Below are 144,179 nucleotides of genomic sequence, written 5' to 3'. Positions count from 1 at the left end.
TTCCCCATTGTGCAAGCCCCTTCGTGAACATGTATGCATCCTTAGCTTAAAACGTCCCCAGTGTTATTGTTCGAGGAGATGCCCTGTGGGAAATAGTCTTGGTGTTCTCCTTACCTGTTGCGAGTAAAACCCTTCCTTTTCCTATCCTTTGGCTGGGCTGTGTGTTTTGTCTTGATACTCACCTGTCCTCTGGGAGTTCATCTAGACCACAGTTTTCCAGGAAGCTGTGACTCACCCTGCCTTTATCTACCTGCCAGGTGCAGAGGCCAGTGGGCTGATCTCTGGGAGAAGGAGCCGGGAAGGCCTCTGGGAAGGGCGGAAGTGAGAGGAGCAGAGGGTAGTGGAGAGGGGCTGCAGGCCCCGGTGCCTTCCCTGCAGAGGGAAGGGTGGCTGGAGGCCTCTGCAGCATTAACTGCCCCACTCCCCAGCCCTCCAGCTGACCACAGCTAGAGACAGGCCATCAGACAGCTGCTCAGGCCACCTTAGCATTTTCCTGCTGAGGCTTTGTCTCTGCATTTCAGGGAGAGCATTTCTGAACAAGCCTCTGGATTCCTTCTCAGTAGGACAGGGACTTTGAGTGGATGGTTGTACAGGACTAAAACCACAGGGGAGGAGAAGGCAGGGCTGTTAAGAAGCCATTTATTTCTTGTTTATTTCCTCTGAGGCCAATATCTTGCAATTCACATAGATTGCTCCCAGGAAGAATGCGGCACCCTCAGGTCCAAAGAGCTGGGAGAGGGGTGAATGGGTGGCTCACTCAGTTAAACACCTGACTTGGATTTGACTCAGGTCAAGATCTCAGGGTCATGAGATCAAGCCCCACATGGCGCTCTGTGCTTACAGCAGAGCCACGCGCTTGGGACTCCCTCACTCTCGCCCTCTGCCCTTCCCTTCTGCACTCTCTCTCTCTCTCTCTCTCAAATAAATAAATAAATCTTAAAAAAACAAAAACAGAGCTGAGAGAGGCTTAACAAAGTTCGTGACCAGCCTCCTCTTCCCAGGCAAGCATGTTCTTTGTATAGACAGCTCCAGAGGCAAGGAGAATTTTTCTCCTCACCAGGAGACACTGCAGCGCCTCTGTAGGCATGGGGTTCCCAGACTCCTCTCCCTGGTGGCCACGAACCACACTGCAGCCAGGCGCCAGGGACAAGTGATCAGCGCTCCGCGAAGTCGCAGTGACCTGGCTTGGCTCCGGAGTGCACGGAGCATCAGCTGTGAGGCTCCTGGCGAGCTTAGCAGTTTTGGGTTCACGTGCTTGATCTAGACAATGGGGGGGGTGATAAGACCCACCTGAAAGTGTTTCAGTAAAGCGAGTTAATATAGGGACCAGGAGAAATGGTTCATTTTATGGGTCAACTTGACGGGGTCCTGGGGTACCCAGATATTTGGCTCAACATTACGTCTGGGTGTGTCTCTGAGGGTGTTTCCGGATGCTGTTAGCGTTTGAATTGGGCGGTTCAAAGAGCTAACTAATCCAGGCTACAAAACCACCTAATTAAACTGTGAATACATGTCTGATTTATCTGGCATTTTGGTTCACATCCCTGCTTTTGTTGTCTAGATGCACCGCACTGTTAACCCAGCCCTGCATCTTATTACAGTCACTGTAGCCACTTAGAAATAACTCCACTGTGATATTTAGCAAATTATTTTTAATCTAATGAGTAAACTCACATTAGTGCAGCTGTTCATGTCAGAGAGAAAGGAACAGAGTGAGGGGTGTTTGGGTGCCTGCCGCGCTGGCTTCATCAAAGGGGCCTTATTAATCTGCGTTCTGTCTCTGGTCGTGCTATTTCTGCCGGAGTATGCTGTCACTGCCTTGTCGCCGGTGGCAGTTATGACACTTGAAGAATGGGGAAATGTCCTAATTCAGTAAGAGGGCCCTGACTAAGCACGTGAGGCGGTTTTCCAGCTGAAGGATGACCCTGGTTGCAGTCTCCTGTTCCTCAGCCTTGTGCTAGGCAGGCTTCCTGCCCAGCCCCATCTCCATTGGGTTTTCTCCTTCTTCTGGAGAACTCCCTCCCCGGCAGAGAGCATCAGCTGCCTCAGTCAGTGGCCAGTTGGGTTCCCCTGCCTATGGGAGATCTTCCAAAGAGAGGTCCTCTGGAATCGTAGCCTTCATAGTTGCTGTTCCCTCAGCTGGGGACAGGCTTCCCCCAGGCATGTGCATTGCTGTCTCCTTCCCATTCAGGCCTCAGTGAGAATGTCACCTCTGCAGAGAAGCCCTCCGTGACCACCTGTCTAAAGGAGTCCCCACCCCTGCCAGGCATCTCATCCCGTCCCCCATGTGAGTAAGTCACTTCAGACAGCCGGCTCAGCCAGGCCTTCAGACGGTCGTGGCTCTAGCTGATGGCCGTGTAGCTGGCTGCAAGGACAGAAGACTCCCAGTGAGAACCACCAGCTGAGCCTCAACTCGAGGACCACGAGGGATGTAAGCTGTTGCTGTAACCAGAGTGTTAGCTAAGTTTCCCTCACGACAACTACCTCGCTAGGAGGAGGGACATCCTTATTTTTTTTTAAAGTTTTTATTTTAATCCCCTGGTACTCACCTTAAGTTCCCTCCTTAATCTCCATCACCTGTGTAACCCCCCACCCGCCTCCCCTCTGGTCACCAACCGTGTGTTCTCTAAAGAGTCTGTCTTGGTTTGTCTCTCTCTCTTTTTTTTCCTTTGCTCATTTGTTTTGTTCTTTAAACTCCACATACGAGTGAAATCATGGTATTTGTCTTTCTCTGACTTATTTCACTCAGCATTATACTCTCTAGCTCCATTCATGTTGTTGCAAATGGCAAGATGTCCTTTTTCTGGCTGAGTAACAGTCCGTTGTGTGTGTGTATCACATCTGTTTAACCAATCCTCAGTCGATGGACACTCGGGCTGTCTCCGTAGTTTGGCTGTTGTAGGTAACGCTGCTGTAAACATCGGGGTGCATGTATCTCTCAGCATCGGTGCTTTTGTAGTCTTTGGGTAAATACCCAGTAGTGCGATTGCTGGATGGTAGGGGACGTCTATTTTTAAGTTTTGAGGAACCGAGGCGGGACAGTCTTATCCCCTTTAGAAAGGAGGAAGTGAAGCCACAGGGAGGCTCTTTTATCCCTGCAGCCCAGATGCTAGCCTCTAGCCTCATTTGGTAGAGGATAAACTGAGGTTCTCAGGGGTTAGAAAAGCTGCCTGGGAGTTGCTGCTGGGGGTTTTGGGGTTGGTAAAAGGCCCAAAGACCTCAAAGCCTGAGCCGCCAGCCTCTCCCCTCGCCACTTCCCCCTCCTCCTGTCACATGAGGGCTGTTTTCCAGCTGCACGTCTGCATTTCTCACCTTTCCGGAGAGCCCCACCCTCCCCAAGCAATCACCAGGGGCTGACATTTTGTGAGCTGTGTTAGGAACAGGGCTGGGCAAAAATAAACTCCAGATGGAGCAAAAAGCTAAACAAACAAAAAACTAGAATAGAATATTTGCAGAATATATAGGAGAATATTTTTGTAATCTTGGGGAGTGTAAGCCTTCCTCGGCAAGTCACCAAACCCAGATGCTACCAAGGAAAAGATGGACACACTTGACTACATAAAAACAAAAAACCCTTTAGATTGACAAAAGGCACACTAAATAGAGTGAGGCCCCATCACAGACCAGAGGAAACTTTTTCTTCCTATCCCACAAAGAGTTGATATTCAAAATACTCAATGAGAAAAAGTTAAAAGTACCCAATTTCAAAAATGGGCAAAGGATTAAAGACCATTCACAGAAGACAACTGCAACTGGCCATCGACCTGTAAAAATGTACTTGGCCATATCTTGCGTGGTCAGGAAAAGACAAACTAAAACAAAGGCACTTTGTTAAAAACTCAGATGGACAATTTTAAAAAAATTGGTGATATCAAGTGGTGTCAGGGATGCAGGACGAAAGGCATTCTCAGACCTGGCTGGTATTTGTAATTGCCTGCTTATGTCCACAAAGTACTTTGCCTTTTAAAGGATGTGAAGTTTTCCCACTAACTTTCTAGAAGTGTGCTATTCCCCATCGTAGCCATACACACCAGATTTTAAAGACTTGGTAGGAAAAAAATAATATAAAAAAATAATATAAAGTACCTCATCAGTGATTTTCTAATATTGCTAACAGGTTGAAATGATAATCTCTGGATATATTGAATCAGATAAAATATTATTTTATGTGTTTCCTTGTTCTTTAATGTGGCTCCCAGGAAAGTTAAAATTACATGTGACATGCATTTACTTTACACGCACAGCACTGTTTCAGAATAGGACTAAGTTAACACTTTTTGCAGGCGAACCACGAAAGTGTGGTTCGGCTGAGCCCGGGTTTAGTTCCCCCCAGTTCTTAATTAATGGGGCCACATGACTGAAGGTTTCCATCTTTCCAGCCTGGGATGGGGAGCCGGTGAAGAGGGGCGGGAGGAGCCACTGTTGGTCTCTGAATCTGTCAGGCTGGGTGTTGGGCACGTGCGTCCCTGCCTCTCCTAGCCTTGGGGTTCCTCTTGTAGGTGACATGGAGGAGCGAGGCCACCTCCAGGGCCTCTGCTGCCCTGAGAGAGGCAGACTGGTTGCCTTCCGGCCTTCCATACCATGGTGGGCGTAGGGGCTCCTGACAGCAGCCATTCTGGGCCTGACTCTCTAAGAGGCAGAGATGGACAGACTTCTGGGACTTAGAAGGAGGCCACGTCCCTGCTCAGTGGCCTCAGGGGGATGGGTGCCAAGAAGAGCTGGATGGGGATGAGGTACAGGAAGCAGGGGCCCTGGCAGCCCAACACACACTCAGACTCAACGCCAGGGCTACGTTGGCCCCGTTGACCTGAACACGTGGATAAAATGGGCTTGAACCTCAGAGAAGTTGGAATATTCTGAACCAGCAGAATGAGTGTGCTTAGCATGTGTGTGGGGGGAAGTCACCATGGCCAGATTTCCTCTCCCTCCCCCCGATCCCCCATTTCACAGGGGGTTCCCCCTCATAAATATTGTTTCTTCTTCCAGCCTGACAAACTGAGTGAATCAAACCTTTGGGGTACCCACTGCCAATACTGAAATGTCCGTAATCCTTATTGTGTGAGTTAGAGATAAAGAGACAGCTTCCCCACACCCACCTCAGTAAAAACGCTAGCGCAAACATACCACCTCAGGTGTTCTGTTTTTTTCTCTCCCGCAGAAATCCAGAGGCAGGTGTTTCACGGTTGGTGTGAGCCCCACAGTAATCAGGGATGCGACCTGCTTCTGCCTTCCTGCTCCACGATTGTTAGTAGCTTTCGTCCTTAAGTTTGCCTCAGCTTCAAAAGGATTGTTGGAGCTCCAGCCATCACACCTGCATTCCAGGCAGGGAAAAGAGGAAGAGAGAAGAGCAAAAATATGCATCCCAGCTTTCTGTTCTCCGAGGTAACCTCTGCTCACATTTCATGGATCAGAATTTAATTACTCAGGTGCAGGGGTGTCTGGGAAATGTGGTTTTTCTAGATGGATGCATTGCCACCTTGACTTAAACAAGAGTTCTGTTTCTCAGGAAGAATAGGAGAATGAAGGTGGGTGGGCATGACAGTCAAGGCCTTGAATGAACTTTCACACCAGCGAGCCTGCTCTGTTCCTTCTTCCTGCTCTGCAGGCATGGCTCGCAGATGGGTCGGCAGGGAAAGTCCATCATTTGGCCGTTAGGCTTGTCTGCCCTGACTTTGATACGCAACTCCTGAGCAAGCCTGAGCTTTCTGCCTTCTGGCTCAGCATTTTTGTTGCTTCCAAGGCAGCATCTGGACACCCATGTGAAGGGCAGAGCTGCTAACAGATCTTGTTCTGTTCCCCGGTGAGTAGGGCAGTTTCCATCCCACCCTGGAGTTGTCCACTGAGAAGACCGAGTTTGCACGTGCACACCTCCATTCCAACTCTCACCTACGATTCTCCCAGCAACCCCTCCCTCTTCCTCTCTCTCTCTCTCTCTCACACACACACACTCCCCTCTCAAGGAAAGAAACCTCTTCTCGTGTTAATACCTTTCCACCTGGAGCAGGTTACACAGGTAAGCAGTCTCCCATAACGTGGGCAGATCTCTGCAGGACCCCAGCACAGGGGAGGGCTGCCCGCGGCAGTGGCCGTGATCCAAACCCCTGCAGGCCCCTGCATCATCCTTCCAGCTGCGCAAATCAACAAATCAAATATCGCATCTAATTCTTAAAGCTGTTTTCACGACAGCGGTTTTCCATTTAATCCCCCAGAGCTAACAATATGTAATCAGTTTTCCTTAACAAATGACCTCCTTTAACTTCATTAGTTCATAATTAATTTGCTAGCATGTAACCAGGATAATTAACACTGCGGATGAGGGACAGGTTAAAGAAGCAACCTCTTTTCTCATGGCCGAGGCAAATACTGATTAAAATCTGAGCCGTTTACCTAATTTTCCTTGCAATTTAATTCATCAATGGTGGTTGGTGATTGGTGGGTTTCGTATAAAAAATTAAAGTGGAGGCGAGAGGAAGGGGTCTGGCTACGGAGCACTCCGTTGCCGACTTGTGTTTTGGATAATTTTGCTTTCTTGTCCTCGGATACAGAGATAGGAAGCCAGAAAATCAAGGGGCAACTGAATATGGTTAATGGAGACTTTAAATACCTGCGGTGAGACTTTAAATACCTGCCGTGGCCTTCGGCTCAGGAGTCAGGGAGCTGGGCCAGAGCGAGGCGCTGGGCTGCGCGGCAGCGATCTTGATCCCGGGCATCCTCTCGCCAGGGGTCTGGGGCCCGTGGTGTACAAAGCCCCTTCACTCCCTTTCTTGTTTGTCACCCTGACGCGGCTCCAGTATGGGCATGGCGGAGAGGGGCCACCATGCTGGCCTCAGTGTTTTGGATAAGGAGACAGCCACGGAGAAGTGTGGGGGGGGTGCTGTGCCCTGCGTCTCCCTGCCTGCCTTTTGTGAGCACTGGTGCAGATGTTGGCTGACGCCCGGCTGCTGGGCTCTCTCACATGCCCTGCCATACTGTCAGCGAGGGAAGCCAGGTGCCAGGCTAGGAAACTTATTTAAGGAGCCCTTATTCTCAGGCACCTGCATTTTGTGCCCTTGCTACCTGCTGGTTTCACGCTGGCCCCGGCCCTGCATCCCAGCTTGCTAATCTCCGTTTCGAGCTTATGCCCTGCCAGGCCCTGCAGTTGTTATTTTTAAATGTATTATCTCATTTAATTCCCGCCATCCTAGTGATACGGGTATAATCGCTATCTGCTTTCGTACTGCGTTCTTACTGATGAGGACGAGGGGGCTTCGAGAGGGAGAAACTTGTCCAGAGCCACGAGGCTGGAAAGGCAGAGTTCGATTGGAGTCCTGGCTAGCTGGCTCCAGGCCCTCCTCTCTGCTAGCAGGACCCTGGATTTCCCAGGGAGAGAAACACGTGGATCTGGACATTATCTCCGCCTGGGCTTCTTGCTCAGCCTGCAATGGCTGGGGGTTACCTGGAGAGGGTCCGGAGAAGGGAGAGCAAGCCAGGTGTTGCATGGCTTGGAAACGTGGCCCTGGGTGTGTGTGTGGTGGTGGTGGTGGTGGTGCGGGTGCGACGCTAAAGGAAGGAAGCAGGGAATCGCCCTCAGTCTGCTCACGTTGGCAGACCCTGATGATGAAGACAGGCCTGCTTTCCCCTTGGCCTCTTGCAGCCTCCCAATCTTAAACACAGAATTCCTTTGCATTCAGCTCGTCCTCTGGGTCTCCAGAGCTGGAGCCCTTCCTTGGGGACGGAGGATGGAGTGGCCATGCTCCGTGGGGTGGAGTTTGGGGCTTACGCTGTGTCCAGCTCCAAGTCTTGGAGGCTGATGGCAGGGAGGCTTTCTGGGAATTCTTCTGGGGCATCCCCACGACCCCAGCCCAAGGAGCACTTGCACTTTGGGGGAAGGAGACCTGGGGGCAGGGATCCCCTGGGCCATGAACAGTGCTTTGAGGGAGCCTGCCCAGTCCCCCTGCCCACAGTGGGATGAGAACCGTAACAGCAGCTGATCTGAAAGACTGTGATCTATGATTTATACCCAGCTCCTTCCAGAAAGGACTAGCGGCTGCCTGCCAGGGGATTTGTAACTGTGGGTTTTGCTTTGATGAAGCTAAGGGGATTTCAGGTGGTCCCTCGTGTTAGGTGGTACTGAATTAAGACCATCTGTGAAGCAGTTTCCCGCGTATTAACTTCTCTATCTTCACAGCGAGGCTGCGGAGTCAGATTAATTCTCTCCACGTGACAGATGGGGAAACTGAGGCTCAGAGGGTGACATGACTTGCCCAAGGTCCCACCCCTCGGGAAGGCAGGATTTAAATCTGGTCTCTTTGATTTGGGCAGCATCTAAAACTATTCCCTAGGAAGCAGATGTTGATATCATTTAAAAATCTCTGATTGAAATCTCTCTGGTGCCTACAGGCATTTTAGGCATGACCCAGCTCTGCATGTTGCCTAGATAATTCTAGCCACCTACGGAACTCTGGCCCCTATTTCCCTGGGACCATTTCCACCCGAAACCTGGGTCTTGGCAAGCCCCAGATAGGGGGTCTTTTGTTGTATAGAGTAAGGAGGAAAGGGGGTGAGATTTGATGTCTGTGTACTTTGTATATGGAGACCTGGCCATAAGGAGATCTTCTCCCCACCTCTCCCTCCAAAGGATTGAATTGTAGACGATGAGGTCCTTAAGAATTTGGCTCTGAAGGGCACCTGGGTGGTTCAATGGCTAAGCATCTGCCTTCAGCTCAGGTTATGATCTCAGCGTCTTGGGATCTGGGATCGAGCTGCATCTGGCTCCCTGCTCAGTGGGGAGTCTGCTTCTCCCTCTGCCCCTCCCCCTGCTCGTGTGCAAGCTCTCTCTCTCTTTCAAATAAATAAAATCTTAAAAAAAAAAAAAAGTATGGCTCTGAGGTCAGATTGCGTGTTTCCCGCGTCGGCTCTCCTGTTGGGTGATGTGTTTGTCAGCTCGGGCAGCCATAACAAAACACAGACTGGGTGTCTCGAACGACAGAAATGTGTTCTCTCACAGTTCTGGAGGCTGGAAGTTCAAGATCAAGTTCAGCAGGATTCGTTTCGTCTGCGGCCCCTCTCCTTGGCCTGCAGATGGCCACCTTATCGCCTTGTTTTTACGTGGCCTCTCCTCTGCACATCCCTTCCTCTTCGAATAAGGACACCAGTCCTATGGGTTCTTACTGGATTGGGGCTCCACCCTTCCAACTTCATTTAACCTTAGTTCTCCCTTTAAAGACCCTATCTCCAACTACAGTTGCATTGGGGGTTAGGGCTTCACCTATGCATTTTGGAGGAACACATTTCCATCCATCATAGGTGAATAGGGGCAGGAGCCTCCCGGAGCCTCAGTGACACGAGATTAATAAAAGTAACTATTCCATGGAGCTGTTGAGGGAGTTAAAGGAGGTGACGCATGGGGACAACACATGGCCTGTAGCAGGAGCTCAGCGTGCTAGGTGCCAGCGCCCCTCGCCTTCACCATCACCCCCAGCGTCACCACTGCATTATCTCTGTCAGTCTGGAGGGAATTACGAGGACCCAGGGGGCTCCTGGGTTCAGACCTCTAGTCCCAAATAGTCCTGCTTGTCATTCTTTCCTCAAGGTTGCAGAGCTGCAAGGATCTTGACCTTTGATACCAAATGCTGATTTTTACAAATGGAAAGACTGAAGCAGAGTAGGTGGCTCACCTTGGGTCAGAATGTTGGTCCCCCGGCCCCTGTTCTAGTGTTCCCATGGCTTTTTGAACCATCTCAGGGACCACGAGTGGCCAGGAAGATCCCTTCCTTGTTGGAGCCACCATGAAGGATCTGGACAATTCAATTAGTTTTTTTCCCCTTCATGTTTTAATGCCCATTTCCCTCCTGTCCAGACAGAGTGCCTGTCACATAGTGAATGAATGAAAGCCATTAGTTACCAGCTCCCTACACATGGGTGTCCAGCCCAGCCTCCCCCTGCACAGACCCAGCATCCCAGCTCCTGGTGCGAGGACATCAAACCCTTCCAAGGGCAGCCTGACATCTCCTTGCCTTATCCCATCCAGGCATCTGTGTCTCCCCGGGAATTTGGATGGAAGCATTCATAATCCACCAGGTTTCAGTCAGAAGGGCATGGTGACTCACTTGTTTTGACAGTATAATAGCTCTGGTTAAAAATAATGCAGATGCGAAAAAACAGAAGTGTCAACAAAGCCTAGTGGCTTGGTTGATTTCTGACCAAACATCCACCCCTGCCCTTGTCCTTCCAGCAGAGCCCCAACTGTGCTCATACATGGGGTGCCGCGCACTCGGCGGGGGTCAGCCTGGAGCCCAGCTCGCTCCCGTCTTGTGTTAAGACTGGGCACGTGACCCAGTTCTGGCCAGTGGGACTCAAGGGAAGGCTCCTGGGGACTTGACTTAAGGGGGAAGCCCCCTGCCCCCCAGCTTCGGGTCTTGGGCTGCAGCAGCCCCCCTGCAACCGGGAGGGCAAGGCCAGAACAGACGCCCAGGAGACGAACCAGGAGCCCAGACGTCACAGGCTGTGAACCCACTTCAGAACCTCCTGCCTCCAGCTGCTTCTTAACTGAGGTGTAAGGTTTGCTCGGCTGTTCCTTGCTGCCAAAGCCGTCCCAACCAAAGCCGAGTTAGTAGGGAAGCCCTTGGCCAGGTGCCGCTAAGGGAAGGCATCTGTTCCTCCTTAAGGGCAAAGGAGGTTCTAAGGACACTGGATGCAGTTCTCCGTCCTGATGTCTCACCTTGTGACAGGTGGTCAGATAGTCCTCCCACACCTCCTCCTTTCCTGTCCCCCTCCCCGCCTGCATGCAGCAGACCAGTGGGCACCGGCCTGAGAGATGCGGGCCGGGGGTCATTCCACTCTTCACCAGCTTCGGATCAGCCGTGTCCGCCTTCCCAGGGCTGTTTCTCCACCACCATCCCCTCAGCTCATCCTGGTTCTGGACTTCAATTTTCCTTGCAGATCCAAGAAGCAGCTACTGAGGACTGCACATGCTTCAGGCCATAGATGTCCTACACCAGACCCCTCCATGCACAGTGTCGGATTCATGGGCGCCCAAGCCGGTCACAGTGTTCACCGGATTTTGCAGGTGGGAAGGTGGAGTTGCATGAGGCCAGGTGACGCACCAAGGTCCTGTGGCCAGGTGTTACACCTAGGCCTCTTTCTGCTCATTTTTCCCTGTAAGATGGGGTGGGTTGGTAATATAAGGTCATCAGTGAGGGTCCCAGCATGAGGCTGAGTGCATTCAGATGTGGCTGGGCGTGGGCGTGGGGGGCTCACCGGAAGTGCATTTGCCTGATGGCCTAAAGAATTTGCTGGGATGAAAAGTCACTGAAGGAGAGAGTTGGCAAGACAAGTTCAGCTCAGGACTGACCATGGCACAGGGGAGGGGGTTATAGGGACTGCACTGAACCTAGTGCAGTTTGAGACCTCAGCAATCTATGGGGGAGGGGTGGCATTTCAAGTAAGGACTATAAGATGTCAGGATGGCCACACTGCCACTCAGGGGCCTGTGGGACCTGTGTGGGGAGAGAGGCCTCAACATGGCCTGGTGGCAGGCCAGGAGTGGAGACAGACTGACACACACATGGGCAGGTCCAGTCCCCAGGTAGGGTAGGTGTGCACGGGGGCTGTGTGATCCCCCAGACTTTTGTGGCACGCACACGTGAGGGCTTTGCCTTGTAGGAAAGCTGTAGACAGCCTCTCCTGCTGGCTTCCTTGCCTCGGGGACTGGAGTCCAGGAGTTGGCAAATCGGGCTCACCACCTGTTTTTGTGTGGCTTATGAAATAAGAATGGTTTGTAAATTTTTAAGTGGTTAAATTTTAAATATTTATGCAAGTATCTACACAATATACTGTTTTGCCTCTTGGCCTACAAAGCCTAAGCTGTTTACTGTCTAGGCCTTTATAAAGTTTTCCGGCCCATGGTATGGTCTGTTTTTAGAGTCCAGCCTGAGGGGCAGTTGGCTGCCAGTGGAGAGACCTGGCTTTGCCCATGCCTTGGTCCTGGGGAGGGTGGGATGCTGGGCTTCCTTGACCTTGGGCTCAGCTTATCAACATGCCCCCCCACATTTTCCCTGAGGCCCCCCAAGTATAGAGGGTAGGTCTGGGAGAGGGTGCCAAGCTCTAAGAGCAAGCCCATGGCTCCAGCCTTCCCAGGGCCATCAGTGCTTCTAGCGGCCACTCTTGCTGGGGACAGGTGTGTTCCTGCCAACCGAGCAGCATCTTGCTGATAAAACCTAATGAGCTGCGTTTAACAACAACATGGTCCTGCCATGTGGCTTCCCCCCGGGGGCTGCCCATCTGCCAGCCTTGGGAGACCACTCTCTGTGCAGCTGGAACCTCCCCCACCATTGAATCAGGAGAGAGCTGAGGTCCCCCAAGCCAGGCCCAGCACACAGGCCAGCAAATCTCTGTGCTTAGCCTGCGCCAGCTGCTGGCCACCTTCCAGGCTCTCAAAGACACCGCCAGATGGTGGTTAACGAAGGGTGAAAAGCTCCCGGGGAAGGCCTGGGCACAGAGCAGCGTGGAAAGGCCAGCCAAACAGAAGGCACCCTGACCCTGGCTGTGGGGAGGGCTCCAGGTGTGGTCTGACTTTGCTTGGGCCACCAACTTTTATTCCTGACCCCTTGCCAGCTGCCCTTCCTTTTCTCTTCTTGTCCTGGCCAGTTGGACACTCATACATTGCAAAGGACAAGCAAAGGGAAGGCGTTAATGGATGTGTGTAGTCCCCAGGCCCAGGCCACTGTATTCTGGGATGTAACTGCCCTATGGTCCTCTTACCTGCAGATGTCCTAGCAGACCGAGCCCTTCCTTTCTCCTGGAGTGAAGGGTTGGGCATCACGCCTCTGGGATCTCTGTGTTTCAGCGTGCACCCCTCCAAGCCACAGGCTGGTCTGTTCCGGTGAAATAGTTTGGCCTAGCTTATCAGCGCTATGACTGATGTTCACTTCGTCCCCCGATGCTTCCAGGCATCTTGTTAGAGAGGCCACTTTGCAACAAGTCCCGTCCCCACCTGGGCCAGGGTCGTCTTCTCCCACCTGGAACCCCCAGGGAGCCAGGTGGGCAGGGCCAGATGGGAGAACGGGGCGGGGTCAGGGCAGATCCAGCTCCACATAATGGAGAAAATACCGTTATAAAATAGCCCAAGCCAACTGCAGGATACCTGTCTCCCCAGGGGAGCGCATGCGGCATGCTTCCCTGGGAACGAGGGAGTGAATGTGGGCTGGAGGAAGGAGGGCACCGCAGGACGTGCTGGGCTGTTAGGACAACGGGCCATGGCGCACTCGCCAGCCCCCCCCCCCAAAGCTGAGCTGCACGAACAGCAGGGGGTCTTTCTGAGGTTGTAGAGGAGCCGGTGAGGAGAAGGAGCGCCTTGCAGCCTGGGAGACGTTGGCTGTTGGAATGGCTGGGGCGCTGAGCGTGGGCGCCTCCAAGATTGAAGCTTAAGCCTGTTTTGTGGACCATCTGCCCTTCCTCTTTCCAAATCACCCGTGCAAACCGCTGCCTTCTCAAGGCCCTGGGTGGCTCTGCGCCCCGTGGTTGGACAGGGCCACAGGAGCCCACAGAGCCAGCCAGGGGACAGAGAGCAGAAAACAGGAATTCGGGGGAGGAGGGATGAGAAAGGGAGTGGTCCCGGGAATGGAACCCTCTGGGGAGGCACGGGCTTGGGATGTGGGAGGGGGGTCTGAAGCAGTGTTGTCTAGATGTTAAGGGACAGAGTGACCCCAGGTGACACGTGGGTTATAGCCACTTTAGAAAAGGGAATTGAGCCCTTGAACCCACAGTGGGTGGACGACGGCTTTGCTCTGCTGCTTGCTGACCCATTTTCCTGGCAGTTTGCCGGCCGAATGCCTGCGTCTCCGTGTCCCTGGCTTTGGAAGCAGAGATAGGAGTCGGCAGCGCTGGGCTCTGTCAGGTGGCGCCAGTCTTCCCTCCGGGCAAGGGAAGGAGCTGGGGCTTTGGGGGCATCTGCTTACTTTGTCTCACCGATGGGGAGTAAATGGCAGGAATTCCAAATCCAAAGAATCTTAAAGCTTTAAGACAGTGAGGATGGGGATGGGAATCTGCCTGTGTGAGCTCCAGCGCCTTCCTGACCCAGGACCCCTGCAGAGTGGATATGGTTCTGGAGATCTCTGTGGGGAAGAGCATGTGGCGAGACGGTGTAGAGGTGAGGTGGCAGGGAGGGAGGCTGGCCCCAGAGGTTCTTACCTTCTGCGGGCTTGGTGCTTTCTGGCTGGTGAAGGTCTTGCTTGACCAGGGCCTCCAGAGCCAAAGAAGGTGGAGCAGAAAGCCCAGATACACCCTATCGGTTTTGGCTGGAGAAGGAGCCAGACTTGCTGGTGAGCCCAGATTGTAGCAGCATTTGTCACCAGGCTCCCATCGGGGCCCCTGGGGAGGTAGGCATTCGCATGCACCATGCTGAGTGGGGCATGGAGCCGACTGTATTGTGCAAAGAAGGCCGTGCCACCAGGCACCCTGCCTCACGCTCTTCTTTTTTTTTTTTTTTTAAGATTTTATTTATTTATTCGACAGAGATAGAGACAGCCAGCGAGAGAGGGAACACAAGCAGGGGGAGTGGGAGAGGAAGAAGCAGGCTCATAGCGGAGGAGCCTGATGTGGGACTCGATCCCATAACACCGGGATCACGCCCTGAGCCGAAGGCAGACGCTTAACCGCTGTGCCACCCAGGCGCCCCACTGCCTCACGCTCTTCTTAAACTAGGACATTGACCTCCATCATGCGGGGAAGCCTGTGTTCCCTTCCCCGAACCTGGGCAGACCCTGGTGACTGCCTCCACCAATAGAATGTGGTGAAGTGACTTCTGAGGTTAGGTCATAGAGGGTAATCCAGCTTCTGTCTGCTTCTCTCTTTTGGGACATGCACCTGTGGAGCCCGGAGCCCCCAGGTAAGAGGTTTTAGTTACACTGAAGACACCATGTGGGGGAGAGCATGTGGCTAGACCATGTAGAGAAAGAGAAGCTCAAGGAGCCCAAGCTGCCATGGTAGCCCAGCAGAGCATCGGACCGGAGAGGGAGCGAGCCCTCAGGTGACTCCAGCCCCATCGTCCGTGTCACCCCCACCGGACGCCAAATGCAGCAGATGAGCTCCCCGCCAAGCCCTGCCAACACTCCAGCTTCACGGGCAAAAGAAACACGGAGCTGTTTTAAGCCCACGAGGTTTTAGGCTCTTTGTTATGCAGCCATAACTCACTGATACAGGGGTGGGAGGAGTCTATGACTACATATTAAGCAGCCATTTGCCAAATATTTCACAGGCATGAACTCGTTCAATTCCTACAACAAAAAGGTAAACACCACTGCTGGCCCACCTTTAAAGACGCAGACACTGGGCGTCATAGGAACTAAGTAGCTGGACACAGGACACATGCCTGTGGGTGACAGCATCAGGACCGGAACCCCGAGCTGACCTGGAGCCAACGCTGTGTCCCATGGTGTTGCCTCCCTGTTCTGGAATTCTCCCCCCGGCTCTGTTGTGAGCCGACTGACCAGCCCGGGGCAGCCTTGCCTCCTCACCTGTGCAACAGCAGACTCCCAGCCTTGTACCTGAGGCCTGGCCCAACCTCTTCCTTGGGACACACGAGGCTGGCCCCTGTGTACCTAGAAACTTAGATCTTTTGAGGCCAGTGGGGCTGGACACATAAACACGCCTGAGGGGTGGCTCCCCAGCAACGGCGGCAAAGGGAGGAAGGTGTGCTCTGGAGCATGGAGTTTTTTTTGAGGGAGCTGAGAAATAATCTCTTTTGGGGCGCCTGGGTGGCTCAGTCTGTTAAGTGTCCGACTCTTGATTTCGGCTCAGGTCATGATCTCAGGGTTGTGAGACTGAGCCCCGCATCCCCATGCCCAGCGTGGAGGCTGCTGAAGATTTTCCCTCTCCCTGTGCCCCCCCACTGCCTCTAAAAAAGAAGAGGAGGAGGAAGAATCTCTCTGTGCGTCTAACATTTACCCTGTGCCGAGCACTGCTCGAAGGGTTTTATGAGTAGTGACTCATTGTCATAGCAGCCCGATGAGGTGGGGACCTGGCTGTACGGATAAGAAAACTGAGACACGGCGGGGTTATTGAATTCGCCCGAAGTTACGTGGCTAGCGAGGGCTGGAACTGGTATTTGGACCCGTCAGTTTGGCGGAAGAATCCCACGTGGAGGGATGTTAAAACAGCTCTATTCTCAGACGGGTCCAAGCAGATTCTATGCTGTGTTTTCTTTCCTCTTCACATCCATTGTTTCTGGATCAGAATCTCTTGGAGAAAGAAAACGGAGATACGAGCTGGCACCAAAGGGGGAGGTGGGGTGCTCTGGGCTTCTCTCTGGTCCCCAGGATGCATTCAGTGACTAGCCCTCTCCTGCACAATGAGAAGACAGAGGTCTGAAATGTCCCTGGAGAGATATTCCCATCTGAGCAGGCTCAGAGTCTCCGCAGTGCCTGTTGCCATGGCAAACAGCCATTACCGAGAGCCAAACAGATCATTCCAGAACCCCCGCGCCACCGCTTACCTTGTGACGCAGCACAATAAATAGGCTGTGCTTTGAAGATGCGAAGTCTCTAACCTGAGTCTGAGCTCAGCGTTTGGCCTCACCTTGGAGAGGTACATGCCCACTCTCGTGCTCTGGACCCAGAAGGAGCTTTCTTCCCACCCCACTGGTCTGGAGGGAGACAGCGCAGTGTTCAGACGCTCACAACCCCTCAGCCTTGGAAAAGCACAGTGACTCTCCGGGTGGATGAGACTGAACCCTTGCATTTGAGCTGCTGCTCAATGTCGGTCCTGAGCTAGCTTCCCTTCTGGGCCTTGCGTGTCCCCACATCAAACACTCAGGAGCAATTCACTGGAAGTGGCTGAGATTGGGTTATTGTTTTGTTGGATTAACTGGAATATCTCCCTTTTTTGGGCTGCTGGGTAGATAGAACGAGGTATAGTATATCAAGGATTTAGCACAATGCCTGGCCCCAGGAAGGGGCACATTCTTATTCTCTGTTCATTGACCTGTCCTGCCCCCGCCCCTGACTCCCCAATATACCCTCCTCGTCCTCTCTTTCCCTGAAAAGTACTCCAGAAACTTGAAAGAAAGCCTAGAGGGCTTCCTGGAGGTGATATTCCTATACCCAAAGTAGGATGTATATTTTCCAGTAAAATAATGGCCCCTATTTCTAGAGTGTCTACTGTGCGCCGTGCACAATTGGTATGCTGTCTCACTTGATTCCTCTTTCAGCCCTTCAAGGTTTCATTATCCCTGGTCTTCAGTTGAGGAAATTCAGGTGAGATGCAGAGAAAATAAGTAACCTAACCCAAGACCACAGAGGTTATGAACCCGGGAAGTGTGATATCAGAGCTTGGGCATTTAACCCCCATGCAATACATTTTTTGTGTCATATTTGTGCTTGTGTTTGTACTGGGTGTCTTTCCAGCTGCCCCTCATACCCCGTTTCCTGCCCTGGCTCCTCTGAGCACCTATGCCTCCCTCCCTGAAGGACTGGGCACTTCTTGCCTCTGCCCCCACTTTGGATTCTCTATGCCTTCAGTTAGGCAATGGCTATTTGTCCAGCTCCTGGACCACACCTTCCAGTCCACTGAATGAAGATGGAAAGAGAAGGGAAAGAAAGGAGACATGCTCAAGTGTGAGACTGACTGGGGCCATAGCCATGCTGGTTGGCAGGCTTGTGGGAGGGGAAAAGTCCCTAGGAATGGGGCAGGTGTGGTCCTGCCACACAACAGCAAGCTCTGGACAGTCTGGGAAGCAAGCTCCCTCTTTGAGAGAAGGGGCTGGAAAAAATTCAAGCAGCGTTAGGTCCCCAGTGAAGCAGACAGAGGAATTAGAAATGGGCTCCCGGTCTGTGGGGCAACAAAGTGCTAGGAGGGAAACTGAGGCAGGAAACTTGTCATCCATGCTGGGCCAACCCAGGGGTCTACATGCAGGCTTCTGACTCCTAGCCTGACCTGGCCATGCAGCCTTAGGCCTGTGGACAGTAGGACTTTATCCCAGCCCCAGGGGCTGCCATTACTAAGGCTGTTGAGACATCCACTGCCTGTTAGGATGGTCCCTGACCTGGGTAGTGCTCGGTCTGCAGGTGGGCATGGGCATTCCAGCTCAGGGAGCCGGGAGAGAAAATCAGGTGAGAAGAAGTGAAGGTTGTAGCTTTCAGCATCCATGTCTCACCATAGGATCCTGCATGCACAGAGCTCAGAGTCCTCAGACCTCCAGGGTCTGTTCTCCAAGGACCCTTAGGATTGGTGTCATCTAGGGCTTAGGAGGGAAGGACCTGACAATCTGATTGTAGAACTTTATACTAAAGTGTTAATGACTACTTGTTTTTTTAAAAAAGGGTCTGAGGCCCTCAAAGAGCCCCCTTCTTGGTGTGATGTGGGGGTGGTGGTGTTGACTAAGCTGGGGGATGCCATATATACCAATAGCCTAATTAAAGCCTACCTGTCTCCCTCCACAGCCCTCTTCTCTTCTCTTCATAGATGTCCTGGGACCTTGACTCTCCCCTTCTCACTCCTGCTTTGACCCTCCATGTTCTCATTCTTCCCTCTCCCTCACTTAACCACAATGAGAACCAGTTCCCCATCTTGTCTCTGGCACCCTGCTTGGGATGTGACTTCTGGCATTTGCTTCCCGCTCCAACCGCATGTTGGAAGGACCAGTAAGAGATGTCCCATCTCTGGTCTATGGTACCAGTGAGCTGTACCCAACGTGTCCAGTCTCTGCTGCTGGAGCTCTATGGGGCAGGAGGGACAGAGAGAAAGTGAAGAAAACCGTGTGGTCCTTTGGGGACCTTTGGCTCCCCTTCCTCCCAACTGACCCCACCTTCTGAGGAAGAGGCAGGGGCCCTGCATGGTAGTACAAAGCGAGCCACATAGGTAGGCCACTCTGCTCCCTGGGGTCGGGAACGCTCATCACCTTGGTGCCTGTCCTGTAGTCCCGACGCTGTGACCTGGCCCTCCCAGATGGAGAGTCCGGCCATGAAAAAAGCCATGGGGAGAGATGAGGGAGGCCCTTCCTCAGTGGCTCTCTGCTGTTCGGCTCCCACACGTGGCATTTATTATTCCCAAATCTTAGTGCTGGGGTCTGCCCTGCCAGGTGTCAGCCCTCCTGGGGGTCAGTGGTGCTGGGGGTCAGCCATACCAGGAGTCAGCCATGCCGCTGTGCAGGGGGTCAGCCGTGCCGGGGGTCAGCGGTGCCGGGGGTCAGCTGCGCCAGGGGTCAGCAGTGCTGGGGGTCAGTGGTGCTGCGGGTCAGCCGTGTTGGCCTCTGCCTGCAGCTGTGGCCGCCTATCTCCGTTCCACCAGCTTCATTCTACCTAATGACTGCTGGGCACCTGCACGGGAAGATAGATGGCTACTGTCACTCGGCAGGTGTACCATGCAGACGCACAGACTGAGGGCCACAAGGGCAAAGGTGGCAGCTGCAGTCAGGTTGGGAGCTGGTTTGGGGTTTCCGGGGGGACGGAGGCTCCAGCCTGCGGCCTCGCATGAAATGTAGTTGCCACTCTGTCCTCCTTGCCTTTTCCTCTTCACTTCCTTCCTGGAAGCCAGCCAGCTCTCCCTGCCAGGACCATGGGCTAGTGATGCATGGGCCCTGTGAGTTGTCCTGCAGCTCCACGGCTCCACCACTCCCTGCCCCCAGGGATGAGAGGGGAGGCTCCCCAGTCTCACGTGACCCAAGTGCTGGCTCTGGCCTTCTGTCTTTAGCCTGTTGCCATCATTGCAGTGTCCTCCCTGGCTCTTACCAGGAGGGGAGGAGGAGGAGAAGGAGGAAAAAGAAGGGGAGGGAAAAGGGGGGGGAGGATGAGGAAGACGAGGAGGGGTCATTGATTCCCGTGCACCACTGTGGTGGGAGAAATTCCCTCCCACTGAGCTGTGGAACTTGAGTGACCAACAGGTTCCATTTGCCTGGGACCAAGGGGGTGCCAGGAGGTGGGACTTTGGGTTTTAAAACTGAGAAAGTTCCTGGCAAGCTGGGATGAGTTGGTTACCCTGTGCGGAAAGTGGGGTTGGATGGGGCTGGAGGCAGTGCCTTATTCCCCTGGGAACAAAAGTGCCTGCTTTCCCTGTTCCCTGTACCCTCTCTAGGAATGCAGCTTTTCAGTCACCTGGCTATGTGAACCCAGGTATGGCTCCTGGGGGGGATGAGGCCTTGTCTTTATTTGCCTCCACACTGGGTAACCCTCTGGTGAATTCCATGTTCCAAGTATTGGCACACTTGGAATCTTGGCAATGTCCTGAGAATGAGATTGCCCCATTTCATTGGCACCTTCCCGTCCCTGGGTGGTGGCCCAGAGCCTGTCTGTCCCTGAGTGCGGAAGGGCCAAACCTGAGAAGCAGATGCATTGCCAAGTCCAAGGGTAGGGGTGGGAAGTGAGGGGGTCAAGGACTTCTGAGAACATGAGACAAAGCCAGAGTCAGGGCTGTGTTTGAGACTCGTGAAGATGACTGTCTGGTTTATAAAAGTCACTGTCACCTCCCGGAAACATCAGAGTGCCTGTGGAGTAGGTGTTAGTGCGTAGGACGGGGAGGAGCTGGGGGCATCATCTTTGACGCTAGCTTTGCAGAGCGTGTAGCAGTGCGGCAGGGCGGGGCCCTGGGGAAAGTGGTCGGCTGGGGTGCTCCGATGTGGCCTTTGTCCCTGAGCATCAGCTCCCTGCTCCCCTGAAGCTGAGGTGAAGGATTTCCACCTCCCTGGCCTGGAACCTTCGTACCTGCCCACTGGTGGCTGTTCTGAATGACAGTCCAGCTGCCCACCCCCCAAAATTAGCACTCCTGGTCATTCTGTCACAAGGAACATGGAAAAGAAAGTCTGAGACCTCAGCCAGAGATGTTACCAGGCACGCAAACGAGCTTCAACTTTACTCAAAAAAAACCCCCCAAAAAAACAAAAAAAGAAGAAGAAGAAGAAAAAAAACCCAAAAAAGCAGATTTCCGGTTTGCTTCAGCGAAGAGGAAGTTTTCTGCAACTTCTCAAATCTTTCAGGCCCCAGTGCCGGCTCTTTTCCCGGGGAGGCACCTACAGCCTCAGACCCGGCTGAAGGTTTTCCCCTTTATGTGGTCGCCATCAACCACATTTAGCTTTTTCATAGCTGGTTCCAGCCAACCTTCTCCTCTCCCCATTTCCAACCCTAAGAGCGTTGCAGAGATTAATTAGAAGATATCTGCAAGAAGGCAACCACAGTATGAGTCTCTTGAGAGCAGGGCCCCTGTCTAATTCAGCTACTCGTTCCATAACTATGTATTGAATGTGCCTGGCTTTCTTCCAGGTCATAGAGAAGAGTGGTGATGGGCCCGGGCTCTGGAGCAAGACTGCCTGGGTTCTTCCCTTGGCCCCACCACTTACAAGTTGTAGGACCTTGGGCAAGTTAATTAACCTCCTTGAGGCTTAGGGATAATGATATTACCTGCCTCATAGGGTTTTAAGGATTAAATGATATATATAAATTTCTGAGAACGTGGAATGAGAACATACATCCCCCCAAAACTTGTGCACAAATGTTCCTAACAGCCAAAGAGTAGAAACAACCTACATGTCCACCAGCCAATGACTGGCCAAAATCTGCTACCTCCATACAGTACAGTGTTCAACAATAAGAAGGAACGAAGTCCTGACAAATGCTACAGTAAGGATAAGCCTCAAGAACATTCTGCTAAGTGAAAGAAGCCAGTCGCAAAGAACCACATATTCTCTGTTTCCATGTATACGAAATGTCCAGATTAGGGAAACCTATAGAGACAGAGAGTAGATTAGTAGTTGCCTGGACAGGGGTAGAGGAAAGTGGGGAGTGATTGCTAGTGGGTACAGGGTTTCCTTTACGGGCAATTAAAATGTTCTGAAATTGACCATGGCGATGGCTACACAACTCTGAATATAGTANGTCGCAAAGAACCACATATTCTCTGTTTCCATGTATACGAAATGTCCAGATTAGGGAAACCTATAGAGACAGTAGATTAGTAGTTGCCTGGACAGGGGTAGAGGAAACTGGGGAGTGATTGCTAGTGGGTACAGGGTTTCCTTTAGGGGCAATTAAAATGTTCTGAAATTGACCATGGCAATGGCTACACAACTCTGAATATAGTGAAAGCCACTGAATTGAATGCTTTAAAGGGGTGATTTGTATGGTATGTGAGTCATATCTCAATAAAGCTGCTTTTCAAACGTCTTTGAACAATGCCGGGCACATCTTGAGCACTAAATAAGTGTTAGCTAGGATTATTTGGAGCTAGGAAAATAGGAATGGAAAAGATGAGCAGATTCTCTGCTCCGTAAAGCTCGCACTCCTAGAACTCACTTCTGTATCCCATGCATCGTGGAGCTCAGGGCTGGCACGTGGCCCACACTTGCACCATCAGACTGTAGTGCCTTCTGTGAAGTCCTGTCGTCTTATTTTATGTGAAGACGTGACTTCTGATGTCTGGCTGGTGCTATCTGCCTGTCCGTTCTTGCCCCTGAACAAAGCTCAGCACCCTCCCATGGCCCACATGGCCAGCTCACCAGTTCTGCTTCTGGATTTTCTCTACTCCTCACCTTGCTTTGTCCTCCTCTGTAAAGCAAGCAGGAACTCCACGTCTCCTCTAGCCTTGCTCTTCAGAGTGAGGTTCGAGGACCAGCAAAGCATCTGCAACACCATGGAATGTGTAAGAAACACACCCACATGTCAAGCACCTCCCCAGAATGACTGAATCAGGTGATGATTCATTTGTACATCAAAGATTGAGAAGAAACTCTGAAGCCCCTTCAGGCTGTAAGGCTTTATGATTCTATGGGAAGGCATCCAGTGACACCAGCCGAAATATATGGATCCCTTACTCTGTGCCAGGGCCTCTCCCACGATTCCATCTCATTTCCACACGAGCTCCAAGCAGGGGCAATCATGCTTCTATTTTACAGGAAAGGGAGCTGAGGCCTGGCTCAGGAAAGCTGGGCTTCTCTGCTGAGGTCACCTAGCTAACTGGGGACAGAGCTGGATCCCCAGTCAGGTGGGCCTGACTTCAGCCACCCTTCATGCTGTCTTGCCTCAGGGGGCCAGGTGATGCTTCAGAGAGGAATTGACATCAGAATTTTGCATTGCCAGGTGAGGAGGAGTTTGCCAGGTGGTTTGCCAGTTTGCCATGATGGGAGACAGACATTCCAGGGGAAAGCAAGAGCAAGGGCAGTGGTCCAGGGCTGGGAGAAAGTTTGGCAAGTCCAGAGAGTCGCCTAAGGTGTTGTTTTAATAAAATGAATGATAATTTGGCAATAGCTGGTTTCTGCTGAGCACAGCATGGGAGGAGGGGGAGATAGTCAAGTTACCTAAATTATCAGCAAGTTTCTATAAAATCTGATGACATTTTAATGTGTTTTCTGAAGATGCTACTTACTGAGGTGAAATGTATCATACTGAGCAAATGTATCATATGCTTATTGTGCTGGAGAAAGATCGTTCTTGTGGATTGCATTTGCCTTTTATAATTTAGCTGCCACTATTTAAAAAGAATCAACTTCACCCTAGCCAGGTCAAGCATCTCAAGGGTCACAGAATCGGGGTCAGAGAGGTCTCCTTGCACGGAGGAACCATCCCCAAGGAACACCATGCTTGTTGGAATACTTCCTGTGTTTGCTGATCTGCCCAAGTTTTTGAAGTTGTCCTCAAGGGGTCCCCATGTCACTGGGCAAAGCATCACAAAGTCACAGCAGTGAGGCTAGAAGTCATTTCATAACAGATTGTAGCCGTGGTGAAAACTGTCAAAATCAAATCTCAGAGACATCCATTGGAAGGAAATTTTTAAGCCCATCTTTAAAGATTTTGTTAGAGTCTTTGCCCCAGTGATGAATCACTTGGTAAAACCAAAAGAAAGAAAAGATAATCAACACATCCTTCTCTTTAACTTGGATTTTCCTCTTCTGAGGTACCTGAATCAGGAAGAATTGAGCTGTAAGGCACAGAAACTGCAAGGAGATGTGGTCTAAATAGCAAGATGTAATAAGTAGATCCAAGTTTAGGGCAGCTCCAAGGGCTCACTATGGATGGCTTCTCAGTGGTATCCTGGCCTCAGGCTCTTCCCAATATGTCTGCCTCAGAATATCGGTTCTCTTGTTGGCTTCCCTCATGGTTCCAAGATGGTAGTAGCAGTTCCAAAAATCTAGTGACATGAAAAAAGGAAGCGTCACCTTCTGGATTTCTTTTAAAAAGGTTCGAAGCCTTTCTAGAAGGCCCCTCACCAGTCTTCTCACATTTCATTGGCCATAACTGTGTTATATGCTCTCTCTCTCTCTCTTTCTTTTTTTAAAGATTTTACTTATTTGGGAGAGAGAAAGAGAGCATGAGCGGAGGGGTGGGTAGGGGTAGAGGCAGAAGCAGACCCCCTGCTAAGCAGGGAGCCCAATGTGGGGCTCCATCCCGGGACCCTGGGCTCATGACCTGAGCTGAAGGCAGACGCTTAACTGACTGAGCTGCCCAGGCGCCCCTATATGCTCTTTCTTAAACCAACTACCAGCAAGCTATAATTGGCTTGGATCATGGAGATTTGTACCCTGGAGGGGCAGAGGACACTTTCTCCAAGCACTTGTCTGGGCTGGGCAAGGGTGAAGTCCTGGGGGGGGGGAAAATCAAAGCTCTATGAGCAAGGAAGAATAGCAGAGGGGCATGGATTTGGGTAGGCAATCCATAAGATTTGCTAGTAATCACTTAGTCATGGCAATGAAAAATTTCTTGAAATTCTGAAATCAAGGGGTGTTATAGTCAACTATTGGTACAAAAATGTTGTAGGGTGCCTGGGTGGCTCAGTCAGTTAAGCATCTGCCTTCGGCTGGGGTCATGATTCCAGAGTCCTGGGATCGAGCCCTGCATCAGGATCCCTGCTCAGTGGGGAGCCTGCTTCTCCCCCTCCTTCCTGCTCATGCTGTCTCTCACTGTCTCCGTCTCTCTCAAATAAATACATAAAATATTTAAAAAAAAAGTGTTGTATAACAACCACAAAATTCCAGCCAGATGCTTTGGAAAAATAACCATTTATTTAACTCATTTGTCTGTTGTCTAATCTAGACCGTGCTTGGCTAGGGGTCTAGGCTCCTCTCCACCTCGCCCTCACCCTACTCCTGGGACCAGCAGACTAGCTTTAGCCTGGTCTTCGCACGGAGGTGGCAGGGGTGTGAGAGCCCAAACCCCAGTGAGTAAGCATGTTTCAAGCCTCTACTTGCATCATGTCTGCTAATGTCCTATTGGCCAAAGCAGGTCACATGGCTAAGTGCAACCTCAAGGAGCTCCACCCATTTAGTGGGAGGTGCTTCATAGTCAGACGGCTGAGGGCTGGGATTGAAGGAAGGGGACAAATTGGAGTCAATGATGCAATCTCTAATGGGGGAACAAAATATTAAATCAAAAAGAAAATATTTTTGCTTTTAAACTGCGGCTTAAAGATTCAAAGACTTCTTTTCGGAATATAAAGGAATTTGGGAATGTTCAGGTGATATAAACATTTAGAAATTGTGTGTGTGTGTGTGTCTGTGTGTAGATTGCAAAGGATCTCAAAAAGCAGATTTTTCTTTTCTTTTTAAAGGATTTTATTTATTTATTTCAGAGGGAGCATGTACCAGCATGAGCAGGGGGAGGGGCAGAGGGAGACGCAGACTCCCTGCTAAGCAGGGAGACCGATGATGCAGGACTCGATCCCAGACTCCAGGATCACGACCTGAGCTGAAGACAGATGCTTAACCGACTGAGCCACCCAGGTGCCCCAAAGCAGATTTTCCTAGCTGTGAATACGACCAGTATTTGTGGTTGTATTAACACCATATGTCAGAGTACTAGTTTCCACGGAGCTAACTACTCTCATTGCCTCTATCCTTCTCTTAAAAAGCAATACCTATGGTCTATACTGAGGAAATAGAGACCACATAAATGAGAACAAACAAGCCATTTACCTAGAGCAGAAAGTCAAAAGCAGGCAGGGGAGTGGAGAAGCTTTATAGGGATAAAGAAGGAAGCCCTGATTGGAGATTATTGGGACGCTGGAGGTGGGTAACTGGAAAGGGGATGTTTTGTGTCATTGGTCCTGAGTTGGAAGCAGGGGCAAAAAAATAGGGAAGCTGGCAGTATGGATTGAGTCTTGGCCTTTCTGGCCAGACTGCTGCAGGGGCTGTGCTCTGGCTTCCTGGGGGGTTGCTGTAGAGGATATGGTTGGAGTTCTGCTGTCAGCCATGGTCTGGCCATTGTCTATTTGTATATTAGTCTCTCAGGACCGATGGTGGGAGAAAGCCCCAGCTCCTCAGCATGGTGAAAAGAGCCCTTCACTCTGGGCTCCAAACTTTTCTGTCCCACCTCCAGACACCAATGCCACCAGCAGCCGGAGAGACACACACAGCTCGCCCCTCACCACCCCAGCCACAGGGGCACCTCCCTGGTCCCAGAATATAGTGTGTTTCCCATGTCCTGCCTGCTTTACATCTGTCCATCCGGGTCAGGCTCAAGAGCCCCATCCCTACACCTCTCCAGAGCTCTTTTCCTCTTTTCCCCCAGACAGAATGAATTGTTCCTGCCTTTGTCACCCAATTTGTGGGAACATTTATTAGGATGGGCATGGATCACGTTGTGTGAAAAGCATGTGTTATCAGCTTGTCTCCTTCCCTGTGCTGTGAATACCTTGAAGGAGAGCATTCAGCTTTATTGGTACCTAGTAAAGGACTTCGCAGAGAGCAGGCTCAAAACAAAGGCTTTTTGGAAGGAAGGGTGGGAGAGAAGGCCATAGATAGGGATGACAGATAAAATGCAGGTTATTCAGTTAAATTTGAATTTCAGATAAAACAATTTTTAAAATATAAGTATGTTCCAAATATTGCATTATAGGGGCGCCTGGGTGGCTCGGTTGGTTAAGTGTCTGCCTTTAGCTCAGGTCATGATCCCGTGGTCCTGGGATTGAGCCCTGCATGGGGCTCCCTGCTCAGTTGAAAGTCGGCTTCTCCCTTTGCCCCTCCCCCAGCTCGCATGCTGTCTCTCTCAAATAAATAAAATCTTTTATCTTTTTATTTTTATTTTTTTTAAAGATTTTATTTATTTATTTATTTGACAGAGGGAGAGGCAGCCAGCGAGAGAGGGAACACAAGCAGTGGGAGTGGGAGAGGAAGAAGCAGGCTCCAGCAGAGGAGCCTGATGTGGGGCTCGATCCCAGACTGCCAGGATCATGCCCTGAGCTGAAGGCAGACACTTAACAACTGAGCCACCCAGGAGCCCCTCAAATAAATAAAATCTTTTAAAAATTAAAAAAAATATATTGGATTATAAGTAGATCCAAAAATAATGCGTGGGGGCATACTTACACTAAAAAACCTACTCATTGTCTATCGGAAACACAAATTCAACTGGGCATCCTGCATTCTAACTTGCTAAATATAGCAAACCTGACCACAGGGAAATGCCTAGTTAAACTTCAAATGGTTTGACTTCGAGGCCAAGAGGAAATCTCCCTAGTCCACTCCTCCCTTCCCTGTGAGGCCAGAACTCTGCCCCTGGGGTTGGCCGGGCTGTGCTGCTATTGTGCCCACGGATCAAACCCCAGATGGCTGGCTTCTTCCCCAGAGATCAGAAACCAGGCTTCTAGTTTCCTGGAAAATGTTTGAAGATTCCCAGAGGAGAAGAAATGCATGGAAATGGTAGTGAAAAGACAGGAGGAAGGAGGCTTATGGTCCTTAAAGGGCAAAAAATTGCTTCACATTGCCTTCAAGTCAGAAAACAGGAGTTAATCTTGAACAGCAACGAGGAAATGCTTTTTTTAAAATTTTATTTTAAAGATTTTATTTATTTGACAGAGAGAGCACAAGCAGGGGGAGCAGCAGAGGCAGAGGGAGAAGTAGGCTCCCCGCTGAGCAGAGAGCCCAATGTGGGGCTTGATCTCAAGACTCTGAGATCGTGACCTGAGCCAAAGGCAGATGATTAAGCCACTGAGCCACCCAGGCATCCCGAGGAAGTGCTTCTTTGTGTGGGGAAGTCTTCTGTGATGAAGCATGTTTTTCAGAGAAGCCCTGCATGGTGACGAGAGAGGAAAAGACAGAAGCTGGTCCACGCTGTACTCCGATTCACCTTCTGGGCTCCACTTTCTCTGTAAAGATTGTGGGGTGGATGTGCGCCGTGGGTTGAATGGTGGCCCTCAAAACCTGCAGATGTGACCTTCTTTAGCCATGGGGTATTTGCAGATGTAAATACCTCAAATGGGGTATTTGAGATGAGAAGATCACCCTAAATTACCTGGGTAGACCCCAAATCCAATGATAAATGTCCTGATAGCACACAGAGGAGAAGAGAGACCCACAGAGGAAAAGGCAACGTGAAGACAGAGCTGGGTGAGCCGTGAGCCCAGGAATGCTATCACCACCGGAAGCTGGGCAGAGTCAAGGGGGGATTCTCCCCGAGGGGCCTCCGGAGGGAGCCATGGTCCCGCTGACACCTTGATTTTGGACTTCTAGCCTCCAGAATTGTGAGAGACTTTTTGTTGTTTTAAGCCATCAAACTTATCATGGTTGTGCTGATAGCTGCAGGAAACTAATACGACATAGGGGTAGGGTCCTAAAGCCTGGTGCATGGACTCGGGGATGGAGTCAAGGAAGTCCTCCCAGAAGGCTACACACTGATGCTAACATGAAGCCTTTCTTGTTTCTTATGAGCAAATGGCCTGCCATCCCATAGACTTCCAATTTTATATAAGACCGAGTCCTACTTAGCTGGTACTTTGTATTAGCTATTCAGTTGTTACAAACACTGGGTATAAGGCATTGTTTTAAAATTGGATATCATGTGAAAAATCTCACATGTACATTTTTAAAAAAATATTTATTTATTTTAGAGAGATGGGGAGGAGGGACCGAGGGAGTGGGAGAGAATCCCGAGCAGACGCCCTGCTGGGTGTGGAGCTGGATGCAGGGCTCGATCTCACGACCCTGAGATCATGACCTGAGCCGAAACCAAGAGTTGGACACTCAACCAACTGAGGCACCCAAGTGCCCCTCACATGTACATTTTAAAAATCAAGTTTAATTATGTGTATATGAGATTCTCCTCACGTTTGTTTTTGACAAAGCCAATCAGTGGTCTCCAAGTAGGGGAGCTCAACAGAATCCACTGCGTTGCAGGAAGAATAGTAGAACTTTAGGTCAAAATAGTAAGAAAGCAATTATATTTTCCTAGTCTTTATATGTTGAAGCCCTAACCCCCAATGTGACTATATTTGGAGAGAAGACCTTTAAAGAGGTACTTAAGGTTAAACGAGGTCATGCGCATGGGGCCTAATTTAATACAATTGTGGCCTTATAGAAGAGAGAGAGATGGATCTCTTGTAGGCCCACGTTGAGAAGGCAACTGTCTATAAGCCCAGGAGAGAGCTCTCACTGACACCTGATGACGTTGGCACCCTGATCTCAGACTTCCAGCCTCTAGAACTAAGAGAAATAAATTTCTGTTGTGTAAGGCCCCCAGCCTATGGTATTCTAATGGCAGCCGAGCTGGCTAATACAGGGGTATGTTATCAAAAACATTCAGGGACTACTGAAGTACACAGTACATGGTTCCTATATACTCCTTCCCTAATTCTTACCAAATTCTTTTTCCTCTGAAAAGTGGCAATGGCTCAGAGAGGTTGACAGTGGCAGTGATGGCCCCTGTTTGTTCTTGCTTCCCTTGTTCATTCCCTGTGGGTGGTTCCCTCCCACTTTGGCCTTGGCCTTGTGACTTACTTTGGCCAATACAAGGAGAGGTACTATGTCATAGGCGGAGCCCTGGGAAGTGCTTGTGAGTTGGAGTTTGCTTCTCCTTTTACTGTGGGACCTTCTGGCACTTAGCAAACAAGCCGACCATCGTCTCAGAAGGCTGAGAGACCATGAGGAGAGTGGCTGCAGACATCCCCACGGAGACTGGGGGCCTGTGCCTAGGGCCACCCTGAACTACCCAGCTCTGATCAGCTGGCCCTGATCGGAAGAACCTCTCAGATAATGCATGGAGTCATGAAAAGGTAGAAAGTTTTGTCATTAGACGTCACTAAGTTTTGGGGTGGTTTGTTACATGACAAAAGCTAAGTGATACTCAGGTAGGTAAATTATAGGGTCTTTCACCCAGCTTAGATGAGTTGCCGTCCAAAATATGGATGGTCGCCAGGTGAGATGCTTTCCCAAAGTCTTTCCAGCTTTGTTGTCTTGCGCGTATCGGCACATACTGAGCACGTTAGATGCTCAAACACAGCTGTTGAGTGCAGATGCCTCATAGCAAAGACCCAACAACATTTCTTACGTACGCTGACATGGATTATTTTACTTAATCCTTCACCCCAAATATGTATTAGGTACTATGATTACCACGCCCATTTGAAGATGGGGCAACCAAGGCTTAGGGAGGTTAATAACTTGCCCAAGACCAGGAAATCGAGAGCAGCCAAATTGGGATGTGATCTCTCCCATATGTCTGCCTTTGCTGTACCCACTTGGTCCCATGTGACACCACATATTCTCCACTTCTCTACTGGATAAATTCTGATGAAAGCTAGAAACAGCAGTTTCAGAGTCCCCCCCGTGGCTCCTGTTGTATTCAGGACACGCATCCTGCCGCTGCAGGCATACGGTAGTGGATGGGGTCTGATCACTCAGCTCCGAGGACCTCGTTTCTCACGATGGTGCAGCTGTGGGCCTGGTGAGCCCTGCCTGATTGAGAAGAGGTCACTGATGGAGGTTGTTAGGAGTAAATGACACACAGCCCAGAAGCCGGCAGCTTCCAGCGCCACTACCTGGGAGGAGAGCCAGGGTGCCCCTGCGGCTTGGGCTCACTGAAAACTAATTGAAGCCAACTGCCTTCCCTGGGCCCCAGGTGGTGCCCATGATGCAAAGAGACACAGCCAGCTCGGTGGAGGGTCTATGCCAGGCAGGGTCTGCGGCCAATAGCTTTCCCTCCTGGCGGTCTGCGTGAGGCCTTCTGTCTGTCCGTCCTCCCACCATCCATCCTCACATGGACAGAAAAAGCACAGAGTGACCGACCCTGGTCAGAGCTGTGCTTGTGCTGCCTGGGGTGATGGAGGCACTTCGGCTCTGTGAACGGCAGTCCCGCCTCTGAAGGGAGTCGGGCTGGCAGCTTCCGGGCAAGGGCTGTAATGGTAACGGGAGAGTGCGCTCAGAGCCTTAACACGAGGTTATTCTTTTAGCCCTGACAGGGGATGATTTCCCAGGTCCCTGTGCCCCAGCACCTGTTCTTCTCTGACACGGTGAACTCTTTACTATGATTATTTTGTTTGCTAATTCATTTGCTTTTTAAATCTGCTCTTCCTCATTGGATATGAAGCCCCATGAAGGTGGAGACCTTGTCTTTTTCGCTATGCTATCTCCAGCAGAATGGCATGTAGCTAGTAGGTGCACAAGAAAAATGTGTTAGGTCAACTCTTCAAGACAGACATTATTTTATTTAATAAAACAGAAAACTAAAGTTCAGAAATGTTGGGTAACTTGCTTAAGATCACACAACTAGTGAATCTTAGAAACCAAATTCTAACCTGGGTTCGACTGACTTTGAAGCCTGTGAGGTTTCTCTGAAGTGTGAGGCAGGTACCACCTGCGGTAGGAGAGAGAATTTAGTGCCCAAACACATTTAAATAATATTGAGTCAGAATGCAAAAGTCATTTCCTTTCCATTTATCTTTCAATCCTGATTACCTCAAATAATTTCTCCAAAAAAGAATAGGCCCCAAGCTTAGAGCCAGACTATCAGCATGTGGTTTGGCTATGAGAAGCAGAAAGTTTGAGAAGTTTGGTTGAACAAATAAGGTATGTTTCTCTTTCGTGTAAATGAACCTCAGGCAAGTAGCCCAGAGTTGGAAAGGCGGTTCTATGATTGTCAGGAACCCAGCTTTCTACTCTGTTGTTCTGGCACCATTATCATGTAGAGTATACTTTATAGCCCATGATAGTTGCTGCAGCCCTGGCCATCACATCCACCTTCTAACCATCAGGAGGAAGGGAAGATCCTGCCCTTTTCATTAAAGGCCATCTCCTGGAAGTCATGTGCAACAATTCATTTTATATTCCTTGGCCACTGGAGAATTTTATTTCTACCGCTGTGTGAGGAGCCTGGCTTTCACAAGGTCCATGGGCTCATTGCATTTGGCAGAGCCTCCAATATTGGAAGCTTTGATAAGATCATGAAGTGCTCTGTTGTTGGACAGGCTATAAAGTAGGACTTGCTCTATGGCTCTGGGCCCAAGACTGATGAGGACAGGGAGTCAGTCTGTATGGGGCTGTGTGAAGGAGGGCTATGAGGGGCAATTTCCTTTCCTCCCCAAGGTGTGTGTGGGGGTTGGGGGGGGAGGAAGGGGCTGCTCCATTGTGTTGCTCCCCTCATTGTGCTACTGAGCCCAATGAAGGGGAAAGGTTTCAAAAGAATCCCTTGTAGGGACTAGGGTGCCCGCAGGAGGGGGAGCCTGGCACTCCCTCCCGATCAGAGAGTGCTTGGGCCCTGGACGTGCTGATCTCCAGATGAGCCTCATTGAGCAAGGGGGAAGAGGGCTGGCGAGAGGTGGCAGGTAAGGGCAGGCACCTGTCTACCAGTGTGTGTTCTGAACACCCACGTGTATGAGTTTCTCAGGAGTCCGGGGGACATGGTGGGAGGTGGCTACCCCCGGGGCCAAAGGACCCCAGCAGTAAGAGACTGTGGGTATAAATGCCAGGAGGGGCGGCTTAGGTGTGTGGTGGAATGGAACCGGATGGCTCACTCAGAGAACTGGCAAGCAGAAGACCCCTTGGATCCAGGAGAACTCAAGCCTGCACCCACAGGCACTGGCATCTACAAGCTGCCCCCAGTAAGGATTCGCCAGGCAGGCAGCCCCTCCTGACCCAGAGAGGACTGCAGTGTGCCAGCGCCAGCAGGAGACCTCTGTCCTCTCCCCTGAATTGCCGAGTCCCAGCCCCCAATCCCAGACAAGCTGGAGAAGGGAAGGGTTTTCTCAAAGGCACACCAAGCTCCCCTTCACTCCTAGGTGTAGGGAGGAGGAGGAGAAAATAGAATGCCTGTCCTCACTCAGGTCCCCAGACCCCAAGCCCACTTTTGATGGGGAAGGGGTGACCTTGGAATCAGACAAGAAAATAGCATTCTAAATCAGACTGGGCTGTTTTAATGGGGAAAGGGATCTGAAAGTTCTGAAATATGCCTGAGATCTTGTTAAGGGATGGGGAAGGGATACTCAGCAGAGGCTGGTTCATTCTTTTGACTTATGTACTTACCATCTATTTACTAAATGCTAGTCACTGCCGGGTGCATAGGTCCCTGCACTCACCAGGGGGTGGGGAGACAGATGATGGTAGATAAACCCCCACTCCTGGGGTGGGGCATGAAACAGGCTATGGAGGACTGTGGAAGGAGATGGAGGGAGGTAGCTCTCTCTCTGGGGAGGGGATCTTGAGCAAGGACTTGAACAAGCAAGGGAAGAACTCCTGTGACTATTGGGGGCTGAGATCAGAGTTTTCTCTACATTTCCTACAGGAGGAGGCCTCGCCAGCCTGGTGGGGGTCTCCCCAAGGGTGTCAAAGATAGGTTATTAGAATCTCAGATTCCCAAGCCCAACCCTGGGATTTTGATCTGGTTGCATTGGAGATGGGCCAGAACATTCCTGAAAGCTCGTCATCTTATTCTGATCATCTGAAGGTCTGAGAACCAGATGAAGTCAGTGATCATATTTGCTGCTCACGTGCACCTGCTGGGTTGAGGAGGGAGCTGGAACTGTAAGAATTAAGAGCTATCACTGTGTATCAGGAGCTCTGCTAAGCACGTTGCTTGCAACGTGTCTGTCTATCTATCTATCTATCTATCTATATCTATCATCTATCTATCTATCATCTATCTATCTATCTATACATAATGTTTGCAAAAACACTGAGGTAGGTACAGTTCTTCTACCCATTTTGTAGATGAGGAAACCAAGGTTCATTGATGTTAAGTCACTTGCTTGAGATCACAAGATGACATGTGGGGGTATCAGGTTCTGACCCCAGCATGAAACCACGGCCGTATCTTCTCTCTGCAGGGATGAGATGAACACTCACTAACACAGGAAGCAGACACCCAAGGCAGGACTTCCAAGTGATAGACAGGAGTGGACCATGCACAGCTTAAGACTTTGGAGGTGACAAAGTAGCCAGCGAGGTCTGGAAAGGGAGGAATAAGGGCTGGACTGTCCACGGTGGGGAGCTAAGCCTGGAAGACGAGGAGCAAGCAGAAAACAGTGCCCGAAAGCAGGAACAGTCGCCCAGAGAGAAGCAGAGACCGGACACCCCATGGGCCCTGGATGGGGAGCGGAGGTAGTCCTGGCCTTTGTTTCCTATGGCAGTTTGGACCCTCATCCCAGCACAGAGGGAGATAAATAGAGCCTGGGGGCCAGAGTTTGCCTGGAAACAAATATCAAACAGTGTAAAACTAGTGGTTTCATGTTCAACATATCCAAAAATAGTAACTCAGTACATAACTAAAATAGAAAAAGTTGTCTCCCTGAGTCTTTGTGATGGGAACTCAGGAACCTGCGTCCCTCTCCTCTCCTCCCTTGACGTGCCTCTGATTGTTTGCACAATGCTTGGATGTACTTTGTCGCCAGGGTCCATGAGACGTAGTAGCCTCATGATAAATGCTTCTGCTAGTTCGAGTGGTTTCTGATCCCCGCAATCAGCATACCCTTGTCTAGCACAGAGATGATGAATCTGGTCCAGGCCAGTTGAGATGCGGGGGTGGGATCAGGCAGGGTGACCTCTACTAGGAAGCTGGAAATTAAGAGATGGGATTTGAGCCATGTATTGAAGATAATGCCAGCTGCTGTGCCACACAGACCCTGAAAGCTTAGTAGCTTAACTCACTAGAAGTTTACTGCTTTGTTTACACCATGGTGTGTGTGTGTGTTCCTGGTCAGGTGTGTTCCTTCATCCAGGGACCCAGATCCCTCCATGTTGTGGCTTCTCCCTCCCTCCTGTGCTCAGCCAGGACTGCGCCGAGCCTGTGGGAAGCACCCCTGCCCAGATGTGACAACGATCCCTTCCACTCACTTGCCATGGGTGAGAATGAGTCGTCGGTCACACCATCTTCCCAAAGTGCAAGGGGGCGATGCTGTGGAAAACAGTCTGACAGCTCCTCAAAAGGTCAAACACAGAATTACCAAGTGACCTGGCAATTCCACTCCTGGTATGTACCCCAAAGACTGGAAAATACGTTCAAACAAATGCTTGGACATGAGTGCTTACAGGAGCACTATTCACAATAGCCCAAAGGTGCAAACAGCCCACACGTCCATCAACAGATGAATGGATCAGCAAACTGTATGGAGATCCGTACGGCAGAATATTATTCAGTTACAAAAAAGAATGAAGTATTTTATATGCTACAACATGGGTGAACCCGGAAAACTTAGGTGAAAGAAGCCAAACACAAAAGGTCTGATACAGAACGGTTCCTTTTGTTATAAGAAACATCCGAATAGGTCAATCTATAGAGACAGAAAGCAAATTGGTGCTTTCAAGAGGTTGAGGGGAGGGAGGAATGGGGAGTAATTGCTTAATAGGTATGGAGTTTTCTTTTGGGATGATGAAATGTTTTGGAACTTGATCTAGGAGGTGACTGTACAACACTGGTGAGTGTATGAAGTGCCACTGAATGGTACATTTCAACACGTTAATTTTATGTTAACGTGAATTTCACTTCAATAAAACAACTGCGAAGGGGCTGGGAAATGTCCAGGGGCAGCTCCACACTCCTGAAGGGTGTCAGGTGCCCCTGTTGACCAGCTAAGCATCTTCATCTCTCCCCCAGAACACATCTCTTACCCAAGGGGGATAATTCAAAGACCTTCCAGGTCCCCGTATCCAGCTTAAAGCTGAGGCTGTCCAGTCATCTCTTGAGTTTAGATGTGACTTCCCTTGCTTTGGTGTCATATAAACTAAAAGGACACCACATTTACAGCCAATACCTGGAGGTGGAGCACAAATAGCAGGACTACAATACAAACATATTCAGAAAGGGGAAGACTGGCCGACAGAACGGCCACTGGCCCCTGGCGATTGTGGGCTCGGCTGGGCTGGCACCGAGGCAGGTGGGACCAGGTGGGGGTCGGGGGTGGAGAATTTCCCTGGTTAGACTCTATTCTGATTTCTGGGAGGAGCTCCCTGGTCCATTGTTCTTTGTGGCCGTGACTCCATCCACTGGGAGAGTTTGCCTTGATCATTATCTCCCGGGCCACATCTAAAGTGAATGTTGGAGAGTTTGCCCTACTTTGCGGGCCGTGCAGTTGCACAAGCTGACTTCCTGCCTGTGCAATCTCAGGGCCCCAAGGGTTGTTTAATGCTTGAACAGTCAAAATATTTGCTAGTTTGGGCTCGTCATTTCTTTGGCAATGAAATACATAAAAATTGTAGTACGCTTCTTCCAAGATACACAAAAAAGTACATTGTGTATGATTTTAGTTACATGATGTTCGAGAATAGGCAGAATGAATCCATGATGACACCCTGTGTTTGATTGGAATCCCACGACGAGAAGATTCAGAGGGGCTAAGTGACTTGCCTAAAGTCACACAGCCACCAGTTCGAGCAGAGGCGGGACTTGAATCCAGGTCTCCAAATGTACAACCCGGGAAGCTCGCTCTCACGCTTGGCTCTCACAGGGATTGAGCAGACACAGCAGTTTCCAAATGCAGCTTTTTCTTTTGGTGCTTTTAATTAGCATATATGAAATACACTGCCAATCTAATTTAATTATAATTAGGTAACCAGAAGGCTGATTATGTTGTAAATTTAGATTAAAGAGCTGTTGTTTTCAATTAGGTTTGATTGTAAAGTGCTTTGACACTTTTGCTGGCCTCACGGAAAGTTCATTATATAACTTCCCACTGACTCGCATTTTGCCAACAGGTCTGAGGTGGTAGTAACTGGACTAAGTTTTCCAGGACACCCCAGTGTGGCGCAGATTTGGTACCTGGTACTTATCCATTGGTGGCAAGGACCGCCAGATGCTCCCGGGCTGTTGTAGCAGGGCACTTTCAGCCGCCTGTAATAAAGGGTCCAACTGGAAAAGCTCGAACCTCAGGGGGACATACAGTCTCACACAATAAGACATATGGAGGCACGCAGGTCCAAGGTTGGTTCATTTGCTTTCAAAACATCCTTGAGGACTCGGGCTCATTTCATCTCCCTGTTCTGCCAACCTCAGCATACTGGCTTCTGTTCCCAGGCTTGTCGCTAAGTGGCTATGCGATGGTTGCTGCAGCCCCAAGCTTTCGCCTGCCCCCAGAAGGGGACATTCCTTCCTTGGGTCCTTTGAGCCTCCAGCAGCCTTCTCATGGCTCCTTGGCCAGGTCTGCAGCACGGGTCCATCCCTAAGTCGACCACTGTGCCCAAGGAGTCAGCCTGGCTGGCTCAGGCGTGGAGCCTTTCCGGGAGCCCAGGGTTGCCTGATGCCTCCCAGCAAAGTAGTGGAGGCCGTGGGGACAGGGAGTGGCTGTTGGCTGGGCTGCCAATGGTCCTTGCCAGAAGCCTGTGTGCCCACACCCTAGGCAGACCTGCCTGAACTCAGCTCGGGTTCTTGACTCTCCATCAGGTATCTGCTGTCTGTCTATTCCTGAGGGCTAAGCTTTGGCACTGTTTGTAGGCGGTGTTGGCAGTACGAGGTATGGTTAAGCAAGAACAAGGATGGAAAAAAGGACATTTTAGAAGATGATGCAAGCCAACTAGAAGATGAGAGAAGTGCACATAACTATGGGAGTGGCCAAGCTGCCCCAGTTGTCTCTGGGGAATATGGGGAGCACTGCCTTGGAAAGAGGGTATCAAAGAGAATGGGTTTGACCCTCAGCATCTCAGGTAATGCTCCCAGCAGTGCTCTGAGGTATTATCTGTCCCAGCCTCTACTGTTCTGCCATACCAGGCTGCCTCTAGAAGTGACCATCCTCTTGCTGGTGGGTCACCAGAGGCTCCTAGTTCCCCCTGCTGCCATGCATGGCCCCCTTGTAGACAGTGGAGTGTGGGGGACGTGTGGCTAGGTCCTGGGGTCAAAGTCCTCGTGCTCACACTCCAGCTCCTCTCACTTCTGACCTTGGGAGTTTCTTTAAGCTCTCTTAGCCTCAGCTTCTTCATCTGTAAAAATGCATCATAGGGTTCTTGTGAGGATTAAATGAGATAATCCGTAGAAAATGCCTTAGCACAGAGTCTAGCACATAGGTAATAGGCAATGAGTGTTTGCTGTTTTTATCACTACTCTTAGTAGCATTACTATTATTATTATTATTATTATTATTATTCAACGTATTCTGGACCATGTGGAAAAGCTGGCGTATGCTCTGGTCATCATGACCCCCGTAATCCTTTTTAGCGTTGGTGTTAAGGGTAGCTCTGAGCACAGAGAAAAGGCAGCCCATGCTGGCTGGAAAACGCCTCTGGTATGGGCCTGGCATATAGTAGGTATGCAGTAGCTATTAGTTGCCTTTGCTGCCTTAAAATTATACAAACAGCTCGACGGCCTTCCCATTCTCTCCTGTCAAGCCTTCAGAGCGATGCTTAAACTGTCACCTTGGAGACGATGCGCTCCAGGAGAGAGGTTTCCGTTTTGAATCTCTGATGACTGCTCAGGCAGCCTCCAGTTTAAAAAAAAAATCTTGTTCCTCAAAATGTTGGGGCATCCGAATGCAGCAAAGTCGAACAATGGGTCCCCATAGTTGTAAAAGCTTGTTCCGTTCTCGGAAAGCTAAACATACAAAATCCTCGATCGTGTCCTTTTTGACGGTCCTTAACCGTGTTTTGTTGGCTTCTGAAATGAATTTTGTTCTTTTATTTTGCAATTAAACACGTGAGTAACTGGCTGCAGTCCAGTGAATGGCCAACAGAGATTAGAGTCTCTGCAGCACTCCTAATGGTTTCCATCTGTGGCTAAACGGGATTAACTTTATAGCTTTTTAAAAATCACTGGTATCAGTTCATCCAGTTTTCCATTTTCCCATTTTTTACAGAACAATAAGGCAAAAAAATGCAATTTTCATAAACATATACTGTTGACCAGATAATGAAAGGGAGCTGCCAAAACTGACCTGCTGGCTGCAGGATACAGCACTGTGCCAGAGCTGGAACGTTTGGGTTTAGAGTATGAAAGGCGATGTGGGGTATAATGTATGAAAGTGCTGATTATGTGTGAAAAAAATGGAGTTGAGACCCATTTGTATCTGCCCCTTCTTAAATATGACAAGATAGATACTAACTCCTACCAGATGATCAGCGTGGCCTCTAAAAGGCCCTGGCCTCTGCCCACAGCTATTCCACTGAGGATGCTGGCCCCATGATCGCAAAGCATCTTGGTCCAACCACCTGGAATGCCAGTGAGAATTGCCCAGATTGACTGGCCATGAAGAACCAGGTGTTTCGAGCTCATTGCTGCCGACCACAGACATGCCCGTGGCACCTGCCAGTGCCGGCTGATGGCGGAGGGCCAGTCCTGAATTCCAACCACAGGAAGGTCCTCACTTCCAGGCCACAGCTGAACTGTGTTGGGCCCAGGTGTTCTCTTCCCCTAAGGCGCCACTGGGATTGGATGAACTGGATCTTTCAAAGCTGTTTCATCACTCAACGCGCCAACCATGACTTTTAATAACCTGCTGCATTTTCATCTCCAAAGTTCCCTGTAACCTTCTCCCCTGACACACTCCTTCACCCCACTCCTCCTTCACAGTCCCTTTCACTGTAGTGTGATCAGCACATTCTTTGATGTATTTTTTCTTCAGATTTTTCCCTCCAAGTCTTTGGTTTAACCCCATGTCCCTGTTCTCCGAGCGCGGCTTCTCTGCGACCTCTCAAAGAGACACGTTTCTCATACCCTGTATCTCTCTGATGGGGAGGTGGTGTTGGCATCCTCCTTGTCCCTTCCCTCCCCCTTGTGAGCTCCACTGAGGTACACACCACTCCCACATGGCGACCATCTCCGGGTTATTAGCACCCCTCACTTTGGTTTTTGGATGACCTTTATCTCCATGTCAACTTCTGCCGTCATTCCCATGAGGGAAACTTAAACATGCATGTGGGTGGCCCTTCCAGTCTTCTGAACTCTTACACCCCCCAGCCCCCCGACCAGGCCCTATTCTAATATTTGCAGCAAGAGTACAAATGGAGGCTCATCTGTGTGTCCCAATATTTAAATGTTACACATCCAGTTCACCAGCTGTTACATAACACATATCCTATTCCCTTTCCTTGATACAAAAAAAGGTACATGTAAAGTTATGGTAAAATATCAAAGATGATGGAATTGAGCTGCTTTTGTAGATGTCTGGGCACTCTTTCCAGGAGCTTATTATTTGGATAAGTGATAAATTGAAGTCATACATAATTCATAAATTATATTTATTCCATAAAAGTTAATTTTCTTGCCTTCATTTAAGTAAATTACTAATTATGTTGTTATAATCAAGGCTTTCACATAATTTGTGTTCTATTGAGAGTAATGACTAATTAGACAACCTTCTGGGGACATTGTGGTTCTTAGGGTGTTTTCACTGAGTTCAAAGTGGAGAAACTGGCTGAGGTTGAAGCAGCTGGAATTGTCAAATAAGTTTTTAAAGCAACACTCGGCTTGGAAAGGAACCATGAGTTATCACTATATCACATTCGTATGATCGTGATGTATCATGAGTTTAATATATAACATTTTGATGGGGTTAAGTCATATATGATCAGTTATAGTTACAGAAAATAGGATAAAATCTTTTAATCTCATTATATAAATCACTGATCACCAATATCATGAGTTTCATTGTCTCTTGAAAGAAATATCAAGGTCCATACAGTATTTTAAAGTATTTTCCTTTCGAATTCTTCAATGCTGACAATAGCACCATGTTTTTAGTTTGTTGAAATTTTTCTCCAGATTACATTTTGTTCTGTAACAATCCAAAATAGTCTCTATGGATATTAGTTGGTGGAAATTTTGTATGACTTTCCTTCATAGTCATGCAAACTTTTTTGTTTTCTTAAAAATTAAAAACATTAGTGCTTTAAAAAGTGAAATAGGCACACTTAACTCTGGTTTTCTTTTGTAAGCAACAGCTTATCACAGATAGCGATGGGTAGTGCAAATACACTTTCTGCAAATACATTTTCTCCTGAAGACTATACTTCACTCATATCTGAGGATCTTCTGTTGTTTTTCGTAACTCTCCAAGTGCATCTCATCTGTCTTGTCTAAATTAAATCAAATTGCTTTAACACAGCGAGTAACTCTAAGACCGTGAATTAGAACATGAAAATGGACAGTTGGCGCAACTGGGAAATGTTACTTTTTTATGCAAGAATCCATTGCATTAATGCCAAGTGGACAGGATTCCAGAAGTTAATTTATCTTCTCTTTCAGTTAAGTGCTTCTTTGGCTCAAATCCTCCCTGCATTCTGATAGATCTCTGTTTTGTATGTAGGTGGTGGGTACCACCCAAAAACCTCCAGGTATCCAGGAACGGTCATTTGTTTTGAGGACGTGGGGTGTAGAGAAGCAATACTAAGTTGCTAATTCAAACATTCTACCTTTTGGTAGAATGACCTATGACCAACCCGCTGGTTTCTTAATTAAGGAAAGACATCCTTGCAGTAGCTCTTCGACCTTACGGAGACTTCTTTCCATAAACAACTCTACCTTCTCTCTAGCCATCTGCCCCAGCTGGTCTTTATTTTCTCATCCAGCTTGAAGTCTCTGACTGATTCATCATTTTTATCACTCACCCAACTCTCCTTCCTTTGCATGCATTTGATAAAACCCCAGCTATGGACGAGGCTGGTCATCTACCCAGGTCTGTATCAGAGTAGCTGAGTTATTCTTGACACCTTTCCTTCTCTCACCTGCAGTATTTAATGCATCGAGTCCTGTCCAGCCTAACTCCAAAATCAGTCTGCAGTCCACCATCTCTTTCCATGCCCACTGACATCCCCCTAGTCCAAGCCACCGTCATGACTTGCCTTAAGTATTTGCATAACTCTCTACGTGGTCTCTCTGTTTACTCTTTTTTTTTTGTTTTTTTTGTTTTTTTTTTTAAAGATTTTATTTACTTATTTGACAGAGAGAGAGACAGCCAGCAAGAGAGGGAACACAAGCAGGGGAGTGGGAGAGGAAGAAGCCAGGCTCATAGTGGAGGAGCCTGATGGGGCTCGATCCCATAACGCCGGGATCACGCCCTGAGCCGAAGGCAGACGCTTAACCGCTGAGCCACCCAGGCGCCCCTCTCTGTTTACTCTTGCCATTCCCCCTCAGGGCAGTTGGACACCCTTATAAAGCACATCACAGCACATCCTTACCCCTTTTCCATTCAGACAGAAATACCAAATCCTCAACAGGACTGACAAGGGCTTGTATAACCTGGCTATCTCTTCCTTTTACCTTTCCGCCATATGTCCTATTCCCTTACCTCTCCCTCACTCCACTTGAGGCTCATTACTTTCTTTAGGTTCCTAGATGATGGCAAATCGCCTTTTCCCATGTTGATTCTCCTGCCTGGAGTGTTCTGTCCCTAAATTGCTGATTGATGAACTTCTACCTTCTTTCATCTTAGCAGAAATATACTTTTTCAGAAAAATTCTCCTTGATCGCACAAAGTAAAATAATTTTCTGTTATGCCATCTCCTAGCATCTAGTATTTTCCTTCACAATGCTTTGTCATACTAGCCCATACTTTGGCTTATGTGGTTAAATGTTTAATAGTTGACATCTCAGTGGAATGGAAACTCCACGGGAGGCAGAAACTCTTTTTGCCTGTTTACTCTCCTAGCTCCAGCACGTGCCTGGACACACAAAGATTTGTGAATGACTGAGTGGAAGGGATAGGCCTGCAACAAGGTGTGGATAGGAAGAACTTTAACTCTACGGCCTCCTTCAGTCTGAAGTCATTTTCTTCAGCTTCTAAATTCACGATGTTTACAGAGAGAATCTGCATCATTATCTGTTTCCCTGCTAGGATGGAATTTAGGATTCGGATGCTAAGATGTAAAAGGAAGGAACAAAATCCAACGTGGAAAGAAATACCGAATAGAGAATACTCCCCCGAGTGGCTACACATCTTCACTGTAAGCAGTAATCTCAGTGTGCAACCATTAAGGCTTATTTCTATGTCTCTAATCTTCTTGCCTTCTAATCGAGATCATTCCAATAGCTTTGCCTTTAGACTTCCAATTGCATTATGCACCACCAGTCATTTCTTTGTCAAGTGCTGTTATCGGTCCATTATAATCTCCTAGGGATTAAAAAAGCATTCTTCTTTATCCTAATATAGTTTATCTCTATCAAAGTCGTGTTTCTAAGTTTTCTGTGCTAATGCCTTTATGAAATGAATTTAAAGTAAAACACCAATTAAAATAAATCATTTATATGCTCTATGTTGTCTGCCACATCTTCTTTGATTCAGTTCTTACCTGACAACTTAGAAGAGGCATGTATAGTCTGTGGATTTTTTCCACATAATTTTTCTTGTCTTCTTTCCTCTTCCTGCTCACCTCTGAGCAATGTCATCCTTTACTAACGAGGCAAGAATTAGGAGGGTAGAATAGATAAAAAGATGTAAAAATGGCAATAATAAACTTTGCTTTCTCTTAGGGAAAAATGTATCTCACTGTACAGATCATGTTTTAAGAGTTGACTAAAAAAAAAAAAAGAACCGTTGATATGAATAAGATTTCAGGTAGACTTCAGTTAATTATGCTTGTATTTATTCAAAAGTATTGAACAATCACAATGGACTATTCCATGGGAAAAGTGACACAAAGGTATTTAAAGCCAAACAGACTAATTCTTAGTGACAAAGTCTCTGTATCTCACCCCCTCCAAATTTTAACTATTTTAGGCAATTAGTCATTTATTTATATAATCAGTATATACACAGTTTTGCATAAACATATTAATTAGGGAGGTGCTAATGAAGGGGTTGGAGTGGAGAGGCTGGGATGAGGTTATATAGTGGATAGGCTCCAGGAGATTAGGTACCTGGGCCTATAATGGGCACTGTTGCATACCCAGCACCCATTTAAACCTCTTCACTTGACCCTAGTTTTGTTCTTGTATCCATTCTTCACTTCTCAGCCAATGTACTTAAGGAGAAGCTGATCCCACTCTGGGCTTCAGGGGTGGACCTTATTTTCCAGGAATAAATCCATACTCTCTCCAGTAAATGGCTCTGGAATATGTCTAAATGTCATGTGAAATCAGTTGCAGAAGGAGCCAGTGAGGCACTGAGAGGAAGTTTGCTGAGGGCTTCTGGAAAGAACTTGCTTGCTCATAATAGAGAGCCACTAGAAGTTACGGGCCTCCTCTCCCCCTCCTCCTCCCCCCTCCTCTTCTTCTTCCTCCTCCTCCTCCTTAAAAAGATCTTATTTATTTTGAGAGAGAGAGAGAGAGATCACGAGCAGGGGGAGGGGCAGGAGAGAGAGAATATCAAGCGGACTCCATGAGTTGCTTCCTCTCACAACCCTGAGATCAGGACCTGAGCCAAAATCAAGAGCCGGTTGCTTAACTAACTGAGCCACCCAGGCGCCCTGAGCCCTCTTCTTGACATCTTATCCATGCATAAGAGGTACAGGGCTGTGACAGCCATTTTGCCAACAGCTTGAGAATGAAACTTATGAAAGAGGAGATCAGGACAAAGACCAATGCAGAGAACAGAGCTGGAGCCCTGGCTGAACCATATCTTACCTTAGCCCTGCTTAGACCTTGTCAGTCTGGTAGTCCATGAAGAGCCTTGATTTTTATGCAATTTTTACTTGAGATTTGTGTTTCTGGGAGCCAAAGGAAGTATTTTAATGTACAGAATCCCAATTTACACTTTTTAAATGTTGTGTTTATTTAAAGAATTTATTAATTTATTTGAGAGGGACGAGGAGAGAGTATGTGCAAGCAGGGGGAGCAGCAGAGGGCGAGGGAGAAGCAGCCTCTCTGTTGAACAGGGAGCCCAATGCAGGGCATGATCCCAACCTGGGATCATGACCTGATCTGAAGGCAGACGCTTAACTGACTGAGCCACCCAGGTGCCTCTTTTGTGTTTATTTTTTAAAAATTTTAGATTTTTTTCTGATTATAAAAATAATACACACTCATTGTAGAAAATATAGAAAACACTGAAAGATACAAATAAGATTAAATCTGCCCATAAAGTCATTTCCCTAGATAACTGCTATTACTATTTTGAATCAGTCTTCTCTTTGTGTATACAAACTTATGATGCAGACTGGCCAGGTCTGAGGACCCACAGCAGGTCCCACACGACCAGCCATGAGGGTCCCTGGCTTTGCACAGGACAGAAATCAAATGCAAGCCAAGAGGAAGTAAGAGCAGAGTTTATTGAAGACAGAACAGATACAGAATGTCCAGGAGACTCAATGTAAAGGGAGCAGGAGTCTTGTCTTTGCTCAGGGGTCTGGAGTTTTTATTGAGGGTGGTGGTCTGGTGTACGTGTGCTCTCAGGCATCCAGGAACTGGTAGAACAAGAATGAGTGCTTAGGTGTCCTCCATAAGTCACTTCATGCCCTGGAGCCAGGGGTCTTGGCATCACGGTGTTTGGAGTCAGTGGTCTTGGAGAAGTTATGACCTTGACTCCTTAGATATTATGTGTTGTGCTGGAAGACTCCAAAGAAATCATTAACTCCTTGACATTTACAAGAACATATGTTGAGGAATGTGTAAGGCAGGGGTGCAGGTCCTAGCAAGAACAGATGCAGGAAAAGGAGCAAAGAAAAACATGGCTTTTTTCCCCTCAGGGGGCCCCTTTATATACATATCCACATATCTATATAGATATAGATATATATCTTACATATATATTTTATAGATATCCTGATTTAATGAAACTGATAACCTAGTGCAAAATAGAAACCAACCAACCAACCTAAAAGCGAAACAAATAGATTAATACCTGCAACCATGGGAACTTGCAGTAATTACTAATGTGTTTTAACGGTCCAGTATTGGGTCAGTGGTCGCTAGTAATATTATTCCCTCTCTCCATATCCTAGAACAAATCATCTAAGATTTTAAGTTAATAATTATTAAAATATAATATGCTTTTATGTGTAATTTATGTCTCATAATGTCCATAAAAACAAACAATTATCAATATACTCACTTGGTTTCCCTTTGGTAGTTGGTACTTCTTATTTACAGCAAGTTGCATCCTGTTAGTGATTGCTTTGGCCCAATCATCATTAGATTTTTCCCTGATGGTGTGTTTAAATACAACTAAAATGAATGTCTTATATTGGTCATTTTGGCGGTATACATATGAAGGGTCCAGTGTTCATGAGTATGCGGGGTAAAAACCTCTGGAGTAGGGCCTTGCTAGGATGGAACCTGCATTGCTAAGATAGTACCAATCCCTTAGGTTCTAAATGTTTTCCAAGTTCCATTATGATTTTCTGACCTGTGAGTTGATCGGAAGAGTAGAAATATGAGGGTTTACTAGCTGTCTGTTGGTTATTGATTTCTAATTTACCTCCATACTGGTCAGAGAATGTGGTTGCTATGATACCAATCCTTAGACATTGTAGAGAGGCTTGCTTTATGACCTAGTTCAATTTTTGTCAGCTTTTCACATACTCTTGTGTATATTTATTCTGTGGTTTTTGAGTGCAATGTTCTATTTGTATTCATTAAATCAAGCCCGGTAATTGTGTTATTCAGATCTTCTAGTTCCTTAAAGATTTTTTTATCCTCTTGATCTATGTATTAGTTTCCTGTGGTGCTGTGACAAATTACCATGAGTGGTGTGGTAAACAACAGAAATGTATTCTCTCACAGTTCTGGAAGCTAGAAGTCTGAAATCAAGGCATTGGCAGGGTAGAATTCTTTGGAAAGTCTAGAGGAGAATCCATTCTTTGCCTCCTCTAGATTTGGGTGGTTATTGACATTTGAGTGGGAATGTGGCTCCATCACTCCAGTCTCTGCTTCTGGGGTCACATTACCTCCTGACTCATTTTCTCACATCTCCTGCTGCCTTTCTCTTAGGAGGACACTTGTCATTGGTTTTATGGCCAACTTGGCTAATCCAGGGAGATCTCATCTCAAGAGCTTTAATTACATCTGCAAAGACCCTGTTTCTAAAATAAAGTAAGATTCATAGGTTCCAGGGATTAGGACACAGATATATCTTTTTATATATCTGGGGGCTACTATTCAACCCACTGCAATCTATTACAGAGAGATGTGAAAATCACCTACCATGACGGCAGATTTCTCTTTCTTCTTGTACTTTCCTGAACTTTTGCTTCATTTATTTTGTGACATTATTAGAGATATATTTATGATTTGTATCTTCCTTGTATATTGAATATTTTATTATGTAAAAACCTCTTTATCTCCAGTCACACCCACCCACCCACCTATATAGAAAGTCTATTGATGATAAACTATCACTTGCTGTTTGTAAAAGATTGTAATTTGTTTTTCCTTTTTCCAACCTCTTTTTTTGCAGGGCACAAAATTCTAAGGTTACATTTTTTCCACCCTTAGCATTTTACTCAATTATCTTTCACTTAAGAAAATATTCCAAAAATGTCCCAGGGCCAGAGAATTAGTATAGTTTCACGCCCAGGGAATTAAAAACCTGCATTACTTCAAAAAATGTGCCATTAATATGTGGGAGCAACAATTAAATCATTGTTAAGTGGTAAACAGTTGCATTAAGTATAGCCCAGAATATAGTGGGAAAACATACGTAGAAAAACCCAAATAAATGTGGACATTGAAGTACATTCGAGACAATGATTTTTCAGTGGCTGAAATGATTCTTCACACTAATTACACATCTGTAGAAATAAAGCTTCATTATCTGCTAGAGTAAATGTAATAACAAGTTTCTCTAGACAACTTTATCACCAGTAGCTAGAATGAGCTATAAACATAATAAACAATGATAACGCTTGTTCTCCTGTAATATTGCTATAATGAGAATGCAGAGAAATTATAGAAATTATAATATAGTTACATAAACTCTCCTCTTTGCTCCTCAGGACTCTCACACATAATCTCCAATTTATAATCAGATTTGTTGAACACTGTGTGAAGCCTGGCATTTAAAAATTTAAAATTCCTGGCCTCAGTGTATGGAGAAGCTAAGGAACTTAAAAAAAATTCATGACTAGCTCAAACGTATTTTTTTTTTTTTAAAGCCACCTTACTATGTTTCGGTTTTTATTCTTGGTTTTGAAGGTGTCAGTAGTGTGGGCTAAAGCCCACCAGCAGACCATCAACGGCCACTCAGGGCAGTCCCACCCATTTATATTGCGCGAACCCAAGCCTCTTGGGGTTCCCTAGCTCCTTGTCAACCAAAGGCCTGGGCGGCGAGACCCTGTGCGGTGCGAAGACCCAGTAAATCCGACCACTGAGACAGGGGCCTGTACCGCAGCGAACGCCAGAGGGTTTGGGGCGCATCTTCAGGAGCGGGCCAGATTCTGGTCGTCCTGGTAACCAGACACAGAACGCGCGTGCGCAAACTCCCTTGTCACGTGGGGCCGGACCGGGGGAGGTACCGACGCCTGCTCCTTTGGACCCGGGGCCCCTCCCCTCTCAGCGCGGGGCCAGCCGAGGCGGGCCAAACCTCTGCCCTTTTTGCGTGAGGGTGACTCACAGCTCCTGCCCCTTTTTGCTTTGCTTTCTCCTGCTCGTTCCTTGCACCACGTGCCCTCCTGGCCGCTCCCCCAGCTGCCCTTTCCAACTGCCTGTTGGAAGTTGCTGTAAAATGTCGTGAGGGGCGCTATCGCTTTACGGCTGCCTCTCCCAGGCTAGAGCCCGGGAGCGCCCACCGCCGTCAGCCCTGTCTCTAAGAGTCGGCCCGGCGGAGACGGAGAGACCCGGCTCGCCGCTCCACTCCCCCCCGCGCCCGTGCCGGCCCCCGGCAATGTGAGCTCGAGGAGGCTGCGGTGCCCCCTGGCCCGGGGTTGAGACGGGCGGCAGGTGCCTGTGAGGCGGGCGGGTGCTGGGGGCCTGCAGGATGGAGGAAAGCATGGAAGAGGAGGAGTGGGGCAGCTACGTGGCGATGATGGACGACCAGAACCACAACAACTGGGAGGCCGCGGTGGACGGCTTCCGGCAGCCCCCGCCACCGCCGCCGCCCCCCTCGTCGATCCCAGCCCCTGCGCGAGAGCCGCCGGGGGGCCAGCTTCTGGCGGTGCCCGCGGCGTCGGTGGACAGGAAAGGCCCCAAGGAGGGGCTCTCGATGGGGCCGCCGCCACCGCCGGAGGCCAATGGGGTGATCATGATGTTGAAGAGCTGCGACACGGCCGCCGCTGTGGCCAAGGCGGCCCCCGCCCCCACCCCCAGCTCCACCATCAACATCAACACCTCCACCTCCAAGTTCTGTGAGTCCAGCCTCTCCCCAGCGGCCTTGGCTTTTCTCCTCCCCACCCGGACGCCGAATCCACCCTCCTCGGCCAGCCCTGCTTCCTTTGTTTCAGGCCTGGGTCTCTCCTCTCCTCTCCGCCTCCCTCCCCCCCTCGTTTGGTGTCTGCGGCCAGCGCCTGAGCGGCCCTGGCTTCTTGTGTTACCTGGCCTAGAGAAGCCGCCTGGTGCGCACACAGCCCCAAGTTCTCCTGCAAATGCGATCTTTATCACAGATGGCTATCTCGCAACATTAAGCAGCTCTTTTCTTCTCCGTTCCCTCTTCAAAGTTTCGCCCTCAGACGTGAGGGGAAAATAAGGCCGTCTGAGTTTCGTTAGGGAGAGGTGTTTTTTTTTTTTTTTCTTTTTCTTTTTCTGTAGCCACTTTGAAATCTGGCAATTGTGTTCTTGTGCTTTAAGCTAGTCTGCGTTAAACAACTCAGGAATTAGAAAGTTGACTAATATCTACACCTCGTTTTTCCCCTTCTTCAATGTACACTTTCTGCGTCCTGATAGAGAAATGTATGAGTTGTTTCTTGGGTAACACCGATGCGGTGGGAGCGACATCCGTTTTGAAGCTAATCACGTATAAAATTACTTTTCAAAGCCTACACACGTAAGAATAAGCCATTTAGCATGTGTCCCAGGCCAAGAATATGTTGAATGTTGAACTTTATGTTCGTGATCTGCCTTGCCTTAATGCTCTATTGCGAGCAGAAAGATGGAAGACCAAAATCTCTCTTGTAATCCCAAACTGTCCCTAACCGGGAGGTATGCTTCTATAGCTAGGGGAAGAAAGTGCTTTTTTTTGCTTTGAGTGGGTTTTTTGGAAGGTGATGGTAGTGGTGAAAAGTGACCATGGCAGCCAGATTTTACTCTCCTATTAATAACTGCAGGTTTTGAATAGCATCTGGTAAAGCAACTGGAGATTTCATTTCTAGTTACTAATTTTATCAAGCGGTACCAGTAATTGTCCAATTAGCTGTGCAGGGAAAATATCTGCCTTGATTCAGATACACAATTACAGCCTTACACTTTTATTTTTTTGGTGGGAACAAGCACATAATCTATTTTCCTTCAAGATAAAGCTTTGGTCAAGGACATTCATGTGTAGGTATGGTTGGTAAGGATTAGATATGATTTTTTTTGTATTATGCATATGTGAGAAAAATATGTATTTTTTGTATTGAAGTCTGTATAGTGAAACTAGGCCTTGGACAGAGTGGCCAGGTGACTTATCTAAATGCTGGCAGAAGCTTGTTTTAGTGCTTAAATGGTTCTTTTGAAGAGTTCAGAAAACACCATCAAGTTAAGAGCAGAAACCAGTGAAGTTAGGAACAAAAAGATTTGCTGAACCAAAAGATTGTTCTTTAAAGATTAATAAGATAGACCTCTGATAAGATTGATCAAGAAAAAAAGATGCAAATATAATTAAGTGAAAAATGGGAAATATCTACAAGCATGATAATTTTAAAAAAGAATTTTATGAACTATAGGTTAGTAAATATGAGAGCTTAGGTAAAAAGTATAAATTCTTAGAAAAATACAAACTGACAGTTGGTATCAGAAGAAATGGGTAACTTGAACTAATATTTAACAAACTGCAATGGTAAAGACCTCCCCATTCAGAAACTGGACTGAGATCAGTGAGTTGCATTGAACTTTATATAATATTTCCTTTTTACAAGTCGTTCTGGGAAATAGGGAAATAAAAAGATGCCTAGCTCAATTTATAAGGTTAGTGAGATCTTGATTTTAAACCTAGATAAGGACAAGATGAGAAAATACAGATCTATTTCAGTTATTAGCATAGATATGAAGATCCTACTTCACGTCTAACTGTGTTAAAGAAATCATGATCCGTGGAGTTTAGGAATGTAGATGTGATTCAACATCTATTTATTATTAATGTAATTTATCTCATTAATAGACTCAAGGAGAAAAATCGTGATTATTTTGATACCATAAAAATACTCGATAAGCTCCAACAACTGTGTATGATAAAAACTCTTAGCAAGCTTGGAATATGCGATTCCTAGATCAAGGTAATTACCAAAAACTTAAAGCAAATAATAATACATAATGGAGAAATTTTAGGTATATTCATTTTAAGATCAGTAACAAGGATGCCCTCTATCACTGTTGTTAAACACGGTAAGAAAGGTCCTGGCTAACACTACAAAGGGAAAAAATAAGAAATATAAGGATATGAAGGGAAGCATAAAAACTCATTATTTGCAGATGTTGTCACTTAACTACAAGAACTATTAGAATCCAGAGAAACTATTAGAACTAGTAAGAGTTTAGCAGGGTTACTGGATTGAAGATCAAACTGCAAAAATTAGTAACATTTACCATGCTAGCAATAACCAACTAGTAAAGGTAATCAAAAGTAAATATTGTAAATAATAAAAACATCAAAACTGTAAAGTCTCTAGGAATTAACACAGGAGTACGTAAGAACTTTAAGAAGAAAACTTTAAAACTTGAATAAGGAGCTAGAAGAGGATCTAAATAAGGAAAAACTTTCCATGTTCTTGGGATATGTTTGTTTATTATTATGAGGGTCATTTTTTTCCATTTTAATCTAAAGATTCGATTAAACTGCTATCAAAATTCCAGTTGGTTTGTCTGACAAACTCAGTAACCTAAATCTAAAATTCATATGGCAGATGGGATAAAGTTTGTGAATAGCTAAAGCAGTCTTAAAGGTTTGTTTTGGTGGGGCTTGCCTTATCAGAAATTAAGATACAGTTTCAAGGCTATAGCAATAAAAACTGTAGTGTAAGTGCATGAACAAAAATAGACTTGGGGAACAAATTAGAGAGCAGAGACTTACCCATGTGTGTTAAGGAACTTAAGATAAGGGTGGCATCATAAATCACTGGAGAAAGGAGTCATGTTAGGAAGAGTGGCTCACTATATGGAGAAGAAAACAAACCTTATGCTATAGACAGGATGGGTTATAGATAAATTAAAAAGACCTAAATGTGAGAGAAATTATAAAATTAATGGAAGACATTGTCCCTTCCTTGACAAGGAAGGACTCTTAAAGCTTCAAAAATTTATAAAGGTAAAAAAGTAATGACTTGGATTAAATAAAAATTAAAGATTTTCATTCAGTTAAAGACGTGAAAGAAATAGAGAAGCTATTTGTAGTGCCAAAATTGATAAGGGATTAATACGAAGACTAGACAAGGAACTACACATCAATAAAAAGAGGGCAGCAACCCCTGTAGAAAAATAGAGGATATTAATAAGTAGGTTACAGAATAGTAAATCTTAACATGCATAGAAAGAGGTGTTTGGAATTACTAAGTAATCAGAGACAGGCAAATTAAAAGAGTAATAGTGTCTTTTCCCACCTGTTAGTTTGGCAAAAAGTAGAAAGCTGGATGGCACCAACTGTGGGTGGGGATACAGGATTTGCTGGGTGAGCTAACAAGGTAGTGGACCTGTGAGGTGTTGAGATGCCCACAGTCTCTGTGGACCAAATAATAAAAGATAGCTGGAGTGTTGATGAAGCCCTGAGCTATGACAGTCTAAGTGTATTTCTGGACTGTAAGATGAAAACAGCTTCTGGTGGTCTGTTTTTGGAATAGGTAAAAAGAAAGCATTTGTTAGCTTGATGGATGCATATGAGGTACCAGGGATTGTGTTGATTTGTCCCAGTAGAGACTGTATCTGGAACCGTTACAGTTGGAGTCACCACTGCATTTGGTTTACTATAATCCACAGTCATTCTCCAACATCCAAGTTCTCTGCACTGACCCAGTAGGCTAGTGAAACAGAGGGTCCTAACAATCCCCGTCTCACCATCGTTTAAGTCTTTGAAGTTGGTATTGTTCTCTCCAGTTTCCACAGAGCTGTGCTGTTGCTTTGGATTTATTATTTTGTTAGGAAGGAGCGCATCTATGGGATTTTACTTGGCTTTTTTTTTTTTTTTTTTTTTTTTTTTTTTTTTTTTTTTTTTTTTTTACACACTTGGCCCTTCTTATGCTGCTAACCCTTACTCCATAGTTTAGGGAGCCTTTAACTGTGTTCAAGAGCACAGGGTGGGGGCGCCTGGGTGGCACAGCGGTTAAGCGTCTGCCTTCGGCTCAGGGCGTGATCCCGGTGTTATGGGATCGAGCCCTACATCAGGCTCCTCCACTATGAGCCTGCTTCTTCCTCTCCCACTCCCCCTGCTTGTGTTCCCTCTCTCGCTGGCTGTCTCTTTGTCAAATAAATAAATAAAATCTTTAAAAAAAAAAAAAAAGAGCACAGGGTGGGTCCTTGGATTCATTGGGTCCACTCTGAGATGGACCGAAGCCAAAACACTCTTTCTCCATATGACATCACAGCTCTTGATCTGACTGGTTTACCACAGTGACATTCTGGTCCTTAAGGGTTAGCATGGGCTTAGAGTCAGTGTTGAGTAACTCCCAAAAAGCCCGAGTGATTCTGTTTCCCACATGTGTTGTCTCCTTGATGAAAAGCTGCTTGTTCTCTTGGGAAGGCTAGGAGGAAGATTTCCAAGTATGCTCTTGATACAATTTTGTAGGGTACTTCCTTGGTGGAACCCTTTGTCTCCTTTTTCCCAGGGGCTCTGTGTCTTTGAACAAGCTCAGCGTGTGTATTAGGTGACATGCCATAATTCTTATATTGTGGCCACTTACATCAGGCCTCAGTTTGATATACCTAGAGTGTTTCTGTTTTTGTTTTCTTTTTTTCTTCTCATCAAGTGTACTGCCCATCTGTTTTTTCTTAGGACACCATGGTTAGCCACCACCAGAGATCCAAACCATTCTGATGACAGGTCTGGCCCTCTTGCCTATTATAACCATGCCTATGTTATATCTGAGGATTAAGTGCTTCTACTTATCCTTTGTCACTCCGGGAATCTCACTATCCTGTTGAGATCAGGGAGCCCCTTTTAATGGCAGTATTGCCCATCTTTAACCCAGAACTACAAAGGACAGCCACCACGGCAGTTTTCAAGAAAATCAGTACATCCTTCACCAATATATTTAATTCCTTGAGAAAGGGTCTTCTTGGAGGGCATTTAAGTGTGCGTGTGTGTGTGTGTGTGTGTGTGTGTGTGGGATGTGATTAAAAACACTCAAACATTCTTGTTAAGTCTGGATTGATTCATTCTACATCCAGGGAATATCTGTTGTTCCAACCTCTTCTTCCCTCCCTCTTCCTCTTCTTCATTCTCCTTCTCTTCTTCCTCTTTTTCCTTTTTGTCCATTTCCTTCTTTCTTATTCACCTTTTCTCCTTTCTCTTCCATTTATATTCAATAAATTGTACCCGTTTGAGGCATAAAATTTTATCTATGATTTGAGGAAGCTAAAAGCTAGCCTGTTACTGTCACTACTGGATGCTGGCAGAAGCTGGAGACTCCTGGATCAGAGAAAGAAGTATGTTATTCATGGCACAGAAAATAGTGTGAAAATCAGCATATTTGCATAGGTTTCCCTTTCCCCAAGTCTCTCAGAAGCAATACAGTATGGCCAAGATGGATGTGCCCTCATTGGGTTTGTGTTGCAGCTGAAGATTATTGAACTTGGGGAATCCACTGCTTTCATAGGAAGCAGTAAGCGAGCTTGCTCTTTGTTCAGGGGAAGACATTACCTCATCTTTCAAGGTTACCAGCTATAGAATGTCTCAAGTTCAAGAGCAATTGGTCTGGGCCTTGCAATCTGAGCACACTCAGCAAGACATGTAGAAGTGCAGGAAGCCCAAGGAAGACTGTCTCTCCTACAATAACCACTAAAACAATCAATAGAACATTTTCACCACTAAAATACTTTTTGTGCTTCTTTGCTTTCAGTACTCCTGCCTCTAGCCCCTCTGCTTTCTGTTACTAGGTTTTCTTACAAATGGTGTATTATTTTATGCTTGGCTTCTTTCCTTCACCTTGTTTTTGAGATTCCTACGTATTCTTGCATGTTACTACTTTTTAGGGCTGAGTTCTGTTTTGGGGAGGATACCACAAATTGTTTATCTGTTTATATGTTGGTGATCATTTGGGTTGTCTCCAATTTGGGTTATTGCGAATAAAGCTCTTTATGAACCATCATGTAGTTTTTGTGTAGACGTAAGTTTTCGTACAAATACCTGTAAGTGGAATTGCTTGGTCCTGTATTAGCTGTATGTTTAACTTTATGAGAAACTACCAACCTGTTTTTCAGAATGGTTGTTACCTGTACATTCCCATTAGAAATGTGTAAAAGTTCCAGTTGCTCCACATATTTATTGATATTTATACTGGGTACATTTCACATTCTTGGTATTGTAAGATTTGTTTGTTTTAATTGTAGCCGTTTTAGAGGGAAAATAGTATCTCACTGTGGTTTTATTTTGCATTTCCCTTTTACACATGGCATTGGCTTTTTCATATGCTTATTGCCCTTTAATTTAATTTTGTTTGTGAGAATCTCTTTAAGTTTTTCTTGAGTCGTTTGTCTTATTGCAAGAATTCATCATTAATTTTAGATACATATTTTGTGAGATAATGTGTATTACGAATGTTACCTCTGTGACAGTGTCCTGTGAAGAACAGTTTTAAGTTTTGATGAAGTCTGACATCAGTTTTTCTTGTATGGCTTGTACTTTTTTTATTCTAAGAAATACTTGCCTCCTTCACAGTCAGGGAGATATTTTTTTCCTGTATTTTATTTTAGAAATCTTATGGTTTTAGCTTTTATGTTTAGATCTGTAATCTAAGTTATGAGTTGATACCTGTGTGTAGTATGAGATAATGATTGAAGTTCCTTTTTTTTCTTTTATATGGATATCCAGTTGTTTCAGCACCATTTATTGAAAAAATTATCCTTTCCTCACTGAATTACTTTGGCAGCTTTGTTGAAAAATAACTGACCATATATGTGTGGATCTAAATTCCATTAATCTTCTCTTTGGTGTATCATATTTAGGATTGTTGAATCTTCTTAATGAATTGGTTGTTTGATCATTATAGAATATCTCTTTATCTTTGGTAATAGCCCTTACTCTGAAGGCTGCTTTTTTTTTTTTTTTGATAGCCATTCCCATTGTTTGTTTTGTTCTGTTTTCAGAATTATTGTTTGCACACTATATCTTTTCCTATTTTATTTTAACCTATCTGTGTATTTAAAGTGCATTTCTTGTATACAGCATATGATTTTGTTTTGGTTTTTTAAATCTAGTCTGACAACCTCTGCCTTTTTTTTTTTAAGATTTTTATTTTGAGAGTGCAAGTGCACGTGCAAGTTGGGGGAGGGGCAGAGGCAGGAGGAGAGAGAGAGAATCTCAAGCAGGCTCCCTACTCAGTGTGGAGTCTGGTGTGGAGTGTGATCCCATGACCCTGAGATCATGACCCAAGCTGAAATCAAGAATTGGATGCTTAACCAACTGAGCCACCCAGGTGTCCTAACTTCTGCCTTTTAATTGGAGCATAATTTAGACCCTTTACATTTAATGTAATTAACAACGTGGTAGGGTTTGTTTTTTTTTATTTTTTATTTTTATTTTTTAAAGATTTTATTTATTTATTCGACAGAGATAGAGACAACCAGCGAGCGAGAGAGAACACAAGCAGGGGGAGTGGGAGAGGAAGAAGCAGGCTCATAGCAGAAGAGCCTGATGTGGGGCTCGATCCCATAACGCCGGGATCACACCCTGAGCTGAAGGCAGATGCTTAACCGCTGTGCCACCCAGGCGCCCCAACGTGGTAGAGTTTAAATGTACTGTCTTCTGATTTGTTTTCTCTTTGTCCCCTCTGTTCTTTTGTTTTTCTTAAATTTCCTCTTTTCCTGTCTTCTTTTTGATTATTTTTTATGATTCATGGTTGTCTTCAGTTTGGCTTATTAGCATGCTTTTTTTTTTTTTTTGCTTTTTTTAAGTGCTTATTTTAGTATTTACAGTATGAAAATTAAACATATCACAATGTACCTTTAGATATTAGACCACTTCACATATAATGTAACAATCTTATATCAGTATACTTCATTCTCCCTCGTGTCCTTCGTGCTGTGTTGCCATTGTCATAATCGTACTTCTACGTATAACACACATCAAATAGACAGTTACTAACTTTGCTTAAAACATCCATTTATCTTTTAAAAAATTGAGGTGAAATTCACGTAACATAAAATTCACCATTTTAGAGTGAACCATTCAGTGGCATCTGGTACATTCACAGTGTTATACAATCACCCTTTATCTGGTTCCAAAACATTTTCATCATCATAAAATAACATTTGGTATCTGTTAAGCAGTTACTCCCCATTCCTCCCTCCCTCACCCTCTGGTACCCACCAACTAGCTTTCTGTCCCTATGGATACACCTATTCTGAACATTTCATATGAATGGAATCATATAATGTATGAAATTTGTCTTAAATAAAAAACTGGAAAATAATTCTTTTTTGTTTGCTTAGAGAGTTACTGTTTCTGTCACTCTATTTCTTTGTTTGGACCTAAGTTTCCACCTCTTATTTTTCTTCTGCCTTGAGAACTTACATTAATATTTTTATAGCGCAGTTCTTTTGGCCTTGAATTTATTTATTTATTTATTTATTTTTAAAGATTTTATTTATTTATTCGACAGAGATAGAGACAGCCAGCGAGAGAGGGAACACAAGCAGGGGGAGTGGGAGAGGAAGAAGCAGGCTCATAGCAGAGGAGCCTGATGTGGGGCTTGATCCCAGAACACTGGGATCATGCCCTGAGCCGAAGGCAGACGCTTAACCGCTGTGCCACCCAGGCGCCTCTTGGCCTTGAATTTATTCAGCTTTTGTTTGTCTGCAAATGTATTTTATCTTCATTTCCTAGGATATTTTTGCTGGATATAGAAATCTAGATGGACAATCTGTTTTGTTTTGTTTTTGTTTTTCAACACTTTAAAAGATGCTTTTCTATTGTCTTCTGGCCTTCCTTGTTTATTATAAAACATGTCCATATAGTCTTATCTTTGTTCTTCTCTCTAACTTGTCCTTTTTTTCTGGCTGCTCTTAGGGTTATCATTTACGGCTTAAGTTTTCAGCTTTTTGATTGTTATATTCCTTGGGGTAGGGATGTCTTTATGTTTATTCTTTTTATTGTTCATTGAGCTTGGATCTATAAGGTTTTAGAATTTGTCAAATTTGGAACATTATCATTCATTATATATATATAATTAATTATAGTTAATATATTTTATATTATAATTATACTAATATATATTCATAGTTACATAAGTATAACAATATTTTAATTATATATAATTTAAAAAAATTATCATTCACTCCTTAGTTACACATGTGTTAGACCACTGGTTATTGTTCCCTAAATCACTAAGGTTCTTTTCATTATCTTTCTGGTTTTTTTTTTTTTCCCCACTCCCTGTGCCTCAGTGCAGGTAGTTTCAGTTGCTTTGTCTTCCTTGGTATCTAATCTGCTCTTTAATCCTGCTTTTACTCAGCAGGTGTTCCAACTATCTTTAATATAGGCTGTTATTGAGTCCAGGTTTCAGTCAGTTGACTGAGCCAACTGTTAATAACCATATCTAGTTGCTTGAGGTAGTACAGTAAATAATCTTTAGTAGTGCATTCCTTTTGATAACTTCAGTCTTATCTGAAGTTGTTCGTTCTTATTCAGTAACCCTAGCATCTGATCCCACGCACATTTTCTAGGTTTCTGTCAACATAAGGTGTTAAAGTCTTTGGACGTCTTAAAGTCTTCCAAAGCGTATAGTTTTTTTTTTTTTTTGGAATGTAAGCTGACTCCTGTTGGTTTAAATTTGGTACTTGTTCCCCTGGAGAATCTGATTGAGTCAGAGGTTTAGGGGCAGTGAGGGCTGCTTGCAGGTAAGGCATGAGGAGATCTGCATTCCCTTGTAGGTTTCAGGTAATGGCTTGACAGAGTGTTCACTTAGGTAATGAGTAGCCTCATGTGTGGAGGAGGGGTACTTCCTAGGCAGGGAAGGCTCGGTGACTTTTGTGAGGTCAGGGTTCCCAGATGATCAGACTTCACCAAGCTGGTCCCATTTCAGGTCTCAAGGCCCTACTGTTCCACAGTCAGTATCCTTTCACTTAAAAGATTTGTCTAAGCTTTGAATTATTTTTATATGTTAATTGTGTAACTTGCAGGATCATCCTATTTCTGATTTTTGGGCTATATCAACCCTGTGCCTATAAGAACTAAGAGATTGTTTCATGACAGTCACAGATGCTCTTTGGTCTTTGTTCATTGAGCTAATCATTTTCTTAACGTTTTCACCTGTTACCAAAATCAGCCCACTCCACAGTCTTTGTTTCTCATTTCCATCGTAACTGCCAGAACGGTTTGCCATGTTGTTTCCTCAAGAAGAACTATATTCCCGGTGTGTACAGGTGATAGTTTGAGTAACTCTTTTGCTGCTGCCTGCCGTGTACTGTTGTATTATGTTATCTGATGTTGGCACTATCATCACTGCCTCTAAATCCAACTAGATTGGAAAACCAAAGCCAGCTTCCTGGCTTTTGAGAATGTGTCCTGTCACTACTCCAGTACTTTATCAATTATAGTTCAGTGCAAGAAGGCACTCTAGATATCCAGAGCAAGAAGATATTTAATACCGGAAATCAGGTCCTCCAAACATTGTTGAAAAGGCTGGAGGTGTGGAAGTCAGGGCAGGAACCTGAGGGCAGGCTCCCTCCGCTGCTACGCTGCCACCATGCGCAGGTCATATCAGAGTAGCTGCCTCCCTCACCCCTGAAGTGGGTCACCAGACACTGGAACTTGGAGCTTGGATGTCACAAACTCTCCTGTCTCTAACTTTACTTGCCAGAATCATCACAGCAGTAATACGTCCTTTGCTTACTTTGACTTTTCAGATTTCACTCAAATGTGTCTCATTAGTGGACTCAATAATTTGGGAAGTGTAATTATTTAGTTCAGCTTTCCATTCTACATTGGTTAGCTTTCTATGATAATAACCCCCCAAATCTCAGGAGCTTATGGAACAACATGGGTTTATTCTTGTTCGTGTTACATTCGTGGCTGACAATTGGCTGTGGCTTTTCACATGTCATCTCATTCTCAAGAGCAGCTCTTTTCTGGGTCCTGTCAGTCTTGGCAGAGGCAAACAGAAGAGAGTGGACAGAAGCACTAAATGCCTTTTAAAGCTTTTGCTCAGATGTAGCACATGTTACATCTGCTTATATTGCAAATATATTAAACAGAATAGAATGGTTCCCTGTCACGATGTGTTGGGGATGGAGGCAGGTGGGACTGGGGTATGAAGATAAAAGTGGATAGAGAGGGAGGGTTGGGGGGGATCTTACATTAACTGATACTGTGCCAATGTCTCAGGAAAATTATTAACCCATTGCTCCAAAAGTTTTTCTTCTTCAGATGAACAAAAGCTTCATGGGATTTTAAACTGAATTCAGTGAAATTATTCTGTTTTTAAAAATTAATGATTAAAAAATGTGTTAAAATTGACTTTTGAATTAAATGAAAGTGTTAGCTGATTTTGGTAAATCCTGCCCTTTACATCTGGCAGTTTGCAGACTGGCAGATCCTTTTATAAGTGTATCAGGTCTTAAAATACGCACTGTTTGTAGCATCTGTGGTGGTTAATTGGTATCTTCTTGCCTTCCAGCTTGGTGGAGTTGTGCTGCAGTAAGTGGCACTATGATTTGATTGATGGGCTGAATTTCATGGTCTCTTTGGGAATCTTGTCTTGCCATTTTTTGACATGTATTGTTCAAAGTGACATTGGTGAAGCTTTAAGAGAAAGCCATTGTAATGTTTATGTAAGGCCCAGTCCCAAATCCCTAAAGGAAATGAATGCTGCTTACTTCCTCTTTAAGCTGTAACTCTGTGAGCTGTAGACCGTGTGTAATTACATGGTAAACTGTTAAATATCATATAAAAATTATTGTTGATAGCCTTTTGTAACGTGTCTCAGCAGGACAAACCGACCTTCTGTTTTTCTTTCTACTTTTGTAGTCATTTGGCTACTAACCTCTGTAGATAGAGTTATAGATCCGTAATTTGTAGTTGCAGTTGTGCTGACCAGACATCTGAATGGCATTTTATCCAACAAATATTTATTTAGGGTCGTCTGTATGCCAGGGTAATATTCTAGCCTCTGGTGATGAGGCAGAGTTCAGTGTGGGAGATGATGACAGATAATTGTGATGTTATGATTAAATGCTGTAGTAAATCTACCTAAGTACATGGTAGAGGAAAAAGAGAATCTTTATGAAAATGAATAAAAGTTTGTCAGAAGAGGGGCCTCTGGGTGGAACAGTGGGTCGGGCCTTGGGCTCTTGGTTTCAGCTCTGGTCACAATCTTGGGGTGTTGGGGTGCCGGGATCGGGCCCCACGTCCAGCTCCACGCAAAGTCTGCTGGGGTTTCTCTCCCCCTCTGCCTCATCCTGTAATCTCTCTCTCTTTCAAATAAATAAATCTTTTTTTTTTTTTTTTTTTTTTTTTTGGTGAGTAAAGCAATAGAAGTTTATTAAGTGAAGATACAGAAAAAGCTCTCAAAAATGAGAGGGTTCCCCACAGGGTTGCCTACAAATAAATAAACCTTAAAAAAAAAAAAAAAAGAAGAAAGTTTGTCAGGAGGATTGAGGAGGTGGGATTGGACTCAAAGAGACTTCCTTTGCAGAGGGGGCATTCTGTGCTTAAAACCCAGAGTTGACATTGTTGGAACACAGGGTGTGAAGATGGAGTGGTGCAAATTAAACCCAAATAGTTAGGAAGGTGTCTGGTGAGGGACATGCCATGTTAGAGGTAGGATTTTCTTTTGTAGGAGTAGGAGCCACTGAAGGGTATTAACTTGGCAAAGTTTGTCTTACTGTGTTAATTTAGATTGGAAAGGAGAGTGAATGGAGGCCTAGAGATGAGTTAGGGGGTTGTAATTGTTGTAGTCCAGACAAGCGATGATGACCTGAACAAATAAAGCATTGGAAGAGATCATGTTTCAGATTTTGGAAATATTTGGGGACTAGAATCTACAAAATTTGGGGGTGAAGGAGGGAGGATATAAATCTGTGTGTGTGTGTGTGTGTGTGTGTGTCTTTTTAGGTCTATGGAATGGTCACGTCGAGGTCTAGTGGGCATTTGGTGAACTCTGAGCTTTCTCATTCCCTGTGCCTTAGAATATTTATTGAAAATAAACAAAATTTATTTTCACTAGATTTTTTTTTTCTCTTTCTGAGGATTTGAAATTCACCAAACGCTTTGGCCTTAAAACAACACCAAACTTTGTTTTTGTTAAAATACAGGTTTATAGGGGCGCCTGAGTGGCTCAGTTGTTTGAGCGTCTGCCTTTGGCTCAGGTCGTGATCCTGGAGTCCTGGGATCCAGCCCCAAGATGGGCTCTCTGCTCGGCGGGGAGTCTGCTTCTCCCTCTGCCTGTTGATCTGCCTGCTTGTGCGTGCGCTTGCTCTCTCTCTGTCAAATAAAGACTCTGTTTCTTCGTTTCTCTCTCTCCCTTAAAAAATACAGGTTTATAATTTAAAAAGTCAAACTGTATGAAAAAATACATAATGAAAATCAGTGGTTCGCTCCCCTGCCCCTTCCCATTCCTGGACCTAACCCAGAGTCATTCATTTTGCATTCATTCAGCTGAGTTCATTTAGCTGTTTCTTCTAGTATTTATCCACATACTTCAGTGTGTTAATGTTGTTATTGATTGATTTATCACTTTTATATGATCTATTGGCTTCCTGTTGTTAATACAAGGTTTTAGTTCTCTCATACCTCTACCTACCTTACACCTTCAATTTTTTTAGTACCATGATTTTTTGGTTCAATTAATAAATGGTCTTTACATTATGACTATGTAAATATTCACCAAAAGGCCAGGAGTGCACTCAGATTATGTTTTCTTTCACACAGTTCTTTGTTATTAGTTGCTTTGTTTATACTTACATCATTTTTGTTAAACTTATTTTTAAAACTTTCTAATGGCTTCATCAGATCCACTGTGTATCTGTCACTCGCGTTTTAAAAATGCCTACTTGGGGTGCCTGGGTAGCTCAGTTGTTAAGTGTCTGCCTTTGGCTCAGGGCGTGATCCCAGGGTCCTGGCATCGAGCCCCACATCAGGCTCCCTGCTCCGCTGGGAGCCTGCTTCTTCCTCTCCCACTCCCCCTGCTTGTGTTCCCTCTCTCGCTGGCTGTCTCTCTCTCTGTCAGATAAATAAATAAAATCTTAAAAAAAAAAATAAAAATGCCTACTTAATCTGTATTTTCTTTTTGTCTTCTTGTGAAGCTGTTAATCTTGTTTCTATTTATTCCTTAGGGCCACTTCACAGTTGCCTTGCAGGGGCTTCCCAAATAGTTGGAATAATTGTTACTTGATGTCCTCCTTTTCCTTGTTTTCCCGTGGTGTGTGTGTGCGTGCATATGTGTATAGAACATATCTTCTAGTAGCTTCCTGAGAAAACGTGTGTATATAATAACGTTTCAGGTCTTCTCTGTCTAAAAATTCTGCCTTCACCTTTAATTGACAGCTTGGGTATAAAATTATTAAGTGAAAACAACTTTTCCTTGGAATTTTTCAAGTGTTGCTTCATTGACTTTAAGCTTGCAATATTACACTGGAGAATTGGTGCCATTTTAATTTTTGTTAATTTGTATGTGACCTTTTTTCTCCCCTTGCAAAATTTCTGGGATATTTTCTTATATTAATGTGTCAATATTTTTCTCCATTTACGTTTTTTCTGTTCTTCCTTTTTTCCTGGAATTATTGGTAGTCAGATGTTGAATATCCTGTTTTTGTCTTCTATCAACTATTTTTTGCTATATATCCTCTTAGTGTTTGGGGAGAATTTCTTGATATTCTGTTGGTTTTTTTAAACAGCTGCTATATTTTTATTTTAAGTGGATTGCTTCTTTTTCATGACAGTGTCTCTAATTTTTATCTTAACCTCTCCAGGGATAGTAATTATAGGTTTTTTTTCAAGTTTTTCAAATTCTCTTAATTATCTTTCTTTTTATCTTTTCAGTTTTTGTTTTGATTTCTCACGTCTGAAACTTCCTGCAAATCTTGGTGATCCATAGCTGTCTATTTATATATAAAACTGCAAAAGGCTAATTGTGGTAGTTCTGTGTTTACAAGGGACTTTACCAAGTGTAAATGTTGGCCTTCACTTTAGGCTAATTAGATGCAGAGCTGCTGTTTTGTTGGGGAACTGTCAGATATTAGTATGTGAATGTCTTTTCTCTGGCTCTGTTCAGTTTCTCTAGGGGAGAGTCTTCCATCCTGGGAGAATGGTGGGGGTAGTAGCTAAGTGGAATAGGAAGTAAAGTACATTTCTCCTGGCCCATGGCATTCTAGAATTCACGGGAAGGGGCAGGATTAGATGTTTGAGTGTGTCTTATGTTGGCTTTTGGCTTTTACTTAATCCATCGGGCCTGTGCTTCATACAGACATGCTTGTGCATGTGCCCCTTCCCCCTTTCATGTATCTGTGTCTCAGAGTCCCAGGCTCGAGTCTTTCAGTTTCTGCACAGATTAACCCTTTTCTTTTTACTGTTTTGGCTACAGATTCGCAGCCAGTCTTCGCCTCTCCCCTCCCTGCCCTCCATTCTCTGCCTCTAACACATACTCATTGTATCCTGTCTTCAAGCCCTGAACTTCTCTGGATCCTGCAGGGCAAATTAACTCACTTATTGGTGTTTCTCCCTCAGCACACACTGCCTTGTACTACTACTTCAAAGTTCAACTGTCCTGTTCTTCATGCCACGGAGAGATTGACTGTAGGAAATCAACAACAGACTCTTCAAACTAGGGCAGACCTACACTTAGCATGATTTACACCTATGTATTCAGTTGACGGATACTTTCTATATGAATATTATGAGATTTCGGATTAGTTGGAGTTAGAACGATAAAAGATGATAGCCCTTGACCTTTTCATATGTACTGTCATAACATGTTCATTTAAGGAAGTGTGTTACAGTCTCAAGTGTGATGTTGTATTTGTAGAATAATGTTGTGTGGTAACTCTCCTAAAGGAATATAGATTTCAATCTTGCTGTAGGCCACTGCAGCTGGTTTTCTGAGATAGTAGTGAAGGATGTTTGTATCATTACATTTTGTGAAATTGAGAAATGCGTGGATTTTTAAGCAATAAAACAATAATGAAATGTATTTCCTATACAACTTTTACAATGTTTTGAGGAAAGAAGCATGTTATTTGAAGTAATACAAAGCAGATTATATTGTTTCACATAGTATGTTAAAAGCCTTTTGTGGACTAAAATGTTTTCCTTTTGAGAAAGATAGGATGGGGTGGGAAGCATAGAATCCTTAAACAATGAGGTAATGAGGACTTACACAAAATAAAAATAAGATATTAGTGTTATCTAATAGTTTATGTGAATGTAACTTCGTTTTTACATGGAATGATTTCTTAATGATCACAGTAGACATTTTATATTGTGCATAGTATTTAATTGATTTTTTTTAAAGATTTTATTCATTTATTCGACAGAGATAGAGACAGCCAGTGAGAGAGGGAACACAAGCAGGGGGAGTGGGAGAGGAAGAAGCAGGCTCATAGCAGAAGAGCCTGATGTGGGGCTCGATCCCAGAACGCCGGGATCACGCCCTGAGCTGAAGGCAGACGCTTAACCGCTATGCCACCCAGGCGCCCCAATTTAATTGAATTTAATTGAATTTAATTGAATTAAACTACAAACTAAACCTCCTAAACAAACAAATACCTGAAGCATGTGACTTTGAAAAACTTTGCCTACTTCAGAAATAGTTGCTTCATTAGTACTTAACATTGGCTAATGGAAATACACTTGAGTAGTAGGGTTTTTTTTTTCCTAATAAGGAAAAGGGTATTTAAGGTATTTGGTAACCCCTTTTACTACTATTATCCTCCTAGCAGAGGAGCCTGATGTGGGGCTCAATCCCAGAACGCTGGGATCACGCCCTGAGCCAAAGGCAGACACTTAACGACTGCGCCACCCTGGCACCCCACTTTTGCTGTATTCTTAAGGAGTCAGTTCTGAATGAAGGCAGTGTTCTTGGTGGGGAGAAAAGGGATATGGAAGAGTAGGACGTTAAGGAGTCTTTGATAGGAAAACGGTTTGATCCGAAAACGGTTCCTAGTTGTTTCTTTAACATTTTTCTTTGATGTATTTACACCTTTGACTCTCCAAGTTGTTCAGAACAGACAAACCATGTGCTAGCAGTCGAGGACAGAACACATCTGTGACCCTGGCTGTCCCGTGGCTCTGCTTGAGCAGGTGTAAGAATCTCCTGGAGGGCTTGGTAAACAGATTCCTGTATTGTGAATCATTCCGTGCTCTCCCCAAGTTTCTGATTCAGTAGTTTTGGGTTAGGGCCTGGCATTTGGCATTTACAACAAGTTTCCAGGTGATGCCAGTGCTGTTCTGGGTATCCTCACACTTTGAGAACCACTGATACAAGGTAATGAGAAGTCTTTGCAGTAGACTAGGTATAAATTAATAATACCTGATATAATTTCTGAATATATCTTCTCTTATAAACAAAGACATTCAAAAGAAATAGTAGAGCTTCCCCAGTTTGCTTCAGCCTGTGTGAAATAAAATATGCTTTAAGCTTTAATTCCAGAACGACTGATAAGTGGTATGCTGTCAGCTCTTTTTCTAGCAAGCATTTATTTTGACTTTCATTAAATTAATTTACTTCACATACGTTATTGAGTACTAATCAGGTGCTAGGCACTGTTTGGAGTTGGGGCTGTAGTAGTAAATTTCTCCTCCAGGGGGCTTTTGTGTAGTTTGAGGGAGATCAATAATAAATATAAAGTTTTGATAAATTACTTGAATAAAAAAGTATGAGAGTTGAACAAATTTACTCCTACCTGGTATAAATTAAATATTTCTAATAGTTTCTTATTTATTAGTAATCTAATATTTCTTGAACCTTTGATTTCAGCTATTCCATGTATTTTAGACTTTCATTTCACTTTATTTTAGAAAAGGTCAATTAAACTTTCTTAGGAAGACTTAGACTGCATGAACTTGTTATCTTATGTGTTCCTAGGTTTAAGTCTTGTGGCATGATGTTTTGAGGCCAGCACTAGGGTTTTTACGTTTTTTGAACTTGACTGTCCCCAGAGGGCACTGCATCCTTCAGTTCTTTGAAGCACTCATTGTTCTTATTTTTACTGTAGGCCTGCTTTACTCGTCTGTGTTCCTGGCCTGGGCCTTGTTGGCTTTTGAGTTTGTAATAACCCTCTTCAGACTGTTTGAAAAAAAGTGCATTATTTTCAAGCTGGAAAATCTAACCTAGATAAAATTTAGTATTTTTTTTTTTGAGGTTTTATTTGAGAGAGAGAGAACGAGTGGTGGGAAGGGGCAGAGGGAGAGAGAGAGAGAGAGAGAGAAGCAGACTCCCTGCTGAGCAGGGGAGTCCCATGCGATGCGGGGTTTGATCCCAGGACTCCAGGGATCATGACCTGAGCTGAAGGCAGACGCCTAATAGACTGTGCCACCCAGGTGCCCCAAAATTTAGTAATTTAATGATAACTTCATTTTTGTTTAGTTTCCATGCTTTGTATTTCTTTTTGTCAGTCTGAACTTTTTTGTGGACAAAGTTGAAAGTGATTGACTACATTTCTCTAAGAAGATCTGGTTTTAAAATTCAGGACTACACCACACACATTCACACATATGCTTTGTATATATTTTTCAATCGGGTGGGTTGAGATTAGTGAGGAAATAAATACTTCAGAGTTTTTTGGATTGTTATTTTAAGTGTTGACTGCAGATTATGACTGCAGGTATGAAAAACCTTCCTCATCTTTGGTTAAGAGTATATACCAATGTGTGTTCATTCTTCAGACTACCTCTAGTTCTTCTGATACTTGTCTGTATTCTCCTGTTCTTTTGCTCCAGTGGTGAAGATTGGCTGGTTTCCTAGAAGAAAGTTATATTAGCTAGTATCTTAGTCCATTCAGGCTGTTGTAGCAATATCAGAGACTGGGTTAAAAACAGCAGAAACTTATTTTTCACAGTTCTGGAGGCTGGGAAGTCCAAGATGAAGGTGCTGGCAAATTCAGAGTCTGGCAAGGGCCTGCTTCCTGGTTCATAGTAGACTGTCTTCTTGCTGTGTTCTTACATGGCATAAGGGGTGAGGAAGCTCTCTGGGGGCATTAAGTCCATTTGTGAGGATCTCACTCCCATGACCTAATCATGTCCCAAAGGCCTCACCCCAGTACCATCATATTAGAGGTTAAGATTTCACCGTATGAATTTTGGGGGAAGGGACACAAATATTCAGTCTACAACAGCTGGCATTTAAGATCAAATGAATTGGCTACGTATTTATTTCTTTCTCAAGCAAAATATATGTAGAAATAGATTTTTATTATATTTCATATATGGAAATGTAGAGTGGAAGTGGATAGGACTTTTTTTTGATGTGGAAATAGGCTTTAAGATTTTCTACCATGATCATGCCTTTTTCATTTTGGTTTTAAACTCTTTTCAAAGATATTTAAAATTTCATTTAAGATGGAAAAAAAAAAAAACGTGCCACGTGAAAGATACCTAAGAGGCACCAGCAATTACCACTTCTGTAGTGGGACTCTGTTCTGTACTTACAGCTGCAGGACTTTCATTTTAGATTCTTTTTCCTCCTTTGTATCTTTGACTTGGTAATTTGCTGAGGTGTACGCCTGTGCTGGAGAAGTAGGAGTCCTCGTCAGCTGCAGCCGGGGCGGTGGAGTTCATTACATGCAGCAGACGGGGTGCCCGTAGGATTATGGTAATTCTTGGCTTCTGTACTTGACATTTTCTTTCTGAGCATGTCACTTACTTTCTTTAAAGTTCAGCTTTTGGTGTAGAGCCAGTATGTGATATGATTTAGGTGATAGACTAATTGGAGATTCAGTAATTAAGAATCCCATAGTTGAAAAAGTGATGCTCTTTCTAGATATTTCCAGTTTTCTTTTTCAGTTTTCTTTGAGTCCTTCATAAAGCAGAAAGATGGTATTTTCCAGCTAGTGTGTAACACTTCTCAACATTGGGCAGTCTCCCATTTTTCACAGGGAAAGCAAGCTCCGGGGTCAGAACCTTTTAGCAGGCAGTAGGGCATGCCTGGAATTTAAATAAATTTAATTATTTATTTCTGTATCACCTTTTGTTTAATGGAAAATGACACTGCTTTTCTATTTTTGATAGATTACTCCCCCCCCCCCCCTTTAAAGCACAAATAGTTGTAAGCACAAGGGGGTGATTCTAGGAAGCACCTACAGGGGAGTGGAGAGATGAGACAGAAAAGGTAAGGAAGCCAGTAAGAAGTCACCACTGTGGACACCAGGAGTGTAAGCCCAGTGGGGAGCTCTGGGAGTCCATATAGCACATGTGCCTCAGCCATGTCTTACTCCAGAGTAAAGGGAGATACTGGGATATTTATACCGAATTCTTGTTCGTTGTTACTTGAAGGCTCCTGGGGTTGTTAGTTCTTCAGAACTTCTAAGCTGCTCCTTCTTCAGTCAGAGCAACTCTGACAGCCAGAGAACACTGAGGCAAATAATAGTTGGTGTTGACAGTGGCCTTTGTGGACAGAGTAAATGGGTGGGGCACCAACAATTTCTGCTGTATTCTCAAATAATGCTAAGCTTTTCTTAACATTCTCCTCATCCTGGTAAACAGCAGCCCCATCCTTTGGTGCTCAGGCCATCCTTGACCCTTCTCTCACTTCTCCCATCCAAACCATCAGCATATCTGGTTGGCTCAACCTTTAAAAATTTATTCCAAATCTGATCTCTCTCATCCCCACTGCTGCTACCTGGATCAACCCCCATGATGTCACAGCCTCCTGACTTTGCTCACTCCTAACATAGCAGCTGGATGAGCCATAGAAAACCTAAGATCACATCACTTCATCCAAAACCCTCCAGATGTCCCCATCTCGGAGTAAAAGCCGGTCTTTAAAATGCCCATTAAGGCCCTCTGTGATCTGGCCTCCTCCATCCATTTGTGTGTGTGTGTGTCTTTCTGTGTACGTGCGTATACAGTTCTTTTTGTTTTTAGCTGTATGTGTAGTCAAAACATTTGTTTCTTCATTCCTTTCAGTGCAGGAATTCATTTGTGAAGATTTTCATCCCATCTTTAGTAGTACATCCTGGTTAATTTTTTTTTTTAAATTTTCTTATAGTAAATGTACTTTTTTATGGTATACAGTTATGTTGGTTTTGACAAATGCCTGGAGTGCCGTATCCACTAGGACATTTCTATGCAAGAGTTCATTCTCCCATGCTACCCTTTATAGACAGTCCTCCCCATCTTCCAGCCCCCAGTCTGTTTTCCTTTTTATAGTTTTGACTTCATTAGCATCTTATAAGTGAGAGTCTTCTAATATATAGCCATTTTGGTCTGATTCTTTCAATTGGCAAAATGCATTTCAGATTATTCCGTGCTCTATGAATCAATAGTTGATTCCCCAAGTGTCCTTTAGAATAAATTTAAGCAAGAAAAAGTGAATTGATTTAAAGAAAATACTGAACAACAATGACAGAGGTGGTATGTACATATGAGAAATATTTTGAACCTGAATTTAGAAATCAGTAATGTGATAGAAAGGTGCTAGATAAAGGCTTTCTTTATCTGGTACTTCTGGCAGTAATTAGCCATGTACTCTTGAGGAAGTCAACTCTTTGCTCCCCCAGTTTCTGGTAAAATACATAGTATAATACCTGATCTAGTAGTTAGCTCCTGTCTCCTGAGATAGTGGTGGTTCATAAGACACGGTATTTGGGGCACCTGGATGGCTCAGTAGATGAAGCCTCCGACTCTTGATTTCGGCTTTGGTCGTGATATTGGGGTCGTGGGATCAAGCCCTGTGTCTGGCGTCTGTGCTCAGTGCAGAGTGTGCTTGTCTCTCCCCTGCCTCTCAAATAAATAAAAATAAAATCTTAAAAAAAAAAAAAAAAAGACAGGGTATTTTTGGCTCTTTGGATAACTCTTTTCTCCAGGGCAGGCTGGTAGTCACTCTTTTCACGTTAGTGTTTCATTGTTGTGAAGCATCTGTCGGCCTGGATTTCAGAGTTGTTAGGACCAGCTGTTAATAAAAGCTTTATGAACCTTCAGTGAAGGCCTAAGAGCCAGACAGTAGGAGTGAGGTAAGCCTCATTGTAAGTCTCCAGTTCATTGATGTTTTCCTGTTGGCCTTATCAAGTGTGAGGTAGGTACAGTCTGAGTCAGAGCTGTAGTCACGTCCAGGAAATGCTGGTGGTGCCAGAGATCCTGGCAAGTTTTCTAGCAACCTCTTTTGTGTTACAGTAGCATTTGGACTTTAATCCCCGTAGTCCTATTGCTAGGTAGATTTTTCTCAGGGTATCTCTAAAGATTGATTGTTGGGGTTCATAATTTCCTAGAACTTTATTATGGTTCATGGATAGGCCATCTTGTCACCTCATTGACAATGTATATGGAAGGGTGTGTGTGTGTTTGAGAATGTGCCACTGTTAATGGATAACTGGAAAAGGAAACCAGTGAGGCTTGCTTGTTTTGTTTTTATTTTGAAAGATGGACTCATGGTCATTCCTTTTTACATCATAATTAATGGCTGCTTTAAAATCCCTGAAAAGATTGTGTTTTTTTTTGTTTTTTGAAGTGGGATAGCAGCTGATAAAGTGTCAAAAAAATTTGTGAAATGAGTAAGTGAAAGGAATTTGAGAGCACAAAATTGCTGTGATTTGTGTTTTCTTCACATGTGGTATATAGTAATATTTGTTTTAAATCTTTTTATTTTTAGTAATGAATGTTATAACTATTGAAGATTATAAGAGCACATACTGGCCAAAATTGGATGGTGCCATAGATCAGCTTTTAACCCAGAGTCCTGGTGACTATATCCCCATATCCTATGAACAGATATACAGGTAAGTCAAGATTTCATTTGCCTGGGTTTGAGAGGGTATGTTGAGGTTCATGACACCTTGGTATATGGCAGTATGTGTACGCATGTAATACACGTCAGGTGAGGATCCGTAGGGCATTTGTGTATTCCACACTTGGAGGTTGGAGGTTTGATTTATACTTTCTGCTTCAGAGTTGGGTTTCAAATCAAGATAGATTTAAGCCCAGCTCACTTAGACGTCTTCCCATCTCAGCCTGCTACCCCCAGTATACATAATGAAGAAACTTTGGGGGTCAATGAAAAAAACAATGACAAGTATCTGGTGCAGAAATGCGTATTTTTTTTTTTTTTGTCTCACATGGAGACCCTAGCTTAATCTGTTGATGTTTGTTGACACACAGCCCTAGCTATCTTTGGTTATTTTGTTTCCCAGGTCCTGGTAAATGGAAGTAGCAAATTAGCGAGGACCTGGGGTGGGACATGAGATCAGCCTAGTCACAGAGGGGGAGGTGACAATTGTGTTGTTCTACACAAGTGATGCACAAAGAGGTTACATTACAAACCTTTTCGTGAGTTAGAAGCTTGGTGCTAATTATCACTCTTTCCCCTATTTCGACATTCACTGAAAGGAGAGAGTGAGAGAGAAGCTGGTTTGTAAGTAGTTATTGTAGTCAGATTTTCAGATTATCACTCAATACTAGATTATCTAGTACTGACAAAATGTGTAATGCATACTCAGGAAGATTTACAGCTGGTAGTCGTATCTCTTTCATCTGAACACTGATAGGGACAAGGTAAATTTCTATTTAAAAGTTGTGATTGGGGGCGCCTAGGTGGTTCAGATGGTTGAGTGTCTGCCTTCGGCTCAGGTCATGATCTCCAGGTCCGGGGATCCAGCCCCATGTTGGGTGCCCAGCTCAGCAGAGAGTCTGCTTCTCCCTCTCCCCCTGCTTGTGCTCGCTCTCTCTCTCTCAAATGAATAAATAAAATCTTGAAAAAAAAAAGTTGTGATTGGTCAGGATGCCTGGGTGGCTCAGTCACTCTTAATTTCTGCTCAGATAATTTCTTGGGGTTGTGAGATAGAGCCCTGCGTTGGGCTTTTTGCTCAGCGTGGAGTCTGCTGGAGATCTTCTGCCTCTGCTCCTCCCCTGTTTGCATGTATGCACTCTCTCTCTTTCTGTCGCTCTAAGATTTAAAAAAAAAAAAAAATGTGATTGGTCACTTTTTCAGGCCTGCACTAATTATTTGACTAGTGGCTGTATATCCGAAGTATGCATTCATCTTAGGTTGAATGAAGTGCTTCATTGTTAACTTGGTTTTTCTGTGTTGGTTTTTCCCCACAGTTGTGTGTATAAATGTGTCTGCCAGCAGCACTCAGAACAGATGTACAGTGATCTGATTAAAAAGATAACTAATCACCTAGAGCGAGTCTCAAAGGAGCTGCAGGTAAAGAACTGATCATACTGATTTTTGCTTCCTTGGGATTTTTGGACTGGTTGGAATTAGTATATATAATATATATTTGGAGGCTTGTTAATTTAATAATGGTATAAATTTATAAATATTTCCTAGATGAATATTGTCCAAATTATATAACCTTTAGAATACATTGTTAGAAAATTAGATATATATTGTGGAACTTTTTAGATTGAATATACTTCAGACTTCTAACTGATTCCATTTATTACCGTGTCGACGTTTCTTTTATTTAAAACTTTGTTTTTCTGCTAACTTCAATATTTGATGACTTTTTTAATATAAATATATGTATATCTTAATTTTTTACTGCAACTTTTTTGGTATTGTCTTTGAAGAGTGGTGTTTGCCTGCTAGTTTCTGATATTTGGTAACATAAAAACAACTGAGGTCAGCATTTTGTTGATAAACCCTCTATAGACGAGCGTCATCGCAGCTGTACAGTCTGGGTGGGGACAAGTTGTGGAAGTACCCTGTTTAAGGAAGCACTTGGCCTCTGATCGCTGCCCCTCCCAGCCTTGGTGAAGTGCTTGAAGGTCAGGGACTCTCTTTATACCAGGGCCAGAGGATATTTTAGTTCTGGTGTAGAAGTAACATGATGTGTAGAAAAGTCACTCAGCGGTAGACGAGCAGGGTCTGTACTGCACTTAGGAAGTGCTCCAGCAGTTCTGTAACGCCCACGGTTTCTAGCAACTGCCGGGGCGTGCTTTGGCCTTGAATATCGTTCTCACTTACCTTGTGGTCTGAGGTATCTTAGTCTTGTTGACCCCAAACAGTTGCTGCACTAAAGTAGCTTTTTTTTTTTTTTTCCGATTATAGTGAGAGCTATGTTTATTATAGCCAAATACATACTTTTCCTGTTGTTAGAGTGTAAACTGTTTCCTTAATCCTTTTGCCACTAAATTATGAAATCTTTACTCATTTAACAAATATATTTAGTATCTAGGCATCGTATCTAGGTTGTAGATGAAACCCAAGACCCATGCATTCATTATAGCTTTGGATTATTTGTTTACTTATTCTTGACTCTACCCTTGCCCTTACTTCTCACATCCAATTTATTACCAAATCTTGTTTATTCCTTATTTCGTTCTTGGCTCTTGTCCACCTCTGTTCACTTGCCACTACCAGTCCAGCTACCATCCACGCTTTCAGTGTTCTACTGAAATGCTCATCTTAGTTGGCTCTGCCTGTAGTCTTCACATCTCTTGCTTATTCTTCATTTCTGTCAGAGTGGCTGTTTATAAAGCACAGATCTGATTATCATTTTTCTGTTAGATTGAAGTTTTAACTTTTTAATGTGATTTAGGAAGCCTTTCCTTATCTGATTCCTGCTTATTTCTGTGGCCTGATATATTACGTCTCTGCTCCTGCATAGTGAACTTTTTCACTTCCTTGAACAGTTTATGTACTCTTTCACTTTTTGGCTTTTGCCATGTTAACTTGACTCCCTGGAACATTCTTCGTTTTTCTCTGCCCTCTTATTTTTTTGGTCAGTGTGAACATTCTGTTTTGGTTGCAGGTTGGACATCATTTGTTTTAGAAAACATTCTCTGATACCTTGTTCTCCCAAGCCTGGGTTTGGGGGCCCCTCATCCGTGCGTCTGCAGCACCTAGTATATTATTGTAGTTCATCTGTATATTATAATTTCTTGTTTAGCTGTATCTGTCCTTCCCTTTTTCCCTGGTATTATTTTCTGAGAAGGCAGAGGAACATGTCTGCCTTCTTTGTTATTGTGTTGTTAGTACCTAGCCCAATATCTGATACATACGAGGCATTAAATACCTATTGAATGAAATGTATATGAAATGTTTACCAATAAATAATTTACTACTTGTTTGAATAAAGTTTTTCCAGTAGAAATCTGAATGTGATCATGCTTTTTAACATCAAGTGTTAGGTGGTCTTTAGGGTTCCGGGAGTACCAGGGCTTTCATTAGATCAGCAAAGAACTTAGTATCCTCAAAAAGGATTGTTTTATTAACATTGGTTTGCTGTTATTGAAATAATACTAAATAATCTTGTAAAACAGAAAGCAAACCATTTCAGTTAAAATTATCAGGACAAAATATATGACTTGCCTTATTTATATCTATGAAATGGGAGTTGGAGATTTTATAATGTGTGTTATACTTGGGCTCTGACTTCACATGTATGTCATGAATTTGACCAATAGAATTGTGATTTGCTAAATTCATTGTCATATTGGAGTTTTTGCTTGAGTGGATTTTTCTTTTTCTTTTTTTTAGTATATATATATTTTTAAAGATTTTATTTATTTGAGAGAGAGAGCACAGGCAGGGATAGGGGCAGAGGGAGAGGGAGAAGCAGATTCTCCCTCTGAGATCCCTCCCGCTGAGTAGGGATCCCGACGTGGGGCTCCATCCCAGGACCCTGAGATCGTGACCTGAGCTGAAGGCAGATGCTTAACTGACTGAGCCACCCAGGCGCCCCTGGATTTTTCTCGTATTTAGTTTTATTAAGCACTGTAAGACTTCTTTTCATTCTTACAGTTAGAATGTTGTTACAAAATATTTTGCAAGTTGGAGGGCGCTGTAATATGGTATTATCAAGCTCATCCTAATTGGTAGTTTTGGAAGGCCACTTGGCTACATTTTTGCCCTGAATTTGCTTGACCAGTTGTCAGTAATACAAAGGTAACCTGGTACTTGCTCAGCTGGCCTGTCTGGGGTACCAATACTTTGAAATCACTGAGGTTCAGAGAGTAAGTTTCTGAGGTTTTGGAGAATGGTCTCTGTCAGTGTGTGTAGAGTTCCCTCCTTCGTTATCATCAATGTCTGATTGTTCATTACACCTTCCTTTACTGATGCACCTTCATTTATGTAACCAATTTTTGATTGAGGAATATTTACCTTGCTTCCAGTTTTTGGCTGTTACTAACAGTGCTGCAGTGTTGACTACATCCGACCATATAGTAATTCGCAAAAGTTGTACCAAAGTTGTACTCCAACCAGTTTCATATTTATCAGTGAAATGACTGTTTCCCCCACCCTTGCTAATGGAGCATATTATAAGAGTAAATAATTTTTGCATTATATAATAGGAATTTTTATTAAAAACTAAAACGTAATACTGCTATCTCTTTTGATGTTAGCATTTTGGAAACCATCCTGATAAATGTAAAGGTAACATATGATGTAAAACCAGGGAATTTCGTTGATTTTTAGAATCAGTATGTGTTCTACTTAAGAGTTCAGCAATATGGCCTGAAAAAAAAATCTTACTTCAGAATGACATCTTTTGTAAGATTATAAAGTCTAACCATTATTAAATGGCCTGGTGAAATGGATAAAAACATGGGGACCTCAGTTTTGGTCTTAGTTCTGCCATACAGCTGCTCTGTGCCTTTCGATTAAACATGCTAATGTCATCTTGTAAGTTTTTTCAACATTGAAATGAAATGGCTTTACTGAAATATCTGGTTGCTTTAAGCAGAGTTCTAAGATAACTTGTCTCCTGCTTCCTGCTTGGCCAGTGCTGCTTCATTGTTTTCCCAGGCTTAAACTCATTAGTGTCCACCTGTGTGGAGTGTTCTGGAGTCTTCGTGCTCCCCTCAACACAAAACAGACCACTGGAATTTCTTCTTCTGTGGACTCACAGCCTTTTGGTAATAACAACCCTGTAAGCAGTGATTGTGTTGTATTATTTCTGCATCCATGTCTGGCCCCCTCACAGGTCCTCCTTTGAGGGCGGGGGACTCCGTCAGTGTGTGTCTTTTTATCTTTCATGTCTGGCACAATCACAACTCAGCAACCAAAATTGACCCATACCGTGGAAAGAGTAGCATAATTAGCTTCACATGGTCACTAATTTTTATCTTCTCTAAGCGTTTAGGCATTTTATTAATTTACTTAGTGTTCAGTTAATTTGGTTCATTAATTTATTCAGTGTCACAAATATGTGGCATCACGGACTTTCTAGAGACCTTAAGGGCACTTTTTGTGTGGAACAGAACAGGATCCACGAGCCAGAAAAGTTTATTTGGTTGGAACGTTTTGTTTGCTGTGCTGATTTTAGAAACGAAATATTGTTATTATGAGCTAAAACAAGAGTGGGATGAATTGCATTTGGCAGATAATCAGAAATGTAGTGCTGGTGTTGATAAATCAATAAGCGGGACCTTCGGGGTACGGGCGTTTATCTTTCAAGGGCATCTTAGAATAGCTGCTGGTTTGTATGGTTTGCATGTCAGAGTGATTTATTCATATCCATCCAAAGGCATATCGTGAGGGTGAGACTGAAGAGTATATGAAATAATGTTTCATATTCTCAGTTATTGACCTAAAAACTAGAGAACACTATTTTCAGAGATTACAAAAGACTTTAATTTGTTAAACTTAAATGTTCTTACGTAAGAGTATAATCTAATGTGCTGCCCCTAAAAAAAAAATCATTTATTTCTTTCTTTTTAAAAGGAACAATGACTTTTCCACCACGTTAGTAACTTTATTTATTTATTTTAAAAAGTTTTATTTATTTATTTGAGAGTGAGAGAAAGAGAGCACGAGCAGGAGGAGGGGTAGAGGGAGAAGCAGACTCCCTGCTGAGCAGGGAGCCTGATGACTTGGGCCTGATCCTGATGTGGGGCCCATCCTGGATGACCCAAGCCGAAGGCAGATGCTCAACCGACTGAGCCACCCAGGCGCCCCTCACTTCAGTAACTTTAAAAAACTTTTTGTTATTAAGTTTATTAAGTTACTAAAATCACTTAACTAGCTAACCCCACTTAGTATTCTGCTATTATGTTACGTTGCATGTAAATCTCTACTTTTCTATCTAATTCTAGGTTGTTTGAACTGTGACAGTGTATTTTGCCTTAGTTTTTTTTTAAACCATTCTCCCCTGCCCCTGCACTTTGCACTTGCTTCCTCTCTTCTTTAAATGGGATAAATTTTCTATTAATATATTTTCCTTTTTCCATGTCTTCAAAGCCTCAGATGTGAATTGCCAGTCCTGATTTTTTTTAATATACCAATGACTGGAAAGAGGTGACTGGTTTCCTAGTTCAGTGAATAATATTCTGTTAGTTTTGGAAGATTCTGTTGAAACTTTTAGCAATCACCATGCTTTGGTGAGGGCTCAGACCAGTCTCCAAATGTCTGTTCAACTGGATTTCTTCTTATGGATACCTCATGTTCGTGTCTAACTCTGAATTCCTCTTCACCCAAATCATTTTCACTCTGAGACTTGAGATTTCATGTTCTTCTTTGACTCCTTTTTACTCCCTTACCTCTTGTTCCCAGGCGATTGTCAAGGTTGACAGAACACTGTCATTTCACTTGCCTCTTTCCCCTTTCCTTCTCCACATCATTATTGGCATGTGTCTGCAGTGTTCTCCTAATTGGTTTGTTTTTCTCTATTATTTGTTTGGCTGTGTAAACTTCTAAAAACACTAATTTGTTGGGCATATTTCCTTGTTCAAAAACCTTTCTCAGTCACAGTTGATTTTTTGGTTAGTATAAAAAACTGAGCTGGTTGATTTGTTGCAGGGGTTCTTAGGGACAACCTGATGTAGCCAGGGCCTTCCATCCGGGTGTGCAAGGGACTCTATTAGGTATAGGAGCAGATATGTGATTGATAAGACTAGATAATTTGGACCGAGCCTCCTACTGATAAGAATTTAAAAAATAAACAAGGTTGCTAATAAAAAAGTAAAGAATTATAGGACCAAGATCTGAGAGAAGAAGGAAATACAGAGCGGGAGTCTAGCATTTGAGCCATTTTTCTGCGAGGGGCTAATTGGCTGAAAAATTTAGTAGAATTTTGATGGGCTTATGGAGGGTAGGATGATAAAAATTGAGAATTTAGGGTCCATCACACCTGAAGGATCACATCCCAGGAGTAGTGAGAATAATATGTTATAGACTGTTGCAGCTGGAGCCTGATTCCTAATGTATTAAGATGGTCTGGATTTACTGGTGCTTCTAGTTGCTTACCAGAAGCAAAAGTAAATTCTCTCTGGAGAAAGATAACATTTTCCTAGGCATTAAATTAGTTGCCTCGTTTTTCATGAACGGTATCTGACAATGAGTAACTATTCATATTAGGAGGTGAGCATAAAAGAGAAATGGTAAAATACATTTTTAGACAAGAATTGAGAGAATCCATCACCAGTAGTCTCTCACCTTAAAGAAATAATGAAGAGTGTTTTTCATATAGAAACAAAATGTTCCTAGTTGAAAACTTGGAGAATCAGGTAGGAATGAAGAATAACAGAGAACATAAATATGCAAATGTAGAATAATAATACTGACAGTGTCTTATAGGGCATAAAATATATATAATCAAAACACATGACAGTTGCATGTAAGGTGGATGGGAGTAAATGAATTTAAAATGTTCTAAGGCCCTTGCATCGTGTAGGAAGAGGTGAAAGTACTAATTTAGTTTAGACTGATATAACAAGAATGCAGTCTGTAATTTTAGAGTAACCACTGAAGGAATGGTAAGAGAAAGTGTAATTAACAGGATAATAGAGGAAGAAAATGGAATAATTTTGAAAATAAACAAGGAAGTCAAGAAAGGATTAAAAAAAAGGTACAGAGAACAGATGGGACACAGAAAACAGATAATAATTTTAAGCTTCCATGTATCAGTTGTTACGTGAAATGTTAAAGACCACTTTAAAAGAAGTAAGCAGATTATCAAACTAAATGAAATTCTTCAACCTTGCTAAATGCTGCTAATATGAGGCAGCTTACTTGGCATAATTTTAGACAGAGGGATTGCAAATAAATGATGGGAAAAGATATATAAACATTAGCCAGAAAGAAAGATGATATAACTATATTGATTTTGTAAAAAGTGGTAGATTCAGAGCAAGAGGTATTATTGGATATAAGGAAAAGTTTTTATAATGAAAAGTTCCAGTTCCAGGAAGGTAACATTTCTAAATGTGTATGCACCCAATAACATGGCCACAAAAATTAACAGACCCAAAAGGACAAAGAGACAAATCCACAATCATAATGAGAAGTTAACGCATCAATGACATTAGTTGCATTTATTTCAAGAAATTAGAAAAATAATACGAAGAAAAGCCAAAGAAAGAATTGGGTCACAATCTTTGCTAGTAGAATTTGGAACAATAAGAAGTATTCAGGGAACTGTGGTTCAAAGCAGAGTAAGAAAAGTGCCCTGTTTGACTAAACGTGAAATAGTCAAAGCCAGATGGAGGAATAAAGAGGAAGTAGCATTAAAAATAAATCACTGTGGGGGCTTCTGGGTGGTTCAGTTGGTTAAGCTTCTGCCTTTGGCTCAGGTCATGATCCCGGGGTCCTGGGATAGAGCCCCACATCACCCTCCCTGCTCAGCTGGGAGTCTGCTTCTCCCTCTCCCTCTGCCCCCTGCTCATGCTCTCTCTCTTGCTTTTTCTCAAAGAAATAAAATCTTAAAAAAATTTTAAAAAAATGAACGCCATGAAGAATGGGTAGATGTTTGGGGAGGGGGCTATTTAGGCTGAGAGAACTTTATAAGCAAAGGCAGTTTTTGGAGAGATTTGGGTAGCAAGGAGTGGTCCTGTGAGGATGGAGTGTGGAATTTGAGAGAGATTGGGAGGAGATGAGGCTGAAAAAGGCAGATTGGAGCCAAATTGTAGAAGCCCTTAAAGGCCAGGAGTTGCATCTTAGAAAGATCGATGTTGAATACAAGAGAATATAAGATAGGTTGAAGTAGGAAAGAATGGGAGGTAGGGAAATAGTAGTGGTTGCAGTAGACGAGGTGAATTACAGGTCCACAGTTCTTTATCTGCAATTCCAAAATCCAAAAGAAGCTTTACAAATGGATTTTTCTTTTTGTAAGTTTGGTGTCAAAACTCATGTGGTAGTAAAACTTGGTCTACATTCTTGAGGAATTTGGGGGGAACATTCATATGTTTCTTTTCCCGAAATATTGATGTGTTACATATTTTCTGCTAGAAATATCAGTGTGTTGATACTCCCAATCTTTACTGGGTATTTTACATAATATATTGTGTAGATATCAAGATACCTTCTAAATTTGTGAAGTTCTGAATTATGGCTTATATCTGGCCCCAGGAATCTTGGACATGAAATTGTGGAGTTGTTGGTAATGGGAAGGAAGAAGTATCTAGGATGCGTTGCAGGGATCAGAGAAACAGTATAGCTAAAACCAGGACCAGCTGGAAGAGAGGCAGGGTGAGATGATTGAGAGATCGATTTGGTTTCCATAGAAATGTTGGCAGTTGCTAGAGGGGACTTGAGGAATAGGGAAGGAGGATGGTAGTGGTTTGAGAATGTTCAGGTCAGCCAGCATTGAATATCCGTGTGTGAGCACATGTGCTAGATGCTTAGGCTGCAGAGATAATTAAGAGGCAGGTTTATTCTTTAGTACTGCTTAGGGGAAAGGCGTAATGATCATTTTAATATACTGGAATGTGATGAATAATAAGCTAGAGATAGGAAATGAATCGCAAGTCTTGCTAATTTTCCCCCTTGTAAAGTGTCTCAAATTTATCCCATGCCATGTGCCTAGTTTAGGTCCTCATTGTTACTTGGCTGAAAAATAGAGAAAGATTTCTAATTTGTGTCTTGCTTCAGTACACGGAGTGGGGGAGGCAGAGGGAGAGGGAGAGAGAATCTCAAGCAGAGTTGCTGAGTGGGGAGCACAGTGCAGGGCTGGATCCAATGACCCTGAGATCAAAGACCATCCTTAGCAAGGATTTCAGGGCTCTTCACACTATGAACTCAGCAATAGAGCTTAACATTATTTTGCTATTAAAATTTAAGTGGGCTGTGTGTTTTTATCTTTGTGCATTTTCTCATTTGGTTTATTTTGCCACTGTAGTTTACCCTTGAACAATGCGGGGGTTTGGGGCACCAGCCCCCTACACAGTTGAAAATCCGAGTGTAACTTTTCACTCCCATAAACAGTGGGTTAACACAGTTACATGTGTTATATACTGTATTCTTAAAATAAGCTAGAGAAAAGGATATGTTGTTAAGAAAAATCATAAAGAAGAGAAAATATATTTACAGTACCGTACTATATGAAAAAAATCCACGAATAAGTGGACCCAGGTAGTTGAAACCCATGTTGTTTGAGGGTCAGCTCCCCCCTTTCTGCAAAGGGGGCATTCTCCTTGTCTGCTGTGGTTTGCTGAGCTTTTATCTTCAGTGTTCCTGGCGGGCTTCATGAATCACTTTCTCTTTGCTTCTGTAGCGCTGTATTTGTGTTGCTACTACCGTCATGAGTTCAGCGCTTTGGCGTAGGTTTAGTTACCCAGCAGGACGCCATTGTTGCAGCATTGTGAGCTTCTTGAGGGCCAGATGTACTAGTGTTGGTTTCTTTTGGCCTGTGGTAATCTTGAAATAGTTAAGTACTCATTAGATAAAGGTGCTGGTCATAGTGCTACTGACGAAATGTTTGCATTTCTCTTACTTTTTGATTCATGGTTAAGAGTGTGCATCTCTATCCCATTGAAATTAGACTTAGCCAAGTGACTCGCTTTGGCCTGTGAATTGTGAATTCAAGTGAGGTGTGTATGGTGAAGTGTGTACCCAAAGATATGAAGCCCTTAAGATAGCTGTCCAATTTTCCATGTTTCCCTTTGCCTGCCAAGTGAATGGTGGTAGATGGTAGAGGCTCTTTTATCCTGGGTCCCTGGGTAAGTATGACATGGGGCAGACTTTCAAGATGGGCCCATAACCTGAGAAAGCTTTGCTATGTATTTTTCTTTCTTGTTTTTAACCCATTAAAAAAATTTTTTTTGAGGTACAGTCACATACTCAAACATTCACCTTTTTTAAAGTGTACAAACTCATTGGTTTTTAGTGTAGTCACAAAGCTGTGCAGCCATCACTGCTAATTTCAGGACCTTTTAATTATACGAGAAAGCAAGCTGGCAGTAATTCCCTATCCTCCCCTTTTCTTAGCCACTGGCAACCACCAATCTACTTTGTGTCTCTGTGGATTTGGCTATTCTGGACATTTCATAGAAATGAAATTAGACAATATGTGACCTTTGGTGTCTGGCTTAATTAATTTATAATATTTTCAAGGTCCATTCATGTTTGTATCATGATTAATACTTCATTTTTTTATGGCCAAATAACATTCCATTGTACTACAATTTATTTATCCAAACTTTGTTATTTTAAATCACTGAGATTTTGGGAGTTGTTTTTTGACTGACACAAAAAGTATTTGAATTGACAATATTTAGAATATCCTTTTTGCCCCACCATTTGGATAATTGAGTTTAATGCATATAACATTCTTTACTCTTAAAACTGTCCTTAAGTGACACTTCCATATTTTGATTATTTTTGTGTACGTCTGAATCCAGAATCCATTAGAGTGATTGTGAGGCACTTTGCCCCATGTAATGTTGATAAATTTATTTATTAATGCACTTTATCCTGTCAAGAGTGTATTTTTACTTTTACTACATAAAAACTGTTTCGATGTTTTGATCTGCTAGTTTATAGCCAGTAACCCATTAACAAGTGTGTCCTTCCAGCAGTTTGTCAGTGATTTGGAACTTACACTGTACCTGATGTACATGTACAGAGTGTTTAAACAGACTTGGTTCCCAGGCCAGGCCAGTAACATTAAAGCGTTAGGAAAACCACTGATAATACTAACCTGAGTTCAGGTCTCCTGGAGAGACCACAAACACAGAGGTGGAGAAGAAAAATGTTGCAGTTTTTATTCTCCCAATAGGGCTGAATTTGGGATGGTTTAAATGACTATTTGTCAACTAATTACATTTTAACCATTTATTTTAATAAGAGTACAGTAGTTTTGATATCTTTTGAGTTTAATTCATCTTGGCTGAGGTAGATATAATTTGACTCTCAAACCTATTAGTAATAATGGAAATTAGTAGAAACGAAACCATTATTAATCAACATAACTTTGTTTACTCTTCACGGACACCAGATTACATATATAAAAGCGCTACCAAACTGTCAACAAACTGAGCCACATTCTCTTGGTTTTTAAAATCAGAGCAAGGTTTGCTTTGCTGTTTATGTTCTGTCCGGTGGGTGGCAGCATAACTCAACTGGTGGTCTTGCATGTGGTCATTGTATATATATATATATTTTTTAAAGACTATAATTTCTCTATCTATTGAACTACAAAGTGTGTTTTTAGAAAAACTTTCATTCTTCCAAATATGCTATTCACTCCTTGCTGAATGAGGATGATTTTAGATAATAAGAAAATTGCCTATGTATCCCTACATGGATTTCAGGTAAAATAAATATCATTGCCAATTGGTAGGTAGCTCTTCATATGTGTATTCTACTGAATTTTTTTCTGAATATGTTATTTGGAGATCTGTTTTTTTAATCCAAGCTAAAACTTAAAGTAATTGTTATAGCAAAGTTGTACTTATCTCACAGAATTTGCCAGTGAGGCACTGTAACCCTCAGTAGACCATAATTTAATAAGTTCACTATCATTTTTTCAAGATAGGGACTGTGTTTTCTTTTTATATGTCCTCATTGGGCTTACCATAGTGCCAGACCTAAAGAGAGATCCAATAAAACACTTAGTAGTTGATAAAAAGCATATGCTTGAGATTACTAGAACCATCTACTTGTTTGAGTTAGAACAGCATCTTGAAAATGGAATTTGCGATGAGCAAGAGAGTCAGATCACTTAAATAATGAGTAGTTATTTGCAGTTGTTTGTCACTATGAGTTGTAGTCTTTTCAAAATAAACTTTTTGTTTTGAGACAGAGTTTTGTACTTGCATTGGAAAAGATAAGGAAAAAGTTTCCTTAAAAAAAAAAGCACACAAGGGTAAGTGGTAATTTTTGCTAAATGTTAAAAGTGGTGAGGTGTGTAGGAAAGTGAGAAGTCATCCTACTCCACCTAACTTCTTAGGTATTTTCCTCTATTAAGTAATCCTTGAACCTTTTGTAACTGCTGTGTCACCTAGCTTAGTCACTGTTACATGGATAAGCTAGAGGAATCCAGGATCACAGAGGATGGACTTTTAATTCAGTTTACTCGCAAAGAGCCAGTGAAAACTTCTATAAAGGAACGGGAGGTGTAGACTGTCCTTGTGTTGAGACTGCCAGGGATTCTGTACTTAGTTTACACTTGGCCTTACTGATTGGTCACAGCTTCTGTTGTTTTCTTACCAGCTTTTATGGCTGCCATCACCGATGGAGAAACTGTTTATGTGTCTGTTCTTTCCTTAGAAGAAACTGGTCATTTTTTATTTTTATTTAAAAAAAAATTTTTTTTTAAAGTAATCTCCACATCCAAACGGCTTGAATGCATGACCCCAAGACCAAGAATCACGTGCTCTACCAATTGAGCCAGACAGGAGCCCCAGAGCTGCTCACTCTTTAGAATTCATTTCACCTGGTTGGACAGGACAGCTGTAAAACACAGAGCCCTGAGGTCTCTGATGAGCTTGGAGAATTATGTAGTCTAGCTAGTATTTTTTTATTATTGCTGTCAGGGTGGGACTATGTTCTCCAGCAGCTTTCTGGATTTTCAAGTGGATATGGAACTTCACTGTTAACATTTGAATAACTTTATAAGCGCTGAATTTGACAGCAGTCAAGAAGCTGTTAAATTTAAAGGAAGAATTCACGTAGAGTCAAAATGTTAGCGTATCATATTTTTACTAATTTCAGTATAGTTTGCAGCTAAATTGTCGCTGTTGTCCTGCAGTAAGTCACGTCTTGTGTTGCGTGGGTAATTACTGCTCAGTCCTCTCTTGAATCCTCTAGACTTCTTCCCATGAAACTTCTTTTCCTTTGAACTGGTCTACGCTTGAGTTTTCTAAATGTTAAATGGCTGCTGGACTGACTCTTTAAAGATTCCCCTGAAGTTGTCATTAAAAATATACACTTCTGGAAAATTTCTGAGTCAGGACTTTGGAGTGTGGCAAAGGAATGTGCATCATTAACAAGCCCTTCAGATGATTTGGAGAACAGTATTCTTTGAGATTCAGTGGCCTGTGGAAATGCAACATTGTTCCTGAACCTGGTCTGTCTTAAGCAAGGGGTGGTGGCATTTTATGTTTAAATATAAGATTATTGCTGAAGCCACTCAACACTTTTGCAGCACTCAAATCCTAATCTGAATTAGAGGATCCATGCGGACCTGGATAATATGCACAGTTAAGCATAGTTTATGTATCTCATGAAGAAGGGCAGATAAAATAGACAATGGTGTGTCCATATGGTCATTATGTTGTAGAAATATATTTGACCTGGCGGATGTTGATGATCTATAGCTGGGTGATAAAAGCAGATACACACACATACAAGAACAGAACAAAACGTTAATGGGTAGTTATCTACCAACGTTGGTAGTGGTTATTTTTCTATAATGGCATTTTTTATTTTTTAAAATTTCAGTGAACATGTATTACTTCTGTAAAGATACAGGTTAGTGGCCTTGTTAATGTTTTTTACTCTTCCTTCCCATTCTGTCTTCCCTGTTTCATTTTAATATGCAAAAGTCATTCTTTATTTGAAGACAGACAATGTTTTTGTGAACATGAGAGCACATATTCTGAAAAATTTTTCATGTTTCATTTTGGTGGGGTGGGGGCCGAGGTGGAAGAGGAGGGATAGAAGTATGAAATTGTGGAACTTGTTCGTGTTTTGCATCTGTGGTGTCCATTTTGGTAGGCACTAACCACATGCAACTATTGAAATGAAAATGAAATAAAAACTCAGTTCCTTAGTTTCATTAAATACATTCTAAGTGCTAAGTAGACCTATATGGCTAGTGGCTACTATATGGGACAGTGCAGATATAGGACTTTTCTATCATCACAGAAAGTTCTGTTGGGCAGTATTGACCTAGATCATAGTACATTCAAACATTGTACTTAGAGGAACAGATTTCTTAAAGTGTGGCTTGAGGACCTCAAGGGTCCCTGAAATCCTTTCAGGGGGTCTGCAAAATTGAAACTTTTTCTAGTACTCCTAAGATGTTATTTGCCCTTTTCTGTGTGTTGATATTTGTTCTGATGGCTTACAAGTAATGGTGGGCAAACTGTTGATGCCTTTGCGCAAATCTTTACTTCCACACATTTACAGTAGAAAACAAAAGCATTTCACTTAAGAATATCCTAGATGAAGCAGCAAAGATTTTTCTTTTTGTTTGATAATTTTATTGTGACTTTTAATATACTTTAAAAATATTCTGTGTGAAGAAATGGGAAGTTACATACCAAAGTACAGTGATTGTTTAAAGAAAAAGCATTTGTGTGGTTGTATGAGTTTTGAGCTAAAGTGGGTGGGGTGTTTTTTTCCTATAGAACACTGTTTTTATTTGACAGAATGACTGACTGACAAACAATGGTTATTTAACTTGACTTTGGTATTCGACATTTTCTCAAAGATGAAGTGTTGTCACTTCAAGGAAAGCAACTGACAGTGTTTGTTGCCAATGGTAAAGTTCGAGCTTTGAAGTGAAAATTAGAATTTGGAAAGCCTGGGTCTACTACGATGACCTCAATGGCTTCCCAGTACTTAAAAAGACTCTTATGATGAAATAGGTGGTGATAGTAACAAATGTAATTTTTTCTTTTTGATGTATAGTGAAATGCGTCAACATGTGGAAGATGTAGGCAACTCAGTATTTTACAAAAGACGAATTTCTGATGTTATAAAATGTATGTATTAAAAGATCCATTCAAAGTAGAAGATAGACCAATGGGTTTTAAGGTAATAGAGTACAGAGAGTTCATTGATAGTTTCGGATTTCCTGTTGCAACTAACTTTAAGAAATTTGTCAGGTTTCAAAGAAAAATATCCACAACTTTCTGAAAAGAATATTAAAATACACCTTCCTTTTCTGCGTACGTATCTGTGTGAGGCTAGATTTTCTTCATTTACTTCAACCAAAACGGCATGCGACAACTGATTCCATACAGTAGCAGATAAGAGAATCTGTCAGTCTTCTGTTAAGGCAGATGCTAAAGAGACTTGCATAAATGTGAAAACAATGCCATTTTTCTTACCTTTTTTTGGAAAATAGTTACTTACATTTAACTGGTTTATAATATAAAATATATTTTAGCATTAAATGTTAAGATGTCGACTTTATTATTGTCATTTTAGAATAAATTAATACATATTTTAAAACCCAGCTTTAATTTCTAATATGGTAAATGTTGATAGATATAACCCTAATAAAAGTTTTTTGGAATCTTCAATTATTTTTAAGGGTGTAAAGAGGTCCTGAGACCAAAATGTTTGAGACCCGCTAGAATAAAAGTTTTCCCAGTTTATGTTGTTAGGAGAAGTACAGACTGATGCGGTTTTCTGTTAGCATTTGTGTGGAAAGGGATATAAATGGGATACTTATTTTCATGTATGTGTGTAAAATTCTTCTGGAAGGATATAAAGGAATTAAGTATTGGTTCAGAGAGGAAGGAATAAAGGTAAGCTCTTTTGAATGCATTTGAATTTTAAACCAGATGAATGCATTGCTCATTAAAAAAAAAAAGAAGAAGAAATTGAAGCATTCCTACCAGCTGTGTTACAAATTTCAGGGAATCTGGCACTGTTATGAAAAGTTGGAGCAAGTTTGGAGCAATAGTTATTTTTTCTGGCAGCTTGCTTTTTCTTTTCTTTTTCTTTTTCTTTTCTTTTTTTTTTTTTTTTGAGAAGAAAACAAAACTTGCTTATTTTAGGGTAAAAAAATTCATTTAATGTCCAAGCCAAATACATTCATGTTGAAATAATATAAATCAAATAGGTAGCAATTTCCCCAGTGGGGCCCAAGGTATACTGAAGTTTAAGGAGGAACAATTTGTTATTTTTTTTAATGGCAGTTATTTCTAGTTCCTCATAAGGAGATTGGATTCATTTTAGAAGACTTATAATTTATAGTCCTGTCATTTAAAAGGTTTTGAATAAGTGCTGCATGAAATATGCAACTAAAAAGCTAAATAAATGTTCTGACACTTGATTTAGTACAAAAAGTGCTTTTTAATACTCCTAACCTTTGAGGCTTTGGGAATTCTTGAAAAGAATAAGGAATTCAATTTTATTTATTCTCTCTGCTATTAAGTGTGCCTTTTGATCAGTGTTCGTACTTTTAACTTTTGAATAGATAAAGTGTCCTTTTATGAAAAGGGAAAATTATTTTAATGCAAAAACTTCAGGTTTTCTTTTTCTCATATAATACTTCTAAAATTTATTTCTTTGCATGCTGAAATATCATTTCCAGGGTTCTTTGCAGCAGTTTAGAAAAAGATATTACATGTGATTCTGCCCATTAGTTATAGTTGAAAGTTTGCCCATCATGTAGAACCATTTCCCCCAATTTCTTTAGTTAACAAAGACTGCCTTTATGTTGATGGGTTTTTCTGAAGTACTAGACAAATAGTTAATTCACGAAGGAGTTCACTTATCCTCACTAGTTGCATGTGTAGTTATAATGTCTGACATTTTTCAGAGCATACACATACTATTTTCTTTGATTGTTGGCACATCTTGAAGTAGCACAATTAGTATTTTTCCTATTTTATGTTTATGGAAATTGAAATTCAGAGGGCAAAATGAATTGCTTATGTCAATACAGCCTTGTTAGATCATAAGAAAGCAGTTTAGATGGGAATGAGTCTAGGGTAGATTTAGGTTTAAGCAAATTTAGATTTAAGCAAGACTGTCCTTGCAAAAAAATACGTTTATCTCTGCGTACTGTCTTCCAGGTTTTGCGGTCAGCCGTGGAGGTGTCATAAAGACAAGACACGGGTCTTGCCCTCCAGGGGCTTAAAGTTTAGTGGCAGAGGCCACCCAGTGGGAAAAGTGAAGAAGTGGAATGGTGCTCTATCAGAGGGCCCTTTGTCTCAGATGGTTTTGAGGAAGTGACACAAATCTTGAAGAGTGAATAGAAGTTAGCCAGAATGACTGATTAGGGGGTGGTGATAAAGGCATTCAGGAAGAAAAGATTCGAGGAGGTCTAAAACAGCACACCGAAGTGTTAGTAGTGCCGTGGGAGTGCTATGCTGGGCTGCGTGTGAGAAGAACAGGATGTGAGAGGGATGTAATGTAAATTGATGGAAGGACTCAGATTGACTAAGGTTTGAGTCGTCGTTCTTGCACTTATTCACTATGGGACTACAGATAAGTGACTCTTTCTGAGCCCTAGTGGCTTCTTATGTAGAACGGAAATAACATTTGGTTTGCAGGTTAATTAGGAAGACTAAGGAAAATAAATGTAAGAAAAGGACATAGTATGTCCCAAATCTCTAAATATGCAGTCATGGAAGATGAGTTAGAAGTAAGGACAGTTCACTACATGTTATTCTAACATCTAAGTAGAACTGAAAAAAATAGAAATGAAATCTTATTTTAAAAATAGTATTGGAACATTTGGACATTTCTAAAACAGCTAAGCTGAAGTGGTTTTATAATTTCATTGTTGAAATTTAATATTTTGCAATCTTTCAGTGTGGCATTTCCTTGTTTTCCTTGTTTGAAAGCAAGACTTTCTGTACCAGGGTATGGTTGTCAGGTAATGAGACTGCCACGGGTTGGAGTCACTTTTGTTTGCATGATGATTTGTGCCATGCCCATCTCCCCAACTGTCTGTCCCTGGAATGAATTCTTAGCTGGAATCTGGATCTGTCCTCTTTTAACACTCTTAATTTCAGACAAGTGACTTGCCCATTTGTGCGTTTCTTCAATATTAAAATGATACCTAATTAATTTAGCTTTAGAAAATAAAATGAAACAGTAGATGAATATACTTTCATAAAACACAGTGCCTTAGTCTGCTGGGGCTGCCATAACACAATGCCACAGACTCTGGGTGGTTTACATAACAGATATTTACCTCTCCCTGTTCTCGAGGCTGGGGAGTCTGAGATTAAGGTAGTAGCTGATTTGGTTTCTATGAGAATTCTCTTCCTGGCTTGTAGATAGCTACGGGCTTGCTGTATGCTCACAGGACCTTTTCTCTGAGTGTGCTGGGGGGTAAGATAGGATAGAGGGAAAGAGAGAGGAAGAGAGGGGGAGGGAGAGCCAGCTCCTTGGTGGCTTTTCTTATGACACTAATCCTAAAGGGTCAGGGCTCCATGTTTATGACCTCATGTAGCCTAATTGCTTCCTTACTCCAAATACAGCCACACTGGTTTGGGCTTCAACAGACGAATTTGGGAAGGGGGACACATAATTTAGCCCATAACATGCAGTAAAATTGGAAGTGTTTCCTTTGATGGCTTTATGACTTGGTATTTTGGTAATAATGAGTTAAAAGCCAGGCATGTATTATGTTTATTTTATTGCTCTCCAGAGTTGCAGATGTATATGGACCATTTAAGTCTCTGCTTTGTAGCTAATTGGTTAGCTATAGAAGTGGTTTACAGCCAAGTTGGTATAGAAGTCAGAATATTACTGTGCCTAAGGTAATTATAAAAATCCAACAGCCATTCTAATAGTATCTTAAGCCTGTACCATTTCCCTGAGTTTTTTCTCTTTTTCTTTTTATTCTAGGCTCAAATATGGTTTGGTTCCTATGGGAAATGTCCACATAGTTCAGGGATAATTTTTAAACTCATTTTTCTTAATAACCACAACTTGTGAATGCAACTTTTTACTCATTAATTGAGTAAGCCTTTTAGCTAACATGGTAAAGTTAACACAGTTTTTAAAGACAGCTAAACTAAATCTCAGTTTTGCATAGCAGATTTTGGAACAAATATAGAAGTCTTAACCTTGAGGATATAAGCCTCTCCTTTTCTTTATTGTAAATTTCAATATGAATTTTGACTTGGGGGGCGCTTGGGTGGTTCAGTCGATTGTGTCTGCCTTGAGCTCAGGTCATGATCTCTGATCCTGGGATCAGGCCCTGCATTGGGCTTCCTGCTCAGCGGGGAGTCTGCTGCTGTCTCTCTCTCTCTCTCTCTCCCTCTGCCTGTCCCCACCTCCCATTCTCTCTCTCTCTTTCTCTCAAATAAAATCTTTGAAAGAATGAATCTTGACTTGGACTTCTGAGTCTGTTTGCATTTTAGATTGTGGTGGATGAAAGGTCTTTTAACTTGGTCCCAGAATGATCACATTTAATGTTCTTTCTCACAGGCCAGCCCTCCAGATCTCTATATTGAAAGATTTAATATAGCTCTTGGACAGTATATGGGAGCATTGCAGAGCATTGTGCCTCTTTTCATATATATGGTAAGTTAGAGCTGTTTTTCCTTTCCAAATATCTGTTTATTGGTCTAAGTACAGATAGATGCAGTTAAGCATGTTCTCTTTACCTTTTGCTATGTATTATGTTAGAAAGGGAAATTTATTTTAGTAATGTTTGATTGTGTTGACATAGAATTGTTTACCCTTTTACTGTTTAACAATTCCATAAGCAGCACTGTTGAATAGACAATTAGGCATTAATAATCAGTACTCAGCATTTATTTTATTTCTGCTACATGGAAGATACTGTGCTTGGAAAATAAAGACATATAAGAAAGGTTTCCTGAGAAAGTGGGGAGTTAAGACATCTATCCAAAAACATGTATATGATAAATGCCAAGTAAGTCATTCCATAAAAAAAGTAGAATAATAAAATTTTCTTCCATTATGGTGATGTGATCTCTTTCATTTGGAGAATTATGCCACGAGTATAATTTGTAGTCTATAGACTTCGTTGATTAGCCCCTTCTGTCTCCTAAATATATAAAATCATAGAATCTTAATGTTGGTGTTCCTATTGAAGGCAGCGGCCCTTAGCAACCATTATCCCAATTCCTCATTGTTTATTAGATTAGAGAATGGGATGTTTGGGTTGATCTTACATTCTCTAGCATAAAGATTGCTATATGTGTTATACTAATCTTCAAAATGATTTATTCTCCGTAAAATACACTTTACTGAAGAAACAAAACAGAACGTTGAGAGAAACTTCAGTATTATCAGCAGAGGACTGTTACTTAATTTGAGGGAAGATGTGTACAGTAGAAAAATAAGCAGTTTAAGGTAATGACAGGTATATACATTTAGAGAGAAATCTTCTCCGGATACATTAGGTGAAAAAGCAAAATGCAAAGCAGTATGTGATATTTCATCACAGCAAGTGTTTTTTCCTTTATTGGGGGGAAAAAAGCGTATCTCTCTCTCTCTCTATATATATATCCATATATATGCAGGGAGCATTTTAGAAAGAACTTAAAAAAGTTTTCCCAGTTGAATGGGGCATTTGGGAATGCGGCAGAGGGTCTGCTGTGGGAGACTAGTTTTATTTTGTTACCATGTGCATGTTATTTTTATAATTTTCATAATCTGCTGTTTAAGAATTAAGAGAATCAGGGGCGCCTGGGTGGCACAGCGGTTAAGCGTCTGCCTTCAGCTCAGGGCGTGATCCTGGCGTTCCGGGATCGAGCCCCCACATCAGGCTCCTCTGCTATGAGCCTGCTTCTTCCTCTCCCACTACCCCTGCTTGTGTTCCCTCTCTCACTGGCTGTCTCTATCTCTGTCCAATAAATAAAAAAAAATCTTTAAAAAAAAAAAAAGAAGAGAATCAGTGAACAACTTGTTAACATTCCTGTTTTTATTTTCCACACCTATACACTGAGTTAACATTTAAACATGAACAAATTCAGTCTTGTTTGACCTGCCAGTCATTCTAATCATGATGCTTTTGGCTACAAAAAACAGAACACCTGATTCAAAGTGATTTAAGTAAATAAGGAAAAGTATTAGTCTCTTGTAATAAAACAAGCAAATAAGGCAGTCTCTAGGGTTGGTCGAATCCCGTGGTTCAGTAGTGTTACCAGGGACTCAGGTTTTTTCTTGTCTCCTTGATGTACACAGCATCTGTTTCATCTTGTTCTCATGGTCATAAGATAAGTTATGACTTTGTGCTGAAGCCTAGGCTTCTCTCAATCTGATTGCTCTATGTAGGGTCACGTATCTGTCTTTGAACCAAAGACCATTCCCAAGAATGGCATAAGCTGAATAACTTAGCTGTCAGTGAAGTGGATTGTATGTTGGGGAGTCAACCAGTGCATGTCCACTGCCTGCTCTCAGCCTAGATCATTGATAAATGGGGTACCTTTTATTAGTGTTTACTGTTGTTGCCTTTTGATGGTGATACAGTATTCTTAAAGCGCGTAATATGTGCCTGTTACACAGTGTGGTCCATTTGTCTCTACATTTCTGTTTAGTTAATGTTGAATGTCTTCCTGTGTTCTTTTGGAGGTGTATGGTTCATAACACTTTATCTTTATGTGCTGTAACCCCATGCCAGAAAGACAAATAACTAATAGTAGCTGGGCTTTTGGTGTTTGATATTGGGTTTTTATGTTTTAATTGATACCTTTATTAATTCTTTCCTAAAATAATTGAGTTTTTGGTGCTTCAGCTCATTAGACAAATCATTTCCCCCTAATTGAGGCACTAAAAACAATTTTCTTTTTCAGAATAAGTTTTACATCGAAACCAAGCTTAACAGAGACCTAAAAGATGACCTTATAAAGCTGTTTACGGAACATGTTGCAGAAAAGCACATTTACAGCCTAATGCGTAAGTAATTCAACTTACAGGGATGAGAACACTAACAATGAGCTTTTTGATTTTTGATCAGAGAGCATTGGCTTATACAGCCAGTGTTGACATCTGAATCATATAGTGAGAAGTTTTTGTTGCAAGTCCGGTTCTATAGAGATCTGGAGGAATTGAAAATGTGACCTGAAGTCCCCAAGAGATCTGGGAGCAGCTTAGCCAGGTTATTGGACCAGTGCCTTTGTATCTGGCCTGATACTTACCTTTTTTCCTCCCTGACAATGGGGGAAATATTAAGGGGTTCACCCTAACTTCGTTACTGGTAATTCTAGAAGGAGCACAATGTTGTATCTTTGGATTGATAGCACAGAATTCTCTCTGAGTTTTATTCTTTGGTGTAAAATCCCTTCTCTAGTCTAGTCTAGTCTAGTCATTTATTAACTAGATTTTAGGCAAGCTTCTCAGTTCTTTCTTCTATGAATTGGGATTTATAAAAGGTTTAATTTGGTAATGTAGATTAGTAAGTAAGCAGATCAAAGCGCCAAGTTCAGTTAGTTTTTCTCTCCCCCTATTCTTGGGCCCCCTGCCCCCTCACAGTAGGTGGCGTCTTATCCTACCTTTCCTAAAAGAGTATACCTCTCTAAGTGGGGTTTAAGAAGTCCCTACAACCTGATGTCTCAGCATCTTTTAAAAGTTCATATTTCATGTGGTATATATTATTGAAGTCAATTTTTAGAATTTGGCACATACTTGGATTTATAGTATGTATTTTTTGCTTTTCTAACTGTCATAATTAGTTTCTACCACAGTGAACTTTTACCAGTATTTACAGAAGAATTGTTCTAAGCTTGACCATAAACTTTTTTGAGTTTAAGAGGATTAAGAGAATGAATTGTTAAACATTGGGCCAGTTTATTTTAGAAAGGCCAGGTTTTAAAATAATATGGTAGATTAAGGTAATATTGATTTCATTTTTATGTTCCCAACAGATTTTTTTTTGTTTTTATTTTTTTTTAAGATTTTATTTATTCATTTGACACAGAGAGAGACAGCCAGCGAGAGAGGGAACACAAGCAGGGGAAGTGGGAGAGGAAGAAGCACGCTCCCAGGGGAGCAGGGAGCCTGATGTGGGGCTGGATCCCAGAACGCTGGGATCACGCCCTGAGCCAAAGGCAGACACTTAACGACTGCGCCACCCAGACAGCCCCCCCAACAGATTTTAGAATCAGAATAGAGACCAAAATCTTGGGAGCACGACTTTTTTTTTTTAAAAGCTGGATAGAGGTTTATAAATATCTTTGAACATAATCTCATAAGACATTCCAGCTCTTAAAACCACTTCAGAGACATTGTTTTTGCTTTCATTGTAAAATAGAACACAACATTTTGAAGTCTTTCCTGTTAAAATTCTTTAGAGAAACGCTACCATTTTGTAGAAAAGCTTATTTACTCTATGAATATGTTTTTATACTTGTCATTAATTTGGAAATCAATTTTATTGAGCATATGCAAAGAGAATATTCAAAGAGAATACAGCCATCCAGATCTGGTGAGAGAAATCTCTCTTCTGATCTGTTTGAGCTTTCCATATAGATTCATGGTATTTTACAAGATCATACCCTGGGAAGAGTCTCCACATAAAGACATGAAGTCAGGAAAAAAATGAATTTTTTTCTCTTAAACCTTCAAGTAATTTGTACTTTATTTTTCAAAAAAAGTAATAATCTTCCTCTCGTTTATTATGTAGTTTGATTTTCATTCAAACTATACACCTTGCTTTTCCAAATAAACTAACGTTCCTTAAGCTTTTTTTTTTTTTAATTAAAGTAGGCTCCACTCCCAGCATGGAGCCCGACACAGGGCTTGAACTCATGACCCCAAGATCAAGACCTGAGCTGAGATCAAGAGTTGGACACTTAACCAGCTGAGTGACCCAAGCACCCCAAAGCTTTTGTAAATTGGATAAAACTGAGCTTATCACATATTGAGCAATTAGCAGGCATTGTGCTTAGAGTAAGGGATTCAGACTAAGTGACCACCTAATGGTTTGGGCTCTGTAACAACAAGGGACACTCTAAGTGTTTATTAATGCGATGTGGATGGTCATCAAAAAGATTTTTAAAAAATACACTCAACTGCTTACTATGTGGTGGGACCTGTTCTAGATACTTTACAAATATTAACGTCTATTTCTCATAACCCTAAGGTGTAGTAGTCATTACTTCCACATTACAGATGGGGAAATTGAGGCATAGAAAGGTTAATATTAATTAAATTGGAAAAACGGAGCTATGAAGAATTGATTTCTCGGCTCTAGTTGTACATTTTCCTGTACTTCCCCCTCACTTCAGCAAAACAAATAACTACACTCAAAGTCTATATTCTAAATTCTAATTTAATTTCCTTCTGTGGCTTTTTAGATACATTTGAAAATGTTAGTGTTTCGGGGCGCCTGGGTGGTGCAGTCGTTAAGCGTCTGCCTTCGGCTCAGGGCGTGATCCCGGCGTTCTGGGATCGAGCCCCACCCACATCAGGCTCCTCCACTGAGAGCCTGCTTCTTCCTCTCCCACTCCCCTGCTGTGTTCCCTCTCTCGCTGGCTGTCTCTCTGTCAAATAAATAAATAAAATGTTTTAAAAAAATAAAAAGAAAAAGCTAGTGTTTCATTTATTATTACAGTTATTACGCCACCCCAAAACATAGTCTTTTTATAAAGTCGTCTATTTTGCTCACAAACCTGCAGTTTGGGCAGGGCTTGGTGAGGCACTTTATCTCAGCTGCACTCAGCATTGGCTGATGTGATTCTCCCAGGGGTGGGGGACTTTCAAGATGGCTCACTCGTATGCCCGGCAAGTTGTGGTGGCTGTAGTTTTCCTCTCTTGTGTTTCCTCTAAGAGTGAGTGTCCCAAGATAAAGGAAATGAAAACTGCCAGTTTCTTAAGTCCTGGGCCTGGAAATTGGCACAGTGTCACTTCTGCTTTGTTTTGTTGGGCAGGCAGTTACAGAGCCGAGATTCCAGGCAAGTGGGTGTGGACACACCTCTCCATGGGAGGCCTGTTGAAAGAATTTAGGGGCCCTGTTTCACAGCAGAGCCCAATGAACACCCCCTCTGCTAACTAATAACTGGTACTCAAATGCCCTGTTTCAATGATTGTTTCATGAATGAAGACAGTGACTTCTCACTGTAAAGAAAGGTCGTTTTCTACCATCTCTCCATATGTATGTGCTTATAAAATAAAATGGCTTCCACTTTTGGGTGGTAGGAGAATTGTTTTCCTTTGAATTTAATTTTTACTTTGCATTAAACTTTGAAAACAGAAATACTAGGATCTGCCTTAGCCAGGGTTATCTGTAGTATTTTTATATTGATGATTCTGAGCAAATGTGACAAAATGGGCCGGTTAATGGTAGAAGTTTATTGAGAAAATGTACTATGCTGAGTTGCAGTAGAAGATTTATAGTTCACTTTGACAGAGGGCTTTAAAAATTTATATGATTATCAGTTATTCTTAGGTTTTGTCTTTTAGTTCAGGCCCTTGTAGTTTGAACTTCTTAAAAGTCAAGAATATTTTTAATTAGTTTTGATTTTAAGAATTACTTTTCAAATTAAAAAAGGAGAGAAGCCGTTAGGTAAGGCCATAGCTCTGAGGAATAACTGAAAGAGTAGAGGAGCTGGGCTCCGGCTGCAGTCCAGCTGCTAAGCTGTGTGACTACTTTCAGGACAGCACTGAAGTTCTCTCTAGACTTCAGTGTCATAAACTGTAATGAAAGAGGTTAGTCCTAGAAGTTCAGGAAGGCCCTAGTCTAGTTTTCAAACTGTTAACTTAAAATCAACAGTCAGAGGAATTGTTGGAGGATTCTTTTTTTTTTTTTAATTCCATAATTTTGGGGAGAAAACTGTTAACTAAGGGTAAAACTTCATTAGGACGTGTTACATATAAGATCTGTATTTCAGTGGTGGCATGGTGAACTAGAAAGAATGCAGAATTTAGAGTGAAACACAGGTTCTCAGACCTCTCTGCCACTTGCTAGCTCTATGACTTCGGATGAATTATGCAGTGTTTTTTATTTTGTTTTGTTTTTAGCCTCAGTTTCCTTATCTGTTTAAAAAAATAAAAGTAGATGGTAATTAAGCTTGTGAGAAAGTACAAATCCTAAATAAAGTTTAAAAGAATTAAACCTGTAAAGTGCCTAGCACCTGTTAAGTACTCAAGAAATATTTTCTTCCCGGTCTCAACCTGCTCCCCAGCCCAAGATTCCCTTCTTTTTCCTTAAAAGAGGAGAGTAACTAGAAAATCTCTTAAGCACCATTCTCCTAAAAAGAATTTAGGTGGAGAGGATTTTAGTGAACGGTTACACCTTCTCAAATCTGTAATTGTTTGTTATTGAATGTAACTCTTTTCATTAATTCATCCCAAATTTTTATATATTTTATGTATAATTTAATCTGTGTATGTATCATTTCTTCATTTACAAATGTATTTATTTGACTACATTATTAACGTGTGATCGAACGTGAAGAGTTAGTGGGAACAAGACTTACGAAGGCCAAAGCAATTGTCAAAAAGTAGGAAAATGAATGAACTAGAGCCTGCATGTGGGGCACATGTTGAAAAATTAGAGATAACCTTGCGTTAAAGAGACGCCCAGAACCTAAAATTTAGAATTGCCATTTTTAAACGTTACATCCTAAAACATGATTTTCTGCAGTGGTAAACATTTGTCATCCTTAAAGTTTATCTGTGCCGTTCAGAGTTATCACTGTGCATTGCCGATAGAATCAGAAGGATACACTTGAATGGTGTACCTCTGGCCTTCCTCATATAAATTCAAATGTATCTCGCATTTTATGTTTGAAAAGTATCAAATCCTTGCTGGTCAAGTGAGGAGGCGCTTTCAGTTTTGAAAAGGCATAGCCTGTACAGCTTTACAAGCCTGGCTTAGAATAAAATTATGCCAAGTCTTGTGGGTTTGGGGGGTAGTAAATTGCAGGTGGTCTTTGAGAGAGAAATTAAAAATTAACTGTTTGGAATCATTGGTATCTGTTGTATCCACTAAAGTGATGGAATACATTCGTATCTGTTAATGACATTATCTAGAGGAATTATTCCTATTTATTTAAAAATGTTCTAATAAAATTTTCATTGGAGAAGGTAACCTAAAAGAAAGCTGACTTGGCACAGTCAGTCGGGGGCGTGTGGTTGTGAAAGTCAGGAAAGTGAGGATGAGCCAGGCAGTCTCTTGCCTATATGTTTAGTAAGGAAAACGTACGTACAGTTGTAGCGTTTGGGAATGTGAGTTTCTGACTCCGATCGCAGTTACTAAAATTACCAATAATGTGTCTTTCAGAAAAATCCCAAGAGCCGCAAATGTGATTTGGGGAAAGAGGAATGGTTGGGGGAGTTAGAGAACATTTTATTTTCCAAATGTAAATCTTCTGACTCATGAACTTAATGGGAAGCACTTTCAGCTCACTCGCTAAGTACCATGAATACTGCTGCTTTTGGAAAGCTTATTTTCAGAACCTCCGTGAGTTGAATCATCTCCATTAGTGTTTTAACAGACCTGCACGTATTTACTTGTTAGATTGAGCTCTACTGCATTGGATTTTTTAAAAAAAATCTTTAGTGTATAGACTTGGTTTGTCCTCTGGGGCTGTTCTTTTCTTGCACTTGTTTGCCCTTTAGTCTTTGGGAGAAATAATAATAGAGAAACCTTGACAATCAGTGTGTTCTATCATTTTTATAACCCATTTTCTCTTCTTCTCTCAGCTTTACTTTTAGAAGCCCAGTCAACACCATTTCAGGTCACACCTTCAACTATGGCAAATATTGTGAAAGGCCTGTACACTCTCAGACCAGGTAAACAGCCACCATTTCTTTTGTGGTTGGACTTGTTTATTTGTTTGTTTATGACAGCTCTAGCCCTATCCAAGAGGTCAGTGTTTGTCTGTTTTTTGAGGGCTAATGGTATTTGGATTTGTTATAGCAAAAAAAAAAAAAAAAAAAAAAAAAAAAAAAGAAAAAAAATTGAGTGGATACTACACTCATCATTGTGAAATGTAAACTCACATTTGAAATTCTTTCTGTACTGGTGAAAACCAACTAGTTTAGGAAATGCAAGAAATAATTTGTAGCAGACGTTTTGGATAAAATTGAATCTCATGTCTAGTATTAATCTGTCTTTTTTTGTTGTAGAGTTTCTTCTTCACCTGTACCCCACACTGCAGATATGCATAGACATACACATCCACAACTCCCATCTTCCTAGGCCTATTTTGTAACTTGCAGGGAATCTAGAAGTGTTGGTAAAATTACAGTCATTTCATAAGTATATTGTGAGGAGAGAGATACTCAGAAAAGCAGAAACAAAAATCAGAAGATCACTATATTCAAAAGCATAGTTTGTAAATTATCTTAATGTATCTATCTTAGAATAAAAAAGCCACTGTGCATTTAAAGGAATTCCCAACATGTTCTTGTATTTATCTTCCTGTTTGTAAGCCAGAACCTCAAACTTGCCATTCAGTTGTCTAGCAAATTTTTTAAAAGTCCGTAGTAGAGAGATTGCAGAAGTTCTCAGGGTAGAATGTTGTGCAACTGTCTAGAAACATAAGGGATGCTTTTTTGACAGTACTTTTTTTGTGGAATTCTTTTGTCATTTAAGGGTAGATGAAATAAAACATTACCTAAAGAGCTTAGCATAGTACCTGATAATAAGCATGGCTGACATTAGCTGTTTGTATTACTATCCAGTTAGGTCCAGTAGTTATTTTAATTAATTGAGGGCTTGATTGTTTGCTTAAAGATACATCAGGATTTAGCTTGCTGAAATGGAAACCAATTAAAAACTGTGGTATTGTGGGTAGACTGTGATGTCAGAAATACCTTCTTTCCCAGGCTACTTTAAGCAGTTAGGGTCTTCTAGAATATCCAGATGTCATGTTAACTTAAGTTTGCATCAGGTCTTATTCTATTCTTTATAACTTCATAAATAAGTTACTCTTAGTAATTACTTCTATAAGGTAGCAAAAAAACTATTGCATATGTCCAATAAACTGGTGTTTCTAGTTTCTCAGTTTTGTATTCATTTTACTAAATGTGATAAAAATGGCTCATGAATTTTTCTTTTAGTGCTAGGTTATGAATGATTTTTTTTTCTTTTATGTTGGAAGGCATCCAAGTGCGGTATAATAAATTTCTAAATTCTGTCTCCCAAGTGGGCAGCTTTATTAGCTCTGGCTTTTATCATAAATAACAAAATTGCAGAATAAAACTATCACTAAGGGTAGAAAAACTCACGGATACATGTTTATCCAAATGCTGTTTTATCCAGGTTTGAGCTCTTGTAATAGGATTCATATGACTTGTGAGGAGAATTCTGTATTTGAGAGTTGTTCTTTTGAAAAGGAGAATTTTATCAGAGACTAACCTTTTGCTGCCCTAGGCATTTTCTGAGATACTGTTAAACATATTTTGACATTTACATGTCTTGCCAGTACCCATTGTGTTCCTGGTTTGTTAAAGAAGTTTTATTCACCTGACAGATTAAGGTTAAAATATTTTAAAAGTTGAATTTTAAGTGTAAAAGTTGCGTTCATTGCACTGGTTCTCAAGTGGTGATCTTTGTATGATGAACGCATCTGAATCACCCAAGGAAGTTTTTTAAACTAAATTTCTGGGCCCTAATGCTTAGAGGTTCTATGACTATTAGAATTTTTGGTCTTTCCATCTGATCTTTAGAAGCTTAATTTAGGCACAGTGCCAGCTGTCCTGCCCTGCTCTTCTTCGTTTAATACACACATTTTTCTTTGATTTCTTCATCTTTATTTTAATGATTGCCTGGAGTTCCATAAAATGGCAGATCAGTTTGACTCCTGCCACCTCTCACTGATGGATCAGTGGTTCTCCAGGGCACCGTACCGAGACTCTAAAGATATATTTGAGTTGAGCTGAAAGGAGGGACACCGTTGAGAACATTGTGTCATGAGTTTATACAAGAGATGAGTGGTTTGGCTCTGGTGTTGTTTTTTGTGCTACTTGTTTGTTGTTGTTGTTGTTTTGTTTTGGTCACATCTAACTTAACTATTCTCCTATTGGACATTTTTTACTTACCATCAACCCAGCATTACACAGCATCAAACATTGCTTGTTTGTTTTTAGATTTAAAATTACTTACTCAGATTACAATTTTTAAAGTGAGCTCACTGGATTAAATACAGGTTGACATTTTATGATTTTGGATCTCTATAGCCGAGATGTTTTCCAAAGGGAAAATTTGAAAGGGCAGGATTGAAAGAATCTAAAAGGGGTAGCAGTGCTAAATTAGGACGAGTGACAAGGAATGGGGAGTGCTAGTTTTAGCATGCCCTTGATGCAGGTGGGTGTTATTTATATTTAGTGTTCACAGAATAAGGGGAAGAGAGTGTTTATTTATCAGCAAAATGTAAAAATGCCTGCTTTCTTTGTACTATAAATTCTTTTTTTTTGCATTTCTTTTTTAAATTTTTTTTATTTTAATGTTTTTTTTATCATATTATGTTAGTCACCATACAGTACTATAAATTCTTTTTAGAAAGGACATTTAACGTGTTTGTATATTCCTTATTAGAATGGGATTGCACTAATTTTTCCCCACTTTAAGTTTGGTTTAATACATATATTTTTTCTGTGAACAAAAGAAAACTTTCCCTTTTCCATTTAATTTGTCTTTATGATTTCCTTAATGAATCTTTTCCTTCCCTCACAGAGTGGGTTCAGATGGCTCCAACTCTGTTTTCTAAATTTATTCCAAACATTCTTCCTCCGGCGGTGGAATCTGAACTTTCTGAATATGCTGCTGAAGATCAGAAACTTCAAAGAGAACTCATACAGAATGGTTTTACGAGGCAAGGGTTTTTTTGTTTTTTCCTTTTTGACAAAATATGTCCATTTCCTTCAGCCATTTTGGCTTGGCAAGGGAGGGAGGCCAGGGTTCTTAGAACGGGAAACAGCCATCGAGCAGTCAAGGTGATGCTGCTGGGGGAAGGGGTTAGCTGCCTGTATTTGGTTTTATGGAAGCTGCCTTTCACCAAACATGGATTTGGAAGAAAGGCGCTCTCGTTTTGGGGGGGCAATGAGGGTGGGAGGCCTATAAGCGCTCTTCCAGTTGTCACCCTCTACATTGTTCTCACCATCAGTGAGATGTTATGATGAGTTATGATGTACTTTTATGACTGAACTAACAAACTAGTTTACGACCAAACCAGTAAAGCGGCTTTTCGATTCTGGTTTTCGTATTTTTACTTTTGCTCTAAATTCTACTTGTTTCTTCTTAAAAAGTAGGATATCTCTTTATATAGTGTCCAGAAAATTTGCCTTGCTTGGTTTTGATATATACCTGTGGCTGATTTTTCTAAAATTTGCAATTCAGGATCCTAGCTATATCCCAGAAAATCTTGCAAAGTGCATATTTTCAACCAAAATAGATTATACTATAGGAAAACACCTGGTTGCATCATCAAATCATTGAAGGGTGCAGTAATGCCTTATATTTTCATGATCCTTACTTTTTACTTAGCACTTTTACATATCTTCTCTTATTTGAATTCCTGACATTACAGGAAGAAAGTTATGGAAAGTTAAGACACCTGGGTTTCTCCCTGAGGTATAGCTGTGATCATAAATAGTAAGTCAAATATTGACTCACTTACCTGACTAGGGCTGGGGATGGACATTCTCTTTTATAGGTTCTGAGGCCAAGCTAAATCTCAGAACACCAGTCTTGACCAATATCAAGATTTTAACTGTCTCTAGTCTCAGCACAGGTTAGGAAAGAAAGTAGAAAAATCTGTTCTTTGCAGCCTCACGCATTGGTATTTATTCCCCTTTTGTCCGGGTGCCATCTGTATTCCTGTGGAAGTAGGGGCACTGAGTAATCCGCTGGTCATTTGCCCACTCGCTGGCAGCTCGCACAGGAAAGGCTGATGGAAGCTGTGTAGACCTGACTTTCTTGGGTCAGGTTAAGGGAAGGCAAGGCCATAGAAAATGCTGGAGTGTAGGCAGCTAATTTTTCTCCCTGAAGTCCAGTGGTCAGGTGTTTTCTCACATTAATTACAATATTTCTAATAGCGGTATTATTTTCATGTACAGAATGAGCCCATTTAATGCCATAGTAATTTTACGTAGTCATTTTTGAAGAGCTATTATATTCATGTGGTTCAAAAGTCAAGATGATATAAAAGTACACATTGAGAAGTTTCGTTCCTACTTGTCTCCCCATCTGCTCCTACCCCTTTAGGTGACCATTTTATTAGTTCATTACGATTCCTTTCAGTGCTTCTTTTAATATACAGATACAAGCAAACACAATATATGTTCTTACTTTTACTCCTTCCTTACCCATTCTGTTGTGTGGATAGAACTTATTTAACCAGTTCCCTGTGGATGGCAACTGCAGTTATTTCCAGTCTTGCTGTGGCAGAGAATGCTGTGATGAATACCCTTGTACATGCGTTAATTGTGTATCTGTTGCAGGTATAGCTGGAGAGTAAATTCCCCTAAGTGGTATTTCTCACTCCAGAGTAAATGCAGTTGTAGCTTTGATTAATATTGCCTAATTGCCCTTCACGGGGGATTGTGCCATTTTGTATATCCACCCCACACAGTTTGAAAAGTTCCTCTTCATGGCCTTGCTGGTAGAGTACATTGTTAGGCTTTTGGATTTTCACTGGTCTGGCAGGTGAAAAATAATTACTCAGAGTTGTTTTAATTTGCATTTGTCTTACTAAGAGTAAGGCTGAGAATACTATTAGATTTGTATTTCTTCTCCTGTAAATGGCCCGTTTATGCCCTTTGCTCACTTTTCTATTTGTTAGCCCTTTTTCCTTGAATTCTAGGAGCTGTTTCTATGTTGAAGAGATTGATTCTCTGCCCAAGATAAGTCAGTTAATTTTTGCAGTTTGTTTTTGACTTTGCTTATGGTGGTTTTTTGTTTTATTTTAAGTCATGCGGAAGTTTTATCAGGTTTTTTCTTTATGGCTTATGGGTTTTGAATTACAGTTAAAAGTTTTTTCTTAAAAATTTTTAAGTAAATGCAAAATAATCTGAGTCTACCTTTTATGGTTTTCTCTAGGCTAACCATAATATTGAAGTCTTTTATGCTTTTGTTCATGTTTTTATTTGAATGTTTGCTTTTAATTTTAGAGGTGAGTTTATTGATGCCCTTAAAAAATAAACAGGCTTCTGAAAACTTTTATTTCTATGAAGCAATGTATGAAGATAGCACTTGTGGATTTCTCTGAACACCTTGAACTTACCTTCCATAACAGTGTGTGGAAATATGTAAACACAACCAGAGATATTTTCCTAACCCTAATTTTGGAACTGAAAGAAGAGAACAGGGTGCAGGACTGCATAGTGTATAGGAGCTCTTAAAATTTGCTTGGAAAGAGTGAGTAACTGACTCCATAAATAGTCTCGTGGAATATTGCCTTTGTACGTGGAGGACTAACATGGTACCCTTCTGCCAAGTCCAAGTTGGTCATATTCAGGGAAGTACCTTGGATTTTTGTGTAAATTTGAATTTTTGTTTCTCTCAGAATTTTTTCATACAACTTCTGCCTGAAATTTAAACGTTAGTATTCCAAGAGGTGATATGATTAAACTATTCTGTTGTACAAACCAAATTAGGCCATTTCTAGAATTAACAACATATTATATATTAATATGAGAATTAAAGTCTGCCTCACAAATTATTCTGGTGGGTACTTTGCACATTGTAGGTCCTGCCCAACCTGACAGTCTTGGACTTCCTCCAGTCCGCTGCGGAGCTGACCCAGACCCGTCGGAAGGGATGTGCACCCGTCATATACTTAGCAGCTGAGAGAAAGTCCGCCTGTGCTTCCAGCTCTTGTGTATGGGCCTTCCACATTCTGCCCTGCCAGGCTCCGTGCTGCCTTTGATCATTATTTGACTAGGATTGTTTGGAAGAAATGATGTCCGCTGGTGCAGAAAACCTCGAGAATATAGTCCAGGCTATCTAACAAGAATTCTGTTACTGGCTGTTCGGATTGAGCAGTCATTTTATGGTTTATGCCTAACTAGTCATATGATTCCTGTTCAGCTTTGCAAACTTTTTCATTTAAGGCTGTGTTCCGTTTACGTGGTATAGTCCTGAAAGGCAGCATCCAGCTTTGATGTAGATGGCTCAGAATGTCTTCAGAGTGTTTTGAAATGATGTGAGTGTTGTCAGTATATCCTTGATCACAGTCAGTGGGTATTTCGCATTTGAGCTGGCGTCTTTAGATACATGGAAATAGACTTATTTGTAAGCCAGAATAACATATAAGCTAAGAGCAGCATTTTGTTTTTATCAGTTATCTGTGTAATTGAATTGATTACTGGAGGGTGAATGAGGGCAGGTTGGTGCCTGAGGTTACATTATGGAGGGAAGCTTGTTTGGGAACCTAACATGCATGCCCTGAGATGGAACATTCTCTTTCAAACCAGCCTATTGGGCCTCTTCAAAGCTTGTACCAGATAGCTTTTAAAGGCAAGTATTTTGCAGAGTAATTGTTAACTTGGATTCCTGGAACAAAATGGTACCTTGTAGGGGTATTGTTGATCTTTTAGCTGAGAGGTTCATTTAGTAATGGGTCTGGTTTTGAGGGCAGCCATAGCTTTCCAGATTTGGGGCATTAGGTGATATGTTTGGCAGCCTCTTGCGTAGATCACATCTGCATTCTCTCTCTGTGCTTTCTGTTGTTTTCACATCTATATTTTTCTATTATTTTTGCACGTTCAGTTTTTATTTAACCTTTCAGGTGTGGGAATGAAGGTTATCTATAGAAGTTGAGGTTCTGGATATAAAATCCTATGTCTTCCTTTTTGATCAGCATTAACTTATTTGTTTCAGAATATTTGGTGAATGTTACTGTGAACGGTACTCATATAAGATAATGTGTAAGTGCAAATAATACTACAAGATACCAACTGGCTTTGTAGGCGTAGTGTTAACAGGAGAGGCGTGGCGTTAAAAAGTCGCGTTAGGACACAGGTGTTGAGAGTTCTGTAGGCTGCCTAAGGCTAGTTCATGCTAAATGTTGTGCATCTTTTTCTCTAAATGCCCAGACTAGAGAAGAACCCTTCAGAGGCTATTTGGTATCTTCTCTTCCTGCCGGGTCATTGAGACCCCTCACCTCGCCCAGCAAGAGGTTTCTGTCCTGGCCTCGAGCACGGCCGGGGAAAGGGAGTGGGCAGCTGCTAATCTAGATCACTCTGAAGCGTGCAGTACTTACTCGAGCTGGCGTCTTCATTGTCTGCAGAGCCTATTTCTGAATCAGTCACTGATTTGTTAATTCAGCAAATATTTATTTTCTGCTAGGCACTGTTCTAGGTACTAGGTAGACAAGTTCCTGTTTTTATGGAGCTTATTCTCTAATGTTGGGAGATAAATAACAAACATGTAAGCAAATTATTTCAAATAATAAAAAGTGCTGTGAAGAAATTGAGACAGAGCATGGGATAGAGAGTGAGTGAGTGACCAGGGCATGTGTGAAGAGGGCTGGTCCAGCTAACTGGGAGGGGGGAGACATTCCATTGAGGATGTAGGTGATAAGGAGATGGCCACATGGCTAACTGGTGGCAAGAGTGCTACAGGCCAAGAAGAGGGAAAGTACGAATGTGCTGGCATGTCTCAGGGAAGAAGGAAAGCCAGCATGACCGACATATAGTGAACAGAGGTAGGAGATGAAGGTGGGGGGGTAGGCAAGAGCCATGTCTCACAGGACTGGGAAAATGAATATGAATTGGTTTTTAACTGTGATGGAAAGCCACCAAAGGGCTTTTAATCAGAGGCATGAAATGATCTTATTCCTCCTTTTACATAAGATTTCTCTGGCTCTAGTCTGGACTAATAAGAAGACTCTTGCAGATTTCATAGCGGAGAGATGAGAGTGGCATGGGATGGGAGTGGAGCCATGGAGTTGATGGAAAGTGTTTGGTTTGGATTATGTTTTGCTACAGAGTGCTCTAGAGTGAGAGGAAGAAAGAAATCAAGAATGAGCTAGGATTTTGGTCTGAGTAATTGGGTAGCTAGTAGTGCCATTTATTGAGAAAGACTGAAGAAGGAGTGGGGATGGAGTGGAGACAAATTGCATTCTGGCCATGGTAAACTGGGAATATTTATCAATCATCCAAGTGACAGTGGTGATGAGACAGTTGGACCTACAAGTCTGACGTTTAGGGAAGAAATCAGACCTGGAGACAGAAATCTGGGAGTCACTGGCATATGGATAGTATTTCAAGTCACAGGACTGATATGATCGCCGTCCTAGACTACGCAGAATATATACACGGAGAAGAAACAGTGGCCAGAGACAGTGTTGGGTGGAGCCGAAAGTATTTTGGGAAAGAGGAGATGAACTGTATAGACACTACTAAGGGACCGAGCAAGAAAAAGCAAGCCAATCCGTTGTTATTCCTCATTACTTGAGCATTTTAGTTATTTGTCTGGATTATTGTGTGAGAAACTGGAGAGACAAAACTAGGATTTACAGGCAGCGCAGGACCTAATTAGGACCTCTATTTCCTTATCTGTAAAGTGGAACTAGAACTTCTACAGGTGTTGAAGATGAACTGCTTAATTCATGTGAAGGTTCGTGTTCTTCCACCTGCAGGAAGGGTGTTCGCATACCTTAAGATTCTGAGATTTTTCAAAAGCCTTAAGCAGTGTTTGGTCTTACAATCAGGCTTCCTGGGGGGAGGGGCGCCTGCGTGGCTCAGTTGGTTGAGCATCCCACTCTTAATCTCAGGGTCGTAAATTCAAGCCCCATGTTGGGCTCCACACTGGGTGTGAAGTCTGCTTAAAAGGGGGGGGCATTTTGGGGGAACATTTTGGATTATCATCATATCTGAAATCTGTCCTAGTATATGCAGGTCACTAGGGATGTTGGTAGCAGAATCCAGGTTTATCTTCAAAGACATTTTTATTTTCTATTTTATTTTTTTTAAAGATTTTATTTATTTATTTGACAGAGAGAGACAGCAAGAGAGGGAACGCAAGCAAGGGGGAATGTGAGAGGGAGAAGCAGGCTTCCCGCCGAGCAGGGAGCCTGATGCGGATACCGATGCGGGGCTTGATCCCAGGACCCTGGGATCACGACCTGAGCCGGAGGCAGATGCTTAACGGCTGAGCCGCCTGGGTGCCCCTCAAAGACATTTTTAGTCTAAACTTGTTTCTAGAACCCAGTGTAAGCCATTTTTATAGATAACCCTTCCTTCATTTGATAGCTCTCCATATTTAAAAGGCAGCACCGTTTAGCTAAGAATATTCAGGTTGTAAATGACTGTACTACTGTTTAAGTTTAATGTCTGTTTTAAGATAGGTTAGAATTGAAGTATCTGCTTTACTTGTTATCGGTTCTGTCCCTTCATTCCTCCTGTTTGGTGTATGAAGATGTCCACGTGTTCTGTTGATTCCTTCTTCTTTTCTTATCCCCAGAGGTGACCAGTCCCGGAAAAGAGCTGGGGATGAGTTGGCTTACAGTAAGTAATGATGTTCCTTACCATTTCTGCTGGTTTTGTTATGGCAGGCAGCTCCCGGTGGGGACCATGCGGTGAGTATAATGAAATCCATAGTGTTCTCGATGGTGGCCTCACGAGGCACTCTGTGTGATCAAGGCCAGACTGTTCCCCAAGCTGTGGCAGTTCTGGAGTCTAGTTGGTGGCCGTGGTTTTCAGCAGCTGTCAGGAGCCTCCCAGATTCTGGAGTCTCTCCTAGAATGGGACGGTAGCCCTGCCTCAGTGCCTGATGACGCAGCCCCTCTCGCTTCAGTCAGCTTTTTTTTTTTTTCCCCTTTCTTTTTTTTGTAAATCTCCTTTTGGGGATTGAGAGAAGGGTGAAAAATACGTATTAAATAATGGTTTCTTACCATTATCAAATGCCGTCTGCCAGTCATACTTTTTCCCATTGCATGTTTGTTTTCCAGACAGCTCATCAGCATGTGCAAGTTCCAGAGGGTACAGATAGTGAACGTGTTGAATGTACTTTGCTTCCCGAAAGGAGGACACAGGAGCTGCAGAGACTGTATCGGAGCACAGCGGGGGGCCTGCAGACACTCAGGAGCTCTGTCACGAAGTTGTTCTTGGAAGAGAATGTTGGACTTCTTACTTTGGTTTGTAATTTTAAAAAACAAAAAAACTAACAAAAACAAAACAGTCAGTTGCTGCTAGACTTGGGGATGATTTTGAAATGGGACAATCTTTTAATGAGTTTATCTACAGATTCCGTGAGGAACAAGCGTCTTGAAAAGTGACCATTGCTAAGGGAAATGCAGCAGCCAACATCAGCAGCTTCCTCCAAAAACATAAGAGCAGAAGAATCTTTTTTTTTTTTTTTTTTTTAAGCACTTGTTTTGTTCATTTGTGGACTTGGCGTTGGCACTTCAGCATATTGGCTTTACACATCAGGATCTCTTTTACTTTAAAATCAAGCAGATCATTACAGTACAGTGTTTTTCACCCATTACCAAAACAGCCCCCTTTTAAAAGAGTTGGTCTTTGTTTAGCATTAGAATGTCTTGTTAAAGGAAAATGCTAACTCGGCTTCTGCTGTAACTTTTCCCCTCACCAGTTCACAACTTTTTTCTACTCTGTGCCTTGAGCTTTGTGCACTTTGCAACTCTGTGACCATGGTATTCAACTCACAAATGCTTCCTGAAAGTTTATGGTATCACAGACTAATCCACTAAGCTGTCAGGTGTGACTTTGTAGCAGGATGCTAAGTAAGTGGGAAAATAGAAGCGTGTTGCTCATTGGTCAGATCTCCCTGCCTCACCGTGGCATATTCATGTTAATGTTGGGGACCAACTCTTGTAGAACATATCCATTCCCTCTGTCACTTCACCTGATTTCACCAGCTGCTGGAGTATTGGCATGATGCTCGTGTTGGGGTGGGCTGTACTCATAGCACTAAAGCTCCCGTTTTAGTATCGAGAATTTTCCAGGGGTAACAGCTAGTTACTGTGATGCTCTAGGAAGCAGATACGGTTATTAAATCCAAATATAATAATAGGTGTGGGCTTCCGGATCCATTTCATTTTAAATGGGTGAGATAGGTACTTTAAAACAAAAGTCTGCCGTCTGCATCTTTTTTAGCGTCACATTCAAGTATGATAGTGAAGTAGCACTGCTGTTTCAAGCTTCCTTCCAGCTGTGACACAGCTGTTTGGTTTTTTCCCTACACCCACAGTGCTGTTTAGTTTCTTACAAAAGACTCTAAAGCTTATTCTGGTAGTTTCTGGAAGGCAGAGAAAAATAGATGTGGCAGGTGAAAATATTTCTCTTCTCAATTCTGCTTGACTCTAAATTTAGCATTAGTTTGGCTCTATTTGGCTATGTCACAATAATATTTACCTCTTCAGAGAATTTGGGGCAAAACAAGATGTATCAGGGATAGTGTCACACTTCTGATTGTCAGACTTTTAGTAGATTTTTCTCTGCCAATTCAGTTTGTCTTTTTTCGGAGCAGGCTGGATGGGAGAGTTTGAAGTGTGATGATAGGAGCAAGGAAGTCATCTAATAGAAGTCCTCTATTTGTAAAATTACTGTTCTGAGAAGTAAATGTAAAGATTATCAGGTTTATTTTTTAAGTACTTATCAACCAGAGTTGGTGGATTTTGCAGAGGACTTTGAACTGGACTCGTTTAACTCTGAGCGTCTGAGATTGTATTGATAAACACTGAATTACTGTAAGACTATATACAGGATCTCATTGTGCCCTGTACAGGTTGATTTGCTACCCCAGTAACATTGTGGTGTCAAGGAAGAATTCCATTCTATCATGAAGTCCAAATTTTACTTTTTGCCACGGAATGCTTGCTGTGGACTTATAAATAACACCTGCGACTGACGTCTCTCCTGAGTGGTTTTAATAGTACTTCTGAAGGGAATAAAATTGGGATGTTTCTTTAAGTGTGGATGAGTTCTTCATTATCCTAATAATGTGCCCAAATGCTTTTTTCTGGGAGAGTCTTCTTTGGTCAACAATGGAACTTTCTCTATAAAAGCATTGTATTATGATGTGAATTGGCATTAAAATCTTCGGATGCTTTTGCATTATTAAGTTAATGGAGAAATGTTTTATATTGTCTTCTTTTTATTATTATTATGTATGTGTTAACAAAAAGTGGGCAAAGATTGCAAAATTTAGTTTAAGTATTTGCACAGCGACTGCAGCTCGCAGTGGGCCAGGGCTTGGTACTGCAAAGCCGCGAATGGAAGGCACTGTAGAAAGAATATCCTCTCCTCCTAGTGCATGTGACTTGGTTGTTACTCATTTTGGTCCCTTGAGGTACATTGCAGGATGAAAAACCTATTTCTTGATTTTAAGTAGAAATCGACCTTGTTTATTTAATTGGGTTTCTTAACAAAATTCTTAGTTTACAACATGAGAAGAAATAAGATTCGCCCTCCATTTTGTATTTGACTAAGCACGGTCAGCCAGAAAGTATTTTCTTCTCATGTTTACTTGTATTCTTCTTGCCAGTACAGTATCTAGTTTTTCCACCCTAGTCAAACCCTGGCTTCTGTGGGGCCCAAATCACTGAGGACAGAAAATTGTACATTGATTGTCTCATTCGGCTACACGTAGTTGATTCGGCGAGCCTGACTGGTGTGTACGTGCAGCGTGAAACTAGACTCTCCAGAAGCAAGCCAGCTCGGTCACCTTGGAATAATGACCTGTCAAAGTAAATGATGATGCTTTTGAGAGACGGTACTTGCTTCAAAAGTTGGCCTTACGCTTCAGTAACAGTGTCCTCTCCTGGTCTCTGTTGTCAGAACTGCACCCTAACCTGACAGGAGCTACTGCTTTGTGTTCTGTGGGGCGGAAAGCAGAACTTGGTCGAGTGTGACTCTTATCTAATAGCTCTTAGGTAGGTGGAGAAGAAACACAAACCTGGATGCATGAGTTGTGCATTATTAAATTTTGTAGGAAGGTTTTTTGGGTTTTTTTTTTCCTGTCCCTTTTACAAGTTTGGGGCAGTTCCTCTCCCTTACTTTGGGTGTAGGATGGAAACTGAGTGGGAAGTGAGACGGCAGGAGAATGGGCGCCTGTGGCGTTACTGCTGTGTGTGCGTCTCCGGCGCCCCAGCCCCGTAGAGCTGCCGCTCCCCTGGCTATAGACGCCGTGCTTTCTGTCGGGTTGCAAATTTGCACACATGAAGAATTGCTCAGGAAGTTTGCACATGCATCGCCTTGCAATGTTCTGTACTGACCGAACAAGGGACTTGAACGTTTTTCAGCAGAAAAGGAGAACTTGGAGTGGTGGTCTGTGCACACGTGCTAGCAAAGGTCATGGTGATCTAGCAAACACGGTTGGTTTCTGCAGCATCAAGTGAGCAGGGGCACTTGTATCATGGTATCAAGTAAGCCTGTTTAGTCTCCAGTGTAGCCCTTCCAGATTTTGTCTTCTTTTCTTATTGAGACTGGCTGTATTTTCTTCTGTGTTTTTTCTGTTTTATGGCAGTTAATTATTTCCATGATTATTACAGAGGCATTGCCTTTGAGCTAAAATTCAGTTGTTTAATAAGCAGCTATTATTAAAAATAACTGAACATTGTTTTATGAATATACACTAATCTGAGATATTAAAACGTTTAAAACGAAGAAGCAAAACAAAAAACCTACATTAGGTATCCAGTCGGTTTGGATGTTTTGAGCTGATTTTTAATTTTTTTTTATGGTATCTCATTGCGCTTCAGAGTATTATGTTTACTTTACTCCAGGTCTAGGCCTCTTAAGGGGACTTTAAAATGTAAGATCAGAATGTGAATCCCTTGACTGACACCTAGAATAGGTTTATAGGACCTTTTCGGTTGTGGTTGCAGTTTTCAGTAAGATTGCATAAGATGAAGTTCATGTTTATCAGAAGTTAAAATAGGAGTTCTTGGAGAAATGGCTTTCTTGTTACTTTTATTACCTTATGGAAATTTGCCCCAGTTTCTGGCCACCAGAATCGATGAAAGGACCACTGTTCCTTTTCAAGGGTAATGATTCCTGTTTTGTCCCCTTGGTTTTGATGAAGTAAGTCACTGACACTTTCCCTCCTCCCCTGGCCAAGACCCTATTTTGAACTTCTTTCCAGAGCTGAGTGGCACAAGTACATACACTATTTCTGCTGATGGTGATGGTGTGGCTGTGGGAGAATTAGAGAAAATCCTCATGAGAGGTACATTCTTACAGGACCTCAGTATACATTGTACCCCTGCTGGTCGAAAATTATCTTCATTTCTGGTTGGACTGCATTGTTTAGAAAAATGTTAATGGTTTATAATTCTAGGAAATTTATAGTGTGACTCTGGGGTAAATTTTGTGGTTTGGAAAAAAATAAATATTTTGTATTGATTCTAACATGTCATTTCAACGTGGTGACGATGTACTAAATGCAATAAGACTGTGGATATTCTCTTAGAAGGGTATGTTTTGTTAAACAGATGGCAATTTAATTGCTCTCATTAGCCCTGTTTGTCAATATTACAACCATGCAATTCAGGAGAAATTATTCAACTGTGAAGTTGTGGGGAGCTATGGCTGGAAACAGGAATGCTTATGAATAAATAGGAGGTCAGATGCAGGCAAGAGGCTCTTGCCACCCACCAGCACAGCCAGAGCAAGGATGAAGCAATGAAGTCTAGTCCCTGGTGGTGCTTATTTGTTGGAAAGCATGGTGGAGCTTAGAACGGTGTTCTGTACACCAGCTCTTTTATCAATCCGAGAAAAACAAAATGGTAGATGAAACTCTTATTGATTGGGGATTAAAGCCACTGACTTCGGCTCTGACCTTTAACTCTTGATGGATTTGGATTCACTCATTCTGTAGTAGGGTGTATACCATCACTCGAAAACATTGTGGTTAATGAAATAAATCTTGTACAGATGTCCTTGGCTTGTTATGTTGATACTTGGTTCACTGGAACTTTGTTATAATACAGAACATATGATTTTGCTTACAGTATATTCATAATGCCTCCTAGATAATGACCACATTCAGCACATTGTTCTGTCAGCTAGTTAATCAGCTAGCAGGGTGAGTGTCCATCTTGACCTTTGTACCAGTGATAAAAAAAAAAACGGTGTGTGTGTGTGTGCATTTAATTATATACATTTAGTTACCTAGTCTGTGTACGTATGTGGTACCCATACATATGTACATATGTATGTCGTTTTTCTTCGTTAAACACTGGCACATTGTGGACCCTTACAAAAAGCTTCTGACTTGTGGTTTTTTGCATTGATGATATCACGCTTTTAAAAAATAACCCTTTGTGGTTTCTTGCTATGAAATTAATATTATCCCCTAGGTTTTTTGAAATCTCACTTTATAATTTTAGTTCTCTCGCTTTCTCTTTTCAAGTGTCCTTCCTACTGTGTTCTCAGAATGCCAGTTTTCATCCTTCTCTTTTTTAAAACCTAAGCTGTGTTGTACTGGTACCTTCTTTTTGATTACCGCACACAGCAGGATTCCATGACTGTCTTTTCTTTTTCTCTGCATTGACATCAGCTGACAGTTTCCTCCTTCAGCTTTTTCTTTGTTTCAGCCACATAGGGAGTTATTTAAGTCTTCTCCCTTCTCTTAGCAGATTTCTTCTTCTTTTTTTACTGAGCATAAAACTTTTCTACTAGAGTCAGTTCTTTGTGTGTGTTGATGTGTGTTTAATTTATTTCTTCTATTGGCTTATGTCTTCAGATTTAAAATTTAAAACATTTTGGATTTCAAAGAACCTGGTTTGGTAGAAGGAATATGATACAGATGATCTGAGAGCAACAGTCTCTCTTAGCTTAACTGAGTTGTGTGTTCTTGGGTAAGGTTATTTTTCTCAACTTTAGTCTCCCCATATTAAACCCTTTTTCCTCCCCAGATTACTCATGATAGAGCCTCTGCCTCGGGTAATGAGTTTCATTGGCCAGAAGGAAAGAACAATTCTAAACTTCTTAATTATGCACCTCAAGTGACTAATAATATGCCTCAAAACCTATATTAAAAAAATGGCCACAACTACAAAGAGAAATAGGTTAATCTACCAATAGAATGGGCATTTTAAACATACCTCCCTGATTAATCATGAAGAAGACAAAATGATGATGATGAAGGGCATGAAGATTTAAATAGCACAACTAATAAATTAGACCTGATGGAGATACATAAAACCCCCCTGCACCTTCCAATAAGGAAATAAACATTTTTTGCAAACCAAATCTAAATTGTATTTAACGTACAAGGAATGATGACCAAATTGGATTTATCCCAGGCAGCAAATTGGTTAATATTAGAAAATCAATCAGTGCGACTCATCTGTTAACGGACTAAAATATGATCAGATTGTCTGTGAAGATCCAAAGAGTCTACAAGGCAAAATAAAAGACATAAGAGTTTACCGATACAAAATCAATATGCAGATGTCAATTACATTTCCATGCATCCAGCTACAAGCTGTAATGTCTTAAAAATTTAAATGTAATTAAATAAAATTTACAGTAGGAACAATATAAAGTATATAAGAATAAATCTTAAGAGCTGCGTAAGCCTTTTAATGAGAAAATGATGATTTAAAAAATACCCAACACCTTTATTGACCTAGATAAATGGAGAGACTGTGATGGAGAAGATCATCTCGGTCTCACCTCTTTGTCCAAATTGGTTAATGAATTAACGCAATTCCAACAAAAAGTCCCAGTGGTTTTCACTGTGGTACTTGACAAGCTGATCCCAAAATGTAAATGGAAGCTCAAAGGGCCAAGGATATTCAAAATATTTGTTAAAAAAGAATGAAGTGTGAGGGGAACTGGCATGGCCAGATTTTAAAACTTACCCAAAATGAAGAAAACAGAACCATCACTCAGACATCTAAAGAAGCAGCATCAAAAAACTTAGCTGTGAAATGTAGTGATGAAGACAGTGGAATTGGTACAGAGATTACGAGTAGATGAAGAGACAAGGATGGATTGCTCAGAAACTGACCCAGCTAGTACGAGAACTTAATGGTTAAAAGGGCAGTCAGGGCAGACCTTGGGGAGGAGGATGGATTATTTAATAAACGGGGCTTCAGTAATTTTTCACAAAGGGAAAAAAGTGAATTGGACCTTGCCTTGCATCAGGCACAAAAAGCAATCCCAGGTGGATTAACGTTTCACACAGGAAAGTTAAAACTATAAAACTTCTAGAAGACAATATAGAAGAATATTTCTATGACTGTGGGGAAGGGAAGGATTTTGTAAACAAAGGAGGAGGTGCAAACCATTGAAAGATGAATAATTTGACTACACTGATAGTGCTTTTGTTTACCGAACATTCCACAGGGAAAAAATAAGCTCAAAGTGGAATACATTACAGATATTCACAATATATCCAACTTGTTAAATAGCTATCTACATGCAAATCCGTAACAAAAGGGAGAAATGAGCAAAGATGCAAGCATTTCACAGAAGAAGGACCAGAAATGACCCATAAACCTGAAAAGATGTGTAACTTGATTAGTCATCAGGAAAGGAGCCCATAAATATCATTTTCTGGCCACCAAATTGGCAGCCACTAAAAAATGCGAAAATACCAACAATTGGAGAAATTATGACAGCAGGGTCTTTTTCTCCTGCTGATGTTGGCGTGTAAGACAGTACTACCACTTTGGAAAACAGTATTGTGTAGTTAAGCTGACCACGGATACATCTTGCAGGCAACGATTTTATGCTCAGAGAAACTCCTGTGTGGGTGTGTACACCCAGGAAACCCACAAGAATGGTCGCAACAGCGTTGTTTATAATAAGGAAGAAAGCCAAATAAATGCCCATCCACAGTATAATGAATAAGTGAAGTCTACGTGTGCAATGGAATTCTGGTGAGCAGTGAGTGTAGTGTAGAGCTTTGCACATCATGGGTGAATCTCAGAAACCATGTTGAGTTAATGATTAAAGTCAGAATGATTCATGAGTAGATTAACAACATCTAAGATCAAGGCTTCCTTAGAGATGGGGTGGAAGGAAAGAGGAGCACAGGCTTATAAGCCCTTGATAATAGGAACATTTTGACCGTTGTAAATATGTCAGTTCTTGAGTTAATATGTATATTCAGTGCAAAGTCAATCCCAATGCCAAAGAGTATTTATTTTTAATACAAATTAAAAATTCATATGGAAGTATAACAGATGAAAATAGGGGGATCTTCACTGAAAGGGGAGAAAAAAAACTTGCTGTACCAAAAAAATTTTTTTCCCTTTAAAGTGCAATTAAATTTTTACACTCATAAAAATAGACAATTCAATGGAAAATAGGTTTAAAATAGACTCAAATGCTTTTAAGAATATTTAGAGTACATGAAAGGTGGCTTTTTGAAATAATTCCAGCCTTGATGGATTATTCAATAAAAGGTGCTGGTTTAGAGAAAATTAAATTTATTCCCATCAGACCATTCACCAAAAGAAATTCCAGTTGGACTAAAAAATTTAAGAGTAAGTTATAGAATAAGACAATATAGTTACTATTTGGGGGGATTGGAGAAGTTTGTTGTAAGGACGTAAGCAATGGCATGAAACATCCAAACCAGTCGCCCGAGTGTGTAGAGCACCACCCCAGCATGTGTATATAGACTGTATATTTTTAAATTAATGTTTACGTACTGTACCAATACACATAAGGAAAAAAAATAGAGGTGAAAATGTTCAAAGTATCTTTTGTGTGTATGGAAAAAAAAAACCTTTGCTCTTTCTAAAAATTTTTTTTTCTTTAAGTGAGAGCTATACAATTAAAAATGCTTCATTATTTTTGAAACTTCTAGTTTTAACATTTTGTGATAAAAATTACTTAATTTCTGGTTCTAAGGTAAGTTTATTTTAATGCTGGGTTTTAATGACTATTGTAGCTAAAAAAAGCCACTTCATTAAGATCTGTGGATCCAAATGACTGTGCTTACTGAGAAACAATGCTCATTTTCAACTCCATCTACTAGTCTTCAAAAGTGTTTGTTGAAATCTTTATAATAAATTTCCATCTTTGTCACTGTCAGTACCTTGTTCTCTTGCTCAATTGCAAGTGTGGCATTTTTATTGGTAAAAAAAAATGGGTTCAAAACTTAAGGAAAGTCATTTTTGGATTTCATTTCTCAGGTTTTAAGTGTGTACTTACGAGAGTCTTCATAGGTGACAGTGTTTGGTAATACATTTTCATAAGGCTGGAAACCTGTCTAACCATTTTCAAGATGCTTTTAACATGAATTTCTTTTGGAAAAGGTAGCTACTTTCTTACTCATTGTTAGAATATCATCTTTACCTTGAAGGGTCAGATAAAGTCTGGTTGGGTTTTTTTTGTTTGTTTGCTTGTTTTAATACCTTTTACATTGCATACTACTGACAGGCACTTGTCACCACAAGAAAGGTTGGCAGATTGCAAGCAAACATTTTCTTTTTCTCAATAAATACGTGCCACCGTTAAGTTTGACAATACTTTTTAGAAAACCAGCAGCCTCTTTTGGGATTTAAATTTCCCCATCTTAAAAAATATTGTAAGCGTGCTCTTCTGTCCGATCAAATCCGCGAGTGCGGCTGCCTTGTGGGGACACACAGACTGCTCTCTATTCTGCAAGAAGGGGGCGCCGTGGTCGCCACTTGTGGAGCTCTCGCTGCTTTGTGCGGCGCGCGCCTCACTGTTTTCTGCGCGCTCCTGACCGCTTACAAGTGCACGGTGTTGATGAAATTTGGGGAAAGCTTCTTTACTCTTAAAAACATTATACAGCTCATGTTTTCTTCCTGCACCTCTGTGGGTCATCTTGTTTACTTCAGAGACCCGCTAGCTTAAACGTTAAGGGAGTTGAGTTTTCTCACAAAATTCCCAAGATTGGGCAGTTCCAAGGTCATTGACATCATTCAGGAGCCAGGTTTCTTCCAGTTTTCTGCTCTGCCAGCCTCAGTAGGTTAGCGTGTTCTGGAATGGTTTCCCTCAGGGTGTTCTCTTGGGTGCTACGGTTGTCAGACCATGAGGCCAGCCACGTGAGAAGACCTTGTTCCCCGGCTATTTTTTTTCCCCCAATTGGGGAAGTTGGGATACATAGACATGCCCAAACTAATAACTGGGAAACAGATTGGGACCACTGTGGGAGACTTAAATAGGTGTCCCCACTGGGACTGGGGCTGGACTCAACTTCCCAGTGGCCTTGGGAGGAGGATGGACCCGAACTGAGCCAGGTCTCTGTTAGGAAGGCGGAAGGGAAGAATAGCTGTTGGGTGCTGGGATTCACAGCACAGGGCAATGACTGCTACTTAGGAGCCTCTGGGAGATGCCAGAAACAACCCCCCTTCCCCCGGTTCTACATCGACTTTGTTTTCCACACAAGTACACAAATACTAACTCATACCACCTCTTGTCTGGAATGAACTGCTGTACTCTTGTTTGAAAGTCATGGTGGTCCAAATCTAGAATGCGTAAACAAGGTATAGGCACAGCCCTGACTGGAATAGCCAGGGAACTGTAACACAAAGCCAAACAGCTTGAGCTGCCTGAACATAGGCCCAAGAAAACCACGTCCCTGGCTGGGAAAAGTTCTCTCTTGGCTATGACTGGTTTCACCCATAACGAAGCTAGTTAGGGTGATGGTATGTAACAATGTAAAGGTGACAGGGCATCAGGAAACAAAAGAAGGGCCATGTCAGTTGAGCTAGCGCTTGGTGAACACATCTATCCATGAAAGGAGACGGCCCAAGTAGTGTAAAAGAGGGAAAGGAAATAGATGTGAACCAAGCACCTACTTTATGGGTAATGGTTGCTATTTACTGGCTGTCTGCCTGTATGCCAGGGGCTTTGTGCACATTTTAAGAGCATTCAAGTGAGGCAATTATTGGCCTCACTCTCCAGAAGCGTGGTAGGCAGCTTCTGACATGGCCCTCCCTGATCCCCACCTCCTGGGATTCATTCACCTTTGAGTGGGAGCTGGACCTAATGACTCACTTCTAATCCAGCAGAAGTGATGGGTGTCACTTCTGTGATTACGTTACAGAAGACTGTGACATCCGTCTTACTGGTGTGCACTCAGGCTCTTCTCATGCTTACTCTAATCCAAAAGCCCCCATGGCAAGGAGCTGAGTGTAGCATCGGGCCAACAGCCAGCAAGGAACTGAGGCCTTCAGTCTAAGCCCACGAGCAGCCGAATTCTACCAACCACTGCTGAGTGAACTTGGAAGTGGATCCTGCCGCACTTGAACCTTGAGATGATTCCCGCCCTGGCCGACACCTTGATAATAGCCTCACGAGAGATGCCGAAGCAAAGACTGTAGCTGTGCCCAAATTCCTGATCCATAGAAACCAGGAGGTAATATGTGTGTGGGGTTCTAAGCCACTAAGATTTGGAGTAATTTGTTACACAGCAACAGATTGCTATTACGAGATGGTCAGGATTTCAGAGATTAAAAAACCTGCCCAAAGTCACATAGTGGTGACAGATCGGAGCCTTCAACTGCCAGGATGCTTTTGTCTCACCACCTGGCCTCCGTCCTGGCCGCCGTCAGTGTAGATAAGCGCTGTCCCGGGACCTCGTTCTGTTAGGGGCGGTGTCATACTTAAGACCCACTAATCCTACTTCCCTACGTGCAGCTGTTAAAACCATGTCTGTAATAACCTTAGGAGACAGCCTTCTCGACAGGAGAAGCCCTACAGAAAGTGGTTTGAATAATTTTTTATAAATTTTTCCCAAGGATGGTACATAGCTTCCAGAGACACAGAATTTACATATAATGGATGCCTTTACGGCATAAGGGCTTAATTCTCCCCCGAAACCCCCCTGAGAAGGGCTGGGGGGAGAGAGAAGCAGAGCAGGGGAGAATCGTGGGGTGTACTGTGGAGAGAAAAATGCCTTGGGTTTCCCCTAGAAGAGATCTTCCTCATGGAGCAGCCTCCAAAGGCACCCGTGGACAGCAGGAACTCCCTCTGTGCACAGAATCCTCGAGGGCCCACTCCAGGCTAGCCCGTGGCTCTCCCCGGGTGAGAACTGCGTGAGGTCTCGGCTGGGTTGGGTGTTGGAGTCCCACTGCTAAGGTTTTCTGCATTTTCCAGGGGCATTTGGAAGCGGGTGAACCACATGAAAGGCTCTGGGGAAGGAATAAAGCCCCGTCCACCGCGGGGTGCTAGAGCGGTGCCCCCACCTCTGCTGGTTGGTGTGGACCTGTGCCATCCTTTGTTGGCCTACCACTTTTTGGCATTCTCTGGCTATCTCCCACTCGGGTGAGTTCTCCAGGGACGGACCCGGAGTGCATCCCAGCACCCAGGAGGAGGGGCTGCAAGGGCGAAGGTAGTTTCATCCCACCTCAGAGGATGCCCCTCATCCCTTTCCCTCAAGGGGTGCACTGTTGGGGCAGAAGTGCTTGCCTCGGCTTCGCAAAGGGCAGTCTGTGGTCCCTGCCCTCGAGGACAAGGTACAGTGTCTTCTCCAGCAGGTGCGGTCCGTGGGCCACTGCAGCACCCCCGCCCTGCACGTGTCTGCTGCTGGCTCTTCGGTAGGTAGAGCGGAGGACATCCCGTCAACAGAGGCTGTGGAGTGTGGGTTTGTCCTGCAGGGGCCTGTGAGGGGGCTCAAAGCCCACAGCTATGGGAGGATTTATACCCTAGAGCGCTGGAGGTTGGGGCTCCTGCAGGCAGGGTCTGGCGTCCTGGCTCAGCCTTCCCCAGCTGCTGGCCCAAGGGACGGTGCAGAAGCCAGCGCCCCCACCCCGCCCCTCAAGGGCACCTGCCACGGCTTCACGGTTCTTCATGTCGGAAGTCCTGGTTTTCCCAAGTCAGTCTGTCTGGGCAGGGTTGCGCTCCACGTGGTTGCTGCCTCATTTCCTGGCCACCTAGACCAGGAGCACCTAACCCTTACCGGGGCCGGCCACCCGGCAGCACCAGCAGCTGGTGTGAAATCTAGTGGAGCTCTTGGGAAGTGAGAAACTTCGGGTAGTGTTTTTCAGCCACGTGGGCTCTTTACTGGGCCGTGGTGTCTCTGTGCCTGAGAATATCTCTTGGAATATTGCTTGAGTACTTCATGCTCCCCCAGGTGGTACTTCACCTGGCACCTGGCGCCTGCACTTAGGGACCCCGTACCCCCTGATCCCCTGAGAAGCATACTTTACCTCCGTGGCATTTTCTCCAAAATCCATAGCCTCGGTCTACACACGAGACCATGTCAGACAAACCCCAAGTGAGGGGCTTTCTGCAGGACACCTGAGGGCTCCATCATCAAAGGTATCAAGATCATGAAAAATGAGGAAAGACCAAAAATCTTGTCAGATTAAGGTGACTATGGAGACATGGTGACTAAACACGGGGGATCCTGGGATTGAAAAAGGATGTTTGTGAAAAAGCTGGGGAAATCTGAATAAAATCTGTGGCTTTGTTAATAGCGTGGTACCAATGAGGATTTCCTAATTTTGATAAATGAACCAAATGTCAGTTTTTAACCCTCAGGGAAGCCAGGGGAAGGATTTACAGAAACTGTACTATCTTTGCAACCCTTCCATAAATCAAAAACTGTTTCCCAAAAAGTTTTTTTTTTTAAATCCCATGGGTTTCTCAGGGTTATAAAGGGGTATGAAATAACAGTTCTCAGGGAACCCAGCTGCCAATTCCTCTTTCAGGAGCTGCAGTTACCCCAACGCGCACGTGGTGTTGGGCCTGATGGCTGATGGCCAAGGTCTGTCAATCAAAAAATCCGTGTTTTCAGAGGACTTAAGTTTTTCTTCAAATCAAAGGGTCTGACCTTAACACCTGTGTTTTGCTCCTACTGTCCTCTTGCTGGTGTTGACAGTACATTTTCAGCTTCCAATCAGGGATTGGAGAATTGGGTTGACGTTGGCATTACCAGCCTAGCTTTAGCTAAAACGACATGGCAGCTCATCAGCCCATCAGCCCATCAGAGGAAGCTTTGAAAGGGGCAGTTGAAGTCCCTGGCACGTGCGTCTCCTGTGGCTGGGAGGTCTTCACCGGCATACTCGGGGCGGGGGGGTCCCTCTCTTCTGGGTTGCTTGTTCCCTCTGCTCTCAGGCTTTCCAAGGATAACCTGGGTTTAGTCAGATACTCCCCAGTTCCCACAGACCTGGAGTTCTCACGTTGACTGAAAGTCATGCTAAGTCAAGCCGGTCCAAGGTGTGAGGTGGGGAGGTGCTTCAGAATGGCAAGCACAGCAAGAAGGGTCAAGGCTCAGCCCCATGTGCTGACACAGGAGAGGAGATCAAGTCGAGGACAGCAGGCTTTCTGCGGGGGGTGCTATCTTAGCAGGGCTACACGGGAGCCTCGGAAGGAAAAATGGGAAAATTCAGGTGAGAGGCAGCTGCTCCAGCGAAGATTGGGTGTAAAGGCATTTTCAAAAAAGATTGATTTATTTGAGAGAGAGAATGCGTGCAGGGGGAGGGGCAGGGGGAGAGGGAATGAGAGAATCTCAAGCAGATTCCCCCGCTGAGTGAGCATGGAACTCAACGCGGTGCTTATCTCATGACCCTGAGATTATGATGAACTGAGCCAAAATCAAGAGTCAGCAGAGCCACCCAGACACCCCAGACGTGAAGGCATTTTTAAGCGCTGAGATGGCCAGTCACGTCAGGCCATCTGGGGCCACGGCCCATGGGGAGCCATCGTGGCCCGGGGACACGGGGTACGGGGGTGTGGGGCTTGAGACTCAGGCTAGGGGAGCAGGTGGCAGAGCTGGGACACTGACCAGGACCTCTGAGAGGCAGCGGGGTGTGCAGAGATGTGTCGGGGTCAGCTAGCTCCTGGTCTATGATCTCCGTGTCCCTGTGCAGGTCCCTTCAGCTCTCTGAGCCTCAGTTTCTCCTGCCATAAAGCCAGAGGGTCAGGCTTTCACTTGCTCCGTGGCCCAGACGCTTCTCATCCTTCAGTTCCCAGGATAACAACAACCACTGTTCTATCCCCCAGTGTCACCTTTGAGCCGGGCACTGTGTGAAGCACTGTCCATCTCAATGATGCTCACAGCAGCTCCGTTTTCCAACGAAGCTGGAGCTCACAGATGTGAAGTGACCTGTCCAAGGTCACCTGCCGGGGACACAGCAGCCAGTCCCCAACGATCGCACTGTTGGGTTCATGTAAGGGCTGCAAGATGTAACCAGAACACAGCCTTGCAAACCCAGTAAGTGCTCACCTGCTTCCTTGGGGTGGCCGTGCTGCTCCATGGCGCAGCTGTCCAGATGACAGAGGTGTCTCCGGGGGTGTGAACGCAGCCTCCTGTCTGGTGCTGAGTCCTCAGCCCGCGGGCTGTCTCATGCCAGCAGCATTCTCTGCTGGGCAGTGCCTTCTAAGCTCTGCATGGCCGCTCGGCCTGCAGATGGAGCCCCATCCTTGTGCCCCAGCCTCAGGGAAGACCAGACCTTTGGGGCACACGGAAGAAGAGGCGCCCAACAGGTGGTCAACAGTCAGCTCTCTCAGCAGAGCCAGAGACTCCTGAGGCTAAAAGGACTGCCCTGCCAATACAGCCAGAAATCGCAATTGAGTGGCTAATTATTGTTTGCAGTTTGGAGGGACAGAGATCTAAGCCAAGGGCAAACAGACTCAGGGGAGACTAAACCCTGTTGCAGGGAGAGCTCAGCTTAGAATCTGGAACAGACTGGGAATTTTGGCTCCACATTAATTCACCAGGCAAGTCACCGAACCACTCTGACCCCCAGTCTCCTCATCTGTAAAACAGAAAATTGGTCCATGGTGCTGAACATCATTGCTCGGGTCTTCTGACCTTCCATTTGCCGCCTTCGTATAGTCTACTTCGGGGGATTGCTCCTCTTGTTTACCACAGTCGTGGGGGCAATGCTAGTGGAAACCTGGGTGGGTGAGGGCCTCACCTGAGCCGCTCAGGCTTTCTCCCCCAGAGGTGGGATGGTGTGCGGAGCAATCTGCAGTCTGAAACGGGCCGAAGCCAGCCCTTCACGAGAGCAGAGACAGCAGGGACCGGGTGGGGGTCCTGCCATGGAGATCCCTGGCAACGCCAGGTGTGAGGACTCCAAAGTGTGGCTCTCAGCACTCCTTCCACCTGGTGACCACCCTCCCTTCGCCCACTGTGGCCTTACCTCCGTCTTAAGGGCTAGCCGTCAGTGACTGGTGCTTGCAGCCCAAGTGCCCTGGCTAGACCCCCAGAAGATCTTTCATGCAGTATCCCTTCCCCAGAGCGAGGACTCTGTTATCCACTTTGGAGCTTTTCTGAAACAAGGTGGTGGACAGATGAAAGAACACATTGAAAATAGAGACCATGATTTCCTCCTCCTCTGCATTTTCTCTCTGGGAAGTAAAGGGAGATGTCCTGGTGGATCCAGGATGGAGTACCAGGTGTGGGGTCCCTAGGAGCCCCCATCCTTGATCGCCCACAGTGGAGAAATCCAGGTATCTGCTCCCCGGGCCCCGACGGGCACAACCAGGCCTCTGGTCTGCATGAGCAGGTGTCCCCCGACGGCTGCCCACGTCTCTCTCGAAGTCCCAGTTACCACGGCTTAACGAACTGCAAAACACTTCCACCGCCGCTCTCCTCCAGGCGGACTGTTTGTAAATTGCTTTTGCCCTGGTGCCCGACAGAGTGAAAAACGCATTTCCAGTCCCCAGGCAGCAGGAGGTGTATTTCTGCCGCCCCAGCAGGATCTGCCGGGGGTGGCGGGGGATGGAGTTGCGGAGGTGGGGAGGACAGGGGCTCCGGGGTTTTGAGAGCACAGGGGACCTTCTGGGAGAATGGGAACCAGGTCAGCCTGGAGGGAGGGGGCGGGCCACGGGCAGCATTTGGGGCCATAGTGGGCTCTAACAGTTGGGGGTGGGCAGGGGCGAGGGTGGCCCCCTCACTAGCCACCACGTGATGTCTGGAAGGAGCCCCCGGAGCAGGACAGCGAACCGCAGGCCTCAGTTTCTGTCTCTCAATGAGGTCGTGCAGGAAAACAGCCCCACCAAGTGAGTCCTCGTTCCGAGCAGTGTGCCAGGCATTTTCACTCTGTGTCACGTAACCTTACTCAGCCCTGGGAGGCAGGTGCTGCTGTTACATCCCATTTTCCACATGAGGTTCAGTCCTGGGTCCCAAGCAGGGCTGTCTGCGTCAAGAGGGGCTTCTGTTACACTGTGGTCCTGGGGAGCCAGCCAGGGCCATCGCCTCCATCACTGCTCTATCCATGCACCTGCTCCTGGCCCAGCACTGGGGGGGGGGTGCCTCCTTGGAGGGAGGAGATTGCAGTGCTCTCTGGGGCCTCATCATGGGTTCCTGGCCACCCGGCGAGACAGAAGTGTGAGAGCTGCTGCTGTGTTAGCTGCTGTGGGGTTTTCTTCCTGACGTCGTGTACCGGGTGCTGGTTAGCAGCTCGGTTCTCTGGAAACGGACCGATCTCAGTGCTGCCACTTAGGGCGGTGTCGTGGTGGCCTGTCCTTCCCTGACCCGTACAGGGGGCTTGTACTGGAGGCGGGGCGAGTGGTCGTCCCGGGGAAACCAGGCCGGCTCCCATCTCCGTGAGTGTGAATGACTTCTTTCCTTTAAAAGTCATTATCACAAGCTGGAGAACAACAACAGTTATGATCATACTGTCTAGCCAAAGACCACTATTCAAGTTGCTTTTTAACTTTCTCTTCTTTGGGCTAAAATTAGATGCCTGTTTTCCTTTAACTCAATAAACAGCCACCGAGCAGCCCCCACGGATTAGATTAGGCGGTCTCCATGGTAACAGATGTGTCTACACATCTTATTAGATCCATACCTAGGCTGCGGTCCTGGAATGGAAGTCCTTGGGTAAAAACAGTAGCTTTCAATTACTGAGTGTGTCTGTTGCCAGGCTGTGAGCTAAGCACCTTGTATACACGATGGCATTTAAGCCCTAGAAGAGTCCCATGAGGGGGCTGCTGGTATTTTCAATCCCATTTTACAGAGGGGTAAGTGGGCTTCAGAGAAATTCAGTAACCCATCTGAAGTCCCTCAGCTACCAGGAGACAGAGATGTGGTCCAACTTGGGTCTGTCCCCAGAGACTGTGCCCCTTGTCCCGGGCCACACTGAAGACTCTGGAGTGGGAATGGGGCTCTGGGCAACCTCAGCTTTTCAGGACATTTCATAGGAACCAATCATTTACCCCCGAAAGGCTGCTCAGGCTGGCTCACTGTGCAGCTGAAACACTATTAACTCTTCGTGGCCACCCTGGGAGTCTAACTTGAATCTAATCGGCCCTGTTGGGCAGTTAAAGATGTGATTAATGAAACAGAGGGTGAGTTAGCACTTAACTGCACTGTGGGCAGGCAGCCTGGAGGCTGGTGGGGCTGGGAGCTGGGAAAGGAGGCGATGGAAGGGCTTGGGACCTTCGGTCTGGGAGCTCTTGTTTTCCCTCCTCCCCTTTGTCTGCACAGAAGCAGGGAGGGATGAGAGTGGGTGGCAGGGAACCAGAAAGGACCTGAGAGACAAACACAACTGAGCAGCCTATGCCCTCTCGGGCTCCCCCAACAGCTCCCCCAGGAAGGAGGACCTCTCCTTATTCCTAGTTTCCAGACGAGGAGCGGAGGCTCAGAGAGATATGCACCCAGGGTGGCATAGCTGGTGCTGGCGGAGCCGAGATGGCCAGACCCTAATCAGAGCCCCACCTGAACTATTCCCTCCACTGCCGTCTCCGCTGGTTGGTTGCCACCGTGCGGCAGCGGACCCCAGACCAGTAGCTGTGCTCCTTCCCGAAGACCCCACTGGGCTGAGCCTCCCTGCCGGGCTTGCATAGACTCCACTGGCTAAAAGGGCTGCCAGATCCCCGTCTGCTCATGTGCAGCTGAGACCCATCTTGCTGCAAAAGCCCAGAGCCTTATGTCGACCAGCCCCCCAGCAAATGCAGGTCTGGCACCACCTCTCCGTCCCCCAGCTCAGCAAACGTGGTGTTCATCAGCTGGGTCATAGGCCTTCTCTTGACGTTCCCTTGCAAGGGGCTCTTGGCCAGCTGGCTGCCCCTCTGTCTTCTCAGTGGCAAGAAGAGGGGGCTCCTGAGCTTTGATGGGCCCAGCTAACACCCAGCAGGCTTGTTAGTCCCCTCCCCTCCACCCCTCTGCGATTCTGATTCTGTAGGTCTGGAGCACGGCCCAGACACCAGCATTTCAGCCTCATACTCCAGAGGCCTTGAATGCGCGCAGGGCCCACCACATGGGGGAAGGGGACGCAGGCTTGATCCGGTCAAAGGTTTGAATGTCCATGGACTCTAGTTGAAGGCTAATTCTTAGTCACCCTTCAACTTTCCTCATCCAGGGCTACAATTAGAATCCCCCATTTAGTTGACCTTTTCATTCACCTGTCGCCATGAGCTGAACAGCCACTCTGGTGTCAGGACCTGGGGTGGGGGGCTGACAGGGATACACGGTGGTCCCTGCCGTAGGGTTCTCGTAACAGAGCCCTTGGCAACAGCTAGGAGGAGCTGAACACTCCACAGGGGGCCCAGCGTGTAGGGTACATGAGTCCTGTTTTCTGGACTTGACGTTGCTTTTCTCCCTGAGTGTTCTCAGCCTCCACAGACAGGGGCTTGGCCCCGGCTCCCTCCTCTCAAGCCCTGTGAGCCCTGCTGCGGCTCGGCGGGCACGGACCTTGTTCCGGGGACTGCTCAGCCAGGGGGAGCCTGTTGTCTGCTGGCCCACTTAGGGCGGTGTGACAACCCAGTTAGCTGGGGATAGGATGGGATGGGGGTGGGGGAGATGGGATTGGAACGGAGTCCCCCAGAGCCCTCTGGAGTCAAGGGTTTTATTAATATAGATTAATGAGCATAAACAGGTTCTTGATTTCCTCAAATAAATGTATTTTGAATGGTTACTCTGGCAACGAGGCCTGGTTCCATTCATTATCCAGGGGAAGGACAGTGAGCTTGGGAGGATCTCTCCTCTTGTCCTTGTATTTCACAGTCTCTGAGTTTGGGGTGGGGAGAGCAGGGGTGGCATGAGGAAGGATGGGCTCTGCTGGCCTCTTGGTATGAGGCCAGGCCCTGCGGGGAAGTAAGACAGGTCTCATGTGGACTCTTAAGCCCCAGAGTCCTGGGCCAGTGCGCTCATCACCAGGGGCCATGAGTGCTGGCAGTGGTTCTGACATCCGAGGACACGTGGAGCTTGTCTATGGGGCACTGATCTAGGATGCGTCCTGCCAAGAGGTTTTTTGGCTGCCTGGCAGTGGGGGAGAGTCTAGCTGGGAGTCAGGGGGCTTTGTGGAGAGACTCCCCGAGCTACCCTCCACCCTCCCTACCCTTGGCGCCCCCTCTTATGAGGCTCCCCAAGGCAAGAAGCGCAGGAGCTGGGGAGTGCAGACCGTGCCAGGCAGAGACGCCAGGCGGGAGTCCGGGAGCACTGGGAAGGGCACCAGGCCACACTAGCAGCCGCTCAGAATTCTCTCTGCAGATACAATGCTGACCAGCGTGAGCAGGGAGACCAGACTGATGCCAACGGCCGGTCAGGTACAAAGCAGTCTTCCGGGGTCAGGTGGATTCGTCGTCCACACCATAGCAGCCCCCCTTTCTTGAGCGCTCCTTGATCTGTTTCTGCCTCCCAGGAGCCATGGCAGGCTCAGAGAGGGTAGGCACTGGGGCAAGGTGGCCCAGGCAGCAAGCCTGATGCAGACCCGCCCCCATGAACTTAGTTGTTCCTTCACTTCTTTGTGGAGGGTCTATTTTGTGCAGGTACTGTCCTTGAAATCAGGGAGAGCCCTAAAGCTTCGGAGCATGTGTCTGGGACCCCAGTGTCAGTCCCGTCCCACCCCTCTGACCCCGGTCACCCCCAGNCACTTGAACCTTGAGATGATTCCCGCCCTGGCCGACACCTTGATAATAGCCTCACGAGAGATGCCGAAGCAAAGACTGTAGCTGTGCCCAAATTCCTGATCCATAGAAACCAGGAGGTAATATGTGTGTGGGGTTCTAAGCCACTAAGATTTGGAGTAATTTGTTACACAGCAACAGATTGCTATTACGAGATGGTCAGGATTTCAGAGATTAAAAAACCTGCCCAAAGTCACATAGTGGTGACAGATCGGAGCCTTCAACTGCCAGGATGCTTTTGTCTCACCACCTGGCCTCCGTCCTGGCCGCCGTCAGTGTAGATAAGCGCTGTCCCGGGACCTCGTTCTGTTAGGGGCGGTGTCATACTTAAGACCCACTAATCCTACTTCCCTACGTGCAGCTGTTAAAACCATGTCTGTAATAACCTTAGGAGACAGCCTTCTCGACAGGAGAAGCCCTACAGAAAGTGGTTTGAATAATTTTTTAAAATTTTTTCCCAAGGATGGTACATAGCTTCCAGAGACACACAATTTCCATATAATGGATGCCTTTACGGCATAAGGGCTTAATTCTCCCCCGAAACCCCCCTGAGAAGGGCTGGGGGGAGAGAGAAGCAGAGCAGGGGAGAATCGTGGGGTGTACTGTGGAGAGAAAAATGCCTTGGGTTTCCCCTAGAAGAGATCTTCCTCATGGAGCAGCCTCCAAAGGCACCCGTGGACAGCAGGAACTCCCTCTGCACAGAATCCTCGAGGGCCCGCTCCAGGCTAGCCCGTGGCTCTCCCCGGGTGAGAACTGCGTGAGGTCTCAGCTGGGTTGGGTGTTGGAGTCCCACTGCTAAGGTTTTCTGCATTTTCCAGGGGCATTTGGAAGCGGGTGAACCACATGAAAGGCTCTGGGGAAGGAATAAAGCCCCGTCCACCGCGGGGTGCTAGAGCGGTGCCCCCACCTCTGCTGGTTGGTGTGGACCTGTGCCATCCTTTGCTGGCCTACCACTTTTTGGCATTCTCTGGCTATCTCCCGCTCGGGTGAGTTCTCCAGGGACGGACCCGGAGTGCATCCCAGCACCCAGGAGGAGGGGCTGCAAGGGCGAAGGTAGTTTCATCCCACCTCAGAGGATGCCCCTCATCCCTTTCCCTCAAGGGGTGCACTGTTGGGGCAGAAGTGCTTGCCTCGGCTTCGCAAAGGGCAGTCTGTGGTCCCTGCCCTCGAGGACAAGGTACAGTGTCTTCTCCAGCAGGTGCGGTCCGTGGGCCACTGCAGCACCCCCGCCCTGCACGTGTCTGCTGCTGGCTCTTCGGTAGGTAGAGCGGAGGACATCCCGTCAACAGAGGCTGTGGAGTGTGGGTTTGTCCTGCAGGGGCCTGTGAGGGGGCTCAAAGCCCACAGCTATGGGAGGATTTATACCCTAGAGCGCTGGAGGTTGGGGCTCCTGCAGGCAGGGTCTGGCGTCCTGGCTCAGCCTTCCCCAGCTGCTGGCCCGAGGGACGGTGCAGAAGCCAGCGCCCCCACCCCGCCCCTCAAGGGCACCTGCCACGGCTTCACGGTTCTTCATGTCGGAAGTCCTGGTTTTCCCAAGTCAGTCTGTCTGGGCAGGGTTGCGCTCCACGTGGTTGCTGCCTCATTTCCTGGCCACCTAGACCAGGAGCACCTAACCCTTACCGGGGCCGGCCACCCGGCAGCACCAGCAGCTGGTGTGAAATCTAGTGGAGCTCTTGGGAAGTGAGAAACTTCGGGTAGTGTTTTTCAGCCACGTGGGCTCTTTACTGGGCCGTGGTGTCTCTGTGCCTGAGAATATCTCTTGGAATATTGCTTGAGTACTTCATGCTCCCCCAGGTGGTACTTCACCTGGCACCTGGCGCCTGCACTTAGGGACCCCGTACCCCCTGATCCCCTGAGAAGCATACTTTACCTCCGTGGCATTTTCTCCAAAATCCATAGCCTCGGTCTACACACGAGACCATGTCAGACAAACCCCAAGTGAGGGGCTTTCTGCAGGACACCTGAGGGCTCCATCATCAAAGGTATCAAGATCATGAAAAATGAGGAAAGACCAAAAATCTTGTCAGATTAAGGTGACTATGGAGACATGGTGACTAAACACGGGGGATCCTGGGATTGAAAAAGGATGTTTGTGAAAAAGCTGGGGAAATCTGAATAAAATCTGTGGCTTTGTTAATAGCGTGGTACCAATGAGGATTTCCTAATTTTGATAAATGAACCAAATGTCAGTTTTTAACCCTCAGGGAAGCCAGGGGAAGGATTTACAGAAACTGTACTATCTTTGCAACCCTTCCATAAATCAAAAACTGTTTCCCAAAAAGTTTTTTTTTTTAAATCCCATGGGTTTCTCAGGGTTATAAAGGGGTATGAAATAACAGTTCTCAGGGAACCCAGCTGCCAATTCCTCTTTCAGGAGCTGCAGTTACCCCAACGCGCACGTGGTGTTGGGCCTGATGGCTGATGGCCAAGGTCTGTCAATCAAAAAATCCGTGTTTTCAGAGGACTTAAGTTTTTCTTCAAATCAAAGGGTCTGACCTTAACACCTGTGTTTTGCTCCTACTGTCCTCTTGCTGGTGTTGACAGTACATTTTCAGCTTCCAATCAGGGATTGGAGAATTGGGTTGACGTTGGCATTACCAGCCTAGCTTTAGCTAAAACGACATGGCAGCTCATCAGCCCATCAGCCCATCAGAGGAAGCTTTGAAAGGGGCAGTTGAAGTCCCTGGCACGTGCGTCTCCTGTGGCTGGGAGGTCTTCACCGGCATACTCGGGGCGGGGGGGTCCCTCTCTTCTGGGTTGCTTGTTCCCTCTGCTCTCAGGCTTTCCAAGGATAACCTGGGTTTAGTCAGATACTCCCCAGTTCCCACAGACCTGGAGTTCTCACGTTGACTGAAAGTCATGCTAAGTCAAGCCGGTCCAAGGTGTGAGGTGGGGAGGTGCTTCAGAATGGCAAGCACAGCAAGAAGGGTCAAGGCTCAGCCCCATGTGCTGACACAGGAGAGGAGATCAAGTCGAGGACAGCAGGCTTTCTGCGGGGGGTGCTATCTTAGCAGGGCTACACGGGAGCCTCGGAAGGAAAAATGGGAAAATTCAGGTGAGAGGCAGCTGCTCCAGCGAAGATTGGGTGTAAAGGCATTTTCAAAAAAGATTGATTTATTTGAGAGAGAGAATGCGTGCAGGGGGAGGGGCAGGGGGAGAGGGAATGAGAGAATCTCAAGCAGATTCCCCCGCTGAGTGAGCATGGAACTCAACGCGGTGCTTATCTCATGACCCTGAGATTATGATGAACTGAGCCAAAATCAAGAGTCAGCAGAGCCACCCAGACACCCCAGACGTGAAGGCATTTTTAAGCGCTGAGATGGCCAGTCACGTCAGGCCATCTGGGGCCACGGCCCATGGGGAGCCATCGTGGCCCGGGGACACGGGGTACGGGGGTGTGGGGCTTGAGACTCAGGCTAGGGGAGCAGGTGGCAGAGCTGGGACACTGACCAGGACCTCTGAGAGGCAGCGGGGTGTGCAGAGATGTGTCGGGGTCAGCTAGCTCCTGGTCTATGATCTCCGTGTCCCTGTGCAGGTCCCTTCAGCTCTCTGAGCCTCAGTTTCTCCTGCCATAAAGCCAGAGGGTCAGGCTTTCACTTGCTCCGTGGCCCAGACGCTTCTCATCCTTCAGTTCCCAGGATAACAACAACCACTGTTCTATCCCCCAGTGTCACCTTTGAGCCGGGCACTGTGTGAAGCACTGTCCATCTCAATGATGCTCACAGCAGCTCCGTTTTCCAACGAAGCTGGAGCTCACAGATGTGAAGTGACCTGTCCAAGGTCACCTGCCGGGGACACAGCAGCCAGTCCCCAACGATCGCACTGTTGGGTTCATGTAAGGGCTGCAAGATGTAACCAGAACACAGCCTTGCAAACCCAGTAAGTGCTCACCTGCTTCCTTGGGGTGGCCGTGCTGCTCCATGGCGCAGCTGTCCAGATGACAGAGGTGTCTCCGGGGGTGTGAACGCAGCCTCCTGTCTGGTGCTGAGTCCTCAGCCCGCGGGCTGTCTCATGCCAGCAGCATTCTCTGCTGGGCAGTGCCTTCTAAGCTCTGCATGGCCGCTCGGCCTGCAGATGGAGCCCCATCCTTGTGCCCCAGCCTCAGGGAAGACCAGACCTTTGGGGCACACGGAAGAAGAGGCGCCCAACAGGTGGTCAACAGTCAGCTCTCTCAGCAGAGCCAGAGACTCCTGAGGCTAAAAGGACTGCCCTGCCAATACAGCCAGAAATCGCAATTGAGTGGCTAATTATTGTTTGCAGTTTGGAGGGACAGAGATCTAAGCCAAGGGCAAACAGACTCAGGGGAGACTAAACCCTGTTGCAGGGAGAGCTCAGCTTAGAATCTGGAACAGACTGGGAATTTTGGCTCCACATTAATTCACCAGGCAAGTCACCGAACCACTCTGACCCCCAGTCTCCTCATCTGTAAAACAGAAAATTGGTCCATGGTGCTGAACATCATTGCTCGGGTCTTCTGACCTTCCATTTGCCGCCTTCGTATAGTCTACTTCGGGGGATTGCTCCTCTTGTTTACCACAGTCGTGGGGGCAATGCTAGTGGAAACCTGGGTGGGTGAGGGCCTCACCTGAGCCGCTCAGGCTTTCTCCCCCAGAGGTGGGATGGTGTGCGGAGCAATCTGCAGTCTGAAACGGGCCGAAGCCAGCCCTTCACGAGAGCAGAGACAGCAGGGACCGGGTGGGGGTCCTGCCATGGAGATCCCTGGCAACGCCAGGTGTGAGGACTCCAAAGTGTGGCTCTCAGCACTCCTTCCACCTGGTGACCACCCTCCCTTCGCCCACTGTGGCCTTACCTCCGTCTTAAGGGCTAGCCGTCAGTGACTGGTGCTTGCAGCCCAAGTGCCCTGGCTAGACCCCCAGAAGATCTTTCATGCAGTATCCCTTCCCCAGAGCGAGGACTCTGTTATCCACTTTGGAGCTTTTCTGAAACAAGGTGGTGGACAGATGAAAGAACACATTGAAAATAGAGACCATGATTTCCTCCTCCTCTGCATTTTCTCTCTGGGAAGTAAAGGGAGATGTCCTGGTGGATCCAGGATGGAGTACCAGGTGTGGGGTCCCTAGGAGCCCCCATCCTTGATCGCCCACAGTGGAGAAATCCAGGTATCTGCTCCCCGGGCCCCGACGGGCACAACCAGGCCTCTGGTCTGCATGAGCAGGTGTCCCCCGACGGCTGCCCACGTCTCTCTCGAAGTCCCAGTTACCACGGCTTAACGAACTGCAAAACACTTCCACCGCCGCTCTCCTCCAGGCGGACTGTTTGTAAATTGCTTTTGCCCTGGTGCCCGACAGAGTGAAAAACGCATTTCCAGTCCCCAGGCAGCAGGAGGTGTATTTCTGCCGCCCCAGCAGGATCTGCCGGGGGTGGCGGGGGATGGAGTTGCGGAGGTGGGGAGGACAGGGGCTCCGGGGTTTTGAGAGCACAGGGGACCTTCTGGGAGAATGGGAACCAGGTCAGCCTGGAGGGAGGGGGCGGGCCACGGGCAGCATTTGGGGCCATAGTGGGCTCTAACAGTTGGGGGTGGGCAGGGGCGAGGGTGGCCCCCTCACTAGCCACCACGTGATGTCTGGAAGGAGCCCCCGGAGCAGGACAGCGAACCGCAGGCCTCAGTTTCTGTCTCTCAATGAGGTCGTGCAGGAAAACAGCCCCACCAAGTGAGTCCTCGTTCCGAGCAGTGTGCCAGGCATTTTCACTCTGTGTCACGTAACCTTACTCAGCCCTGGGAGGCAGGTGCTGCTGTTACATCCCATTTTCCACATGAGGTTCAGTCCTGGGTCCCAAGCAGGGCTGTCTGCGTCAAGAGGGGCTTCTGTTACACTGTGGTCCTGGGGAGCCAGCCAGGGCCATCGCCTCCATCACTGCTCTATCCATGCACCTGCTCCTGGCCCAGCACTGGGGGGGGGGTGCCTCCTTGGAGGGAGGAGATTGCAGTGCTCTCTGGGGCCTCATCATGGGTTCCTGGCCACCCGGCGAGACAGAAGTGTGAGAGCTGCTGCTGTGTTAGCTGCTGTGGGGTTTTCTTCCTGACGTCGTGTACCGGGTGCTGGTTAGCAGCTCGGTTCTCTGGAAACGGACCGATCTCAGTGCTGCCACTTAGGGCGGTGTCGTGGTGGCCTGTCCTTCCCTGACCCGTACAGGGGGCTTGTACTGGAGGCGGGGCGAGTGGTCGTCCCGGGGAAACCAGGCCGGCTCCCATCTCCGTGAGTGTGAATGACTTCTTTCCTTTAAAAGTCATTATCACAAGCTGGAGAACAACAACAGTTATGATCATACTGTCTAGCCAAAGACCACTATTCAAGTTGCTTTTTAACTTTCTCTTCTTTGGGCTAAAATTAGATGCCTGTTTTCCTTTAACTCAATAAACAGCCACCGAGCAGCCCCCACGGATTAGATTAGGCGGTCTCCATGGTAACAGATGTGTCTACACATCTTATTAGATCCATACCTAGGCTGCGGTCCTGGAATGGAAGTCCTTGGGTAAAAACAGTAGCTTTCAATTACTGAGTGTGTCTGTTGCCAGGCTGTGAGCTAAGCACCTTGTATACACGATGGCATTTAAGCCCTAGAAGAGTCCCATGAGGGGGCTGCTGGTATTTTCAATCCCATTTTACAGAGGGGTAAGTGGGCTTCAGAGAAATTCAGTAACCCATCTGAAGTCCCTCAGCTACCAGGAGACAGAGATGTGGTCCAACTTGGGTCTGTCCCCAGAGACTGTGCCCCTTGTCCCGGGCCACACTGAAGACTCTGGAGTGGGAATGGGGCTCTGGGCAACCTCAGCTTTTCAGGACATTTCATAGGAACCAATCATTTACCCCCGAAAGGCTGCTCAGGCTGGCTCACTGTGCAGCTGAAACACTATTAACTCTTCGTGGCCACCCTGGGAGTCTAACTTGAATCTAATCGGCCCTGTTGGGCAGTTAAAGATGTGATTAATGAAACAGAGGGTGAGTTAGCACTTAACTGCACTGTGGGCAGGCAGCCTGGAGGCTGGTGGGGCTGGGAGCTGGGAAAGGAGGCGATGGAAGGGCTTGGGACCTTCGGTCTGGGAGCTCTTGTTTTCCCTCCTCCCCTTTGTCTGCACAGAAGCAGGGAGGGATGAGAGTGGGTGGCAGGGAACCAGAAAGGACCTGAGAGACAAACACAACTGAGCAGCCTATGCCCTCTCGGGCTCCCCCAACAGCTCCCCCAGGAAGGAGGACCTCTCCTTATTCCTAGTTTCCAGACGAGGAGCGGAGGCTCAGAGAGATATGCACCCAGGGTGGCATAGCTGGTGCTGGCGGAGCCGAGATGGCCAGACCCTAATCAGAGCCCCACCTGAACTATTCCCTCCACTGCCGTCTCCGCTGGTTGGTTGCCACCGTGCGGCAGCGGACCCCAGACCAGTAGCTGTGCTCCTTCCCGAAGACCCCACTGGGCTGAGCCTCCCTGCCGGGCTTGCATAGACTCCACTGGCTAAAAGGGCTGCCAGATCCCCGTCTGCTCATGTGCAGCTGAGACCCATCTTGCTGCAAAAGCCCAGAGCCTTATGTCGACCAGCCCCCCAGCAAATGCAGGTCTGGCACCACCTCTCCGTCCCCCAGCTCAGCAAACGTGGTGTTCATCAGCTGGGTCATAGGCCTTCTCTTGACGTTCCCTTGCAAGGGGCTCTTGGCCAGCTGGCTGCCCCTCTGTCTTCTCAGTGGCAAGAAGAGGGGGCTCCTGAGCTTTGATGGGCCCAGCTAACACCCAGCAGGCTTGTTAGTCCCCTCCCCTCCACCCCTCTGCGATTCTGATTCTGTAGGTCTGGAGCACGGCCCAGACACCAGCATTTCAGCCTCATACTCCAGAGGCCTTGAATGCGCGCAGGGCCCACCACATGGGGGAAGGGGACGCAGGCTTGATCCGGTCAAAGGTTTGAATGTCCATGGACTCTAGTTGAAGGCTAATTCTTAGTCACCCTTCAACTTTCCTCATCCAGGGCTACAATTAGAATCCCCCATTTAGTTGACCTTTTCATTCACCTGTCGCCATGAGCTGAACAGCCACTCTGGTGTCAGGACCTGGGGTGGGGGGCTGACAGGGATACACGGTGGTCCCTGCCGTAGGGTTCTCGTAACAGAGCCCTTGGCAACAGCTAGGAGGAGCTGAACACTCCACAGGGGGCCCAGCGTGTAGGGTACATGAGTCCTGTTTTCTGGACTTGACGTTGCTTTTCTCCCTGAGTGTTCTCAGCCTCCACAGACAGGGGCTTGGCCCCGGCTCCCTCCTCTCAAGCCCTGTGAGCCCTGCTGCGGCTCGGCGGGCACGGACCTTGTTCCGGGGACTGCTCAGCCAGGGGGAGCCTGTTGTCTGCTGGCCCACTTAGGGCGGTGTGACAACCCAGTTAGCTGGGGATAGGATGGGATGGGGGTGGGGGAGATGGGATTGGAACGGAGTCCCCCAGAGCCCTCTGGAGTCAAGGGTTTTATTAATATAGATTAATGAGCATAAACAGGTTCTTGATTTCCTCAAATAAATGTATTTTGAATGGTTACTCTGGCAACGAGGCCTGGTTCCATTCATTATCCAGGGGAAGGACAGTGAGCTTGGGAGGATCTCTCCTCTTGTCCTTGTATTTCACAGTCTCTGAGTTTGGGGTGGGGAGAGCAGGGGTGGCATGAGGAAGGATGGGCTCTGCTGGCCTCTTGGTATGAGGCCAGGCCCTGCGGGGAAGTAAGACAGGTCTCATGTGGACTCTTAAGCCCCAGAGTCCTGGGCCAGTGCGCTCATCACCAGGGGCCATGAGTGCTGGCAGTGGTTCTGACATCCGAGGACACGTGGAGCTTGTCTATGGGGCACTGATCTAGGATGCGTCCTGCCAAGAGGTTTTTTGGCTGCCTGGCAGTGGGGGAGAGTCTAGCTGGGAGTCAGGGGGCTTTGTGGAGAGACTCCCCGAGCTACCCTCCACCCTCCCTACCCTTGGCGCCCCCTCTTATGAGGCTCCCCAAGGCAAGAAGCGCAGGAGCTGGGGAGTGCAGACCGTGCCAGGCAGAGACGCCAGGCGGGAGTCCGGGAGCACTGGGAAGGGCACCAGGCCACACTAGCAGCCGCTCAGAATTCTCTCTGCAGATACAATGCTGACCAGCGTGAGCAGGGAGACCAGACTGATGCCAACGGCCGGTCAGGTACAAAGCAGTCTTCCGGGGTCAGGTGGATTCGTCGTCCACACCATAGCAGCCCCCCTTTCTTGAGCGCTCCTTGATCTGTTTCTGCCTCCCAGGAGCCATGGCAGGCTCAGAGAGGGTAGGCACTGGGGCAAGGTGGCCCAGGCAGCAAGCCTGATGCAGACCCGCCCCCATGAACTTAGTTGTTCCTTCACTTCTTTGTGGAGGGTCTATTTTGTGCAGGTACTGTCCTTGAAATCAGGGAGAGCCCTAAAGCTTCGGAGCATGTGTCTGGGACCCCAGTGTCAGTCCCGTCCCACCCCTCTGACCCCGGTCACCCCCAGAGAGGCCGACAGTGTCCCTTTGTCAGTATCACGCACCCACCATGCAGAGGCAAATGCCCCTACTTCCGCTTACAGAAAATGGCAGATGAATGCTCTTCAAAAGCCTCCTGTCGGGCTCAGCTGGGGAAATGGCAAGGGAGGAGCTAGCCGCCCACCTCCCCTCCACTCTCCCGGCTGCCCTCTGAGCCAGGCCTTCAGACGGGAAAACCAGCAGAGGAGGGTCTGGCTCCTGCCCAGGAGCGTGGATGGGCTTCTCGCCTGTCCTCGTGGAGATTCTAAATCTCTCCCAGGCAGCAGTTGGGCTCTTTCTCGTCTTTGGCTTTCTCTTGCTCAACCCTCCCTGGGACAGCCTTACACTCACAGGAGCAAGGACCTACAGAAGTGCCGCACCTTCAAGGCCGTGCAGGGAGGCAGGCTTCCCCAGAGCAGGCCCTCGTGTGCACTCATGCCCCTTCTTCCCTCCCTTCCTCTCTCCTGCCCTCCTCTCCTCCTCCCTTTCTCCCTCCCTCTCTCCCTCTCCCATTCCTCTTTCTTAAACTGGACCGTCTTTTCAGGACTTCTCTCTGAATGCCTTGCATGCTTCTATCCCTCACCGCACAGCACACCGGTTCGTATGCAGCACAGTTTAAATTTGGCTTCACGGTTCCTAGCTGCCTTTCCGAACAGAGGTGATGACAGATCAAAGAGCCAGAGGCGTGGGAGCAGTGCTGTCCGGTACAGTAGCCACTAGGCGCGCGTGGCTGTTTCATTCCAATGAAGTCAAACATTCCGTTGCTCCATTGCACCAGCCGCCTTTCAAGCAGTCAGCAGCCCCGTGCAGCCTGGTGGCTTCTGTCTTGCAGAAAGGTCTCTGGGACAGCGCCTGAGTAAGAAACGACGGAGGGCTTGGGGGCATGAGGGAAGCCAGGTGTGACAACTTTTGGTGGCTGCGAGAACAGTGGCATGGGCATGGCTGCTGAGGCTGGGTGTGTGCCTGGAGCCTCGGACGGGGGTGGTGTGAGGCCAGGCAGGCCCACGGGAGACCCTACCTCCCGGGATTATCAGGAGGGTCACAGGTGCCAGCAAGTGTCCCCCACCTCTCAGCACCTCTCCTCGTGCCCACTGGCATGGGACACCTGCAAGGGCCGTCTTCACCCTGTCTTCTCTCCGTCTTTCTAAAAAAGTTGTGCCCCAAATCTCCTCACTTTTCCTTTGTTCGCTGATAGTTGACCACATTAATTGGCTTCCTGTATTGTTTTATATTGAAAATAGGCAAACGTAAACAAATACATATGTATATTCTAATCCATCCCCCTCCATACGCGCTCCTCCCCCTTGTGAGGACGCCTCTTTCCTACAGTCCGAGGCCACACCCTCGTGCCTTTTCACGGCCGCATGGTATTCCGCGTACTGATGTACTGGGCTGATGTCCCTTATCCATGAACATTTAGGTTGCTTCCTCTCTTTGCCTGGTAAATACAGGCTGCAGGGAAACTCCTGCACCTCTGCCATCTGGACCATGAACAAGTTTATCTCTAGGATTACCGTCCAGAGGTGGAATCGCTGAATAAAACAGCCCATGCGTTTCTGTGTTGGCTTGCTATTGCCAACTCACCCTGCTGAGCAGTGACAACAATTGGCTCAGACTCCTGCTGGCGTCCCCGAGACCGCCTGTCTACCCACAGATGCATCTAAGGGGGTGCTGCTGACTCTGGCTTATTCTCACTCAGACCGGCTAACTGTGTATCTCAATCCAGCGTGATTTGTATTTCTCTAAGACTGACTGGTCTGAGCATCTAGTCACTTGTTCAGGAGCCCTTTGTGTTTAGTTTGCTTCATTGAATCAGCATCTCCTTTTTCCTGATAATGGACCGAAGCCCTCTGTTTTTCTTCTTATTTGGAAAAAAAATTAAAAGTGTAGGATATCATCTCCTCCAGTGCCATCCATGTTGCAGCAAATGTTGAGAACCCGTTCTTTTTGATAGCTGAGTAATATTCCATTGTATATATGGACCACATCTTCTTAATCCAGTCAAGCAGAGAAAGACAATTATCATATGGTTTCTCTCATCTATGGAACATAAGAACTAGGAAGATCGGTAGGAGAAGAAAGGGATAAAGAAGGGGGGTACTCAGAAGGGGGAATGAAGCATGAGAGACTATGGACTCTGAGAAACAAACTGAGGGCTTCAGAGGGGAGGGGGGTGGGGGAATGGGATAGACTGGTGATGGGTAGTAAGGAGGGCACGTATTGCATGGTGCACTGGGTGTTATATGCAACTAATGAATCATCGAACTTTACATCAAAAAATAAATAAAAAATTAAAAATTAAAAAAAAGCACAATATTTACAAATTTTTATTTTAGTAGAAAGGAATAACACTAATATGATTACCAGAAGTGGGTGGGAAGCTGTTTTAATGAAAGACAAACAAAGTTTGTATAAGAACATGTTTAAATAAATTTTGAAATAAAAAAGCAAAAAAATAAAAAGCAGGATAGTGCAGAGAACAGTGAGAGCAAAGCTCTGGGCAGTGCTGTCCGACAGCACGTGACAAGAAGGTAGGAACGGGCTAGAGCTGCGCCGTCCTGTACGGCAGCCCCCGGCCAGGCGTGTTGAGCTCTTGAAATGTGGTCCGGTGCAACCAGAGTATTGGATTTTACATTTTATTGCATTTAAAGTTGCAGGTCAATAGCCACGGGTGGCCAGTGGCTACTGTACTGGACGTTGAAGCCCTGGAAGCAAGAACGGTTGCCGGAGGGCCCTGTGCTCCAGGAGACTGGCCATTCTCAGTATTTCAGGACCCTACTGGACACGAGTTGTTTATAGCCTCTAAGGCTGAGGTCACATCAATGCAGTGACTTTGA

The 144,179-nt window shown here is 44.5% G+C and overlaps 1 protein-coding gene across 3 annotated transcripts; it reads left to right on the top strand.

Moving 5' to 3' along the window:
• The first annotated feature begins 48,518 nt into the window (after positions 1-48,518).
• Positions 48,519-120,109, top strand: CACUL1 (CDK2 associated cullin domain 1). Of its 3 annotated transcripts, XR_004626283.1 has the most exons (10): positions 48,519-49,291; positions 72,023-72,149; positions 73,471-73,573; positions 92,660-92,755; positions 94,996-95,098; positions 100,847-100,936; positions 103,824-103,962; positions 106,837-106,968; positions 110,556-110,599; positions 111,043-111,137. XR_004626283.1 is itself a non-coding variant. In XM_002915398.4 (9 exons), the coding sequence occupies exons 1-9, from the start codon at positions 48,925-48,927 to the stop codon at positions 111,081-111,083; spliced, it is 1,110 nt and encodes a 369-aa protein (XP_002915444.3). In that variant the 5' UTR covers positions 48,522-48,924; the 3' UTR covers positions 111,084-111,223. The 3 variants fall into 3 exon arrangements, 2 of the variants coding, with proteins under 2 accessions (XP_034519235.1, XP_002915444.3); XM_002915398.4 differs by lacking the exon at positions 106,837-106,968 and having other exon boundaries at positions 48,522-49,291; positions 111,043-111,223; XM_034663344.1 differs by lacking the exons at positions 103,824-103,962; positions 106,837-106,968 and having other exon boundaries at positions 48,520-49,291; positions 111,043-120,109.
• Positions 120,110-144,179: the final 24,070 nt, after the last annotated feature.

This window comes from Ailuropoda melanoleuca, chromosome 6, assembly GCF_002007445.2.
Source record: "Ailuropoda melanoleuca isolate Jingjing chromosome 6, ASM200744v2, whole genome shotgun sequence".
Classification (NCBI taxonomy): Eukaryota; Metazoa; Chordata; class Mammalia; order Carnivora; family Ursidae; genus Ailuropoda; species Ailuropoda melanoleuca.
This window is presented reverse-complemented; position numbering and strand designations above follow the sequence as displayed.

Bases quoted from the DNA above. Each gene is read 5' to 3' on its own strand.
- CACUL1 (XM_034663344.1), top strand. From the start codon at position 48,925: ATGGAGGAAAGCATGGAAGAGGAGGAGTGGGGCAGCTACGTGGCGATG. The intron at 72,150-73,470 runs GTAAGTCAAGAT...TTTTCCCCACAG, and splicing joins TCCTATGAACAGATATACAG to TTGTGTGTATAAATGTGTCT. The intron at 92,756-94,995 runs GTAAGTTAGAGC...TTTCTTTTTCAG, and splicing joins TGCCTCTTTTCATATATATG to AATAAGTTTTACATCGAAAC.